Consider the following 121,896-nt stretch of genomic DNA (forward strand, 5'->3'; position numbering starts at 1 on the left):
CCTTGACACACTTGGCCACATCTGTCCTACTGATCAGGGACCTGAAGCAATGTGAGCTTTCCTAGCCTGGGGGCTTTGCTGGGGAGAAAGTGCCTCTGTGCTGCCTCCCGCCTGATCTGAGTTCAAATCCTGACTCAGCTGCTTACCTGCTGAGGGCTGTGGATAAGGAAATTTTTCTAAGCTTCCTCCTAGGATTGTCCTGGGAGATTGATAAAGCAACAGAGCTTTATCCCAGAGCCAGGACCAGGTTGGCACTCCCTGCTCTGTCATCCGGGTGGTGGTCACTGTGTGCAGCAGTTTTCCTCATCTCCTTGGGCGCCTTTTTCCAGCCCCACACCTACTGCTTCCTCCACTCCTCACTTTTCTGTCCTTTACTCTCGGGAGTGTCTTGCATTCTATTTTGCAGAGAAAATAGGGAGCCCCCACTTCCTGCCTCCCTGCCCCAAGCCCTCCTCTCTCCTACTTCCTTTCTTGGGGTCTCTATGCCTGTCCAGGCTAATCTTTCCTCTCAAGTTCCACCCACCCACCCCTTCTCTCTTCTCTGGACCCTCTTTCTGCCAATGGTTCCCTCCTTTTTCAAGGAGTCCTTCCAGAGTCAACTCTCAGGTCACTCCTCAGCCTAAGGCCATCTGCCCAGTGATATGCTGGTGTTTAACCAGGGGCTCTCTGGGGGAAAATACATGTGTATAGACCCATACAAATTTTAGTAATAATAAAATTATAAATTTGTCAGGTGTGGTGGTACATGCACACCTGTAATCCCAGCGGCTCAGGAGGCTGAGGCAGGAGGACCACAACTTCAAAGCCAGCCTCAGCAAAAGTGAGTCACTAAGCAACTCAATGAGACCCTGTCTCTAAATAAAATGCAAAATAGGGCTGGGGATGTGGCTCAGTGGCCGAGTGCCCCTGAGTTTAATCCCTGGTGCCCTCCCCACAAATTTATAAATTTTATTAACATAAAGGATGGCTAACTATTTATACATGATAATAATATACAGTACTATTTATTGTAAATGGCATATAGCCAATGGTCTTACAGAATGCTTTCACTGATTTTGGCCAACCTCCTAAATTCATAAACCACCTATAGTTGTAATTAACAAATGGATGTCATTCTGACATGTATGTTGATGATTTTGTTCGTACTGGTAAAAAGAAAGTGAAAGAATAAAGACGTATGCTGGAACTTCATTAGTCAGTCAATGGTGTGAGCAAATAATAGTCTTTGAATTCTAGAAGATTTGCTTAATTTTTCTGTGGCATTCACAATGTAATGCCTGTAGGCAAACATACATTTAAGAGTCATGAGTTATTAACATTTACTCCATGACTTTCTTAAGTCTGGACAGTCAACCAAACAATAAATCAAGGCCTGATGGGTGGTGGTTGCCAATTTCTGTGGGGTAAACATTCCTACCATGGCTGATTTCAAGCCACCAATACAATGTCAATGAATGCATTGTGTAGCATTTCCACAGATAAAATAGACTTAAATGATCTTAAAATCATAAACAATAATAAAATATTGTAAAATTACTAGGAAGGGATGTTTTGAATACCTGCCATCTTTTAATTAACTTAATTCTAAGTTTGTATGATCTAATTTTTAACAACTTCTGTGTCTGACCATTGGCTCACAGAATTCCTAAATACTGTAACCATCAGCTCTTAGGAGCTGGTGATCTGAACGCCCTTGGATGTGACCCTTCTCCCCCAGCTCTGCTGGAGTGGGGCCTCAAAAAGATCCCCAACACCTGGTGGGCTCTTCCAGCCTGGCCTTTCTGAGCCTCGACTTTTAAGCAGAACTGAGTCATTCCCTTTCTCTCAAACCTGCTCCTCTCTGGGCTGCAGTGAAGGGCCCCACTATCCACCCGGGAACCAGGCCAGAAACCACAGTGTCAGCCTCCCACAGCCCTCCTGCTGCTCTGGCACCAGGTCTTGGCCATCGGGACACCTCTCCAGTCTGCCCTGCTCCTGCCGCCTTCTGGGGCCACGCCCCCACCTCCGCTCCCTTGACTGCCCATATTCCCCCTGGGCCATCGCTGTGTCCATCTGCTCCTGTCCATCTTCCTCATAGCATCCGAGCACTTGTTATGTCCTGCCCTGGGCAAAGCCGTGCTCCCAGGCTCCCCAGAGCCCAATTGTCATTGTCGCTTGTCCGTAGTCTGTCCCTCCAGATCATCGCGGCACATGCTACGTGATCAGCCTTGGCTACCACAGCAGATCTGGCTGCGGCTCCCTCAACGTGCCAGCTCTCAGTCACCTCCCTGCCTTGCATGGCTGTGCCCTGGCCCTGGGAAGCTCTGTTTTATTGAAGAGGCTGCTTCGCAATCCAAGTGTGGATTCTCTTGGACTCACCCAGACATTAGCTCCCCACTGAGCACCTCACCCCAAGCAGAAGGCATTTATTTGCACTCTCATGCATTCCTTGATTACTAATATTTATCCTTTGCTGCCACGTGCCAGAGTCTGGGCTAGGTGCTAGGGGTACAAAATGAGCCACGGTCTCAGAAAGTCCTCAGGCTAGTGGGGAAACAGGAATAAGATAGGGTTAGGGGTTTAGCTCAATGGTCGAGCATGTGCTTAGCATGTGTGAGACTCTAGGTTCAATCTTCAGCAGCCAAATTTTTAAGAAGAAAGAGGGCAACCAGGATCTTAGTAGATAGTGCTCTTTGGAGGGTACTAAGGAAAAACAGAGGAGGACACACTGCATGGGCTACTAGGGTGTCATCTTTGTCTGAACTGTGATGGATGGGTAGGAGTTAGCCAAGTAGGGAGTGTGGGGTGGGGAGGGTAGCTCCAGGCAGAGAGAGGCAGGTGCAAAGGCCCTGAGGCATGAAGGGGCAGTTGGGAGATACCTGTGATTCTGTTTGGCTAGCCTTCAGGGTATCAGAAACCTGTAGAGGAAGACCAGACCGGCTCCAGTAGGAGTTTAATTGACACATGGAGAAAACTCATGTGGTGATAACAATATGGCAAAGGCACTGGGAAGCAACAGAAGCTTCTCAGTACAGAATTACAAGCTTTCAGGAAGATCGACTGGAGGAATATGAGGTCAGAAAGAAGACCCTGGTGAAGGACCCAGCTGTGCAGGAGAGAAGTGCAGAGGCCCACACCCTGCAGTGGCAGCAGGAGGAAGAGGGACAGGCAGATGGCCACCTGGACCTGAGCCTGAAGGGACAGCCAGGTTCCTGATGTGGGTCATGTGGAGGAGGGTGGTAGCACTGTCTGGAGTGGGGACCTTGGAAGAGGTCATCTTGGGACATAGCCGGTTCGAGGTCCCCATGGTACAACCCAGTGGAAAAGTCCCCTGGTATAGAGATCTGGACTTCAGGGGAAAGTCCCAGTTGAAAGCTGGCACTTGGGAATGGTGGGCAAGTCAATATCTGGAAGTCATCCTCCCCCCAGCCCCCAGGAGGGAGGAAGTCAACTGAGAAGAGAAGCAGGCGAATCCACGAGGACACCAAGTTCAAGTGGCCTGTCTTGGAGGAGGAGAGGAAGCCGCAGCAGGAGAGGAAAGAAGCAGCTCTCAGAATGGAGTCCAAAGACACGGGAGGGGAGAGGTGCTGGGAGGACCAGGCGCTCGGCACGGGTCCACCAGGGAGGTTGAAAGCTACCCCAGAAACTTGGGAAACCATGAGTCCCCACAGCCCTGGTGATGTTGGGGGTAGGGCATGTGGCTGTCATGGGAAAATGCAGGGCAGTGAAGAGCAGGAGGAGACAAGGGAACCAGGAGGGGATCGGGAGTGGGGATGGCAGGAGACCCCCAGGAGCACCCACATGGCCCAGCGGGAGGACTCACCTCAGCAGGCAGAACTGCCTCCCGTGGAGACAGCGAGAAGGCAAGGGGAGGAGCCGGGGAAAAGAGAATGACCGCTGGAACCCTCCAGGGAGCAGAGAGCAGATGGAATTAGAGGCACAAGAGATGTATTGGGGTGAGGCCTGCAGAAGCTGGAGGAGAGAGCAGGCAGGGAAGGCTGGGAAGCAGGATGGGACTGGCCACAGGAGCCTCCCACTGTGGCCTCTGGGGCAGAGTGACCATGTCCCCTGCTCACTGCTGGCTGCTGCTGGGCTCTCTGATCTCAGAGATCTGAGCAATGGTTATTGGCTGCACAGGGGGGAGCTGTGGCCCGTGACCTCAGATGTCGTAGTGAAGTGGGACTTGGGGCTGTTGGACAGAAGCACAGTGCAGTGGGCACCCAGGAGAGTGGCCGGGGCTGGCTGGCCGGCTGAGGTGTGGTGTGATCAAGGTGAGGACCAAGCGACAGCAGTCCTGGGGAAAAGCTCTGGACAGGGAGGAGTCTGGGGCCCGAGGGTGGGGATTCCGGAACTGTTTCCTAGCAGAGATGGGACAGTGCTGAGTAAGGAGCATGTCTGGTGGCTGGGGCGTCCCTGGGCTGAGGAGGGCATGGAGCCACAAGGCCAGGCTATTCCCAGGAGGTCAGTCATGGGCCGATGGCCTGCTCACATCCTGTCACGTCCCTGTCAGCCGACTGCCCTGCAGTGCTGCGTGTCTGACAGCCCCCAGAGCAGGCCCTGAGTCACGTGTCTGGCAGTTTCCAGCATCGCTGCCACCACACCACCTCGGCCCTCCCTGGCCCCCTCCCTGGCCCTAGAATAGTTCCAGGATAAGGTCTGATCTTCCTCCCAGGAAGAGGGAGAGTCACTCTCCACAGAAGCATAGAAAACCAAAACCCCCAACGTGGAAGGACAAAGCCTCTTCAGAGGAGAGTCAGGGCCTGGGGGGGAAGGGGTTAGTCCCAGGAGGACTTGACTCAGGCTTCCCAAAGAGGCTGTGCCTGGGCCAAAACCTGGAGAGGGAAAGGGCATCCCAGGTGGAGTGTGGGCTTGGGAAGGGAGCCCACAGGGAGGCCCTGCCAGCCCCATAAAGGGCCAACCTGCAAAGCCGTCTTTCCTTCTGTGTCCCCAACTCCTTCTCAGCGCCCAGCCACTGTGCTCCCTGCCCTCGCCATGGGGCCTGTGCCCAGGCTGTCCCCGCTGCAGACCTCCCGGCATCCTCTCACATACTTTAAGGAATTGGTAAGTTTGGAAAGCACCTGAGCTACTTGGAGAAAGAACTGTCTGCAGCAGGTCCCGGTGGGTTTGCCAAGCAGCTCTGCCACCAGCTCCTCTCCCTCAGAGACCCAGGCCAGGCCCATGGCTTCACGGGAAAATGTGGGCCTTCCTGAGCTATAAGGGGGAACCTAGTGGCGTGTGGAAGAGAGCCAAATAGCACACAGCACAGTGTGCGGCCTGGAGCAGGTGCTCAGAGATCACTGTGCAGGATGGAAGGGCCCTGCCCGGGGGTGGCTTGTTTAGAAATCCCCTGCCCTCTACCCAGTGGTCAGTGAATTCGCTCTGGATCTCTAGTTTGTTTTGATAAACTAGAGCCAGAGTCCCTTTCTACATGGCTTTGGGGCCACAGGCAATGGGTGGAGGCTGCACCCCTCAGGGTGCAAGGGGCTACACCTGTCCTTGCTCAAGAGTCTCCGGAAGTTGCTAAACAGAACAAAAGAAGAACCTGGTGCCTACGGTCCTCTGTGTCCTCCACCCCTCCCCGCCAGCTGTTGCCTCACGAAGGGTCAAAACAGGCAAGATAAAATCTGTCCCACTCATAGTTCCAGGGAAACAAGACTTAGAAATGAGGCGACTCTGCCCCACCCACCCTGTCTCTCACCAGCTGTGCGGCCCTGGGAGGCCCAGACCCTTCTGGCTGGTTGTTTGCATCTTCCCTAAAAGTCAGTGACTGTGAGGGAGGGATGGAAACCACTGACCCTTCAACTACTGCTCTGGGCCAAGGGCTTCTCCAAGATGCCACCTGCCATTTTCCCTAGAAGCCAGGCCCAGCCCGCTGCACCCCCCCCCCCAGAGCTTTGCTCCCCAGGACCTGATCTGATCTGATCTTGGTGAGGCATCGATGTAGATGGGCAGTCTTCACCCTGACCCCAAGAGGCCCAGAGCCAGCCTGTGGGGCCACTTACCAGGAGTCAAATGCTGAGTCCTGGAGACCAAGTAAGCCCTGGAGCAGGCCTTGGACCCTAGGGAGACTAACTCTCTCCTGTGGAGGAAAGAACATAATCAAGATACAGCTTGGGTATAAAATAAATCCTTTCTGGAACCTGATTCAAGGCCTTTGTCCCAAATAATTATGTTCTAAGTGCTCTCCAGAACTGGGCAATGTTGGCACATGATTATAATTCCAGAGACTCAGGAGGCTGAAGCAGGAGGATAGCAAGTTGGAGGCCAGCCTCAGAGACTTAGCAAAACCCTATCTCAAAATAAAAATTAAAAAAAAAAAAAAAAGACTGGGGGTATAGCTCAGTGGTAGGGCACCCTGGGTTCAAACTCCAGCACTAAGAAGAAAAAAAAAAGTGGGGGGCGGGGGGTAGAGCAAACTCAAAATGTTCCTGCCTAACTAAATGTTCTCCAGAATTCCCTGAGTGAATGAATAGGTGACACTGACCCTAAATCATGAGCCTTCAAAGTTTGCCACTGTGGGTTCAGAAAGCCTTTTGCCAGCTTCCTTCCTGCATTCAGAGACAGACCCCAGCCAACGGGGGGAGAGGCATGGCAGACACCCTGTCCCTCCAGCACAGTATTCTGGTCAGTGAGATGGCACCATTCAGCCTCTCCATGAGGTCCAGGACCTATGTCCCCACACTCCTCTGTCATGGTACTTCCATTCAAGGTACATGCAGAGAGAGGCCCCACACAGATCAAAACACCCCCCACAACACACACACACACACACACACACACACACACACACACACGAGACACAAATTGAGAAAAAAAAATATTAGATTTCGATTTTACTAAATCTTTTGTTTAATTATGGAAATTCCCAGTGTCTAAAAAAAAAACCCAACTTGTAACTCCTAGACACTATCTATAAGTACACAAACTAAAGATATTGGCAGTGAGCCCACTGTGGGTGGGAAATCACCAACAAGGGGAACTCGGCCCCCCCTGGAGTTCTGCAATTGTTTCAGAGGTGAGATTCCTGCTCCTCTGACCATACAGCAAATTGTGTAAGATGCTGTCGAAAGAGCACAGGGTTGAAAGGCAGGAACCTTGGGTTCCAAACCCAAGCCTGCCCCCAAGGAGCTGTGTGACCTTTGCATCTCTGGGCCGTCATGCTTCCATCTATAAAGTGAAAAGTGGCTTCTTCAACTTCTGTGTCTTCTATCTACCCCACAGTGCCTGGCCCAGAACCACCTGGGAAGGGCTTCATGAATACCAATGGGAAGAAATGCCATGGCATGATTTTTTTTTTTTTCAATATCACCCAAATCTGGGTTAAGCTAAAATTTGGGTAAATAAGATACCACTTCTCCACTACTTTGGGAAAGTCATGTGGAATATGTCTTTGGAGGGTCATGGAGTCCTAGGAGTCCTCTCTTTCTGATGTTTAGCCCATGAGGTGAAGGAGAGAAAAGTAGATACAGAAGTAGAAGGAACTCTGGCAATTATGACAGGGTCTCCTGAGGCAGGTGTCACCCTGAGTGGACCATTGCAGCCTCTACTGTCCTATCCTCGATATCATAAGGCCTGGAAGTGGGTCCCTGCTTTTGAGTGGTCCATAATGGGTACACGCCATCCTAGGATGCTCTAGCACCTTCTCTGCATGAACACAACTGGCCAGATGTCCATCCCTGGCCACAGCCCTCTGCAGGGTAGGCATGTTGACAGGGTCCCAGGCCTCATGGCCAGGTGGGGACCCCAGTCCTCTGAGGTATGCTTGCTCCAACTCCTGGAGTCCAAGAGAAGCCTCTTCTCTATGCTGCCCATCTCTCTCCCTCTCTCTCTCTCTCTCTCTCTCTCTCTGTGTGTGTGTGTGTGTGTGTGTGTGTGTGTGTGTGTGTGTCTTTCTTTCTCTCTTTCTCCATCCCTCCAGGATCCAGGACTCAGGGGGACATGAAAACCTAGGAGTCTCTTCAGAGAGGGTTTGCCCAGACTGGTTCTGAGGATGATCACACACCTGTCTCAGGACAGCTGCCTTTTGATTCTCTCTGCCTCAATTAGGGCGCCCAGAGGACTGGAGAGGTCAGTTTAAGAGTCTGAGCCGCCCCACCCCTCACCCATCAAGCAGCTGTGAGAAAGGCTCTGGCCCCAACCCAACAAATGCTATGTGGATTAAATGAAATAATGTTGGGGAACACTTAGGCCAAGCCCCGAGCTAACTCATATCTGCCACAATGGGTATTCAGGCCTGCAAAACACCCCCACAGACCAGACCGACAGCAGGCAGCAGGGACGATCTGTCAGTGACGATCATGTCCTGGTCAGACAGTGACTGAGAAAAGCTGGGAACACCAAAATGAGCCCGTGAGCCCTCCCAGGAAGTGGCGGACTTGGGGCCTTCTCTAGAGGTTAGGGAACCCTGCCCCTCATTGCACAACCGAGGCAACTCCAAGCCCGGAGACAATCAATGGGACGTGCTGGAGGCCACACTGCAGGTTTGGGACAGTTTGGTTCAGAGGTCATATCTCCCACGTGGGCAGGTTTTCTTCTTAGATACTCATTTGCATTTGGATGTTTGTAGCTTTTCCTTTACTTTCCCAGTCCAAGGACTGGGGCTGTCCTGTCTTGGGCTCTCAGGACCAGGCTAGAGCTCCCTAAGTTCTTTCCCTCCTCCATTTCTCTTTTCCTGCAGCTGGGTCTTGAAGACTGCCCAGAAGGAAGGAACTAAGAGGGCGGAGGGAAGAGGCACTGGGGAGTGGGATGGGAAGCAGAAGGCCATGATCTGCCATCTAAGAGGGGCAGGCTTCAGAGGTGGGGAGGCTGGGCTCCAAGGCCCCAAGAGTGTCCTGGGGACAGAGTTTGAACCTCATGGAACCCATGAGTGGGTAACCCATAGATGTCCCCCTTGCCCGGGCCATCCTGCCCATACTTCCTGGGCAGCACCAGCAATCTCCTAGATTGTGGGGTGACCCTCACAGGGAGGAGGCCCAATAATAACCAAAAGAAATCTCCTCCGTGTCAGGCAAGATGCGAGCACAGAGTTGGAGCTGAGTTGATTCCAGAAGCATTTGGGGATGCCCAGGAGGACCACTGAGATCACGCCTTCCATAAAAGCACAAGGCATTGCCCCCCCTCCGACAGCAGACATGCACCATTCCCAGCAATGGCATCACCCGTGGCCCAGGGCTTGACCAGTGTCTCCTCAGTCATCCTTTCAGTCCCTGCCACTGATCTGAACTTACGTCCATTTAACAGATGAGAAAAACTAGAGCTCAGAAAAAAGCCATGTGCAGGGGGAGGATGGCTGCCCTGTGGGCCTCGCCAGGGTGACCTAGTGCAATGCCGTCGCAGCTTCCAGATGCTCACCTGACACTGGTTGTGTGTTACCTTGAATGGAATCTCAAGGCCTAAACATTGACAAAAATCCCTACAGGTGACTGGGAAGTCAAAAGAGGGAAACACAACTAGCCGCCAAACATGGCAAAGTCTGTGAAATCACCAGGAATGAAGAAATGCCCGAGCCTGCCTGGCATGGTTTATGCACGCCTGTAATGCCAGCGCCTCGGGAGGCTAAGGCAGGAGGACCACAAGTTCGAGGCCATTCTCAGCAATTTAGCAAGGCCCTAAGCAACTCAGTGAGACCCTGTCTCTAAATAAAATATAAAAAGGGGCTGAGGAGGTCTAAGGTTGTGGCTCAGTATAGAGCATCTGCCCAGCATGTATGAGGCACTGGGTTCAATCCTCAGCACACATAAAAATAAAATAAAGGTATCATGTCCATATACAGATATAGATAGATAGATACAGATATCTTTTTTTAAAGGGTGAGGATGTGTCTCTGTGTCTCAGTGGTTAAGGGCCTCTGGGCTCAATCCTCAGTACCTCAAAAAAAAAAAAAAAAAAAAGAAAGAAAGAAAATGCCACAAGCCTGGAGTGATAATGCATACCTGTAGACCCAGTTACTTAAGAGACTGAAGCAGGAGGGTCTTTTGAGTCCATGAGTTCAAGAGCAGCTTGGGCAATCTAGACCCCATCTCAAAAAAAAAAAAAAAAAAAAAAAAAAAAAAAAAAAAAAGAAAGAAAGAAAGAGTAGAAAAGAAAACAACAACACAACACTCAATAAAGCCACATTGTTATTATTGCTGTCATGCCTATTAAGTTGGTAGAGCTCCCACACACACCTTCTGATGCCTATTAGCAGAGAATGTAAACTGATACAACTTGTCCATCTATACTGGCACACATATATAAACATACACTGTGTGGGTCTCAAAAGCCTTACAAATACTCACACCCCAAATATAATATGGTATTTTGAATTGGATCCCAGAACAGGAAAAGGACATCTGTGGAAAAAATAGTGAAATTCAAATAAAGTCTGGGGGTTAGTTAATAGTATCACACAACTTCTAGTTTATTAGTTTTGACAGATGTGCCCGGTTAGGTCAGACAAGTAGCGTTGTTAGAGGAAGCTGGTGAAGGGGAGGTAGGAATTCTCTGTGGTATCTTTGCAATTTTTTTGTATACCTAAAATTATTTCAAAATAAAAATTTTCTCTTAAAAAAATGTTCATGCTCTTTGACCCAAAATTTCACTTCTAAGATTTTATCTCAAAACTTATCAGAGATGCAGATGGACATTTACGGATATTGCACTGTTTGTGATAATCAGAACAATGTGGAAATTTTCGACACAACCAAGAGTAACAGGTTGGTTAAATGAGTCATGAGGCTGATACAGTGTAGCCAGAAAGAATCACCTTGTACAGCCAGGTACAGTGGCACACACCTGTAATCCCAAATATCCAGAGTCTGGGGCAGGAGGATCAGAAGTTAGAGACCAGCCTTAGCAATTTAGAAAGACCCTATCTCAAAATAAAATAAAAAGGACTGGGATGTAGCTCAGCAGTCCCTCACTTGCTATGCATGCACCAAGCCCTAATTTCAATCCTCAATACAAAAAAAAAAAAAAAAAAAAAGTCACATTAGAAACAACTAGCCTTAATGAGTTAAACTGAATATAATTTTTTAAAAACTATGCCCATCAGAAAGACAAGAAGAAAATATACCGATAAACTAAAACTAAAGGTAGTTATTAATGGGTCATATCATTAGAGTGAATCTTTTTTTTTTTTTTGGTTATAGATGGACACAATACTTATATTTTATTTTTAGCCCTGTATCACTGAGCTACAATCCCAGCCCTAGAGTGAATTTTATCTTTTTTAAAATTTTTATTTTAGTTGTTGAGGAACCATTATTTTATTCATTTATTTATATGCAGTGCTGAGAATCAAACCCAGTGCCTCACACATGCTAAGCAAGCACTCATCCACTGAGCCATAACCCCAGCCTTTTATTGTATTCTGAATGCACTTTTTTTACATTATAAGTTTTCTACAGTGAATATATGTTTACAATCAAAGGGAAAGGCATTAAAAATTCCCTACCTATGCCAGTTCCTCAAAAAGTTAAACATAGAATTACCATATGACCCAGCAATTCCACTAGAAGGTATATACCCAAGAGAACTGAAAACTTATGTCCAAAAAAGAAAAGTGTACATGAGTGTTCATAACAATATTATTCATAACAGACAAAAAAGTGGAAACAACCAATTGGGATTATAAATATGTGGTGTATCCCTACAATGAATATTGTTCAGCCACAAGAACAAGCCAAGTACTGATATGCCCTTTGACATGGATGGACCTTGAAGATGTTAAGTGAAAATTGCCAGACACAGAGCCCACATATTTTATGATACTTCTTATATAAGATACCCAGAATAGGTCAATCCATAGATTCAGGATGTAGATTAATGCTTGCCAGGGGCTAAGTGCGTGGGAAATGCCTGCTAAAGGGTCCAGGGTTTCTTCTGGGGATGATGAAAATGTTCTTGAACTAGTGGTGATAGTTGCACCACATGGTAGATATATTTAAAACACACACATACACACACACACACACACACACACACACACACACACTGAACTGTACACTTTAAAGGAATTTTGTAGTTTGTGGATTATATAATTTTTTAAAGGAAATAGGGAAGGAAGGGAGGAAAAAAGAAAAATTCCACAGCCCAAAAGCCAGATTTTACTGCTTTTTATAATTTTTCTAACAAAAAATTATTTTAAATCATGCTCAGGATAGTAAATTTTAGCTGCACCCAAATCCAGGGCCATGAAGGCAGAACAGGCAGCTATCAGCTTATATGATGGAAGTAGACTGGAGGATGGGATTGTGACTAGAAATCACCCATCCACCCATCCACTCATCCATCCATCCATCCATCCATCCATCCACCCATCCATTCACCCATCTACCCATTCGTCCATTCATCCATTCATCCATCCATCCATTCATTCATCCATCCATTCACCCATCCACCATCCATCTACCCATCCACCCATCCATCTATCCATCCATCTATCCATCCACCCATCCATCCATCTATCCATTCACCCACCCATTCATCTACCCATCCACAATCCATCCTTCCATCTACCTAGACCTCCTTTAAGCACTAGAGCTACACTCCCAGGGAACTTCACAAGAAGAAGGAACTTCAATTATCCTTCAAAACTCTTGTCATTAAAACACCCCTATTAAAATAAAATTTTTCTGAGATTTTAAGAATTTACTGCCTATGTGGGAATTTATTGGTCAAAGCTTTCTAATTATATAGATGCTATCATAAAGGAAAGATAAGCTTTAGTAGGGGCATAGGAAGGGAAGGGAGTTGGGATGGGATTAGAAAAGACAGTAGAATGAATCGGGCTTAACTTTCCCATGTTCATTTATGATACACCACCAGTGTCACTCTGCATCATGCACAACCACAAGAATGGTATCCTAATTACAATAAATTATACTCCATCTACATATAATATGTCCAAATACACTCTATTGTCATGTAGATCTAAAAACAACAACAAAAAAAAATAGGTAAAAATAAATAACTAAAGGCACAAGAAAGGGAAGGTAGGTGACAAGCGGTACCTCCCTGGGCAGACAAATAAATCTTGGTGGAGCTGGGCCAGCTCTGCACACTAGGAATCTTGAGGGGATGGAAGAGAGAGGCAAAAGGCAAGTCCACAATGCCACATCCTGAGGGACTGGGCCTGATTCATGACCCTGGACAGCATCACAACTTGGGGCTCTGAAGTATAATCCCCTCAGACCTGGGGACCCTTTAAAGGAGCAGAAAGGACTGGCAAAGCCTGGGATGGGGCCCTTGGCCAACCCCTTCCCTCCTGTGGCCATGGGGAGGGGCCTCAGGAATCTTCAGAATTGGTGTCTTCAATTCTCCTTGGAGCTCTGCTCTGCTGGATACCCCCCAAGTCTCCCAGAAGCTTCCCAGGAACATAGTCGCTGCAGGATTGGCCAAGAGTAAGATTGAAAAAAAAAAAATTGCTTTTTACAAGTCAAAGTAGGAAGAAGCAAAAAAGAGCTTTATAAGGGAGCCTGAGGTTTTCCACGTAGGGTGCACATTTGGCCTGAGAAGGGCTGGGGGAGAGAGCAGGAGGCCCTTGGGGCAGGGTAGACCTTTGAGCAAAGATGCCACCCTCCTGCTCAGGGCTGGTCTGGGTCAAGTAGATAGTGTGTTGAAATTAAAATGAGTGGAGGAATTTGAAGAATGGGGGAGGGTGGGGTGGTAATTACATAGTTCTGCACAGGAGTGCCGAGGGTTACCCGGTAGAGCCTCAGTGAGCCTGGGGTGGGTCTTCCTGTGTGGTGGCCTGGGACTTACACCTCCCTTCTTCTGGACTCACTTTCTGAGGGGAACTTGGGGTCACGTAGTCCTGATGGGGCTGTCAGCACGGGATCCAAACCGGACAATAAGACTGGGTGCAGAGGTAGCAATAAGATTGGTGCTACCTCTGCCCAGGGGCAGACTTGCTGAAATCCCTGGCCTTCCTGAGATATTGGGAATCAACCCCTTTTTCAGCCCTTTGAGTCAGGAGTTGTCTAATAAATGCCTTTTTGTTTGTTTGTTTGTTTTGTTTAAGTTAGCTAAACCCTAACTGATACAGCATGCAAAACATTTTGCTATGGTAATAATAATTTCATTATTTACTGTCTGCCACATTCCAAGAGCAATGTGAGGCACATCAGGTACATACGTCTGAATCTCATTCCACAGATGCAGAAAGTAGGGCTCAGAGAAGAAGAATATATTAGACCTCCACAATTAAAAGAAGTGGGCAGGGGATTCAGGCCCAGCTTGTTCTGATTCTAAGCGTACACCTTGTCTCCTTTGCTTCTTTCCTCTTCTTTCTCTCCCTTCCCTCCTTCCTTCCTCTTTTTCTCCTTCCTTCTTTCTCTGTTTCTTTTGAATTTAGTCCTCAAGGACAGAGAACAGAGTTAACCACATCCCAGTTCCTGGCACTTGATCACCCCTGGTTCGTGCAAAGCCCCTCCCTTATTTTCTTACCCAAGTTCTTCTCACCCCACAGAACCACCTCCCCATGGCTCTATGATTATGGTACACATGATCGGTTCTGGCCTTGGCTGGCAGATCTTCCAGATATTTGGAAAAATCAGGCCTTTGGGTTTTTCTGTTTGTTTGTTTCCTTGAAGATCAAAATCCAGTTTGACCTGGAAAACTTTTCAAGGTCACTCTCTAATAGTCCCATCAACTGGCTAACCCATTGACCCCATGTGTGCTGAGCTCTGGGCAGACTGAGATGTGAAATTGGTAAGAAAGAGGTGGAGGGAGTCCCCACACTCAGGAAATCTAAAATTCTATCAACTCAACAAATACGTAGACAGCACTGATTTCATGTATCTGGTCGGGGGACAAAACAATGACAAGGACAGTTGCTGCCCCCTTTGAGAGCTAAGAGCCTAATGGGGGCAGACAATGAAGCAATATCTCTGCCTTGTGTCATAGCTTGGTGGGAGGGTGTAGGACAGTGCCAGCAGAGCCCAGGCCTGGGTGTGGCACGGATGGTAACATGAGCTGCAGTAGTCACCAAAGAACCACACATGTGCATAAGTGCAATTGTTTCCCCGCTCATCTGCCTTGGTATTGTGCAACAGTAAAGATTTCTTTATTGACATTTGAAGGGGAAGTTTAGAATGGCCAGACTTAAAATGTGACTACATATCATGCAGAAAATTTTAAATTCACTGACAGAGGATACCTCAGAGAAGGAAGCAGTCACCCTAAACAAGATCTGTGGAGACTGCAGCCAGATGCATGCCTTGGAGAAAGCAAATGCAGCCCAATATAAATCTCTATCAAAAGACACAAGTGTAGAAGGCTCTGTCCTGCAGGTGGATTCATAGCTGGGCTGCTTCTTGCATGCGTAACTCCAATGTGGCCCAAATGCATGGGGCAGTTTAGCCAACAGGGTGAATGTCCTCCCCAGCAACCCACTGCCCAGTGGGTGAGAAGGCAAAAGCACCCACCCAGTCAGACACAAGTGTCCCCGGAGCAGGATCTGCTCACCAGGGTTGCCCAGTGGGGTAGGTCAAGGCGAGATCGCATCGAAAATGGAAAGATTATTTCCCAGACCCTTGTCCATGCAGCAGGTCGTAGAGGTGCCCTGAATTCTGGTATCAGTCACCAACCCCTCCTCATTCAGGATCCAAAAGGTGAAGGACATGAAGGTCATCAGACTCCCTCTGGGGAGCTCTCACTACTGGTCTCTGCTGTGCCATGCCTCGCCCTGATGTCTGTCTTGATCATACAAAAGGAACACAGTTTGGGGCCCCATCTGTACACACCTCTCACTGTGAACCAGGAAATGACTGTGAAGCCACTGAGTGGCAAGACTCCTGTCTTGCTCAAGGAGTCCCCATCAGCACGTAGTGCCCAACACGAGCCCACCCTGCTGGTCACAGACCACAGACAAGGCAGGGCTGGGCTTGGCAGGGCAGAGGAGTTCAGTGGTGGGTAGAGCCCTGCACAGGAGGTACACGTCCTCTGGCCCTTGAATTAGGAAGAAAGAGAAAGGAGAGGGGACAGCCCGGACAGAGGTGCAGATGGGGAGTTTGGGAGGAGTCAGATTGAGTAAAGAAGACGCTGGAAATGGGAGTCCTGGAGACTCAGAGACCATGCCCCTAAACCTGCCAGCTCTCTCTAGTGTCTCTGCTGCAGGACTAGGCACAGAAAATGGGGGATGTTCCCAAAGGTCACATCCCATCTCTCCTACCACCCAACTCCCAGGTCCACGCAGACAAGCTCCAGGATCTACAGAAAAAAAGAGGTGGGCTTTCCTCACCCCCTGCCCCATAGCTTCCTTCCTTCACGTTCCTCAGGCCCCTCCACTCTTCTCCCTGGATGAACTTTTCCTTTCACATAAACACACACACACACACACACACACACACACACACACACACATGCACACACACCTGCTTAAAACTTTCCCATGGCTCTTCACTGATCTTGGGATAAACTATGCCCTTGGGATAAACCCTTTCATCTCCCCAGCACACAGTAGGAGCTCAGAGAAAGATTGTACAGGCTGAATGTTCAATTAAGGGAGAAAAGTTCCCATACCACGGTGAGCCCCCAAACAGTGTGGGCTTCCTGATAAGGTGGGCAAGCTCTGGACCACTGGGAAGTTTTCAGGCGGAAGCCGTGAGCCCAAACAGTGGTGATTCTCAAACTCCTTGTAATCCAACACACATACACATAAACATCACACGGCAGGCAAAAGTTACACAAAATGGTATGCACCTTTTTTTTTCCCTATGTGGCTTTCCCTGGTATTTTTAAAATTTCATTTTTCATAAGTGCTAGATGTGGCCATTAAAAATTGGTTTCAAGGGTCATAAATGGATCAAGACTCGCAGTTTGAAAAATACTCCTGTAGAAACCAGCTTGTTAGAGACCCTGACCTCCTCAGAGCCTCCAGCTCCATGGTCCTATTTGGCATAATTTTCTTTTCAGTGTAGCTTTTGACACCATCGGGCACCTCTAAATAGCTGACCCCTTCAAAAGGGTGATACTCTCAGAGGTGAACAGGGACTTGCAGGGGAAGTTCTAGGGACCCTGTGTGAGCAGGGCACTATTGATGGCATGCCAGCTTCAGGTGGGAGGGTTTCCAGGTACTGCTGCCCCGAGACGGAGTCCCCCCTTCCTTCCTTCCTTCCTTCCTTCCTTCCTTCCTTCCTTCCTTCCTTCCCTCCTTCCTTCCTTCCTTCCTTCCCTCCTTCCTTCCTTCCTTCCTTCCTTCCTTCCTTCCTTTCTTTCTTTTGTTCTTTCTTTCTTTCTTTTTTTAGTTGTAGATGGACACAATACCTTTATTTCATTTTAATATGGTGCTGAGGATTGGACCCAGTGCCTCACACATGCCAGACAAGTGCTCTACCACTGACCAGTGTTCAGCCCTGGTCCCCCATTCTTTTACTCAAAAAATAGCTATTAAAGCCTGTCATGGTAGCATATATCTGTAATCCCAAAGGCTCAGGAGGCTGAGATAGGATTGAAAGTTTGAAGCCTGCCTCAGCAATTTAGTGAGGCTGTAAGCAACCTAGTGAACCCCAACCTCAAAATAAAAATATAAGGGGCTGGGGATATGGCTCCGTCATTAAGCACCCTTGGATTCAATCTCTGGTACCAAAAAACAAAACAAACAAACAAACAAACAAAAAAAACAACTACTGAGTACCTACTGTGTGTGTTCCTGTCTGTCTCTGAGGATATAAGTATGAATAAGAGATCAAAAAACCCTGCCACATTGGTGAGGATGTGGAGAAATCAGAACCCACCACCACCTTCACCCCAACCCCCACCACTCTCCCCTGCATTACTGGTGGGTATGCAAATGTGCAGCCACTGTAGAAAATGGTAGGCAGCGACTCAAAAAGTGGAACAGAGTTACCCATTCAATCCAACAATCACACTTCTTTGGGTGTAGACCCCAAAGAACTGAAAGTAGGGACTTGGACAGAGATTTTTATACCCGTGTTCACAAGAGCATTATTCATTCACTGTAGCTGAATGGTAGAAACAAATCAGATGTCCATAGCTGAATGACTAGGGGGACAAAATGTGACATGACCATACCAGAGTGTCATTAACCTTAAAAGGAGGTGGAGCTCTGGGGCTGGGCTTGTGGCTCAGAGGTAAGAGCTCTCGCCCAGCATGTGCAAGGCGCTGGGTTCGATTCTCAGCACCACATAAATAAATAAATAAAGGTATATTTTAAAAAGGGGAGTGGAGTTCTGATACATATTATAACATGAATGGATGTTGAAAACATTATGCTCAGTGAAATAAGCCAGACATTAAGGAAAAAAGAAAAACAAACATGAATATGGTATGATTCCACCTATATGAGGCATCTAGAGTAGTTAAATTCATAGGGACAGGAAAGTGGAACTGTAACTGCATGAGCTGGGGAGGAGGGATGGGAAGTTAGTGTTCAGTGGACACAGAGTTTCAATTTGGAAAGACAAAAAAAGTTTTGTAAATGGTTGGTTGCAGTAGTTAGAGGACACTGTGAATGTACTTAATGCAATTGGGCAGTACACTCACAAAGGCTAAAAATGGTAAAATTTATGTTATGTATTTTACCAAAATTAGAAAACAAAACAAAAATACAAACCTGCTGCATGGAGAAGAACAGTAGTCTAGGGGATGACATTTTTCCTCGCTTTTCATCCAGAACAAACTATTTTCTATTTTGAGTACAATCACACGAAAGACCAGCCTCAGCCAGGCATAGTGGCACATGCTTGTAATCACAGCAGCACAGGAGGCTGAGGAGAAGGATCGCAAATTCAAGACCAGCCTCAGAAACTTGGTGAGGTCCTATGCAACTTACCAAGACCGTGTCTCAAAATAAAAATTAAAAAGGCTGGGGATAGGGCCTGGGGCTGGGGCTCAGTGGTGGAGCGCTCATCTTGCATGTGTGAGGCTCTGGATTTGATCCTCAGTGATCCTCAGCACCACACAAATAAAATAAAGGTATTGTGTCCCCCTACAACTAAAAAAAGTATATATATATATATATATATATATATATATATATATATATAATTTTTTTTTTAACTGAAAAAAGGGGTGGGGGCTGGGATGTGGCTCAGAGGTTAAGTCCCTCTGGGTTCAGTAAAAAAAAAAGTCAGTCTCTTACATCTGCTTTCCTTAAACCATGTCCTTCTGTGTCTACAGTGGCCCCTGTGAAGACATAGAAAAGTTGCTGTGAGAGGGCCCGGGGGTCCACTTGGAAGAAGGTGGACAGGCTCTGCAGGGCAGGGCCCTCACAGCCCTCTGCCCCCGACCCCAGGCTGGGTGGTCATCTGGCTCCATCTCCTCCCAGAGGTCAGGGTTCTCAGCTGAGTCACTTCTGGTCTTGCCCAGGGTTGGGTACGGAAATGGCACCAGATTTTGGCATTAAAAACCCTAGCTCCGAGTCCTGGCTCTTGGACTTTTATAAGATACTTAAAGTCCCAGACTGTTTTCTTAGCTATAAAATGGGATGACCCTGACACCACCCATCTCCCAGAATAGGGTGTGTCACCACACCACAGAGGACGCCCAGCACACGTGTGGGGAGCTTTAGTGTGGGGAGCTTTAGTGTGGAGGCCTGAGGCTCAGGAATGGGGGACTATGGGCCTCAGCTATGCCTGGGGCCCTGGGGCGGGGTCCTGTGCCCTCAGACCTGCTCAGCCAGCCTGGGTAGTCCTAGTGCTCAGTTGGGGCGTGTCAGAGGCACCTGGGTACAGCCACCCCCAGAGCAAACAGCCTGAGAGCACAGCCCAGCGAGACACTGAAAATGCTTCTGAGCCACGTCACAGTTTCAGAAGCTGGTTTCCGCCGCCCCCAGGAGCCTTTCCAGATGGGCCTGTCTCAGGTGACATCACCACACCCCACACTGCACCCCCATCTCCACGTGTGATAGTTCTGTGCCTTCCACACTAGACTGCAACTGACTGAAAGCAGGCACCCCACCTACTCATCTCTACACCCCCAGCAAAGACAGGGTTCAGTTAGTGTGGTGAATCAGTGGTGGTGACGATGGTGGTGACAATGACAATCCAGCACATAGTCTTCATCTTAGGTGTGGCACAGCTCTGAGTGCCTTATCTATTTTTAACCTGCAAAGAAATCCTAGCAGGTGTGTACTATTGACCCAGTCCTCATTTTTTGTTTTTTGAGGGGTTTTTTTGTTTGTTTGTTTTTGTTTTTATTTTTTAGTTGTCAATGGACCTTTATTTTATTTATTTATATGTGGTGCTGAAAATCGAACCCAGAGCCTCACACATGCTAGGCAAGTGCTCTACCACTAAGCCCCAACCCCAGCCTGGTCCTCATTTTTAACAAAGGGATAGAGGCTCAGAGAGCTTAAGCAGCTTGTCCAAGATCACCAGAGACAGAAACAGGACATGAACCTGGCACTCTGCTTTGCCCTTTTAATCTCTTCTTCAAACTGCTGTTCAAGGATGGGTCCAGGGCAGCATCTGGGGAGGGGGGTTCTGAAGTCCTCAGGCCACCTTCCCATGTAGGCTCTAAAGCCCATTTTGAGGAGTTCCTGGCAGGGAGGCCATCCGGAGACCCTCTCACTGCCAGGAATTTGCCATCACACACAGCATCTTCCTCAGACAGAGCCCAAGTCTTCCTGCCTCTGACATGGCTGCTAGATGTACAGAACTGTGCTGTCACCCTTGGGGGACTTCTCAGTATCTAAATTCACCTTTCTTCTCCAGGCTGATGGCCCCCTGCCTTACCGCCCACTCCCCTGTCCCCAAACCTTCTTCTTCCTGGTGGCCTGCCTGGACATTTCCTATGTGGTCAGTGTCCTGGAGCCTGCACCCCATACTGGGCCAGGGAGTGAGGAAGGGTGGTGGCCTCTCTTTGTTCCAGGTCCAGAGAGATGAGAACTGTGGCTGGGCTCTCTTGAGCCTCTCCCTCCTGGTCCACAAGAAACTATAGAAAACCAGCTCCCTTGGGCCCCTCGGCTTCCCCCACCATCTACCCAAAGGACTTTTTAATGAACCTGAATATAAAGTATTACATTTTTTTCCAAGTAAAAATTCTTTTTTTTTTTTTCCCTCCATCCTGATAAGACTAGAATTCTGATTTTGTCACCCCAAAGCCATTTACTGTCCCTCTCCAGGTCTAGGTCATCTAAATAAATCCCTTCAGGGTATTTATTTTAAAAAAATAAATAAATAAATAGCTTAGCAGGATAAGTTTCAGTTTCCTCATCTGTATTTGAATTTAAAACTAATAAATGGATTTGTCTCTGGTTAGACGGCCTCCCTTAGATGCTGATTCAGAGGCTCTTGTCTACCCAGCTGACCCCATTGGGAAACAGAACAGCTGGGAGTTGCTCCAGAAAGGGGTTGAGGGGCCTCACTAACGTCTTCCATACTGTTGGGGGCTTTATTTAATTCAATGATGCTTATTCCACTTTTTTTTCCCCTCCTGTTTGAGAACTATTCTCAAGGAAGACAGAGTTGGAAGCAAAACGGAAATTGGACACTTTTTCTTTCTTTCTGATATGAACACTCCCTGACAGAGGGGAGTCATTGCCTCCCATTCCACATGGACCTGATTCCTTTGCAATCAATACTGATTGTGGACTTTGGTCCTCCTGGGGGATATGACATACCTGGATCACCATGAAGAAGAGCACAGGTGAATGTGAAGAATCAGGAGGCGCCTTGAAGAACTAAGCTCACCTGTCCACTTTGGCTGCTGCCCCGCCCCGCTTTCTTCCTGTTAGGATCATTTGTGATTTCATCATCAGAATCCAGTTGATACTCAGCACAGTCAAGTGAAGGAGGTTTTCCTTAGTCCCTCGTGTTATTATATTCCCACTAGGCAGCTTCTTGAGACCACCACTTGAACAAGCTCTACCCCATCTCTGGTGCTGGCGACATGTGACAGCTCCGTAAACACTCTGAAATTTTATCAAAGATCTTTGATATTGTTATTTTACATTATTATTTTTTATTTATTGTTATTCTGCCCCTCAACCAGAAGAAATTGTTTCATCATTTTATAATCAAATAGCATCTGCAAATGTCAGCCATGGGGTGTGTAATGTATTATGTATGTATAATGCGTAGCAATCTATTGTTAAGACAGAAAACTCCTGATGATGTGACAGGTCCCCAACCTCACTATCTTCTATTTCATGTTCTCTCCAATGGTATGGAATAATTCGTCTTTCTTTCAGAAATGCCTGGCTTCTCTTTGATGTCCCCTACCTGAGGAACACCCCTGTCATTCATTACCCAGGGTGACTCACAGAAGCAGATGGGGGGTCCAAGTGGCCAGAGAGCTTGGAAGGACATGTTACCAAATAAACAGGGTCCCAAAGTGATTGAGCTGCCCTTTCTCAGGCAAAGAGGGTAGAATTTGTCCTTAAGCTCACCCCTCTGCTCCAAAAACCGTCCCCCCAAAGCCTAAATACTGAGTGGCTCTGTCTCACCGTCTGGTCACCTGGGCCTACCTCAGAGTTCTCTCTCCACACCCATGCCCAGGTGTCAGCAAGTAAATTAGCCCAACACTAACGGAGGCATTTTCTGGTGAGACAGACAAGCTCCAGGAAGGTGGGGGCGGGGGGGGGGCAAACCTGAGATCACAGTGTGTACAGTCCCCAGGGGAAGGACTAGCTCAAAGAGCGCAACTCAATAGCATCTCAATTATCCAGAATCTCTGTTGAATTCCTTTTCTGAAAAGTATAACTTCAATTGCCAAAAAGTATTTTAGCCACTTTGAAGGGAAATGTTACTAAGATTTGTGATACCTTAAAAAAAAAAAAAGAACCCTTCTTTTCCTGCTGCAGTGATTGATTTTCTTACAAGCATTCCCTATGAAACTGGACCCTAATGGAATTGTGCTTCTATTTTGTTGTTCTCCATCCTTCCCTACAGCTTCACCTTCCTCTTATCTACAAGTCCATCTGCAAAGCCACCTGCTGCCTCTGCCACTTTACCCAGCTGTCTTCCCCCCCACCCTACAGAGGTGTCAGAAGAGTTTGAGGCCCCAGAGGAATAAAGCACCTGGTTTGGATGCAGGAATTTTGCTTTAGCTATTTCTTAGGGTCCTGCTTTTCATAATGTCCAGTTCAGTGATAAAATCCAAAGGAAGATGGGGCATGAAGACTCATATGCTCCCAGGAAGCTCCTTAAATATATTTATCATCTGTCCTCTGGCCAGAATGACAGCTCCAGTTCTTGCTCTTCTCCTCCTTACCCCTCCCCCACCCTTGCCCTTCTTCTTTTTAGATGGAGGTCTCACTATGTTTCCCAGGCTGGCCTTGAAATCCTGGGCTTAAGCAATACCCCTACCTCAGCCTCTGTTTCTATTTGTCATTGGTGGCCCTGCTAGGTCAGTAGTACCGCTACCCCCTACTAGGACTGGAAGGTCCCTCATCAAGGATGAGGTATGCAGCTTGTGACTCTGACCCTGAGCTGGCATCTTGCTCTTGAGTGTCTAGAATGCTTTGTGGACTTCAGTCTCTTGAGACCATATCTGTGACTATGGCCATTTTATGGCATGACCAACCAAGGCACATAAAGAAGACTTTCTGGAGAGCAGGGCCTCACCAGGAGGCCACCAGCACAGACTGGGCGTCCACTAGCCCTCTCTGTGAGGAGCCTGGAGTGCCATGTCTGGACAATGCTGGGACAGGAAGACAAGCTGCTCATCCCAGGTTTGGACCTGCCTGGAGTCTGGTCAGGGCTGGCTGTCAGGGCTGGAATCAGAGATGAAGCTATAATCTCATGCTATGCTTTTCTCCCTGTGCGTTGTGACTCATTGGTGCATTATGAAATCAGTTCCATGGGTCATAATCAACATTTTTCTTTAAAAAATAAATGTAGCAGAAAATATCCACATGCTTCATTTGTGTATTAGTGAGGGTAAGTATTATGTTTATAAAACTTTTGTTTTTGTGTTGTATTTATAGGAATATGTGCTGTGGTTGGTACATGAGATATATTTATTTCTCACTGTGAGAAGTAGCCAGAGGTTGGGTGCAGTGGTGCACACCTGTAATCCTAGCGACTCCACGAGGCTAAGGCAGGAGGATAGTAAGTTCAAAGCCAGCCTCAGCAAAAGTGAGACCCTGTCTTTAAATAAAATACAAAATAGTACTGGGGATGTAGCTCCGTGGTCAAGTGTCCTGGGTTCAATCCCCAGTACCAAAAAAAAAAAAAAAAAAAGGTAGCCAGAGAAGCTGAAATACAGTGTTGTGTAGCCACAATCCTGAGACCTATCATCACCCCATCCCTCACTCCCAACTAGGAAGCCAATGAAATCTGCTCAGGGCCCTAAAACTGTCTTCACCTCATAGGGACAGAAGAGTCAGGAAAGGCTTCTTGGAGGAGATGGGGTTTGATCCATGACCAGGAGTAGGGAGGGGGATGCCAGGGCAGAAAGGCTCAGGTGACCTTCCAGGAGTTGGAAGAGTGAGAAAGACAATGGCTGGGAGAGGTCAAATATAGATCTTTGAAATCAAATGGACTTTTTTCCTGCCATCTCTCTGTTCAATGTCACCTTTGAGGGGCACTTCATAGTGGGGCAATTGAGTGGAGTGTCAGGCCTAATGTCCCTGTTTCTCATTGAATACGACATAATGGCATCTGCTTTTCTTTTGCCAATTTGAATTTTAATTAAAATTAAAAAATCCAGAGCCTGGCCAGGTGGTGCACACCTATAATCCTGGTGGATCAGGAGGCTGAGGCAAGAGGATTGCAAGCTCAAAGCCGGCCTCAGCAACTTAGTGAGGCCCTGAGCTACTTAGTGAGACCAAGTCTCCAAATAAAATATAAAAAGGGCTGGGGATATGGCTCAAATGGTTAAGCGCCCCTGGGTTCAATCCCTGATACAAAAAAAAAAAAAAAAAAAACCAGTTCCTTGTTTATACTGGCCACATTTCAAACATTCAAAAGCCACAGGTGACTAATGGATATCAAATTGGACAGCACAAAATAACATTTCTGTCATTTTAGGAAATCCTATTGGATGGTGATGCTCTAGAATAAGCAAGTTAATAATAAATCCACTCCAGTATCACCTTCTTTGACAAATGCAACATTTTTCATGATTTCTATTACATCTGCAATCCTAAATGCAAATGCTTCTGAGAAAGGCACTGGAATGCCTTAAATTCTTTTTTTTCCCCTCTCTCATGACAGACAGGTAATATGCCAATGGGTCAATGTCGTAACAAGTTTCAGAGGGAGGCATATCTCACACAACGTGAACACCCAATCATCACATTATGAACCAAAAAGGATCAGACCTTAAATTCTTACCAAAGAGAAACTAGTTGATAGCAGGGGCCTGAAGAAAACCAGGGTCTAAGGAAACCATCCACCTGTGGCTGGCTGTGACAACACAGGGGATGTCAGAGAATGACACTTTCCATGACTCAGTGTGCTGTCTGAGGATGCTGATGGATCAGGGCAAAGCAAGCAAGCTCCCCTGTTGAGGGATATGAAAAACTTCATGAGCTTGAGAAAAGGGAATGACCTAAAGTCATTATTTATCTCTAGATGAGAAAACTGAGTTTATTTTTCAGTCTTCTATAACATCAGGGAGGGCATTTTAAAGTCTTCTCTATCTCTAGGGAGATAGACTTTATTTTAAAGTCTTCTCTATCTGTAGGGAGGGCAGATTAGGTGGACACAGACCTTTGCAGATGTGGATGCTTGTGAACTTGGCCCTCCTCTGACCTCTACATTCACTCTGTGGAGGCTCTATCCATCTTCTCTGCACCTGAGCTTCCCAGAACTATACTACCCACCCAAGCCTAAAGATCCAAATACTAAGGAACTCAAAGGGAATTATCACAATCTCTGTCCCACTCCCACCCATCCTCTTCCTGTAGTTCCAACCCTGGATCATTCTCCACCTGCTCAGCCCTCACCCAGATCAGCACACTGTGAGTCACCCTGGCTCATCTCCTTCCTACATCCCCCACCATGATCACCTTGGTCACCTTTCCACTCTGCCTAAGTCTGCCCTGCTGGGCTTCCTCTCCAGCCCTGCCCAGATCCTGAGGCAGCTGCACCCTGGCAGGGGCCACCTGTTAGCCTCTTTGCCTCCAGTCATAGCCACCTCCAGCCTGGTGGTTCTTAGCCATGGATGAGCAACAGAATGACTTGGGAATACGTGCAAAATCTAGATCCTGACTCAGGAGCTATCTGGCTGGGTCAAGCACATGTGTTTTGCAAAAGAGCCTCAGGTGACTCTGATGTACACTCTTGTTCAGAACATGGCCTCCTCCTCTTCATCATCCTTATGAATAACAACAAAAACAGCAATTAACATTTTTTGTGCACTTACATGTAATGCCTCATGTAATCTTCCTGACACCCTATAAAGCAGGTTATTGAAACTAAGGAAAAAATTTCCATGGCAAGTTAGGGGGATGATCAGAATATGATCAGCCACTCCACTCCATTCTCCCTATCCCTTTTTAAAGCCAAACTTGACATGTAGCTCCCCATATAACACCCTTCATGACATTTCTAGGAAAAAATAAACAAACATAATGGGAGCACATTCATCCCTCATTTGCTTATTAACTCCAAAAGAAATCTTGCTGGGCACAGTGGCCCATGCCTGTAATCCCACAGGTTTGGGAGGCTGAGGCAGGAGGACCATGAGTTCAAAGCAAGTCTGGACAACTTAGCGAGACACTTAGCAACTCAGTGAGACCCTGTCTCTAAATAAAATATAGAAAAAGGGCTGAGGATGTGGCTCAGTGGTTAAGCCCCTGGGTTCAATCTCCAGTACCTAAATAAATAGATAGATAGATAGATAAATAAATAAATAAAAGAAAGAAAGAAAGAAAAAAAGAAAAGAAATATTTTGAGTTTTAAGTGGTTATATAGTGAATAGCTATGTAAAAGTTTGCTGAGATATATGTTTAGGATTTTTGACTTTATGTTTGTTATTCTCCATAAAAAAAAAAATCTTGAAAATAGGTTAAAAAAAAGGCTACCAAATGTGAAATAGGTCAAAACACAGGTCTACTAAAGAAACCATGAGAAAGCCATCTGGCAAGAATACAGATAAGAAAAGATTTAAAGATTTCCTAAGTGCACCCACAAAAAACCTGAGGGGAGGTTGGGCATGGACAGAGCATGGGCTGGAAGATGGGTACCATGCACAACTGTCTGAAAAATCCCACCACAGGATGGCTTGGCGACAGTGGGGAGCCAGGGCAGATGCAGCAGCAGCAGCACAAGGGCTCTGAGAGTCCACAGACTGTCTTTGGGCCAGAGGCTATGGGCAGCCCCATGGAGACATCAATGACAGTAAAGACCTAATGCCTGACCAACCAGGTGCTATCTGCACTGGGAATAAAGTCCAACTCTACAAAATCCAGCTCCTGCTGATTTGATGCTGAGGGACTCAAAGGGTCCAAGTGGAGTCACCTATGTTCCTAGCTCCACTGAGCAATCCAGAGACACAGCTGTGGTAAAGTGATTTTGAAACCCATCCTCAAAGAACAAAAACAATTCTGAGAAAAAAGCATTGTGAAGCCTGCCTCACTCTAGCACCTATTAAGGTACACTTAAACTGTGCCCCCATAATGATGCTGCTCTAGAGTTACTCCATGGAACCTACCAGAAGGTTCTGGAGCTGACCTAAGGGAAAAAAAAAGCCACCAATATTAGGATATAGTGTATGCAAATACACAATTCTGTATCAGAAAAAGCCTGAGTCTAACACAAAGCCAGAAATCAGCTCAGTCCTGTTGATTCAAATACCAGTGAATTATCCCACAAGGAAACTCCACTCAACAAGCCCAAAGGGAATTGTCCCAATCTCTGCCCTGCCCCTATTGCTCCTCTACCTGTAGTTCCAATCCTGGCTCATCCTCCACCTGCTCAGACCTCACCCAGGTCAGCATCCTGTGAGTCATCCAGACTCCTCCCCTTTCCCTGCTTCCTGCCCACAATCACCACCTCCTCCACCTGAGTCTGGCAGCTGGGCTTCCTCTCTAGCCTTGCCTCATGGGCCTCATCCTGATGCAGCGGCATCCTGTCAGGGGCCACTTGTTGGCCTCCCTACTTCCAGTAAAAGCCACCTCCAGCCAGTGATTTGGAAGACTACCTAAATTACATGGACATTTTAGATTATAAATGCTTTATAAATGAACAAAACTAAATAACAAATGATAATCTAGAATAAAATATTTATAACATATGAAAAACAATGAGTTAATAGCCTTAAAACATACTAAGTAGTCTTATAAATAATTAAGGCAAAAGGAATATACCCCATGAAATAATAAAAAATAAATGAGCCAGGTGCTGTTGTGCACACCTGTAATCCTAGCAGCTCAGGAAGCTGAGGCAGGAGGATCTCAAGTACAAAGCCAGTCTCAGCAACTTAGCAAGGTCCTCCTAAGAAATTTAATGAGACCCTGTTTCAAAATTTAAAAATCAAAAGGGTTAGCAAGAAAAGGAAAGAAAGAAAGAAAGAAAGAAAGAAAGAAAGAAGATATAGAAAATAGAAGACTAAAGAGTACATAATCAGATAACTCATCTAAAAAGAATCACCAGTGACTAACTGGCCTGTAAAACTAAGTAATAAAGTAACAAAAAGAAACCAAACTAAAGTTACAATGAAATATCCTTTTTTCTTATCAAATTTACAAATTTTTTAAATTGTCAATATTTAGTGATGGAAAAGATCTAGTTAAAGAGCTACTCTCACAGGACTGATGGTGAGCACCTATGCTGATATGCCTTTTTGGAAGGCAATTTAGCAATATGTATCAAAAATCTTGAAAGTGTGCATGTTCTTTGATCTAGCTATTCTCCTTACAGACCGTATCCAATGGATAAAAATAAAGGTGCACCCAGTGTCAGTATATATAATAGGTGCAATTGTTAATAACCTTAAGTGACAAAAATAAAAGATTAGTTAAATCATGTTCAATACACAATAAAATATGAGAGATTCATAAGAAGTTTATTTATGGACAAGGAAGAATGTTCACAACATATTGATAAGCATGAAAAGCAAATCACAGAACAATATGTACAATCTGAAAATTTTCTTCCTGTGTTTCCTACTTCTTGAGAAGAAGCATTGCAGTGTGTCCTGGCAGAAATATCACAGGGAATGCAGACCCCACCACAAGTCCACCTCACCTTTCATCTGGTGGAAAGTCTGCCTCTAAGTCCTACTTGGCCCTGAGCACTCACACTCTGTATTTTGACATATACAATATTTCTTGTGCTGCTGTTTAACTTTTCAAGATTAATCTTGACTCCTCAATTCACTAGAATGTTGCTAAATCTCACATTTCCTTCCTCTCAGTGCCTCCTACAGAACAAGTTATCAGCAAACAGTAGAAGAAGAAAGAATGTATCACTTCTGTGCATGCTCCTGTAGGCTGGCTAAACCCACTGACTGGCTCCACAAGTGTGGCAACCAAGCCCAGTTCTAGGCCAGGCTTGGGGCTGTGTGCTGTCGGCCACCTATCAATCTAGTTCTATGAAGATGCTTATTGTTGCTAATTATTGTTGAGTGACAGGGCTGTTTGTTTAAAGCATTAGGTTACTGCCCCACACCCAGAGGCACAGCCAATCCTACTGCATCCTATAATTAATGAGCTGATAAGTGTTTCTTCCTTATTTCCAGTGCAAAGTTGGCTTTGGACCAACAGACCACACCCACTCCTTCTGCAACCCTCTCCCATCTACAACCTCACGTCTTGGCTGTTGGACGCCTCACATGGAGAAGCACCCTCTTTATCGAAACTGTGGACATGGTCAGAACAGCCGTACTTAAGTCCCTGTGTCCCCACCCAGACTCACCAGCTCCTTCTGGTCCTCCTAAGTGACAGAGTTTCATGACAAGTCTAAGCCAAGCAGCTCACCCTCTAGGCCCAGAAATCCCTACAGGAGGTACAGAAGGGCTCTCGCATTCAAATTCAACAACTCAAGTCTCACAGTTGTCTTGAATCCCTGCAATCAGTGCTCACTTGTTATGCCTTCTGCAGGAAAAAAATATAAAAGCCATCGGAAAAGGAGTGGGAGTCAGAATCAGGGAGAGAGAATTGGGCAACTGCTTCTTTTTTCCCCTTCTACAGATATGAACACATCCTGGTGTTCACAATGTCCAAAAAGGAGCAGAGAGGGAAGTCCTGGAGCATTTGCCATGAGCACATGTAAGAGCTTTATGAAGGCCAAGCTTGGCCTACCCGCCACTGGGACTTTGGGCAAGGTATCTGATCTCTGGATTCAGCTTTCTGGCCTGTAAAATGGGACCACAGCAGTGGAACATGTCACACAGAGTTGTCAGGATTGAATAAGTTAATGGATGTCAAGCACTTAGAACATGCCGAGCATGGAGTGAGGACCAATAAATGTTGGCCATTGTTAATGTTGAAAATGTCTTCCTGTGAGTCCCCTGAGCTCTCTCCAGATTCTCTCTGAGAAAACAGATGCCGCACAGCCAACACAGGGCAAGCTGTTCTCCCCAGTGCTTTGAAACTGGCCACGAAACATTTCTGCAGAAACTCTGCTCTGAGCAGACCTCCAAGGATGTTGAGTTGGCCTAGCCAGACATGGCAGCTGCCACAGGCCTACAAGGCAAGGGCTGTTTGGGGGTGATCCACAATGGCCCCTGGGGAGAGTCCCATTTCCATAGAGACAGTCTCCTAAGGGTTGGGAACTGGAAACGGCTCCAATTTCCATAGCAAAGATTTCTTGTTACCTGGGGGCCTGGAATAGGGAACAGAAGGGGAGAGAAGGAGGGACCCACTCCAAAGTAAGTCCTTAGTTTTAAGAGGTTGGGTAATTGGGTGCTGGTCAGTCCATCTCATGGCCCTTCAGACACACTGGTGAGTAGATAGGTTCCCTGGGTCATTAATAAATATTAATTTTCTAGCCAGGTGTGGTTGGCACATGCCTGGAGTCCCAGCACTCAGGAGGCTGAGGCAAGAGAATCACTTATGAGTTTGGGACAAGCCACAGTAACACAGCATGACCCCATCTCAAAAAATAAAACTGAAAAATAAATATTAATGTTCTTGTGTAATAGGTTCTTTTTCTGCCCTCTGGATCTAGGTTTTCTGAAAAGAAGTTTAAATTCCTCTCATCTCCTGCTTTACCATCTCACCTGAGCTGCAGCATTTTCTTGTTTGTTCAACTTACATTTTGGGATCCAGGCACTTTGGCCAGCCTTGGGACTTAGCTGAACTGATGTCACTGGTTCCCACCTGACATTACCTCAAGGCTCATTAGAGCTCAGAATGGCATTGAGGGCATTGCTTTCATCTGCTTAGTGTTATGCTCCCAGTGCTTAGAAAAGTGCCTTGCACATAGCATGTAATCAGTAAACTGATGTTAAATAAGTGCATGTCGATGCTGTAAAGTCTGTCACCCTCCTTGTGCCCCCCCACACACACACACACAGAGCTTCCTCTGTGGCTTCTTCAATCGATATTTTGTTCCATTTCAAGGTCCACTTGTATCTAATTTTATTGTCTTCAATGTATTTATTAAAATGAACAGATTTCCTGTTTTCTAATTCATTAATTTGTTTTATCTTGTTTGTTATATCTTGTTTTCATCAGTTTGTTTTCTTATGGTTTGTCTTCATTCTTGAGTTCCCAGCTTGCGGAGTTTAATTCCCTTCTTTCTGGTTAATGATAAAACATTTAATTCCAGGCATTTTGCTTGAGACTAGCTGGGCCATATCTAGTAAATTTTGGAGTGTTTTCCACATCCTTAATTTCTCAATAGTCTGTAATGCAGGTAAGGAATGCTTATCTATCCCACTACCCACCCCAAACTTCACCAGCCATCTTCCTGTTCTTTGACAGGAAAATAGTGTCTACTATTTTCTATTTAAAAAAACAAAATTTTTTTTTGTGTGTAAATACTACTTCCACAGCCACTGCCCTTCACACAGCCACCCACCTCTTGGCTTCACTTAAATTGATTCCAAAGCCACAGGGGGCAGCCATGTGCTGGGTACTGTCTGCCCTCCCATAGCCCAGGGTTCATTTGGGGCTGTATTGTTCTTTGTTGTAGGTGCCGTCCTGTATGTTGTAGGATGTTCAGCAGCATTCCTGACCTACCCAGGAGATGCCAGTAGTATGTGTGGCACCAAGTGTGTGTGTGCATGCCTGGACATGTACACGCCACACATATGCCACTACCATCAAGTGTAACAACCAAAAATATTTCCAAACATTGCCACATGTTCCCTGTTGGGAGTGTCCTTGTCAGAGAACCACTGATATATTCCCATAAAAGCCAGAGGTCATGAAGAAGCCAGGCCACACACTGTGACCACCCACCTCTGTGCAGGTCTGGTGAGCATCAAGGCCTGGAGGTCCTGCAGTGGGCCCCTTGTGGTTAGATGTAGGAGCTGCAGGTGTGGAGGTGCACCTATTTCTCTAAGTGGATGTCCTTTTCTCCTCTTGCAGAAAGAATAGGAAAATGGGGACTAGAGGGCTTCCAGTTAGAAGGTATGCTCACCTTTAGGAGACTAAGAAGGTGCAGAGAAAAGAGAAGGGAAAAACTCCTCTAGCAGTCTGTGGCCTTGGCCTTAAAGGGCATGAGCTGGGTTCCCAAGACTCCTGGGAACCCAGTCCAGTCTGAAAGGGAGAGAGCCAGAAAAAATTCAGAGCTGAAGCCCTGACCACAGCAAGAGAGGGTGCTCTTATTTAGTGGGGCCTCTGAGCACAGGGGCAGCAGCAACCCCTCTGTTCTCAGGAAACAAGTGGGCTCCACAATTGATTATGAAAGAAGCACATTGCTCTCCTCATAAAACAATGTCCCCACCATTTAACACTATTAAAGTGTAAAATGCACGAAGTTTGACCTTTTTTATGGACATATCAGCATGAGTGCCCGGGGTCTACAGAGGGGCTATAGTGTTGTGATCTAGAGTACAGGAGTGGGACTCGACTGCCTGGGTGCAAGTCCCAGATCCTCCACCTACCAGACATGTAACCTTGTGGAAATTATTGATCTTTTTGTGATTTAGTTCCCTCATTTGTGTAGTAGGGGCAATAAAAGAGCCTATCTCATTGGGACATTTCAAGGGTTATATGGCTTACCACATGATAACAATATCTGTTGTCAACAATTGCTAGCTATTTTTCTGTTCATTGTGCCCTTCATTGGTAATAGCTAAAAATCTGGACACTTAAATGTCAAACAACTAATTAAATACATGTGGCACATCCAATCTATGGGAAGACTAGGCAGCCATTGAAAGAAATAAAGTAGAACTACATGTACTTAGATAAATAGAATCTATTTAATGATGAGTAATAAATAATATTATCTTTTATTTATTTATACAGAAATAAATAAAATATAGAAATAAATATTTATTTATGTAGAAATAAAGATTTCTATTATATATAATAGAAAATATATGCACAAAAAGTATATAGAGTTACAGCTTATTATTATATAAAAAAGCTAGTAAATAAATAGATATGTGACTTAATCTGCAAAGAAATTTTCTAAGGTTTTAACAATAGTTATATCTAGGGAAAGGAAATGGAGGATTCAAGAACTTCTGCTTTCTCCTTTGATACTGTTTGAATCTCTTATCATGAACACATACTTTTGAAAACTTTTTTAAAAGTACATCCTCATGTACTTTTCCACTGGTGTGAAATTTTTAAGATATATTGTTAATTTTTAAGTGGCAGAATATGAACAGTACATGACATCTGAATCTTAATTTACAAACTTAGGCATGCAAGAAATCACATTTTAGTGCCTGTAACTCAATTCACTGCTTATAGGAAGCTTCAGTCCTGACAATAGGAGACTTGATGTCAGATGTGTCTAAATTCTCCTGAACGCTGGAAGAGCCAGGCACAAGCTAGAAAAGGTGAAGGTGAGGCTGGCTGAGGCCAGGTATGGCAGTCCCTGCTGCTCTGTGCCTCTTCAGAGCAATCAGGAACCACAGACCAAGTTGCCAGTGACCTTGTGTCCTGCCTTCACCATGACGTCAACTCTCTTTGGGATTTTACTGCCTGTCTAGGCAAACAGGTAGAAAACAAGGTGGGAAATTTCTCCTCTTGTGTCTCCTGCCCTTAGTCAGACTGGAGAAGGGAGGGCTTACAAGGGTTGGAGGTCTTTCTACTCCAAAGCAAATTATTCTTCCATCTTGTTTCAAGTCAAGGCATTCAATCTCTGCAAGAGAGCCCTTGTCCTTTGATGAACTGTTCAGAAAATCTTGAGGTTGCTCTAGAGAATGCTTAAGCTTTCAGCACACAAAAGCCAGAGATACTTGAAAGCTGATTTGGATTTTAAACCTGGGGAGAAGTTCAGAAGTGATGAGCTCCATGAATGTGAGGACAAGAAAGGGGAAAATTCAGGGATGAAAAAAGATCAATTCCACAAATATTATCTCAGACTCACATATGTGTAAGTGCAAAGCAAAAAGTCTGAATGTTTCCACCAAATAATTAATAGTGCCTACTTGGAAGATAGGCTTTTGGATGTGGGGTGGGAGGAAGAGGAGCATTAACTTTTTATTCTATATATTTCTAAACCATTTGGTTTTTCAACTATGAAACTGTATTCAGCATTGCTTATATAATTTATTATTGTATTTTTGTTTTTTTGGTACTGGGGATTGAACCCAGGGGTGCTCTACCACTGAGCTACATTCCCAGTCTTGTTTGTTTTTTCTTCTGAGACTGGGTCTCACTAAGTTGCTGAGATTACTAGTGTGCACCACCACACCAGCTAATTTATTATTTTAAATAAATAAATATTCATGCATACTTTGCCATCAGGCTGGTGATAGATGGTGGTGAAGGCCATCATCCCTTTCTGGCACATTCATGGGCAACCCTTGGGAACCTCTTTGTATGAGGAGTTGAGAGACCTTCTGAGAAAGAATTCTTTCTAAGATAAGAGGGAAACTGGCACAAGGAGCTGACACAGAGACGAAGCTTTGCTCTAATTCACATATACCAATCTGAGATAGATTGGTATTTGTGAATTAGATATATCTGCAGGCCAAGTCCATGGCTCTACAAGGCAACAGGGGACCAACAGCTCTCAGCACTGTTGCTTCAGTGAGGTCAACTGGCATGCTGCTGACTCCCTACAGGTGTAAGGTGCATGATGGGTGTGGCAATGTCCAGCAGAACTGATAACTCCATGGGGTGTGGTAGGGGCACAGGGAGGTTGCAGAGCTGGAGGAAGGAAAATGATGGGGGGGAGGTGGTAATAATTTTCTAAAGTTGTCCACTAGGACACAGGAAACACACACCCTGGGAACAACCAAAATGATCTTGGAGTGAGGGTGTGGGAACTAAGCATGAACTGGGATCCTGAAATAGCAATCAGAAGCAAGAAAGACATGTGGATGAGCCCTACCAATGTGACATGTGCATGAGTCCAGGTGTGTGCACAGGCAGGGAATACCAGAGAGGGAGCCACAAAGTCTACATGGGCGGGATTAGGGAAGGTCTCCTGAGACAGCTGATGTCAGTGACTCAGAGCTTGATAGATAGGCTATGGGACATTGGATGGCAAGGGTGGAGGAAACCAAATGTGCAAAGGCCTGGAGCTGAGAAAGAGTGTGGGGTTTGGGGAACTGAAAGCAGCATAGGTTGATTACAGTAAATGAAAGGGTGTGGTAGAAGATGAGGCAACAATGGTTGTGTTCCATGGTAAAGAATTTGGACTTTATCCTGCAGGCAGTGGGAAAGCTCAAAAGAGGTCTGTTTAGCAGGGAAATGAGATGATCAAATTTATCAGAGAGCATTTCACTACCATACTCCCACCTCTCTTAACTCCCATCCAATGAGCAGTCTGAGTGTGAGATTCTCTTCCTTCAGAAAGTGTTCCTTGACCACGCTGGTACTCAGCCAGCTCTCAGCTTATGCTTCTAGAAGTTACCAAGCACCTGTTCCATCTTTCCCCATTTCACTGCATCTTAATGATCCATACCCTGTACTTTTCCCTCCTCCTTTATACGCCGTGAGTACTGGTGGTAAGGAACAATGTCTGTTGTGTTCTCTGTTGCATTCCTACACCCTGCACAGTGCCTGCAATGGTAAGTACTCAATATATACTTATTTAATAAAACATAAAATGTGAGACACTCTTATGGTTTCCAACCCTTGGAGCCTAGGTTGGAAATGGGTGGCAGGGGATCAAGAAGAAGGCTCTTGTAATAATTTAGGTGAGAAGTAATGAAGGCCTAACCTAAAGTGGTGGTGATGGAGATGGAGAGCAGGGAGACATAGGGAAAATATTTGGGAGGCAGAATTAATAAACCTGGGTGATTAAACCAGGATGCCAGATAAGCGAAGGAGGGCTCCTAGGCTTCTGGCTTCAGCAGTTGAATAGATGAAGAGTAAACCAAGAACTGGTTATTCTGGAAGAGGAGACAATGTGGAGAAAGGGAAGAAGATTCTGGAATCAATTTAGACTGACTTTGACATGCCTTTAGTACATTCAGGTAGAGAGGTCCCCGGAAAGATGAAACTGGAGCTTAGGATAAACATCTAGATTAAAGAAGAGATTTGGGAACCATCAGCCTGCAGGTAATGATTAAAAACCAGAGAGGGGATAAGATCACCCAGGGAGAGGAGGAGGAGGTAAAACAATGGGGATGTCAACCTTTAATTGGTGAGCTGAAGAGGAGTCAGGAGAAACGAGAAAAAAGCAGGTATGAGATGGAAGAAGGAAAGGAGCCAAGGTCGTATCACAATTAAGAGAGAAGCATTTCCAAGGACTACAAAAATAGAGTCCAATAGGGTCGAAAACTTGGGCCTCACTTGCAGTAGAGAAAACCAAGGCCCAGGGAGGCTGACTAAAGTGGTAGAGGCCAAAAGCAACCAAGGTCTATGGTCATAGAGACTAGTGGCTCTCAAATTGTGACCCCCCGGGGCCTTGACTTCTAGAACACCCAAGACCCTTCCAGGGAGGTCCATAAGGTCAAGACCATTTTCATAATAATGCCCAAAGGTTTTTGTAGTATTCACTTTGTGGACATTTGCCTTTATGTTGTAGAAGCAACAGTGGGTGACACTTATGGGGCCGTAACCCATATCACCAAACCGGCACAAAACTTCCTTAAAAGTCATATTCTTCACCCACCATAGTTGAAGTTTTTAAACTTTTAAGTTGTTTCATAAAAGAATGTCCATAACAGTGGTACATGCCTGTAATCTCAGCAACTCAAGAGGCTAAGGCAGGAAGATCGAAGTTCCAGGCCAGCCTCAGCAACTTAGCAAGACTCTAAGCAACTTAGCGAGACCCTGTTTCAAAATAAAAAATAAAAAGGACTGGGGATGTGGCTCAGTGGTTAAGCACCTCTGGGTTCAATCCCTAGTACCACACACACACATACAAAAGTCCATGATAATATTTTAATAACCATTAATTTTATTAAAACTGGACTATTAATTACCTGTCTTGCTAACAGTCTGCTCATAAAGCAATTTTGAAAACCGAAGTCCAGGAAGAACTTGTACAATTGTTTTTACAAGCTGAACTACCTGTTTTGTTTTGTTTTTGTGGAACATCATTTTTGTATAAAGGACTGACAGACTATGCTTCTTCATACTCATATATCTGTCAGATGTTTTCAGGGAAATGAATGAAGTGAGCCTTTCACCTCAAGAAAATTGCCAGGTACAGCAGCATACACCTTTAATCCCAGCAGAAGGATCACAAATTTGAGGTCAGCTTAGGCAATTTAACAACACCCTCTCTCTCAACAACAAAAAAAAAAGGGCTGGGGATTCAGTGCAGTGGTAGTGATAGAGCATCTCTGGGTTCAATCCCTAGTACAAAAAAAAGAAAAAAAAAAAAGAACACACAATAGGGAAAAGACAGTTTCATCAATAAATGGCACTGGGAAAATTGAATATACATAAGCCAAAGAATGAAATTAAACCTTAATCTCACACAAAAATGAACTCAAAATGGATTAAAGACAAATGTAAGACCTGAAACTGCAAAACAACTAGAAGTAAACAAAAAGGAAAAAGCCCACAATATTGGTCTGGGCAAAGATTTTCTGAATATGACTCCAAAAGCACCAGCAACAAAAACAAAAATTGACACATGGGATTCCATCAAACAAAAATGCTTTTATAAAGAAGAATGAAATTATGTCACTGGCAGGAAACTATGTGAACCAAAATAAGTCAGACTCAAAATTCAAGGGTGGTATGTTTTCTCACATTTGTGGAAGAGAAGGTTGGTGGGAGGCAGGATCTCATGAAAATCAAAAGGAGATCAGTGGAACAGAGGAAAAGTACCAGGGGGATGGAGGGGAGAGGGAAAGGGAAAATACTTGGGAGTGATACTGATCAAATTATTATATTGTGTGCACTTACAAATATGTAACAAATCCCACCATTATGTACGACTATAATGCACCAATAAAAAATGTGGGAAAAAACCCTAAAGGACAGAGCAAAAAGAAAGAGACAATCTACAGAATAGAAAAATATTTCTGCAAATTATTGATAAATGGTTACTATTCAAAATATGTAAATAACTCGACAGGGATGGTGACATACAACTATAGTTCCAGCAACCTGGGAGGCTAAAGCAGGAGGATAGCAAGTTCGAGTGCAGCCTAGGAAACTTAAGAGAGACCCTGTCTCAAAATAAATAAGAAAAAAGGCTGGGAATATTTGTACACTCATGCTTTCAGCAACATTATCACGATAGCAAGCAAGGTACAAGTGTTATCGAAGAATGAACAGATGGAATATACATACAATGGAATGTTGTTTAGACATATAAAGAAGGAAGTTCTGAAACATGCTACAACATGAAGCCTGAAACTACTGTGCTGGGTAACGTAGCTGGTCACAGGGAGAGATGCACTTTATGGTTCCACACACTTGGGGTATCTAATAGGATTCATGGAAACAGACAGTATGGGAGGTGGCTAGAAGAGGGAGGGGAGAAAGGGGAGTTGTTATTTGGTGGGTACAGTTTCAGTTAAGATGAGAAGAGTTATGGAGCTGGCTGGTGGTGATGGTTGCACAATAAAGTAAATATACTTAATACCACTGAACTGTACACTTAAAATAGTGAAGATGGTAAATTTTATATTATAATCTATTTTACATTTAAATTTTTTAAATTATATAATGGAAACTTGATGACCATTGAAAAATGATTTCCCATTACTCCGTCCCCACACCCTCTGATAGCCACCATTCTATTCACTTTCTTATGCCTCATAAGGGTAGAATCATGCAGTGTTTTTCCTTCAGTGTCTGACTTGTTTCCCTTGGCACAGTGCCCTCTAGGTTTACCCATGTTGTTGTAGATGGCATAATTATTAAATTTTATATGTGTGTGTGTGTGTGTGTGTGTGATTTTGGTATGTATATTCTACTGTAGGTTTATACTATGTTTTTTTTAACCCTTCTATATACACAGTGAATAAGTTCTAGAGATTTATCATACAACAGAGCCATACAACATTGTCCATATAATTGACAATACAGTATTGTGCACTTTAAAATATGTTTAGAGGATACATATCATCTTAGGTTTCTCACCCCTCCCACTAAAAAGCCACATACAAACAAAAGAAGACAAGAAAAAATTTGGAATAGATACATTTTCTCTACCTTGGTTGGTAGAGAATTGCAAGAGTATTCATGTGTTCAAATTTGAAATGTACACATTAAATGAGTGCTATTTTTTGTATATTAATTATACCTCAATAAAGCTAAAAGGGAGGAGTAAAATGTTTCTAAGAGCAAAACTGAGAACCTCTGATGCAGACTATCTGTTCCTGTCTTCCAGTTCTTGGACCCTGTTTTCAACACACGTACCCTTCCATTTACTTCACTGAATGCAGAATTATAAAACTCCCCAAACAAACTTAGTTGAAGAGATAAGACATCAGGCATAGCAAGCTAAAGAGAGAATAAGACCCTCAAAATCATTTTCCTCTAGCAATAGTGGCAAGGCCTGGTAAGTAGCTCTGCCAGGCTAGGCTGGGTTCACAACCCCTGCCTGCAGCCCACCAGTGGGAGAATAATAATGCCAGAGCTTAAACAGGAGTTCAGGTGTCTTATCTCTCTCACATTCCATATCTGATGTGATACAACAGTAAAGTAAAGGCAGGTGGGGCCATTTATTTTTTAATCAGTTACGATTTACAGGGGAGGAAACACCAGTAAATAAAAGAGAGGGCTGTAGTGGGGCACCTTCTGACTGCAGTCCAGGGGTCCCTTTGCCGGGCACTGGCAACAAGACGCCTAAATTGCAAAGCACAGTGGCACATGCCTATAATCCCAGCATCTTGGGAGACTGAGGCAGGATGATCACAATTCAAAGCCAGCCTCAGCAATTAAACAAGACTGGAGACCCTGTCTCAAAATAAAAAATAAAATAGACTGGGAATATGGCTCAGTGCTTCAGCGCCCCTGGGTTCAATCCCTAGTACCCACCAGACAAAATGCCACTCAAGCCTGGAGGTCTACCATTAAAACATGCATTTTTTACTTTATTCTTTGCATTATGTTTATAAGCCATGTAGACTTCTTTTTTTAAAAAAAACTTTTTCCATTCTTTTGGGTTATTAGTCTTTTTATTTTGTAAGATAAAGTGACCCTCTATATTATTTTTATTACAGAATAAATATTTAAGTGATTAAAAAATAAAAGCTGTGGTGCACGCCTATAATCCCAGAGGCTCGGGAGGCTGAGGCAGGAGGATCACAATTCAAAGCCAACCTCAGCAACTTAGTGAAGTCCTGAGCAACTTAGTGGGGCCCTCTTTCAAAATAAAATATAAAAAGGGCTGGGGATATTGGTCAGTGGTTAAGCCCCGCTGGGTACACCCCCACAAAAAAGTTAAGGAAATAGAAGTCAAATAAGAGATGATTAAAACACAAGCTGATTTCATAAGAGGCAGATGAGTAACAAAAATTATTATGAAAAAAGACCACAGCATCAAATAAGTGACACTAGGAATGAAAAAGATAAAATACAATAGATATTAAACTATAAAAAAGTCTACATTAATAGCCTCAAGACTTTTTTGGGAACTAGAATTATCAAAATCAATTAGAGAATAAATAATAGTTTTAGTAATACTTAAAGTCATAATAGAGGTAATATCCTGGAGTTTCCTCTTAAAATACACACTTGTCAAGGTAGTTAAGCACTAGTAAGTCGTTCCTCAGCTGTGGTCTTCTGTGACAAGAGTTGGAACTTTGGACCTTGGACTTTGTCCGTCTTGTTTGGAAGGAAAGAGGATGTTGAGAGTACAGCAGAGGGACTGGTCTGTTCCCTGAAGTCAGGTTACTCCAAGGCTGAATCAGGCTGCCAAGACATCCCTGCTCACCTCCTCAAGAGTAGCAAACCACCCACCCCAATTAGCCCTTCCCACAATTCCCTCCTCACTCATTGCTTTCCTTCTTCCCTATTCTCCTCTTCCCCCTCTGAGCCTCCCCTCCTTACCCCCATCCTCTGTTGAAAGAAAAGAACAGCTCCAGGTGCCATGCTACCTCACCCGACATCCTGCCCTCTCCTGGCTCCTGGCAATTTCAGCCTGAAGAATTCAGCAAAGAGGTAAAGTCCTGAGGCTTAACCCTATGCCTGTCTTGGCCCATTCCTCAAACTCATTTCTCAGTATGATCTTACGAACAAAAAAGGGACCCCAGGGGTAAAGGATGTGCAGTAACAGGTGATAGTTGTCTAGCTCTGAGCCCTGGTACGAGAGCTAACCCAAATGATCCATAATTTCGTATCTTGTTCTGTTTGTAATCCAAATAAATGTCTCACATATATAAACAATACTGTGTCTCAAATTTGTCAGTATAGTTGGATGAGTAAAAGTGAAATGTAGTTAAATTTGCTATTCATTCTATTCCATCTGTGAACAACTTAGTATCTCCAGCAATAGACACTATGAGTAACATATACAAGCATGTATGTGTTGGGAAGTAGAAAACCATTAAATATTTTAATGACAAAAAGAGCCATCTCCTTCAGGAAAAGAAGGGGATGACCAGTGTACCTGACATTACTGTGGTCAAGTTGATGTCTCTTTATGGTTCTATCCATGGGATGGGTGGAATGGAGTCAACACAAGTTGAATTCAGGTAGGAAGTCTTCCTTTGTGGATCTTGACAGAGATTTAGTCTTGGATTGACCCCCAGCCCTTAGTTGTTCCTAAAGCAGGTAATTCCATGGACTCCTTACCTTGCTCAAAGACTGGGAGATAAGATGGGAATTGGAAGGCAGATATTCTCCGAGACACCCAACTTCCGCTGATATGTTTGGAGTGACCAGCCTGTCCAGATACAGAAAAACTGATGCTGCAATGATGTCAACCAAACCCAAGTCCAGGACACATGACCAGGTTTGTTCAAGTACATGAACGAACATAGTTAGGAGGATAAAAATCTGGATCATAGCAGATATTTGGTGGTTCTTACCAAAGTCGATATTTGGCAAATGTGAATAGAAATCTAGCTCTAGGAAACGAAAAATCCACAAGGGTAAGAGAGAGGTACCACATCATGAACATTAGCCAATTCAGGGTACTGTGCCTGAAAATCCCTAAGGTAGGTCCCCAGATACTCCTACCTATCTCATGAAATGCCTAAAATCCAGAATTAGAACTATCGACCTTTAAGCAGGTTGGGCAGGATGGGTGGGGCTAAGTAAGGCTAACTGGAGCTGGGACCAGTATTATTCTGAACTGCTGACACTCTGCCACTCCAGTACAGATGAGGGCTCTGAGAATGGAGTATGATGGGTATATAGAGGAGTATACAGAAGTAATGATGAAGAATGGTGAGGAAACAACTTTCTAGTGTTACTTGTGACTGAGTCTATTTACCATCTGGATTTCTGGGTCCCCCTCTAAACCCACCGAACTTATTTGGGTTCAGTTTTGGAAATTAGTGAGGTGCCTTCTTCAAAGTATCCACCACTCTCTAACATCAGAGACCTAGGAGGTAGAGGGCTTTCTGCTTGGGCTTTATACAGACTCAAGGGCTGTTAACAAGTGACCAACTCAAAACCTCCCTCTATGGTTACCTCTGGAGGTAATATCATAGGAGGCCCGAGTGTGTTTCTATGTAATCTATTAGGCCCTTAGAAGTCTTCTTTCCAAAAATATCTTCCCTGCTCTAGATCCACCTGGTACCTAAAATTTTACCATTAGGGTCCTTAAAATTGCTCAAAAAGTCTCTAAAGAAATATAAATATAACTCTTAACTCAGGGTAGGGGTAGGGGATTGGTGCAGAGTTACACAAGAACAAATGAGTGGAAGTCCTGAAATTCCTTTATCCGGGGCACAGAGGGCAAAGGAGTGAAGTGTGAGTGGGGAAGTGGAAGAATTAAGGGTGTCTATCTAGAAGCTGTTTTCAGAGAATACATGGTTTGTAATTACACTGCATATTTATTTAGGGTGGCTTTGACTAAGACTCATAGGGATTTGGTATGCAAGACTCTCCCCATAAACCACTCCTTGGCTCCACCACTGCACAAGAAAATAAGCTGACTACTACAAAGACCTTGGAAATCCAGACACAAAGACCTGGACTTTGAGGGGAGCTGTCAAATTCAACTCCCTCTCCCTGAGCCACTGTGCTTGCCAGAAGCAGGTAAACACAACAGGACTGAGCTAAGGATTATCCACGGGGGATCTTGTATCCTCTGAAGGAACTGCTGGCAGCACTCCCACCCAAAGAAAGAAGTGCAGGACTTTGGGTCAAAAATGGCAGGGAAAAGGCACATAAATTGTGGCTGTATTATCCAGTCACAAGATGCAATCATACTGCCGCTTGTCACATGATGTCTTTTCCCCTCCTCCTTTGGTCTTTCCCTCTTCTCCTTCCCCCCCTCCCTTTGCTCTGTTTTGATTTGGTTAAAATAGATGCAAACCCTGGTCTTTTCTATTTTTACTACCCAGCCATTACATAATCCACACTGTAATTGCTGACTTGCAAAACTATTGGCAACAGTTGAAAAACCCTGGAGTTTTAAAAAGGAAAAGGATTATTACAGTACAAAAGCCTTTGGCAGATTTACTGACTGGTAAAGCATCTGTAATCGTCACTTGCCAGTGGAAGTCACATGGGCCCTGGGAACATCCCCCACACACATACCTCAGGGAAAGTGGGCTAGGGGATGAGAGGCAACCTGGCTAAGAGGAAATGGCAGTGGGTGGGGGCCTGGGCTCATATTTGATAAATGCTCTCACCAAAAAAGTACTCAAGATTGAGTGCCAGGTTACCAGGGGTACCTTTTACTGCTTTTGTTTCTTGCTAGGGAGTGAAGTCTCCAAAGGCCAGGACCTTGCCCTCATCAGCTTCCTGGCCTTCCTACAACCTGCAACATATTTCTGCAAGAGTCTGAGTGAGGGAAGACTACCTTAGTTAAACAGGTGCCTGACAGACACAGGAGCAAGGAAGATTTCAAGCACAAAGAGCTTCTCTGCAAGGCTTTCCAGATATTAAACCAGAAACACATTATTCAGTGATTTCACAAAATGGTCCAATAAAAATATAAGAATTAGTGGTCTGGTAAAGGGTTTCACAACCAAAAAGAAATATTTCACTGAGCCAAAATTCTCTGTATGTTGAATGTGGGTAATGCAGTAGATTAAGGAGGGTTAATGTCTTCTTTCCCTGATTTTGCCAATGTTGCCACATTCCTGAATGCCCCCCACCTCAAGAATCAAAGTGATCAGTTCAATTTGGATAATTGTATGTGACCATTTAAAATATTTGCCAAATGTGATATACTAGACTGGGTGCTGAGATGGAACTGTGAACAACCCAGGTCAATCAGGAAGGCAGGTATTAATCAAAATAAGATACAAACATAACATTATAACACAACCATGATGAAAGGTTATGAAGGGAAAGTATAGGGTGCTAAGGGTATTTAGAACAGTATGACCAGATAGGGTCTGAAGGTTCTTAGAATATTACCCTAAGGACTTCAAGGTTCTTTCAATTTGGCACCTTTGTTTCCTTCTGTCCCCTATCCCTCCCTCCTTCCTAAATTTATTGGGTTTTTACTATGCCAAAGATAATACTAAGTTCTTTACATGTGTGGTCTCATTTGATTTTTATAACAAACTTACAATTCAAATTCAGCACTTTAAAGATAAAAGAATCTGTTGAAAAAAGCTGAACCTAGCCGGGTGCAGTGGCACACACCTGTAATCCCAGCAGCTCAGGAGGCTGAGACAGGTGGATGGTGAGTTCAAAGTCAGCCTCAGCAACAGAGAGCTGCTAAGCAACTCAGTGAGACCCTGTCTCTAAATAAAACACAAAAAATAGGGCTGGGGATATGACTCAGTGAGTGAATGCCCTAGAGTTCAATCCCTGGTACCCCGCATCCCCCACCAAAAAAAGGTGAACCATACCATACTCTCTGTAAGAGAATGATATACCATTTATGACATGGATTAATTAAGACACTTCTGGCAGCAAGTGACGATTCAAATCAAACTTCTATAAGGGGAAAAAAAAGGGAAAGTTTAGGTCCACGCAAAATAAGCGTCCAGGATTCCACCAATTTAACACGTGGTTACATCCAGGTACTCAAGACACCATCTGGTCTCCAGTTTTCTCCATCTCACAGCTCAGCTGTCATCTGTGTTGCCTTCATTCTTGGGCAGTATTCTCCTTAGGGTGGCAAGATGATCTCCAGCAGCATGGGACTTACATTCTATAGGGTCAGGGCAACCAAGCTGGAAAGGAAAATAAGAGTGCACTTCTTAATAGTTCTAACAAAAACCCTGAGAGACCTGATTGGCCTGGATGTGGGTCTATGCCCCTGCCTGCCAAATACTGTTCTCTGACTGGCACATGACTATGTGTCCTCCAAGAGATGAACTTACTCCACTGGAACCACTTCTGAAAATAGGAAAGGAAGTGGTTCCCCAAAGAAAATAAAAATGCTCTTATTTAAGAAAGGAGAATGGCGAATAGTCAAAGCTCACTGACCTCTATTGTTCTCAAAGTAGGTGTTGAGACCATACAATAGGTTCTTCATTCAGCCAGGTCTTCCCCTCTAAGGCATGTGCAAAAATACTAAATTCAGTGTGGCACTGACTAGATTCACACTGCTCAGAGACCTTGACTTCTTAACTTTAAGATACTAACTGAAGGGCTGGGGAGGTGGCTCAAGTGGTAGTGCGCTCACCTGGCATGCGCAGGGTGCTGGGTTCGATCCTCAGCACCACATAAAAATAAAATAAAGATGTTGTGTCCACCAAGAATTAAAAAATTCTCTCTCTCTCTCTCTTAAAAAAAAAAAAGATACTAACTGAAGTCTTACTATTTATTTAGGTCCTTGCTCAGAACAGTTTTCAAGTTCCAAGATTTTACAGAAGATTTTTCCCAATTTTTCTTCACCCCTAAATGATAGACCCTACTCGGCAATAGCATGGCTGGGAAGGGTATAGCTCATTGGCTCTTTAACCAGCACCCTCAGGTTCTGCATAACTCACAGGGAAGGAGAAATGTGACAAAGTCCTCCGTGGTGAACTTTTTTTTTTTTTTTTTTTGCTTCCCTTTTGAAGTCTGAACAGAAAACAGCTTTCACTGGGCAGAAAGAAGAATATAATATGATAGCTCCTGGAACATTCACAGAGCAAGATTTTGGAGAACCACTGTTAAACATTCTGAATTACACAGCACTACAACAATCAGATGTCAGCTGCAAACACCCTGTCCTTGTGCATGCTTTTAAAAGCTGCCTGGATCCTCCCATCCCAAGAAGAAATCCAATGGTCTTCCCAGAATCTCAGCAAATTACCAGCAGTTAATACTCTTAGTAGTCTCTTTGGCTCTGCTCCAACTCTTGCTAGAGCTTTGATCTTTTTCACATCTCACCTCCTGAGGCTGGTCTCTTCTCTCTGCTCTAAGCAGTCCCAGATGTGGGATTCAGCTCTTTTTCCATGCTTTACTCCAAAGAAAAAAATATGTACACACAAACTCACTCAAAGCATCATGTGTCTGTCAGATTTCCCTGAAAGTATAAAGAGACAGGGATTTTATATTACCCTGCTGCTTGGTCCTTTTATCCATTCCACATGCTCCTCACATTTTAAATTCCCCTTATATTATTCAGAGTACCTTAGCTCTCCATCCCCCTTCCAGAGTTGGGAACCCACTAAGAACCATTCACTCCAGGTTTCTCCCTGACCGGTACCAAGGAACAGTTAAGAACTTTTACTCTCTTGTTGCTACCACCATTCTGTAGTGGTCAAAGGAATGGAATGATTTTTTTCCCAGTACGAATACGAATTATATCACCCCTCTTTACAAGAAGAACTTGTCAAATTTTTTGTTTTAAATAAATTTATATTACACTACCCTAAATTCTCCACCTCAGAGAACAGCTTATGTAACAAGTCTGAAACAATCCCCATATGTCCACTGACACTGAAATGTGAGTAAGCAAAGCAACACTTCTGTCCCAGAGACACTGCCAATCTTTGAAAGACAAGGGAGTATATATCCTTGCCACCTTATGATGCAATTCCTGCTGTTCCCAGGCTGGAGTTTTGGAGCTTCAAACTTCAGCAAAATAGGTAAAACTAGAGTAAGTTTCAAAGACTCCTTTCACCTAGGTTGGTGAGCCTGGAACCAAGGTTAAAACCAGTGAGAAAGCCTCTCCAAAAGAGAGGCAAGGACAGATGCAAAGAGCAGGTTTCCTCCCATGGGCCAGGCCAGCTTTAAGCCTTGTTTTCCTGAGCCACTCATGTTTCCCATTCTTTTCTAAGAGCATGGGACAAGCAAGGCTTCCCATGCAGAGGCCCCTGCATCAGAGTCAGAGGCAGAGAGGCTCTGCAAGACTGTGAACACCAAAAACAAGTAAATCCTAGCAAAGAAGAATCCTGAGCTTTGAATTCCTTTATTCATCACTCCAAAACATGCAACTGCAGACAACATAGTAGCATTCCTTAGGGATCCTTTTAGTTCCTGGGAAGATAGGGTGAGAAGTCTCTAAATTCTACCCAGAAGCTAAAATTTATAATACTAAAGTACATTAACAAAGAAAGGATAAAGGTAACGATGTAGAATATATATTTTCTATCTTATATAAGAAAGTGGCAAAAGTTAACATTTCATTCTTTAATGCCATCATTAGAAAAATACAGCCTTAAATAAAGGAAACCTAAAGAAACTCATCAATAAAAATGTATACATTCTAAGTCAAACAGGAATGATTTTCAAAATAAATGGGAATCTCCTATTCATACTGTTCCATGCTTTCTATTTTTACTGACACAAAAACCTACTTCAATGTTTTAACAGCCACACAGAATTTCACAGTACCCCTACTCATGGATATTCACCACTGCAATGAACATCCTTCTCTAGAAGACTCTGGGCATAGGGGTGAGTGATTCCTTAGATGAAATCTGTTTGCTTAGCTGTAACCTGCCTATTTGTATTCTATGCCATTTTATATTGGGTTTATAGTATTTTTCTTATTGATTGGTAGGATCTCTCTAAAGATTGTAGATATTAATCTATCATCTATTACATATAGTGCAAAAATAATCTCCTAGCCTGTTGGCTCTCTTCTAACTTTGTTTATAGTAACTTGTGCCAGAAACAAGTTTCTCTCCTCTCTCTCTTTTTTTTTTTTTTTTGGACCCAGGGCCTTGCATATACTAGGCAAAACGTTCTACCACTGAGCCACATCCCCAAGCCAAGTTTCTCACTTTTATGTAGCAAAACCAATTACAAATTACTTAGAAAAAAGTGAAATGGGAGCAATGCACCTCAAGCTCTGAGCCACTATGGTCTCTTCCACTTGGGTCCCTTGATAAAGTGGCTGGTTAGATAGTTATTTTCTAAGTTCTGGTTTTATACTCAGGGTGACAGTGAAAATTGATCAAGAAAGGGCAAAAAGAACTATGAGGATTTTTGTTTGTTTCCAGTAATTTGGCGTTGCTTTTTTAAATGTTTGAAGTCATAGTACTAACAATGTTGAAGGAATCCTGAATCACTGAAAATCCTTAAAACAGCTTTATGAACAATGAACTGAGAATTTCCAGACTCTTTCAAACTATGTAAGCTTTAGGGCATTACTTGCTGTCACCATGAAGGGAATGACTGAACACAGCCCAGGAAAAATAAACATCAGACCCCAAAGGAATACAAAGGCTCAAGAGTCCACTGATTCCTACCAGAGTTTTACGCAAGATTTAAAAAGTTTCCATTTAGCCTCTCACAGATGATTAGTACAGCCCACTCTGAACTAGAGCAGTTAAAAAACAAAACAAATAAACAAACAAACAAAAAAACCCTAGTGGCCAAATAGGATTTGCCTACAAGAGGGCCAATAGCTTTTCCCTAAAAGTACTTGGCTCCTGTATCTGTAAATAAAGGCCCAGGATCTTGCGGAAGTTGTCCTAGTTGGCCATCACTCACCCCAGCAACCCCATTAAACCCCCACACTATTTAAGCAGGCAGTGTAGAAAGCATACCTGAAAAACTGTCCTGGCCACCTTCCCTCCAGCTGAAACTTGACACTCCTTTATGAACTTGCATTCTGGGCAATGAAAGTTCTAACATAAAAACAATCTTCAGTGTCCAGCAGGAGGAGGAGGAAAAAGAGACTTCTTTGCTTGATATCTTGTTGCTTCAAAACCATTATTATAATATTACCAAAAAGCATCTTCTTTTTTTTTTTTTTTTTTTTTTGCTAAGTCTTGTGCTGAACGACTATACTCCAACTCATTGCTGTCATCTGCTGACCTCCTGGTCATCAAGGACTTGGTCACAGTCTGCCTTTCCATCTCAAGTCAAACCTTTGCCTGGTCATAACCTCCTCTATTTCTACTTCTCATCATTGCTTCTATAACTTCTGTTCTTTAACTTCACTGTGATTTCCAGGCCCTTCCCCACCACTGTGCAACCATCAGAACTCTCTTGGATTCACTTCTTTCTCAGGTCAGCTAAAGGACAACCACTCTCCCACCAATACTCTAGGCCACATCTATTTCTCCTCTTCTATTTGTTGTACAACACAGTTTCTATCTGAATGCAGATGTTCTCAGCTTTAATCCTCCACTTGTTTCATATTGCTGAAATAATCATTAGTAATGAGGGCTGCTTCCTCTATAAATTAATGATCTCCAACATTGGGTGAGTCTTCAGCACTGCTCAGCTATCTTCTTACATGTCTCTCAAGGTCATAGCCAATGGCACAAGAGTTTTTTATGAAACCATACCACTCTCCCCACTATCTCACTTGCTCCTAACAGATGATTTCAACTTCTGCTCAGAAAAAACAAAACTCAAAGAAAGCCTGTCTCCCAAAATCTCATCAAATCACTCTAACTCATTATATCCCCATTATATCCCTTGAAATAAGACTTAAAAGTACTCAGCAGAACTCAGTGGTACACATCTGTAGTCCCAGCTACTTGAGAGACTAAGGCAAAGAATCACTTGAACCCAGAAATCAAGACCACCCTGGGCAACACAGTGAAACTACATCTTAGGAGGGGAAGAAAAAAAAATGTTCAGAAGAATCTTGGCAAAATGTAAGAAAGTAACAAGTGGTGGTACTGGTGGTGATGTTAATCTCAGTGCAGCCTTGACCTTTGTTCAGTTCAAGTTTAAACTTGTCCACCAATACTCAGGATACAGTATTCCCTTTTCCCCAGGAGACTTTCTCAAACAATTTCTACTTGCTGTTTCCCCACAGCATAGGGTCGTGCTCTCAAGAAAAGAGATTAATAGCCCTCTTTATATCTTGCACCCTCTTTTTACTAATTCTTCTCACTTCACAGCTGAACTTCTTCAAAGAGGAGCCTCCCCAATGGGGTCACACCCTTGCCTCTCATTCACGAGCTGCAGACATGGTCCACTAAAACAGTGAATTATTTTTTTTAAAAAAATACTTTTTTAGTTGTTGATAGGCCTTTTTCATTTATTTATTTATTTATATGTAGTGCTGAGAATTTAACCCAGTGCCTCACACTTTCCAGGCAAGTGCTCTACCACTGAGCCACAACCCCAGCCCAAGTGATTACTCTTACTTACCAAAAATTCTGCTCTTTGAAAAAATTACCTTAGCAATTAGCAAAAGAGTACAGTGAATGGAAATAGAGTGTATTATTGATATAGAGTTATAATAGTGAGAGAAATTTTTGATAATATGAACTAGAACAGAGTTTCAACACTGTTGATATAAGCAACAGTAAGACTGCTTTTGCTTTTTTAAATGTTTGAAGTCATAGTTCTAACAATGTTGATATAAGTAAGACTGTTTAATGTTTTTTCTAAAACAAACCAACCTGTTTTCTAAAACCTTACCTAATTCTCTAGATCCAAAAATTGGAAAAAATCTCTCCTTACTCTGAATTCCCACAGTATTACTCTGAATCTGTCATACTATGACTTTCTCTACAATTAAAGTTATCTACGTGCTAAACTTAAGTTCCTCAAAAGCAGGCTCAGTTGAGTTATTGCAGAACTCTCTGCAGTTAATATAATATTTGATAAATGAAGAAATGGATTTAATAAGCATATATTATAGAAAGCACAATTTTAGTTAGAAATCAATCTAATTGGCCCATTAAATCAGGCCCCCTGAAGAAGAACCTCCACTGACATTTTGCTAACCTAATAATTAGCTTTCCTTATATATTCTATCTAATAAACTTGCATTCATTCACATGTTGTAATTTAGGTTTTCACTCACTTAAATATGCTTTGAAAATGCAAATTCTGGGACTATTTCCTTTTAGGACCAGTCTGGAAGAACTAAGATAAGTCAATGAGGCTGAAGGCAGTGAGCCTTCTCCCTTACCCGCAAATACTTCAACTACTTTCACATAACCATGTCAGCTCCTCTGCACAGGTCTGGCTTTGCCCCTTGCCCAACCTCCCTAGATCTACTCATTTCAAAGACAAGAAAGTTGATCTAGAAAATCTAAAAAGTTTTTTTTTTCTGGTACTAATATTCTGTGAATAATTGCATATTACCATTTGAAAATCAGATTTTATTCTGAAAAGCAGAATGCTTAAAGAAATGCAGTAGTATATCCTTTTGTGAATATACTTTGTTCCCCCCAACACTCTCAATATAACTGTTAGATCATCTATATGAGACCAGTAATGCTCCCATGGCACAGGACATAGAGGAGCTTCTTCTAAAACACTGACATTCCTATCCCACATCCCTCTGAAGAAGCTAGCCCCTAATCCTTACCTAGGCAGAATTACAGACTTGGAGAAGCATGCCAAGGGTAGAAAGGTGGCCAGGAATGCATGACGGAAAACACAGGGCAAGGTTAAGTGACAGGTCCCAGTCCCTCTGGAGCCAGAACTTACACCTCCCAAGTTTGCTTTACAGTAGAGAGCATAATTTCTAGCAGGGCTAAAAACCACCAATGGTAAACAACCAAAGGGCAGGGCCAGTGTGGGTAAGCAAAAGTCAGAGATAAGCAAAAGAGGCTCCTGATTTAGTATCCAAACACTCAGGAGGAAGATCTATAATGTAACTCTTTGGGTAAGATCCAGTTTGCCAACAGGAAATCTCCTATCTCCTTGGACCTCTTCATTTGTTCTCATCCTTTATGAGGAGAGATCATGTGACTGGGCCAGTATTAGAATAAAGATACTTACCTTTTTGCAATGTAAAATCCTGCTCATTACTCTAAAAGTTTAATAAAGCCTACTACACATACAAAAGCTTTAATTGGGGGTTCGGCATCTGATTCAATGTAGATAGAAATGGGAACAAAACATGCTTGAACTGTAGGACCATCCACAATCTGAAATAATTTAGTGGGAGCAAGATCTCATAATCAGAGGGACTGTAATACATGAGCTCCCAGGAACTTATAAGAAATCTAGAGGAAGGAATCAGACTTCCTATAAATTGTAGAATGATACTTTGAGTTAAAATTTAAAAGGGGGGCTGGGGATGTGGCTCAAGAGGTAGCGCGCTCGCCTGGCATGCGTGCGGCCCGGGTTCGATCCTCAGCACCACATACAAAGATGTTGTGTCCGCTGAGAACTAAAAAATAAATATTAAAAAATTCTCTCTCTCTCTCCCACTCTCTCTTAAAAAAAAAGGGGGGGGGAGGTGGGAAGTAGGCCAAGGATAGAATCTTAGGAAATGGCCTCATTTAGGGAACCTGTTAGGGAAAATCTAGTAATGGGAAAACAAGTCTTTTACAGATATAGGCCAATTTAGTGAAAAACTATAAAATAACAATATAACCAACAGGCTCTATTTAAGATCTCTGAGTGCCCATTTCAAGCCCTCTTTGTACCTTCCTAGAAGTGAGCTGACTCCCTGATCTTCACATGCCTCTATAGTCCCAACTACTAGGAGGCTAAAGCACGAAGATCTCAAATTTTAGGCCAGCCTGGGCAACAAAGCTAGACCCTATCTCTCATAAAAACCAAACCATAGTCTTTCAAAGGAAATAGCAGACAGACGAGTACTACAGGTCAAAGCCCCAAGGCCTCTTCTTCACCCCTTGTGGGTAAAGGATACTACATGATAGATGTTCAAAGAACATCATACCTAAGTGTAGGTGAAAGTTGAGTCTTTCCATCTATTTTGTTTTAGGATTAGCTCAGTTAACAATCTAAGATCAGCCAAAGAACAATCTCACTCAATAAAGAAAGACATATACATCAGGATCTTCAAAAGACCAGTAGTTTTTTAATCTGGAGTCCTAGAGATTTCTATTTGCTTTGAATGGTCCTTTCCTAGCTATACTGATTGCGAATGGCATGCAGAGAAAGTGGCAGGCTTCTCTTTAGTTACCAGCTGAGCCAGCTACAACTCCTGGCATTTGTTCATCCATCCTGTAGATTTAAAAGGCTCTCCACTTGTAACACTGCCCCACTCAGAGAGCAAGTACCTATCTTCATTCAAGGACTGAGAAATACTACTATATTCCATACTGCCCGTGAGATGTAGAAGAAAAGGGACTTAATATTGAAAGTAGAAAATGTATCACTTATTCCATAAAAATGAGCTCCATGCTACTTGGCATTGATCTCCATGTATAGGTGAAAATCTTGAAACAGCATTGAGACTTAAGGCTGATGCTGAGACAAACAGTTCCAAAGTAGGAGGAAGAGTTGCTCAGAGTGTTTTAGAGAAATCCTGACAGAAGTCAAACCTGGGGAAAGGAGCCTTGAGAAGCCCTCCTTCTTTGCATCCATGAACTGATGACATCTATAGCCATGATGGTATCATCTCACTCACCACTTCATATTTCTTTTTTTTAATTGGTTATTCAAAACATTACAAAGATTGCAGAATCACATCGGTTACACATCCACATTTTTACATAATGCCATAATAGAAACTGTTGTATTCTGCTACCTTTCCTATCCTCTACTATCCCCCCTCCACTCCCCTCCCATCTTCTCTCTCTACCCCATCTACTGTAATTAATTTCTCTCCTTGTTTTTTTCCCATTCCCCTCACAACCTCTTATATATAATTTTGTATAACAATGAGGGTCTCCTTCCATTTCCATGCAATTTCCCTTTTCTCTCCCTTTCCCTCCCACCTCATGACTCTGTTTAATGTTAATCTTTTCCTCCTGTTCTTCCTCCCTGCTCTGTTCTTAGTTGCTCTCATTATATCAAAGAAGACATTTGGCATTTGTTTTTTAGGGATTGGCTAGCTTCACTTAGCATAATCTGCTCTAATGCCATCCATTTCCCTGCAAATTCCATGATTTTGTCATTTCTTAGTGCTGCGTAGTACTCCATTGTGTATAAATGCCACATTTTTTTTTATCCATTCATCTATTGAGGGGCATCGGGGTTGGTTCCACAGTCTAGCTATTGTGAATTGTGCTGCTATGAACATCGATACCACTTCATATTTCAATGGAGACAAAAAGAGGAAAGGATTCAAAATGGGAAAAAGAATGCAGATTCCTTAGAGCTCCACTCCAGATTATAGCTGCCTAAGCAGAGGTGCAGTAAGTAGTCTAATATATGGTATGATTCCAGCAGAGAAACTGGTGAAGAAGTGTAGGTATCAAGAGAGCATTTGTTGGGCTGGGGATGTGGCTCAAGCGGTAGCGCGCTCGCCTGGCATGCGTGCGACACGGGTTCGATCCTCAGCACCACATATAGACAAAGATGTTGTGTCCGCTGAAAACTAAAAAATAATTTTTTTTTTTTTTAAAAAAGAGAGCATTTGTTGCCCCCGAAGAATTTTTTCACTGATTGTCATATTACCTTCATCTGGAATCATTTCATTTGCTGTTCATTTTGCAGGCAAAGCCTCATACTTTCAAAAACTATCTTCCACCAAATGCCATATTCTGTAAAATTCTAATAAATATTCCTCCAGGAGAAAAAAAATAGTTCTCTAGTTAAATAAGTTTGGAAAATGCTATATTCTCATTTCCCTTTTGGAGTTTTTTTTTTATTATTATTTAAATCTTTTTTTTTTTTTTTAGTTGTTAATAGAACTTTATTTATTTTTATGCAGTGCTGAGAATGAAACCCAGTGCCTCACACATGCCAGGCAAGTGCACTACCGCTAAGCCACAGTCCAAGTCCCTCCCTTTTGGAGTTTTATAATGCTTATTAAAAGCTCTTTTTGAGGCGGAGGCAGCTGGAGAGCTAGCATGAAAAGCAGGACAAAAGTCCATCTAAGCTAACAGCCTTGTTCCAGAAGAGCAGCCAGACAGACCAGAATGACATTTAGTTAGCACAATGAGCAGTAGGCAGAGTTCAAGGAAGTCAGTACAAGGAGATCACTGCATGGGAAGGACTATACCTACTGAAGCCTCGAAGTAAAGGAGGAAAAAAAAAAAAAAAAAAAAAAAAAGGCTTAATACTAGAGAAGCTACCTGGACCTGGAAAGGCTGGAAAGCAAAGGCCAGGGCTGGGGGTGTGGCTCAAGCGGTAGCGCACTCGCCTGTCATGTGTGCGACCCGGGTTCGATCCTCAGCACCACATACAAACAAAGATGTTGTGTCCGCTGAATATAACTATAAATATTTTTAAAAAATTCTTTCTCTCTCTCTTTCTTTAAAAAAAATAAAATAAATAAATGTCATTTTCTTTAAAAAAAAAAAAAAGCAAAGGCCACAGACCCTGGTGAGGGACAACAGCAGGACTTTAGTCCTGGATAAGGTTGGGGTTCCAGGCAGGGTGCTGGACAAAGCCTGGTACTGTTAGGTAAAAGGCAAAAATAGTAAGATGGAGGGGAGGCAGAGATTGGGTGGACAGAGAACTATCATTTATAGCACAGAATACATGCCCCAAAATCAGGCACTGGTTTCAAAATGCTGGTGATCAGCAGATCCAGTTAATTTGGTGTAGAAGGCTGTGAAGGTTGGGAAGAGACAAAGGGGTGTGGAATATCCAGAAACTTCCATAGAGTTGAGCTGATTCTGTTAAGAAAAGAGGTCCAGATCTTATCAAACACTGGGGAGAAGAGAATAGAGGTCATTTTCATGATAGCTCTCTAAAGAATGTACCAAAAGAAATGACTTAGAATCCAAGAGAACTGAATGAAACCTAAAAAAGTTGCTCTGGACTTAAGACGGGACTGTGTTCAGAGTAGAATTTGTAGCTTGCAGGTGAAGGGAATCCATGAACACCACTGTGAGGAGTTGAGTTGCCCCAGAAAAAATTCCCTGGGAAAGGAAAAGCCATGAGAATTCATATCATAAAGGCCATTTGAGAACATTGAAAAATGAAAGTGGATGCCCAGACAACTAGGAATACTATGGAGAAACTCAGGCCAAAAAAAATTTCTATATCTGAATCATAAGGGCTACCCTTAAAGTTTTTGGATCTATTTAGTAGGGCAAGGGGGAACTGTACCTTTGTGTACACACTCCAAGTGCTTTGTCATTGCTGTTGACATGGCTTGTGTTGTTTTCCGGCAAAGTCCCATCACAACATAACTCACTGGGAAACAGAGCAAAAGTTGTCTGTGACCAGCAGTCACTGAGGAAGTGCCCTGCCCTTGGTGTCAGTGGTGGCCTCTTTTGCGCCACTAGGTTGCATCATTTCTGGGAAGCTGTACCTCCCTCTTCCTAAGATCTGTGACCACCTCATCTAAAGACATCACAGCAAACCACAGACCCAAAGCTTCTACACTCCTAGTTACTATCCTCCAAACAACACTGTCTGTAATATAGCATGCTGGTGGGAAAATCTCTCTACTCAGCATCCCCTTTTTTGGGGTTAAGAACCTCTATTCTCAGCTATTTTTTGTTTGTTTGTTTGTTTGTTTTCTTGGTACTAGAAACTGAACCTGTAAGACTGGAAAACGCTGCACCACACGACACAGATTACCAAAGAGGTCTCCACTTTATTACAAAAGGCTGTGTGTTTATATAGGTCTAAGAGAGGTATCAGGGGCTGAGGTAGATAACAGGTTGCCCGTTTATTGGCAAACTCTTCCATATGTCAGTTCCGGGGCCCAAAAAGTTAATTCTAATTGGGGCTAAGGCTTCCTACCGGCAGGGTTTGAACATTGGCGCCTGCGGGAAAGTTTCGCGCCAGTGAAAGAAACAAAGAGGAGAAGGAGGGCCATTAGACGCCATGCTGGGGTTTTTCTCTGGGGTGTGGCTGCCGTTATGTTTTCCCAACATTCCTCCCTTTTTTGTTTTCTTAGGAAGTGGGTCTTCGTTGGTCAGATCCGGCTGCTTCCTGCTGTGTGGGGGCGGGTGGGGCCTAGAAAGGGAAGTGGAAGAATGTTGGGGGGGCAGGTCTGGGGATATCATGGCAACCAGAAATAAAACCCAGTGGCTATAGACAGCTACTTCCGTAGGGGTGAAGTCTATGAAAGTTCCCTGAAACCACAAGTCGAACCAGTCCTGGATGGAGTAAATAGTTGGTATCAGCCATTGGTCGTGTAACAGAGACTCTAGGAAATACTTGACATGGCATCACCAGCACCTAAAGAAAATCAGAGCGAACAAAAACAGGATGAAGATAAAAATTAAAGCAAATGTCAGTTTTTGGCAGAAGTTCCATGTCAGGGGACTGATAGAGAAGAGGCCAAGGGCCATAAGGAGGCTTAAAAGGACATAAAGGCTTAAAAATCCAGGATGGCAGATTAAGAGGTTCTCCGGATTCTGTCTCCCGCTGTCCGATGTCCGTTGCATTCCATCGTGCCTGGTAGTGAGCTTCAGCAATGAGTGAGCTGTTCTCTTGAAGGTGTTGGAAGTTCATTGGTCATCAGAGGCTGGTAGTACCTAAGCAGAAGCTGGTTGAAAGTTTGGTTAGAGATCTTCCGTAATTGGCCCTGTAGGAAGCGAAGCAGACAGGGCAGGAACAGACACATCAGGAAAAGAAAACATATGGGCCCTAAAAGAGGCAACAGCCATGACTGGAAGTGGGCTAAAAAGAAGGTAGCAAATGGGTTTTGGTTTGGTGGATTTTTCAAAGAGGTAGCCAAGTCAGTGAGCTTGACTACATTAGTTTCCACAAGGCCTGATTCATTAATGTAGTAACAGCATTCTTCCCTCAAGAAAGGACAGGTTCCACCTTTTTCGGCTGTGAGTAAGTCTATAGCTCGTTGATTTTGAAGAGTAACTTGAGCCAAGGATGTGACCTGCCTTTGTAAAGATGCTAGAAATTCTGCCGTAGAAGTGAGCGCTTGTTCAAGTTTAGAACTTAAGTCCTGTACAGCCCATAAGGAGTGTCCTAGAGCTCCACCAGAAATTCCTGCTCCTGCCGCAGATACAGCCAGTGAGAGACCCACCAATATTGGAAGGAAAGCAGCCCGCTTATTCCTCACTGGGGGAGACAAGAGGGCCTACACTTCAGCTGGAGTATAGAGAGTCAATTGTGGGACAAGTGTCACCTGTATACATGGGGTAGAGGTGTTGGTGAATAAGATAGTGATGAGAGAACCATTACACCAGAAGAATGAGCCAGGTGGTGCATAGAGGGTGAAGTTAAAGGTGATATTAGAGTGGCAAAACTTTGACTGGGAGACACCCAAGCCCAGGAGGCAGTGTCGGGGAATCACAGTATGATTAGACTCCTCGGGCTCCCATAATGGAGCGTCGGGTGAAAGGGTTCGCAGGGAATGGCAGGCAGATGAAGTGGAGAAGTTTGAGAGGTCAGAAGCCGAGAAGTTCAAAGAAACCGCTGCAAGCAAAGGTTCGAGTTAGAGAGGCGCATAAGTAGCAATCAGTTGGTGTGATGGTGGGGAGGGTTATATTTAAGAAGGTTACAGTTTCAGTTAGTAGTCGTAGCCATGAATACTGTGGTGGACTCCCGACATTAGGCTCATATGGATCCTGTATGGAGTCTAACAACTGCTGTTTGGAATGCTTTATGTCAGTAGAGATTATAGCTACTGAGGGCTGGGAGGGTTGAATTTCTCGGGAGATGGAGATGGAGCCACAGGGGGTGGGAGAGGATATGTCACAGTAGAAGGAAGCATTTACCCTAGAGGTCCAGCGTGGATGGTTAGGGTCAGTGATAGCCAACTGATAGCCCCCCAAGATCGATCTGAAATTTCCAACGCAGGAATCCCCGATGCATGAATGTTATGAATGTTGCATGACCAGTAGGGGCACCCCCCATAGGTTTCGGGCCACCATTTGCAGTAATCCTCTGTCTGATCATATAAGAAGTAAAGGTAAGGCCTAGCAGCTTTTTTTAAAAGTTCAGAATTCTGGGAGGAGAGGGAAAGGAGGATAGATGCATTACATCCCATAGGGGCGCAATCAACCGAAGAAACTAGGCGAGTGTAACGAGTGTTGCCTTGGACATATGTCTCTCTGACTTTGAATCTCCATGTATAAGAGGAGGACGATGATGTCCTCTGGAGAAGGGTGATGACTGTAAAAATACCACTTAAAAGAGTTAAAGTCATGGTGGAGTACGGGCGGTTACATGAGACAGGCGAAGCTTTAGAGGATAGTTAGGATGTGAAGAGCAGGAGTAAAGGGGAGGTCTAGGTGGTGACTCTTGAGGCTCCTCTGTGGTAGTCTTGTCATCAGCAAATGGGGCCTCCTGGCAATATGGCTTCAACCTAGAAATGTGAATCCAGGGGGTGAGACGGTTGCCTGGTAAGGAAAGTTTGGCGGCTGTGGGGGTACAGAGAATGACAGGATAGGGACCTTCCCATTTTGGGGCAAGAGGCCCTTTCTCCTCCGGGGTGTTATAACAGGCTAAACTCCCAGGTGTTAAGGGAGGAAGGTTTGGAGAGGAGTCTGGGTCCGGAAGAAGCCAGTCTTGATATTTCCAGAGTTCTGAGCGGAGATGAAACGAGAGGTAAAGACAAATCTCTTGTGAGAGGCCCTTGTGAAATGACCAACCCAGGGGGTATAAAAGGTCTTCCATACATTATCTCAAAGGGAGACAGTAAAGATGGTTTCTTAGGGAGAGCTCTGATCTGAAGCAAAGCCAAGGGAAGGAGTTTGACCCAGTCTAAGTTTAATTCCATTGTTAATTTGGTAAGGACTTCCTTCAGAGTCCGATTTACCCTTTCCACTTTCCCTGAAGCCTGGGGGCAATATGGACAGTAGAAATGCCACTTGAACGAGAGGGCTTGAGAGACCTTTTGTGTGATCCTCGAAATAAACTCAGGGCCATTGTCGGATTGTAGGGAAGTGGGCATACCAAACCTGGGGATGATGTCTGTCAGTAAGATTGAAGCTACAGTGGAAGCCTTTTTATTGGAAGTGGGAAATGCTTCAACCCAACCAGAGAAAGTGTCCACAAAGACAAGGAGGTATTTAGTGCACCATACTGCAGGCATGTTGGTGAAGTCTACCTGCCAGTCAGCAACAGGAATGTGTCCCCAGGCTTGGTGGGAGGGAAACAGTTTAGGCCTTAAAGGAGTATGAGGATTGGTCCGCTGACAGATCTGACAATTGGAGGCTATATTCTATAACATGGCTTTGTCAGAGGGGGTGAGGGAGAAAAAACTCTGTAAAAAGAGGGTCAAAGACTGAGAATTGGAATGGAATAGAATATGGAGGAACTCAAAAAGATCCTTGTTCTTACTGGAAGAAGTAGGGGCTTCAGATGGACAGTCTAAAGCGGCCATTATATGTCCCCCAGGGGGGTCATAATTGGAAGTGATAGCAGCCATTTGTGCCACCTGGTCAGCTTTGGCATTGCCCTCAGTGATAAGAGAGCCGTGCTTCTGATGAGACCTACAATGGACAACTCCCAACTGAGTGGGTAAGTGGGAGGCCTCTATCAAATTGGTTATAAGAGCCGAATTAGTGATCGCATTACCTTTAGTGGTAAGTAGGCCTCTCTCTTTCCATATTGCAGCATGGGATAATAGAATATGGAAGACATATTTTGAGTCAGTATAAAGGGTGAGGGATTTGCCCTGCGCAAGAAGGCAGGCACGAGTGGCTGCTATAAGCTCAGCCTGCTGGTTGGTAGTTCCTGAAGGTAGAGCTTTGGCCTCTATAATCTCAGTGGACGAAACTACAGAGTATCCAGAGTAATGAGTGGCATTCTGCCTAAAGGAAATGCCGTCAGTGAACCAGGTAAGGTCAGGCTTGGTGAGTGGTCCCTCAGAAATGGAAGAATGGCAGGGGAGGAAATCATCCAAGGTTTCCAAGCAATTATGAGTTGGTGTGTCAGATGTGGGGGTCGTTGGGAGAAGTGAGGCAGGGTTCAGTGCAGAGCAGGGGAGGAACGTAATATTAGGGTTTTCCAGAAAGGAAGTGAGGAGCGAAAGAACTCTGGATGGAGGAAGGGTTTGAAGGCCCTTATAAGCTAAAAGATCCTTCAAGTGATGTGGGGAGTGGATAGTTAAAGGGGCCCCGAAAGTCAGCTTAGAGGCTTCTTTGTGTAAAATTTGTCCAGCAGCCAGAGCTCTTAGGCAAGGGGCCCACCCACGGATGGTAGGGTCTAATTGTTTGGACAAATATGCCACAGGTGTAAATGTAGGCCCATAATTTTGACCCAAGACCCCAAGTGCTTGCCCCCCTTTTTCATGGACATATAGATGAAACGGTCTTGAAAGATTGGGAAGGTGAAGGGTGGGTGCCTTTAAGAGGAGCTGCTGAAGTCCGCGAAAGTGGTAGGGGGCGGGGGGAGGAGGCAAGAGATTCACCAGGGGGTCCCTTTGCTAGGTAATACAGGGGTTTGGCTAGAAGAGAGAAATTTGGGATCCAGGCCCTAAAATAACCTGCTAGTCCTAGGAATGATAGTATTTCGGCTTTCATATGGGGCACCGGAAGATTAGAGAGGAGTTGCCTCCTATCTAGTGTTATTTCCTTTTTCCCCCGGTGCAAGGCGAAAACCAAGGTAGGTGACAGAAGACTGGGAAACCTGGGCCTTTTGGGGAGACACCCTATATCCCTTATCCGCTAGGAAATTGAGAAGCTGGGTGGTGTGGGATTGAGAGTGTACCCAAGAGGGACTACATAGAAGAAGGTCATCGACATATTGAAAAAGAGTAGAGTCAGGGCAGGTGGGGTGAAAGGATGTGAGGTCCTGGGCAAGAACCTGGCCAAAGAAATGGGGACTGTCCCTGAATCCCTGCGGGAGGACGGTCCAGGTAAGCTGACGAGAATGGTGGGTGTGAGGGTCAGTCCACGTAAAAGCAAAGATATCCTGAGATTCTGAGGACAAGGGAATAGAGAAGAAGGCATCTTTTAAATCTAGGACCGAGAAGTGGGTGGTAGTAGCAGGGATCTGAGAGAGAAGGGTATAGGGGTTGGGCACTAGCGGGTGGATGGGAACCACAGAGGAGTTGACGAGGTGAAGATCTTAAACCAGACTGTAGGATCCGTTAGGTTTCCTAACTGCCAGAATGGGGGTGTTGAAAGGAGAGTGTTTAGGCCTAAGATACCCCTTCCGTACTAAATCCTGGATGATGGGTTCTAATCCGAGGAGGGCTGTGGTTGTGAGTGGATATTGTGGTTGACTAATATATCTTGAAGGGTCCCGTAAGACAATATGAATAGGACTGCATTTAGCCATAGAGGGTGTAGTTGTGTCCCAAATCTCAGGATTAACTGGTTTAGATAATCGCGGGAGAGTGCATGATGGAGGTGTTATCTGTCCCTAGAAACATCATGAGGAAATGAGAGGCGGGGGAGATGTGGGATGATATGTGAATGGTGACCTTCAATAATGAGAGTATGTCCCTTCCCAGAAGGGGAATGGGGCAGTGGCTCATAACGAGAAAGGAGTGTGTGAAGGACAAAAGGGATCCCTGCATATAACATGATAAGGGGGGTGTTTTTCAAGGGAAAATCTGTTTACCTCCTACCCCGACAATAGGAGTTTTTGAGGGTGTGGTAGGACCCCAATACTCCCTCAAGACCGAAAATGTAGCACCAGTGTCTAAGAGGAAGGTAATGAAGCGTCCATCCACCAGGAAGGTGACCCTAGGCTCTTGCTTCTTGATGGTAATAGTCAGGAGGGAAGGCCCAGGGCTCTGTCAATTCTCTGCCAAGCCCAGGAGAGGCTGGGGTTGTGGGGCGGCTGACCAACCTCCCCTCCGGGTTGTTGGGCAGTCTACCCCCCAGTGTCCCCTTTGGTGGCATTTTGGGCAAGGGGGGGAGGGTATCCTCCGCGAAGGACAATCCTTGGTCCAATGTCCCTCCTTACCACATTTGAAGCAAGCTCCAGGGGGTGTCTTATTGGGACGGCGGCGTGGTGATGACTTTCTCTGAATCACCTGGGCCAGCATTTGGAATTTGGCATTTTCAGACCTCTGCCTACGACGTTCACTTTCATCCTCCCTACTATGGAACACCTTGAAAGTGACTGCGAGGATTTCGGTCTGAGGAGTAGCAGGGCCCTGTTCAAGCTTCTTAAGCTTGGCTTTAATGTCAGGGTAGCTTTGGGCCAGGAAATATGTCATTAAGACATGACGGCCATCAGGGCTTTCTGGGTCAAGGTTTGTGTACTGCTGGAGGGCCTTGGTTAGTCTATCCAGAAATTCTGAAGGTGTTTCCTTCCTTCTTTTGAATGACCTCCTGCACCTTTTGAAAATTAACGGCCTTGTGGGTGGCCTTTTTTAGGCCCGCCAAGAGGCAGGATGCAAAAAAGTCACGAGACTGTAAGCCTCCAGGGGTATTGTAATCCCATAAAGGATCCTGCTCTGGGACAGCCTGAGGGCCCAATGGGGTGGTTGGGATTGGTCCTATGATTTTCATCAGCATGGGCTTGGGCTAGCTCCCAGACCTGTCGCCTTTCCTCAGGGAGAAGTGTATTGGCCAGGAGCATGTAGATGTTGTGATGCGTAAGGCAGTATGCCTGCAGGACCCACTGGAACTCCCGAATGTAAGTGTGGGATCAGTGGTGAATGAGCCTAATTTCCTCTCTGAGTAATGTCTCACATGGAGAAAGGCACATGTACTCTAATAACACCCTCAGGACCAGCTACCTCACAAAGGGGTGCAATCGTCATGGGAGTAGGAGGGGGTCCCTTAGACCTGGTGACAGGAGGACTGAAAGAGGTAGTCGACGGCAGACAGGAAGAAGAGGGAGGGGAAGGGGATGTCTCAGCCGAGGAGGAGGAGGAGGTGGGACCGGCAGGAGAGAGTGGGGGGAAAGGGATGAAACGGAAGGCTGAGGACTGGTGGAATCAGGCGGAAGAAGTGGAGGGGGTAGTGGGAGAGGAGGGGCGGATGGGGCTGGGGGATAAGGTGGGGGTTCATCTGCTGGGTCAAAAGAGGAGGAATCTGCGGAGGCAGGGGAAGAAGTAGGGGAAGGGAGGGGTTTATAAGCAAGGAGGACCTGAGAGGGAGAGTAGGAAGTGCAGAGGGCAGGGTGTTGGGTGAGAAGGCTAAAACCTTCAACGTATGGGACCTCTCTCCATTTTTTTTGGTGTAGGCAGTAGTTAAGAAGATCCTGAAGAAGGTTTGGGTCTAATGAGCCTTCTGGAGGCCAATGATTGTCATTATCTAACGGATATGTGGGCCAATCTTGGGTACAGAATCTAATAAGAATTTTGGGCTTGAGATCTGGGGAGAGAGAGAGAGTAGCCAAATTTTAAAGGAGACACTTGAGTGGTGAGCCTTCAGGTACAGAAGAGGAGGCACCCACGGTTAAAGAGTGGAGGAAGGGACAGCAAAGAGAGAAAAAGAATTAACCCGGGCCTTAGGAGCTTCCTGGAAGCGCAGAGCAGATGGAGGGTCATGTGGGCGTCCCCGAAGTTACCAGTCCACTGCAAGTAGGCACAGAGGGCACAGCTCGGTCGTCACCGACGAAGTGCAATCTGTGTGACCCTGTAGGGTCAAGGCCACGAGTCACCTGGCGCCAGGAAAATTTCCCACCAGAACGAGAAGTTTAAAGAAGGAAGGAGAGAGCAGAGCCCCAGTGGAGCGCAGCCCCTGGCCAGAAGTTCAGCCCTAGGCTAAACACAGGGGTAGGGGGGCGTCTCCACCAGGTGGGGCACGGCCTGAGCCAAAAGTTCAGCTCGGGGCTGAACAGAGCTCCGGGCCAGGCAGGGCGCATGGCTCCCGGCCAGCCAGGGCGTGAGGCTCCCCGTCAAGGCAAGCGGCTCTGCTGGGTGGGGGCGCGCGCAGCCCTAGGCCGGTAGGGCGCACAGCTCCTGGCATGGTGAGAAGCTCCGGGCAGGGCGGGGCTCTGCAAAGGAGGAAGAGACCAGGGAGCCTCTCTCTGTAAACCCGAAGCCTCATGCCTCAAAGGGAAGCGGGTCTCCAGAGGGTCCACTTCGACCAGTGAAGGTCTTAGTGGGGTGTATTCCCTCCTCCCTACCAGGCGTCAGGAGCGTGCAGGACAATCACGGTCGCGTCTCCTGCTGGGAATCCAAAGGGAGTTGGCGAGCCGGTTTCGGCACCACTGTAAGACTGGAAAACGCTGCACCACACGACACAGATTACCAAAGAGGTCTCCACTTTATTACAAAAGGCTGTGTGTTTATATAGGTCTAAGAGAGGTAGCAGGGGCTGAGGTAGATAACAGGTCACCTGTTTATTGGCAAGCTCTTCCATATGTTAGTTCCAGGGCCCAAGAAGTTAATTCTAATTGGGGCTAAGGCTTTCTACTGGCAGGGTTTGAACATTGGCGCCGGCGGGAACGTTTTGCGCTAGTGAAAGAAACAAAGAGGAGAAGGAGGGTCATTAGACGCCATGCTGGGGTTTTTCTCTGGGGTGTGGCTGCTGTTATGTTTTCCCAACAGAACCCAGGGACAGTGTACCACTGAGGCCACAACCTTAGCTTTTTTTTTTTTTTTTTTTTTTGAGACAGGGTTTCGCTAAGTTGCTTAGGGACTTGCTAAGTTGCTGAGGCTGGTCTCAAACTTGCAATCCTCCTGCCTCAGCCTCCTAAATCACTGTGATTACAGATGTAAGCCACTATGCCAAGCTAGCTATTTGTCTTTTTATAAACAAAACTGTGAAGGAAATAGTTTCTTTAGGGAGTCAGTTTCTCTTTTCAGCACCTTTACCTCAATTTCATTGTGCCTCTTTTCTGTTCCTACAACTAGGTGGGCAGTGTCCTCTCTTCTCTACTCCTTCCTTAGTCTAGTTCTCAGAAATCAATTTCACAAACTCCTTTACACTTTCATTTATATGACCAAGATTCTTCATCATCAAATCCCTTCCTGGAGGGGTGTGTGTGTGTTTGCTGGGAATTAAACCCCCAGGGCCTTGAACATGCTAAGTATACTCTCTACCACTGTTCAATAGGGTCTCAGAGATTTAAATCAAGGGTAAGAAATTTCAGTTGTGGAATTCCAAGCAACAACAAACAGCTGTGCCAAGTCTTTGAGGGATAGGACACATTATTGGTACCTCTGAAATTATACCACTTAACAGACCAGACTTTTTATTCTATCACCTGACACCCTCAGGTTGTCTCTTCTGCTAGTCCAGAGACCAGGATCCCCTGCATCAGGGCCAGTACTTTTTGCCACCTGGTCTCCCTTAGAAAAGCAAAAGAGAGATACCTCTTGTTTACTCAGTACTAATTCATTGTAACAGACACACAACAGGTGTCACCAGCTCCAACACACGCAGTGAAGGCATACCACACCCTCACCTCTTACCCATCACAGCTTACTCCTTGAGACACATCAGATTTCATGTGGAGGACAGGATGGAGCCACTTAAGCAGTAAGCCCGTTACCCAAGGTTATTTTTGACTTGTGGGCTACACTGAAAATGTAGAGGTAAAGAACAAAGGCTTTTTTAATCCTCCCCTACAGCCTATTTGTATCATTCCCATATATGTTGTTGCAGCATTTCTATATATAGAGCCTAGTATTCTATAAACAGGATCCTCTGGCTAAAAGGATCACTCCAAGCAAAATTGTGAGGTAGAGAAAGATAGTATCTTCCTGTCTTTCCTCATCCTCCTTTCCTAAATCTCACTAGAGACAGAAAAGCTCTAGAAAGTAGCATGGACTTTGAAGCTGGACAGACACAAGGAATAAACCTAGCTCAGCCTTTTATTAGTTGTGTGACCTTGAGCAAGTTATATAACTTCAATGTTCAACTTGCCTATGTACAAAAATGAGGATGATATTTTTTACTGGTTCATATTATAATTAAGTAAGAAAATACATGAAAAGCATCTAATACATGCTTGACTCTCAAGGGGTGAATATCTGTTTTTCCCCATTTAGTTCATTATGCACCTGGTGCCCTCAAGATATTCTCTGGCTGTCCAAAGCCATGAAGTGTTCCCCATACAAACCTTCCTTTCCTTTCCTTTCCTAATCCCTATCAAAGTTCCAAAGATTCCATCTCTTATGAGAGCTGACCCATCACACTGTTAAAGGAAAGCAAATCTGATGGTGAAATGAATTCAAGTACAATGTAAACAGTATTGCTGAGTTCCTACATTAACTCTGTGGGGGTGTTTCTGTATTTTAAAAAGGAACTTAAAAATTCAAATGAAAGAATTATAATGGTGAGACTCTCCCACAGGATAAAAAGACTACAGTGTCACCTCTTTCCTTGGGAACACAGCCTCCAAGACTCTCTGAGATGAAGATGAGAAATCAGATCTACAGAATGTCAGCTCGGATTGCTGTCATACCTCAAATCAGTAACAGGTCCAGAATAGAACTTGGGAACCTTGGCTGCCCCTCCTGCTATAGCCAGCACACACCATTTCCTTAGCCAGGAAGTTATAGTGATACTTTTTTTCCTAGGAGGTTTCCAACACTATTTTAAACTCTTTGGAATCAAGCAATAGAATTTGAGGATAGTCAGAGCCTTGGAACAGTCTATGGGAGGCCTGGGCCCCATTTCCAACATCACATTTTTCTTTTCCTTTCAAAATGGCCTCAATGAGGCACAGATTAACACAGGAAGTAGAAAGGACCTGCATCCTAATTTCTCTCTCCATGATCCAGAAAGAAGGATCACAGAGTAATTTCTAGGCTTACCATATACAGGATCAGAGAAGCAGATTATTATGCCAAAATCAGTCTTAGTATAATCACCTGGCACAAAGTGATATGTTCACTATAAATCACCATTCAGCATAGGAATTCTCATTGCCAGGTAATCTTTAGCATTTTTGTGTGTATATTCAACTTGACTTTCCTGGAAAGCCCCTGGGGAGCCAGGAATACCAGCCAGCCTGGGTTCTCAGGAGCCAGACACCTCTTGTGGGTGGAAAAGGCTGGCTAGCAGCTTTAGCAAGTGGTATAAAGAACTGAAAGTGAAGTCTAGGTGAGGAAGGGACTGGTCCAGGCAGGATTACCCAACAGTATGTGCTTAGGAAACTGGCAGAGACTATGACAACAATTATTTTAAATTATTTTTTTTAATGTTTATTTTTTAGTTTTAGGTGGACACAATACCTTTATTTTATTTTTATGTGGTGCTGAGGATCAAACCCAGTGCCTCACACATGCTAGGCAAGCATTCTACCATTTGAGCCACAACCCCAGCCCTTAAATTATTTTATATTTATCAAAGTAGTCACTACAATAAAAATCAGAATATTACTACATCTTCCTAATTCTTTTCTGTATTTCCTTATACTTTTTTGCATTCAATACTGATTTTGATGTATACACTAAGGGCTCAAATGCTTTAAACTTTAAAGTTCTTAATTTTGCTTCAGGAAGAGGCAAGAAAAACCAAGAGTCTGAAACTTCAAGGTCAATATTCATTTCTTCATTCAGCAAACACTTCCTGAGGGGCTAGTAAGTGCCAGGTATTTGCTCATCCTGAGTAACGAACTAAACAGATATGGTTCCCATATTCCTGGAGCTCACAGTCTAGTGAGAGTAGCTGAGAATAAAAGCAGGATCCACAGCCAAAGGTCTATACTGCAAAATAAGATTCCTCAGCCAGCAATGAGAAGGCAGCAGAAGAGTCTATAAGCAGTCAAGGAGCTATTCAAGATGAGCTGGTTCAGAGAATGCCTTCCACCCCTCACTTCCTTTGTGCAAGGGAAAGAACCACTGTGATGGGTTGAGTTCATCAATAACATGATGACTGATGACCCTCACAACTGGTGCAGCCACACAGTTGCTCCTTTTCTGCTCATAGCCATGTTCTGAAAGCTGTGTGTGAGATCCTGAAAACTTCAAATAAAAACACAAAATCTGAGCTATCAGAACAGAAATTCTAAAAGATACAACTGGCCAGAAGCAGGAATCATAAAAACTATGGCCAGAATCAGCTGAGGGATATCCCCAATCTTGTCACATCAGGTCTCTGACTGCATGAAAAATAATTTATAAAAAGGAGGAAAGCTGTGAAAAAGAGACTGATTATAATGGTCAGGATACCATCAGAAGTCTCTTGAGGGGCTGGGGATGTGGCTCAAGCGGTAGCGCGCTCGCCTGGCGTGTGTGCGGCCCGGGTTCGATCCTCAGCACCACATATAAACAAAGATGTTGTGCCAGCCAATAACTAAAAAATAAATTTAAAAAAAAAAAAAAAAGAAGTCTCTTGAAATGTGTTTCTGCACTACAATATGAAGTGGGTAAGAACTGGTGAAAGACTATGGCCTGATAGATTAGACAAGGGAGACATATCAGGAGCTCAGTTCTGGCACTGCCAGAAGTTGGGGAACGTGGAAAGCCAACAAGAGCATCAGCAGGAGCCAGAGAATCAGAGCAGTATCTACAGAGATCTCAAAGTATCTCACCTCTTTGGGTTTCTGTTTTATCTGAACATAGAGATGATGGTAACAGCATATATTAGTTCCTTAGGTCTGCTACAACAAATTGACACGAATTGGATGGCTTAAAACAGAAATTTGTTATCTCACAGTTCTGGAAGCTACAAGTCTGAAATTAAGGTGTCAATAGGCCCACACTCCCTCTTAAAGCTCTAAGGAGTTCTTTCTTGCCATCTCTAGTTTCTGGTGGTTGCTAGCAATCCGTGGAGTGCAAAGCCATTCCTGAGCTTATAGCAGCATAACTCTAATCTCTGCCTCCACTGTCATGTGACCATCTGTATATCTCTCTCTCCTTAGAAAGTCATTGGATTAGGATCTGCCAACAGGATCATCTGAAACTTGATTATATCTGCAAAAACCCTATTTCCAAATAAGATCACATTCAGAGGTTCTGGATGTGCATATGAATTTTGGGGGAATGAACCTAATAGAGCATCAACCTCATAATAAGGGGCTTATGTGTGTCAGTGCTCCAGACTATGCTATAATGCATTCTATGTAAAGGTTAATCACCCTTCATTATTGTTTCTGTCAGGCAGCAGCTGCCAACAGGACATGTAAGTGCTCTGTTATATAAGAATCACCTTACCTCCATCTTGAGTTAAAGAATGGAACTAGAGTTCTGAAAAGAGATGATGAGGACAAAGACAAAGCAAAATAGGTTTACTACAGTACTACCCTGGGTTCCACCTCCAGCACTGGGGGGCAGGGGGGGGGGATAAAAGGAAGAAAGAAAGAAAAAAATCATTGGAAAAATGTTCAAAGGACATGAATAAGTCAAAGAGAAAAATACAAAATACAAAATATACTTGTAAAGATGTTCAATCTTTTATATTCAAAAAATACAAATTAAATCATATTTATTGAGGTTATACCTCAGTTATTATTCTAAACATTTTAATTGAACTGATTTATTCCTTATAATAATCTTTTTAAAAAGGTGCTATTATCATCCCTACTTTACTAAAGATGAAACTCAGACAGAGGAAGGTAAATGACTTGCCTAAGGTCACACAACAAGCAGTTGAGTCAGAATTCAGGCTATAAGAAGCTAGTTCCAAAGACACCTTCTTTACTCTTGACTATCATGTGACCTGTTAGATGGATAAGATATATCACCTGTAGGATGGATAAGACAAAAAACACAATGCCAGCCAGCCATGCCGTGGTGCACACCTGTAATTCCAGCAGCTTGGGAGTCTGAGGCAGGAGGACAGTGTGTTCAAAGCCAGCCTCAGGAACTTAGCAAGGCCCTAAGCAACTTAGCAAGACTCTGTTTCAAAATAAAATATAAAAAAGAGCTGGGGACGTAGCTCAATGGTTGAGTGCCCTGGGTTCAATACCTAGTACCAAAAAAACCCCTGCAATGCCCAGTGTGATTAAAACTATAGAAAGTCATGTGCTACTGGCAGAAGCTTATATTCTTTTTCTTTTCCTCTCTCTCTCTCCCAGCAACTCAAAAGGCTAAGGCCCTAAGCAACTTAGTGAGACTCTTTCTCAAAAAAAAAAAAAAAAAAAAAGCCTGGGAATGTAGCTCAGTGGTAAAGAAAGCACCCCCAGGTTTAATCCCCACTTAAATATATATATATATATATATGCTTATACTCTGTGAGAGAGGATTAGCACATAAAGAGACGGTTAATAATAAACAAGGGTTCAGATTAAGTGCTAGGAAAGTGGTACAGGTAGTGCGTATGTTCTCCCACCCACTTACATATCTTCTTCCCCATACTTTGTTCCAGAAAGAATATAAGGAGAGCACATCTACACACCCTCCCAAGTTCTTTAACTTTCCCCATCCTCCCTCACCCTTTCCCTCTTCTTTCCAGAGGCCAGGTCACTCATAGGGTGAAAAGGGGATACAAGAGGGATGGAGGAGCCAGGTACAGTGGCCCACACCTATAATCCCAACAACTTAGGAGTCTGAGGCAGAAGGATCTCAAGTTCAAAACCAGGCTCAGCAACTCAGTGAGGCCCTAAGCAATTTAGTGAGACCCTGTCTCAAAATAAAAAGATAAAATAAAAACGGGCTGGGGATGTAGCTCAGTAAAGTACCTCTGGGTTCAATCTCTGACTGACTGACTAAATAAATAAATAGATAAATAAATATATTGTGTCCACCTAAAACTAAAAAATAAATATTAAAAAAAAATTATAAAAAAATCACTTTTGATCATAATTACTTTTTATCATATTCCTACTATGTGCTATTGAATTTAAGATGTCAAAGGCACATTCAGGTTCAGCTGACCTGCTAACCTGATTAAATATCCAGGCCTGATATTAGAAAGAGTATGGAAATTTGAGGTTCTCCTAGGGCTATGACACAGAAGTCTCAAACTACATACTATTTGACCAGAGACTTTAGGCCCCAATCTGTCTTCTGCTCCTTTCCTGGGCTTTCAGCAGGAAACATTCACAAATTCATTTTCTCTTTCTTTCTCTCCTTCCTCTCCTCATCCCCTACTTTCCTCTCTCCCCACCCCTCCCCCATTCCCCAAGCCCCCAACACACAAGTCTGTCAAAGAGAAGAAACAACCTGCTAGAGAAGTATGCAAGATGTGTCAGAAAAAAACAATCATTCCTTTTATAGAAGAATCTTTCTTTCTCATCTTTGTTGAATGTTTAAAAAGCAAATCTTATGCTACTCACTATAGGATAAAATCTTAAGAGATGCCTCCTTCCTTTGAGAACTTACTCTATTTGGGAAATCAAAACCAACATGCATACACATTTTTTTAAAAAGGATTGCTCCTAGCCAAGGCGTGGTTTATGCACACCTGTAATCCCAGTGACTTGGAAGGCTGAAGCAGAAAAATATCAAGTTCAAGGTCAGTCTCCACAACTTAGCAAGACCCTAAGCAACTTAGTAAAATCTTATCTCAAAAAATAAAAAGGGCTGGGGATGTGCTCTGTGGTTAAGTGCCCCTAGGTTCAATACCCAGCACCAAAATAAATAAATTCAACTCAATCCAATCCAATTCAAAAAGGACTGAGGATGTGGCTCAGCAGTATAGCACTTGTCTAACATGTGTAAGGCTCTAAGGTTCAATCCCCAATACCTCAAAAGTCCAGGGGGGGTGGGGGGGTTCCAAGATTTCTACTGAATGCAACAGGAAGAATAAAGATGCTAATAAAACAAATGGTAGGAAGAGCAAGAAAAATAGTGTGATACTCTGATATATACAGGTTATCTTAAGTTTTAAAATCAATCAAAATTCCCCAATTTTTTTTAGTCTGGGTACGTAATAGGTATATAAATTTGCCCTTTTTTCTCATATGAATAGTAATACTAGCACAATAACCATAAATACTATTATGTACCTCTCTCTAGTTATCTCTTAATAATAGGTCTTAGAGATTGTTCCATACCAGTATGTATTTGTATCATTCTTTTTGATAGCTGCATAATACAGCAATAACCACCTTTATGGTTTGAATCTGGAATGTCCCAACAGTTCATGTGTTGACGACTTGATTCTTAATGCAGCACTGTTCAAAACTGGGAATTATGGGAACTGACTGGATTATGAGGACTCTGACCTCATCAACGAATTAATTCACTGAGGATTCAAAGCTAAATAGACTGTTGGGAAGGGGTAGAAACTGTAGGAGATAGAATCCAGTTGGTTCAGAGCCCTTAGGGGTATACCCTTAGAGACTATATCCTGTCCATAGCCCCTTTCCCTCTTTCTGCTTCCTGGTTACCATGAGGTGAGTGACTATGTTCCACCACGCCCTCCTCGGTATGATGTACTGCTTCACCACAGGCCCAAAAACAATGGAGCCAGCCAAACAGGGGCAGAAACCTCTGAGACCATGAGCCAAAATAAATCTTTCTTTATTTAAATTGATTTTCTCAACTAATTTGTCCCAGCAACGAAAGCTAACATATCCATTATAATTTATTCAACTAGTTTTTATCAATGTTTTGTTGCTGTTGTTATTGCTGTTGTTGTTTTGATGGTGGTACTGGGTTCCCAGAGCCTTACACAAGCCAGATAAACACTCTACCACTAAGCTACACCCCTAGCCCATAAGATATATTTTTAAGCAAAATGTACTGATGGCTCTCTACACATTGTTCCCCTCAAAAAAAAAAAAAAAAAAGTTCAGACGTCATTTTTCATATATCCTCTAAGAAATCATGAGTTAATTATTGACAACTGCTTTGGTTTGAATTTTAATAGTGTTCCACATCATTTCTACCAAGCTGTAGGTTAGTTTTCTCAGAATCACAAGAAGACACTAAGGAGAGCTAGGCGCAGTTGTGCATACCTATAATTCCAGCAACTCGGGAGGTTGAGGCAGGAGGATCACAAGTTCAAGGCCAGCCACAGCAACTTAGCAAGACCCTGTCTCAAAATAAAAAATAAAAAGGGCTGGGGTGGTAGTTCCATGGTAGAGCGACCCTGGATTCAATCCCAGTATCCAAAAAAAAGTCACCAAGGATATGATCAAGAAAATACATGAAATATACATCATCCTTTGAACACTACAGTCACCCTTTTTCCTCTATTATCCCTACTAATGGCTTATCAATATTACTTATTTTACTGTGTTTAACTCTTAGGATATTTTAAAAAGCATACACAGTAGCGTTACCTAACTAATAATAATAATAAGCACCCCACCCCTTTGACTTCAGTGTCTCTAGATCTGCTGATTTTTTTTTCTTTTTTTTTTTTTTTTTGGAGGGAGCATAGTGAAGTAGAATAGGGCTTCTCAGGGTTCAAATTATCAGATTTCCCTATTTTCAAGTTAATTAATCTCTCAGAGCCTCTAGTTGGTCACCTATAAAACAGGCAATACCACCTATCTTTCGCATAGGCAAAATCACAACACAGGGTGAGAAAGCCTATTCAAGAGGAACAAAATACTGTCTCTGTTGAACCAGCACAACCTGGGAAGGTCAAAGAAATGCTTAAAGAAACAGTAGAGGACAAGAAGCAATCTGACAAGTTAATAAGAGAAGAGGTGTTTCTGGGACAGGCAACAGCTTATGCAAAGGGCAAGAGCTGTGCAGAGCCACAATGCAGCAAAACAGATACTAAAAAGAAAACAAAAATATGGATTAGTCAACAAGGGCTTACTGAGTGGCTTTATGCAAAAGGTACTGAAAATACAATCATGAACAAGAAGACCCCTGCCCTCATGGAGCTTATAATCTAAAAGGAGAGAAAGACAAACAGGTAAATAGCATTAAGTGATCTGACTAAAGCCAATGGGGGACTAAGATAGTTTCTTGATACAGTGGCCAAAAAAGATCTCTAAGAGGAGATTATATAGATATACAAAGTTGCCCTCTTTTTTATACAAATACTAATATTAGTTGACATGGTAAGTCAAAGGATAGTTAATGAGATAAAGAACAAGGTAAAAAGATTTCCAGGCAGAGGCCATATGGTATTGCAAAGGCCCTGAGGCCAGAAATAGCTGGAAAAATGATTAAGCGACTGTAAGCAAGTGAAGGTAGGAGTAAGGAAGGAGGAGAGTAGTCTGGAATGAGATTGGAGAAACATGAGATATTGCAGATCTTCAGACAATTTGGGCCAAATTGTTCATGATTGTTTATTCCAACCTCATACATTTGGACTTGAGTATATAGGTAATAGGGATGTAACAGAAGATTTTAAAGGAGAAAGATAACATCAAGTTGTCCATAGAAAGATGGATGGAAGCAGTATAGAAGATGGCCACAATGGAGAGTGAGGGCAGCTTCGAGATTAGATAAGGAAAACCAATGTCAGAGCACCGTCAATGTAAATAAAAATGAGAAGAACTCCAGAGGCAAATCTGAAGTGTGACTGGCAGCCTCAGGGTCTACATTAACCTACTTTCTCTAAGTCCAGTGCCAAAGTCCTCTATAAACCCCAAAAATACTGATTTGCAATTGGAGAGATATTAAGGTCTTCCACCTCATCTGGGCTCTGTTCCTACGGTGTCTCACATTCTGGCACTCTCATAGGAGATGGAGGGACAGAATATAAGACACTGTCATCATTGCATGATAGGCAACAAGACTATGGTTCTAGGATCTTAAAACCCAAATAAAGGATTAAAATTCTCTTCTTGCTCTTTTAGGGATGAGGAGCTGACAGGGACCTCTGTCAAGGGTCAGAATCAGCCTGGAGGATGATCAAACTAGATTCCTGGTCACCATTTCACATCTAATGAATCAGAATATCTAGGAAGAGAACAGGAATCTGTTTTAAACAAGTATCCAGGCTCCCACTTGACTCCATGGGTAATTTCTATGCATTAAAGTTTAAAAATAATAGCTCTAGGAACAGTGTTAATGGAGGAAGGCCCTTACTTAAACCTGGATAGCAATGTCAAAATTAGGGGATGATATAGGGGCAAAGCCAAGCTGGGTATGGAGTGAATAATCTAGAAGGAGAATTCAGAATGAATATGCAATTTGAAGGCCTTAAACCATAAAAGAGAAGGCAGAACATCAGAGCCTGGGGCTTAGAGCAGCGGGGTAAGCAAAGACTAGGAATACATGGGGAAATCATGAACAATGGTCATGATTGCTGACTCTTAGCCTAATTTTCCCAACAGAGCCCTAGAAGGGGAGTGTAGATGTCTTGCCTTACACAGGCCAGATGACTGGCCATAGACTATCCACTCTGCACACACAACCACTCCATCTAACCTTCAAAAGAGAAACTGTTCGTTGAGTGTAGTGGTGTATGCCTGTAATTCCAGTGACTGCAGAGACTGAGGCAGGAAGATCACAAGTTCAAGGCCAGCCTAAGCAACTTAGCAAGACCCTGTCTCAAAATAAAAAGAGCCAGTGATGTGATTCAGTGGTTAAACACCCCTGGGTTCAATCTCTGGTACCAAAAAAAAAAAAAAAAGAGAGAGAGAGAGAGAGAGAGAGAGAGAGAAACTACTTCTGCTCTCAGTTAGTACTGTTTCTACTCTCATGACTCCTTCTCAGCATATAGAAGAGCTCTAGGCTACATAGAAAAATACAAAGAACATTTAAGGGCTAAGGACTAGTACTATTAATGACTCTCTACTTGGTATATCAGAGCCCCTAACACTGCCTAATTTGAGGACCATTCCAGATCAGAAACCTTGAAATCCACTCCACACCCTTAGATCCTGCCATCTACACATATCTACTCAGTCTTCTACTAATTCTTACTATGCTTCATTGATAGAATTCCTTCCTATAGTCTAAACTCTTATGCCCCTCCCAAAATTCAGAGGGAAATTCCAGATTCAATCTCAACAGAGTCTTGAACTCCTGAGGCTGCTGAGCTCCTATGCCTGGTTCAGTGGGAAGAGATGGTCTGAGGAGTGCTCCCTCCTTTCATCCTACCTGAATGGAACTCCAGGACTGCTTCAGGCTTTCATATAAGAAACTTATTTCAGAGATAGTTGAACCTGATATATTTAAAGGAATACAAAACAGAATCTGGTAACAGAATACGTAAGGTAGACTTTGATTTTAAAATAAATAGCAAATAAAATACAAAGAAAAGAATATGCAATCTCACTCAAACACTTGTAGGTCAATGACCTGATAATTCAAAAGCTGTTTCTAGATGAAAAAGGTAAGACTACTAAAAGATGATTTAAGTAATCCCCAAGTTGATTTATGACCCTAATCCTGAACTATTGGTCCTGTCCCTGCTTACACTATCCTGATTCTCTAGGTTTCTGACCTAATGGTTCAGCTTCCTGTTTCATCTTTGCCTCGCCTTATCCCTCAGGCCTTTTGCTTCTCACTTTGCTTACAATTTTGTTCCACTCTCAGTTATTCTGTCTTCAGCCAATCTTCCTACCTGAGTTAAAAATCTTCCTACACCAGTTCTCCATTTCATCCTAAGCATACATGTCCCTTTCATGGGCAAGTCCCCTGTCAGGTTTTCTCTAGTTTCATGAACATGATTTGGAAACTAAACACAAGCACATTAGATGATTTATGTCAAGCATGTTAGAAATTCATCCTGGAAAACACTGGAATCACCAAAGGTGATCAAGTAAGTAGAATGACAATAAACAAGGGCCAAATTCTAATTAAAGAATACTATAAACAAATATGCAAATAAATCAGAAAAATATCAGATAGTACTAAGTATTACTCAAAGAATAAGATAATGGAATAGAAAATATCTGGTGACTACTTTTAAAATTATTAATCAGTCTGAGGAATGCCTCTCAGAAGAGATGACATTTAAAAGCTTGTATATCTCTCTCTTTCTTTTTTTGGTAGGGCTATGGGGTATAGGATTGAACCCAGGGACAATTTTCCACTGAGCATTCTAGTCCCTTTTATTTTGAAATACAGAGTCCAAGATGCTGAGAGTCTCACTAAACTGCTGAGACTGACCTTGAACTTGTGATCCTCCTGCCTCAACCTCCTAAGTCACTGAAATTACAAGCATATGCCATCAGCATCTATCTTAAAAGCCCCGGTATCTCAATAAAAGGAAGCCAGCCTTTCAAAAATCAAATAGGAAAGCATTCTAGGTGGAGATAACATGAACAAAAGCCTAACAGATATATCACTGAACTATTTTTAGGCAGAGGAATAACTCCATAATCATCCTTACATTTTATAAAGATTATTACAGTGTGGAGAATGGAATGGAGGTAGGGATATAGATAGATAGATATTCAAGTAAGTAGAATGATAGATAGATAGAGAGAGATAGAGAGATAGATAGATAGATAGATATTTTTTTTCATTTAAATGCTCACAATATGGTTTTTTAAATTAGGAAACCCAGGTATAGGGTGGTAGCAATGAAAAATGAAAATGACTAGATTCAAGAAATATCAAGGAAGGGAAAAGGAAGAAGCCTAAGAAAATTATGTTATATGCACATATAAATATGGCATAATGAATCCCACTATCATGTATAATTACAATGCACTAATAAAAAATAAATTAAAAAAAAGAAACTTTAAGGAGCTGGGTATGGTGGTACATGCCTATAATCCCGGCAACTCAGGAGTCTGAGGCAGGAGCATTTCAAGTTTGAGGCCAGCCTGGGCAACTTAGCAAGGCTCTATATCAAAAAAAAAAAAAAAAAAAAAGCTGGGGATGTAGCTCAGCAATAATGGGCCCTGAATTCAATTCCTAGTGCTTAGGAAAAAAAGAAAATAAAAACCTGAGGATGAAAGGAAGACAAGTCCTAGTGACTAACTGGTCATCAGATGTGGGAAAGAAGGAAGGACTACCCATCCCTACTAGGTTTTGGGCTTCAGTCATTACATGCTAAATTACAATGTATATGATAGGGCACTGGAGAAACAACAAGTGGGACAAAGCAGGAGACTGTGTTTTGTCATGAATAAAAGACATTCCAGTGGAGTTTTCCATTAAGCCGTTGGATATTCTGGTCCGGAGAATGATCTGGGTTGGAGATTTGGGAATCATCCACATGTAGATGGTAACAAACTGTCAAAGAGGCTGAGATCACCCAGAGTAAGTACAAGGAAAAGCACAGGGGGTGGAAAAGGCCTAACAGCAGAATGCCAACATTTAAAACAAGAATCATTTATTATATTAAAAAACTAGAAATATCTTATCTCCCGCAATAGAAGAGTTAAATATTGCCAGATGTGGTGGTGCATGCCTGTAATCGCAGCAGTTTAGAAGGCTGAGGTAGAAGGATTGTAAGTTCAAAACCAGCCTCAACAACTTGGTAAGGTCCTATTTCAAAATAAAAAAAATAAAATAAAAAGGGCTGGGAATGTGGCTCAGTGGCTAACTGCCCATGGGTTCAATCCCTGGTACCAAAAAAAAAAAAAAAAAAAAAGTTATTAGCCATTCTATGGAACACTACACAGAAGCCAAAAAGAATGAGATGTGGGGCTGGGGTTGTGGCTCAGCAGTAGAGTGCTCGCATAGTACATGTGAGGCCCTTGGTTCAATCCTCAGCACCACATAAAAATAAATAAAATAAAGGTATTGTGTCCAACTACAACTAAAAAAATAAATATTTTTTTTAAAAAGAATGAAATGTATCTTTATGTACTAATATGGAATACTGGCAAGGCACATTCTTAAAACAAAAAAGGAGGGGCTGGGGCTGCAGCTCAGTGGTAGAGCAGTTGCCTTGCGCTGTGAGGCACTGGGTTAGATCCTTAGCACCACACAAAAATAGATATTTTAGGGCTGGGGATGTGGCTCAAGCGGTAGCGTGCTCGCCTGGCATGCGTGCAGCCCGGGTTCGATCCTCAGCACCACATACAAAACAAAGATGTTGTGTCCGCCGATAACTAAAAAATAAATGTTAAAAAAAAAAATCTCTCTCTCCCTCTCTCACTCTCTCTTTAAAAAAAAAATAGATATTTTATCCATCTACAACTAAAAAAAATTAAAAAAACAAAGAGGGAAATACCAGAATGATACATAAAATGTAATAATATTTGTGTAAATAAATCACCAAAATGTACTTCATACAAATGGATATAAACTCATGGGAAAAAAGTAGTCTGAAAGTTTCATTCTAAAACACCAGTGTGTTACCACTAAGGACTACAAAAATAATTGAGATGGGGGAGTAGTCAAAATATTTTCTACAGCTGGGCACAATGGTACATGCCTGTAATCCTAGCAACTCCAGTAGGCTGAGGAAGGAGGATCCCAAATTCAAGGTCAACCTCAACAATTTAGGAGACTCTGTCTCAAAATAAAAAATAAAAAGGACTGGAGATATAGCTTAGTGGTAAAGGGTCCCTGGTTAAATCCCCAGTGCCAAAACAAACAAACAAACAAAAAACATATATATGTTTACGATATTTTGACTTTTTAAAAAGATCACTTGCCATGTATGTGTGTATGTGTGTGTATGTATGTTTCTGGTGGGTTTTTGTTTGTTTGTTTGTTTGTTTTTTGTAGTGCTGGGAATCAAATCCAGGGCCTTTTTGTTTGTTTCTTTGAACCCAGAGGTGTTTTCCCACTGAGCTATATCCCCAGCCCCAGCCCCCACTTTTTTCCTGTTTTTTGAGACAGGGTCTCACTAACTTGCTTAGGGCTTTGCTAAATTGGAGAGGCTAGCCTCAAATATGTGATCCTCCTGCTTCAGCTTCCTGAGCAACTGGGATTGCAGATATGCAATGAGACTTGAGCGCTAGGCAAGCACTCCTTTTACCACCAAGCCACACTCCCAACCCCAAACAGCAATTACCCTTTTGGGGATTTTTTGTTTTTTAATAATCACCCTTTTTTCTCTAAATTTTTTTTTTTTTTCCAAAACAGAATGGGCAAAAGAGGAAGCCTATAAAAGATATCTTCTGTTTGTCCCTCCCACACTCCACTAGTCTTCATGTTCACATCTTCCGGCTTCCTATCTGCCCAAATCTGAAAATGCTAACACCAATCCCCCTAATTCCACACTCTATTCTGAATCCTTGGCCCCAAGTCAGTCCTAGCCACCGAACCCCCAAGTAGGGCCATAGGCCTAGAAAGGGAGGTCAAAGCCAGCCTCAGCAACTTAGCAAGGCCTTAAGCAACTCAGAGAGACCCTGCCTGTCTCTAAATAAAATATATAAAAGGATGGGGATGTGGCTCAGTGTTTAAGTACCCTTGGCTTCAATCCTTGGTACAAAAAAAAAAAAAGAACAAGGATCACAAGGATCCGGTAGAAATCTCAACTGGGAAAAGATATTTGAAGGTCTAAAAGCAGCTCCCAAGTGCTGGGAAATGGGGATGAGGACAATCAGGCAAAGTCATTTAAGGGTGAATTAAAGGGTGAGCTAGTTCTATTTGTAAAGATTCCAAGTGAAGTGCTGTAATCTGGTGGAAACCAGGTTTACAGCAAAGGGAGTAAGACAAGCTGTATTTTGTGAAGAGCTAAGTTGGAAGGAAGGGTATCTAAAGGAGTCACTTCACAAAGCAGCAATTCTAGGAAGCACACTATAAAGGCTTACTGTAGATGGAGCAGCAAGAGGAGGTTAGAGGCTTGAATAAAAAGAAGGTGAGTAGATTCTACAAATGAAGAAAGAAGCAGCTGAGATAAAGCTTCTCCTTCTTAAGTGAACCAAAGGCAAAGAGATCATAGGCAGCTCTCTAGTGGACTGTGCTCTTAACTTTCAACTTTCTGTGGATAAAACACAACGTACTTCCTCATGTTTTCCTGGTCACCCAAAGAAATGACACTGCCCAGGCCTTACACAATAGCTGATTCATCATCAATTACTCTCTATCACAGTTTGCTGAGCCTCACAGCTCACGCAGACACATACCAGACAGCCCTGGAAAATAAAACAACCTGGTGTGAGCTGTCAAAGTCCTCTTGGTACTTGACCTCACCCTCTGAGGTAGGTTTCATTTCAAAACTGAAAGGTACTGTAGAGCTGGGGAAATCCAAAGATCAATAGAGCCAGGAACAGGTGGTTCCCATCAGAAAAGGGTCTCAGGATGGAACTCAAAACAGAAACCAGACCAGTGATAAGACATGGTTTATGATGTCTGTCTCCAAGCCAGCCTTCAGATGCCATTTATATGTTTTCCAATATTTACAACAGGGCATGACCACTCTTATCCACTGACTGACTACTAAATATCTAATTCCCTGAGTGTTTAAGCAACTTTCTCGTTTTATTCAGTTTTAGAGCTTTGGGGTAGCTCATTAATTGTGATAGTAAGGGACTTATAAACTTTTTAGTCTTTCAAAAATGGCAGATTTTCTTTTTTTTTTTTTTTCTTCTTCAATACTGGGGATCACACCCAAGGCCTCATGCATGCCAAGCAGGTGCTCTACCACTGAACTACATCCTCAGTCCTAGCCACATTTTTTTTTGAAGTGTGGGGGGGGTTACCAATAATAAATTCAGGAGCACTCAACCATTGAGCCACATTCCCAGCCCTAATTTATATTTTATTTAGAGACAGGGTCTCACTGAGTTGCTTACCACCTCACTGTTGCTGAGGCTGGCTTTGAATTCTCGCTCCTCCTATCTCAAGCTTTGGAGCCACTGGAATTACAGGCGTGTGCCACCACACCTGGCCATGGCTATATTTTAATTGTAATGAATTTTATTATCTTTTCTTCCTTGTTCACCTCCTCATGAACCCTTTCCAAAATTCCTGTTTCACTAAAAACTTTCCAAATTATTCAAAATGGCCCACTCACTGAAGCAATATTAATACAATAAAATTTTAGTTCAAAGAGTCAAGTTATCTTGAGGTTCAATCATAACTATATGATTATAGACAAGACATTTCATCTTTCTGGGTTTGGTTTCAGTTTCTTCTTCTATAAAGTAAGGAAACTAGAAACAGAAAGAAGGAAAGCAATACAACATCCTTTAAGAAAGATTTAAGCTCATCAAGTGCCCAGCAGGGTTACTTTATAAAGATACTGACTGGGTGTGGTGGCACATGCCTGTAATCCCAGCGGCTTGGGAGGCTGAGACAGGAGGACCAGCCTCAGCAACAGCGAGGCACTTAGCAACTCAGTGAGACCCTCTCTCTAAATAAAATACAAAATAGGGCTGGGGTTGTGGCTCAGTGGTCGAGTGCCCCTGAGTTCAATCCCTGGTACCCTCCAAAAAAAGATACCTTAGCATATTATGGTGAAACTCTAAGCAAGAACAAAAAAATTCAGAAACTTCTGGAGACAACGGGTTATTATTCACAAAAGAAAAAGAATCCTATTCACTGAACTTCTCATCTGTATCACTAGAAAATCAAGATAGTGAAAAGCTGCTTACAGTCTTTATAGAGACTAGGACTAGTATTTCAAGAATCCTGAACCCAGCTAGGCTGAGTGGCATACTCCTATAATCCCAGCTACTAAGGAGGCTGAGGTAAGAAGATCACCATTCAAAGCCAGCCCAGATAATTTAGCAAGACCCTGTCTCAAAAGATAAATAAATGAAGGGGTGGGGATGGTGCTCAGTGGTAAAGCACACCTGAGTTCAATCCCCAGTGGGGAGGATGGTGTCAGGGAGAATCCTAAACCCAATCAAGACATCATTCATGTATGAAGTTTACAAAAAAATTGAACAAAGAAGACATTGCACTGCCATGTCTATTGCAGTACTATTGTATTCACAATAGCTAAGACATGGAGACAACCTCAGTGTCCCTCAACTGATGAATGGATAAAGAAAATGCAGAACATATGCATAAGGGAATACTATTCGGGAATAAAAAAGAATGAAATCTTTTTTCTTTTTTTGGTACCAGGGGTTGTACCCAGGACACTTAACCACTGAGCCACATCTCCAGGCCTTTTTTTTTTTTTAAGTTGTAGATGGACATAATACCTTTATTTTATTTACTTACTTTTATGTTGTGCTGAGAATTGAACCCAGTGCTTCACATGCGCAAGTCAAGTGTTCTACCACTAAGCTACAACCCCAGCCCCATCCAGCCTTTTTCATTTTGAGACAGGGTCTCACTAAGTTGCTTAAGGCCTCACTAAGTTGCTAAGGCTTGCTTTGAACTTGTGTTCCTTCTGCCTCAGCTTCCGAGGTACTGGATAACAGGCATGACCCACTGTGCCTGGCAAGAATGGGCTCTTTTTTAAAAAAAATCCTGTCATTTGTAGCATCATGTATGAAACTGATGATCATTATGTTAAGTAAAATAAGCCAGGAACAGAAAGACAAGTACTGCATGATCTCACCCATATGTGGAAAATAAAAATAGCTGATCTCATGTAAGTTGAGAATAGAATAATAGTTACCACAGGATAGAGAAAGAAAGAAGGAATGAAGGGTGGAAGAGGTTGATCAATGGCTACTAAGTTATGGTTAGACAGGAGTAAGAAGCTCTACTGTGCTGCTGGGTGTGGTGGCGCACGGCTATAATCCCAGCAACAGAGGAGACTGAGGCAAGAAAATTGCAAAATAGAGGCCAGCCTTGGCAATTTAGCAAGACCCTATCTCAAAAAAAAAAAAAAAAAAAAATGGGGATGCATATCAGAGGTAAAGCACCCCTGGGTTTAATTGCCAGTACCAAAAAAAAGTAGTACTTCTGCTGTGCTCTTGCACAGAAGGATGAGTATTGATACCAATAATGTCCTATATACTTCAAACAGAAAGAAGAAATAATTTTGAATATTTTTACCATAAAGAAATAAATGTTTGAGCTGGGGATGGTGGCACACACCTGTAATCCCAGTGACTTGGGAGGCTAACACAGGAGGACTGCAATTTCAAGGCCAGCCTCAGCAACTCAGTGAGGCCCTTAGTCACTTAGGGAGACCCTGTTTCAAAATAAAATATAAAAAGGGCCAGGGATCTAGCTCATTGGTAAAATACCCCAACCTTGAACCCCAAGGTTCAATCTCCAGTACCAAAAAAAGAAAAAAGAAAAAAAGAGAAAGAAATATATGAGGGAATAGATATGTTTAACTTGATTTAAATATCACATGGTATACCATGAATATGTACAATTTTGTTTTTGTGTGTCAGAAATAAATTTAATTTAAATGTTTAAAAAATTGGACATATAAAGACTGTTCATGGAAGAGAGACAGTGGAGTAGAGGAAAGAGACCGGAAGAGGAAAGAGAAAAGGAAAATACTGGGGAATGACATTGGCCAAATTATATTATTATTTTGTGTGCATGTTCAAATATGTAACAATAAATCCCACCATTATGTATAACTATAATGCACCAATAAAAAATATGGAAAAAGAAAAATTAAAAATTAAAGAAATATATATTTAAAGATTGTCCTTGCCCCTCTTGTATAAAAATCAAAGAAACAACCTAGCAAAATCAGTATCTAAAATTAGAACAAACCCAGGAAAAACAAAGTATACAAAAAACACATTTCCTCTCTTTACTCCTAAATCCTTTTAATAAGGTTGGACCAGATGACTTCTGATGGCCTTTCCAATTCCAAACAGAAACCATCCTTGTACACAACAGTTCCTGGCAGTCTGGATTTGGGTTGTTCATCACCTAGTGGTCTGATGTAGTAAATGCAGTTCATCGAGCTGGGATAAACTTACAGCCATTTTGTGACTTCTAACAGTGTGCAAGGCAGCAGCCTGAACTTCTAGAAATTATAAGAATAGAAGACTACAAATCCTCCAAAATCATATGCAATTGTACAGACTTAGCTCACCATCTATTCACTCTCCAAGGATGTGGGAAAGGCCCACTTTGTGCCTAAGTTATCACAAGAAATAAAGATTTGTTAGGTTGAATTTACAAAATAGTGAGAGGCAGAGATTGCTCTTGTGCATATCAATCAGAATTCAAAGCAAGTTTAGATGCCATAAGAAAATTTCAAATATACCTTATATAAATATAACTTTATATAAATATAACTTTTATGCCAAAAGTTCACAAGACTGGTATATGGAAGATGAATTATATTTATCCTATATGGTTCATAGGATTGGCCTAAAATTAATGAGAAGACTGAATTAGATTTCAATTCAAAAAAAGAAACAGTTATCCACCAAAGAGAGCTATTCAACAATATAATATCTTCAAGAAGTGATGCACTCCCCCATCAATGGAGATATTCAAAGGGAATTTGGATGATTATCTGTCAGGGAGACAATAGAAAGCATTCCTGTAATTGGTTGGCAGACTGGAGACAAGATTGTATTAAATTACTTTAATGGCCCTTTCCAGCTCTGAGAGTCCATCATTTCTAAATAATGAAAACGAAATAAAACGAAATAAAAACAAACAAAACTCACTAACAAAAAACTAAAGTTCTCCTTCTACTTTTTTTTTTCCTTTTAGACCTACTCAGACAGTATAACCCGGTGGCTAAAAGCATAGATTTGACTCTATTTTCTACTTGAGTAAATGTGGACAAATTATTTAACTCTATTTCCTTCCATTTCATTATCTGTAAATTTAGAAAAGGCCCTATTCTTACAAGTTTACTATAAAAATTAAATGATATAATACTTTGTTAAGTACTTAAAACAGTGCCCTACACATGAAAGTGTTCAGAACTAGCAGTGTGAAAAGGAAAGGGAAAGGAATGATGGAGGGCAGGGGAATAGGGGAGGTAAGGACTGAAACCTGCTTGTTTTAGTTATCTGTACCCAAGCCTCAACCAAAGCAATTCTGGCTATTGCTGACCAGCTAAGTTCCTTTGGCAACCAATAACAAAAAAGAGCCCAGACCTGCCTTCTTCAGGAAGGAGGCACAACCCTTCACTGAAATCTGGCATCCTCCTTGCATAAAGCAGAGTTCCTAAGACTGCACAAATACCACTACACCAAGCTAAAAAATGTCATTCTTCTTACTTGTTATTATCAATCCCAGAACTTGAGAGTTTAAAGGGACCTTATAGACCATATAGAGCAATTCCTTTGTTTAATGAATGACGACAACAAGGCTAAGAAAAGTGAACTCCTAGACATAACAAGTTGGTAACAGAACCAAGAAAGATCAAAGGCCTCTTTATTCCTAGTCACTAGCCAAAATCTTGCCATTTTGGGAAAAACAAAACTGGCCCTTCTACCTCTCAAACCACATGGCCTACATAGGTTGAGCAACCTTTTGAGTTTCAAGATATAGATGTTGGATTTTTAGATTAGAGATACTCAACTAGTAAAAATCTGTGCAAATATTTCAAAATCCAAAAAACTCCAAAGCCTGAAACACTTCTAATGCTAAGCATTTCAGATAAGGGATATTCAATTTGTACCACCTACTTCACACAGGTCAAAGACGCCTAGAAAGAGTAGAACACAAAGCTTAAAAGCATGGACTGTGAAGCCAGGCCACCTTATTCAAATCCCAACTCTTCTATTTAACCGTGTAGCTTTAAGCAAATTCCCTAATCTCTCTTTGACGCTATAAAATACAGGAGTAAAAATGACGATGTATTTATTTGGTACGAGGGATTAAGTCCAGGGGAACTCTATCACTGAACTATATCCTCAGCCCTTTTATTTCTTATTTTGAGACAGGGCCTCACTAAATTGCTTAGGGTCTCCCTAAATTATTCAGGCTGGTCTTGAATTTGCGATACTCCTGCCTCAGCTTCCAAAGTTGCTGGGATTATAGGCACGTGACACCATACCTGGAAAGAATGACTATTTATAAGGTTATGTTTAAGAATTGGGATAATCCATGAAAATTCTCAGTACACTGCTCTGCTTCTCTTTGTTACCAGTTGTATTAAGAAGAGAAACAGGGACTGAGGATGTGGCCCAAGCAGTAGCGTGCTCCCCTGGCATGCGTGCGGCCCGGGTTCAATCCTCAGCACCACATACAAACAACAATGTTGTGTCCGTCAAAAACTAAAAAAAATAAATATTAAAATTCTCTCTCTTAAAAAAAAAAAAAAGAAGAGAAACAGGGGCTGGAATTATGGCTCAATGGTATAGCACTTACTTAGTATGTGTGAGGGGCCCTGGGTTCGATTCTCAGTACCACATAAAAATAAATGAATAAAATAAAGGTCTACCAACATCTAAAAAAATTTTAAAAAAGAAGAAGAGGAGAAACAAGCATAACCACAAAAGATCAGAGAAACTCCCACTTCTGTTCCAAAGAACACTGAGACACACATATTTATTTAGCTTCATTTCCTGGCCCAGGAAATACCCAATCCTACAAGAGGAGACTACAACTAACCTATTGCTCATATATTTCTTTGGATTGAGGGAAGAACCAGTTCAGAGGATTAAGGCACATGCTATGATGATAAGATGCTTATGGTAAGAAATAAAAGTTAAGAATGTCAGAACCCAGGCTGGGGATGTGGCTCAAGCAGTAGCGCACTCGCCTGGCATGCGTGCGGCCCAGGTTCGATCCTCAGCACCACATACAAACAAAGATGTTGTGTCCACCGATAACTAAAGAATAAATATTAAAATTCTCTCTCTCTCTCTCTCTCTCATTCTCTCTTTAAAAAAAAAAAAAAAAAGAATGTCAGAACCCTTTACACTCAGTTCAAGTTCAACAAGATGCAGTTCTTGTTCAATCTCTTCCTCTCAACCTACTAAAGACAGATAGCATAACAGTTAAGAGCAAAAGCTCTGCTGCATACAGTGGTGCACATCTGTAATCTCACCAACCTGAGAGGCTGAGGCAGGAGGATCACAAGTTCAAGGCCAGCCTAGGCAACTTAGTGAAACCCTGTCTCAAAATAAAGAAGTCTAAGAATGTAGTTCAGTGGTGGAGCACCCCCAGGTTCAATTCCCAGTCCAGGGGATTGAAGAGGATATATAGATATGTAGATACATATACATACACATATAAAATATACATTAAATTAAATTAAATTAAAATAGGGCAGAGATATATAGTATTTACTGAAAAAGGAAATAATAATCCCTCTTCCATTTTCCATTCTATTTTTAAAATTATATATTCATCATTTAATTTTCATAACAAAGACTGGTGTCATTTGTCATTATCTCCATTTGACAGGTACAGAAACAGGTTCAGAGAGGTTTAAGGCCAGATAGTTAGTAAGTAGATGGGCAGGATTACAAGAAAGAACTTTCAGATATGTGGAAGGTAAAGTTGGTGAACTCTTTTCACTCATCCTGGGAGGCAGGGGCTATATTAGAAGATACCTAGAAGGCACCCAAAAAGAATTAAGACTGATAATGGAATTTTTAAGAAGCTCTTCAAAAGGTCATAACTGCTCTAACAAGGCAAGACCAATCAGGAATTGTAACCTAAAAAGCCAGTAATGAACTAAGCTATCATCAATTCTGCCCTCCCAGAAAGAGCACAAATGATTGATAGGCCTGACAAAGCAGGACTTCATCTCTGATGACAAGCACACCCCTTTATACTAGCCTTAATCTCCCCAATTCCAGAATGATGTAGCACTTTATCATGCTAAAGAAACAGCTCTTTTTTTTTTTTTTTTTTGGTTATAAGCAACTTAGGGGCGGGAATAATACCTTATTCACAGATATTTCCCTTGTTATGTGGTCCTTTATATACCCAATATATTTTTGTTTGAAAATTAAATAAATTTAATCAGTCAACTCCAATATCCTAGGCACTATTCTAGAATATGAGAACACAGCAATGATCAAAACAATGTCCTGGGCTGAGTGAGTAGCTCAGTGATACATCCCCAGCTCCACAAAAAAATCAAAAAATAAAAAAGAATGATCAGGTTAACAAATATATATATTATATAATATATAAAGTGTGTATTACATGTCCAATACACATAAATATTTTATATATTAAATATAAAAATGTTTTGTGTATAAATTTTTCTCCCAGATACTGGGGATTGAACCATCCCCAGACCTTTTTTTTTTTTTGCTTCCAGGAATTGAGCCCAGAGGTGCTTAACTACTGAGCCATATTCCCAGCTCTTTTTTGTATTTTATTTACAGACAAGGTCTCACTGAGTTGCTCTGAACTCATAATCCTCCTGCCTCAGCCTTCTGAACCACTGGGATTATAGGTGTATGCCACCACACCTGGATATATGGCTATTTAAAGTTTTGAAAAAAAATAAAGCACTAAGAAATAACTGTAGGCAGAATAGGGATACACAGACTACTTTGAGTACTCTTGTCACTGGAGGCTGAAGAGATGAGAAGGCATTAGGAAGAAAAAAAATGTTAAGAAAGAGGGGCCAAGGAGGTAGATAGAGAGCTAAGAGAATGCCATAGAAATTAAGTGAAGCCATAGTGCAAGGAAGGAGCAGCAACTGCTTCTGATAAGAAAGGTAAGAAAGATGACTGAGGGCTGGGGATGTGGCTCAAGCGGTAGCGCGCTCACCTGCCATGCGTGCGGCCCGGGTTCGATCCTCAGCACCACATACAAACAGAGATTGTTGTGTCCGCCGAATACTAAAAAATAAATATTAAAATTCTCTCTCTCCCTCTCTCACTCTCCCTTTAAAGATGACTGAGAAATGACCACTGAATCTACAAGCTGATTTCTAAATTTATTCTTCCCTATTTCACATATACCTTTTTGTTGTTATTGTTTAATCCAGTAAAAATCCCAGCATTGTTCAAGGAATACACATAAGGTTTCTGTTTAATGGAGCTAGGACCATGTGGGAAAAAAAACAAAAACAAAAATCAATGCTCTTAATCTGAACAAAACAGACTTTACAAAGTGAATGATGTTGAACAAACATTTTGTCTAGCTGAAGTAACTGTCTTTCTAAAACAAAGTTCCTGACTATGCCTCGTTGTGCTTAGTTGGTGGGATCAGAGCTTTTTAAACATATTTTTTTTTTTTTTTTTTTTTTGCATCAGGGATTGAACCCAGGGATGCTTAACCACTGAGACACATACCCAGCCATTTTTTATTTAGAGACAGAGTCTTGCTGAGTTGCTAAGCGCCTCACTAAGTTGCTGAGGCTGGCTTTGAACTTGTGATTCTCCTGTCTCGGCCTCCAGAGCCGCTGGGATTAGAGGTGTGTGCCACCTCCCAGCATGAAAGGTGTTTCTTTTGTTCTGCCATAAAAAGGCACAATTATTCTAGACCCCCTTTCCCTCCTCCCTAACTCAAATATCCTAACCAACTGAATAAGACCATAAATTTACACACCCACACAAAGCCTTAAAGCCTTAAAAACAAAACAGAGCACAATCAGACCCGAAAATTGGATGACAAAGATTTTACACTGTACATTGCATCTTTCTTTTTCTTTTTTTGAGATGGGGTAATGCTAAGCTGCCCAAATTGGCCTTGAACTTCTGGGCTCAAGCAATCTTCCTGCCTTAACCACACAATTGGCTAGGACTACTGGCTTGCACTATCACACTCTGCTGTACCTTCTTTCTTTCTTCTTTTTTTTTTTTTTTTTTTTTTTTTTGGTATCAGGGATTGAACCCAGGTGAGCTGATGTCCCAGCCCTTTTTTTATTTTTTATTTTATTTTTTAGTTGTAATTGGACACAACACCTTTATTTCACTTATTTTTTTATGTGGTGCTGAGGATCGAACCCAGGGTCTCGTATGTGCCAGGTGAGCGCTCTACCGCTGAGCCACAACCCCAGCCCTATATTTTTATTTAGAGACAGGGTCTCAATGAATTGCTAAATGCCTCACTAATCTGCTGAGGCTGGCTTTGAACTCGAAATCCTCCTCTCAGTCTCCTCTCAGCCACTGGGATTACAGATGTGCCACTGTACCTTCTTTCTTTTACTGGACACTTGATCACCAGTCATTTGCTAATTCAAAGGCTGGGCTTCATTTACATTTCTCCTTAGCATTCCTACATAAAAGTGCAATTTCTGGTGTCTTCATTTTAAAACAGAAGTAATACTCCAAAATAAAGTCTGCAACTTTCTCTGCTATAGCAAGCACCGTAAAGTTAGAACAATCCACACTACTGAAGCAGGAGAACAATAATCACTAAAAATTGGATAATGCAAACATCCATCATAAATGGCTACAACTTCTAAATGGACTATGCTCTCTCTGATTTTGAACTTTTGTTCCCTCTGCCTGTAATACCCTTTCCTACCCTCCCCCTCACATTTGGGACTCTGGATGTCAACTTTTATCTAGACCGTCTTCTCCAATTGCTTCCAAAGCTAAATTAAGGACCCTCCTCTCTTCTCCCACTGCATTCTCTGCTAACCCATATATTAATACTTAACACACTGTCTGTGTTACCTGTCTCTCCATCTAGATAATAAACATCTTGAGGCCAAGGTCAGGATCTCATGCATTTGTATATCCTTAGTGTCTAAGACATATTGAACAATCAATAATGATTTGTTGAATGAATGTAGACAAACTTGACCAAGAAAACCTTCAGTAATTTTTTAACATATTTTCCCTGATAAATCAACTGAACTCGGGCTAATATTAAAGTTACTGGCACCCAATCCCATCCCCAGCTGATAGCAGAAGCAAAGAAATTTACTCTACATGGTAACGAACATAGAGGTTTTAAAAAAAAAAAAATGGAAGTGTGTGCTACCTGAAATCAACTCAAGAGGAGTCATCATTTCCACTGCTCTTCTTTGAAGACAGCAGTCTATGCTTCTCAAACCACCAGCTGTGTGCTGGCACACAGGAGGGAAGCAGGGGTGATGAACCTCTATATTGTTTTGTTCACCTCTTTCCCACCAATACTGCATTTCACTCTTCACTTTTTACCCATCCTCACTTTCTATACTTTGTATTTGCATTCAGTTTTCATTTTTTCCCTTTTTAAACTTTCCTCTGCCATCTCTTCCACATACTCTATTTCAGGCAGAGATACCATAGAGTATCCAAGGGCATTGCTTTGTCTAATAGGGAGAACTCAGGCCAAGGATGTTGCTGTATCTTTGGGTTACTTCTGCAAACTACACCAATAAACTTCTTATGTTTCTCAGGCAACCAAAGAGTGACCTCCTAACAGCAGAACAAGGAAACCAGCACATGACACCAAATTGTTACTATCTGCAAAGTGGGTAAGATAAGTTTCTAGGCTATAGTAGCCTATAATATAATAGAGAAAAAGCCCTCTCAATTTAATATTATTTTAAATAAAAGAGAGCTCTGAAGGAGGAGAAAAAAATTAAACCATGTTTTTAAAAAACAATGCTACCTGTTTATAGAGCAATTTTAAATAGCTATAGTATACTTTGCTGGGACAAGTAGGTTAAAGAAAAGAAATATGGTCCCTACCACCAGGGAATTTAGGAGTCTCATTGGTAATCACTCTCACTCCTTCACAAACTCATAAATGTAAGCACTAGAGATCAAGAAGAGAAGAAATTATCTTAAAACAAGAGTCAGGAGCCTAAGGTAATTGGAATAGATATTCTAGGACAGAAAAACACAGACTGATTTGGGAGGCTTTTTGAATTTAAAGTTACCCAAGTTTCAAAACTGTGACACAGCTGGGCATAGTGGCACACACCAATAATTCCTACAACTCAGGAGACTGAGGCAGGAGGATTTCAAGTTTGAGGCCAGCTGCAGCAATTGAATGAGGCCCTAAACAACTTAGCAAGACCCAGATTCAAAATAAAAATAAAAAGGAAATGTGGCTCACTGGTTAAGCACCCTGGGTTTAATCCCCAATACCAAAATAAAAAATAAAATAAAATAAAGTCTATGCCACAGACATCAGAAGTCAAGAAAAGGACAATCTATAAGTAGTAGTCAAGAAATCTAACTCATGCAGTATATATATAGGTGACTCTATGACCAGTGTGATTCTGCAATCTGTACAATCAGAAAAATGAGAATTTATACCCCAATTGATTCAAATGTATGAATTGCCAAGATCATTGTAATGTCATGGCAGCTAATAAAAAAAAAAGAAATCTAATTCAGGTCCCAATAAGCTGTATAACCGTCAGCAAATTATTTCACTCTTCTAATCCAAAGATGGCTCATCAGTAAAATGGGTACAATAATAACTTGTTGGCAAAGCTGTCTGTGATACTTATACAAGTAATATAAAATCATTTTTGAAAGTTTTATGTATATAACATGCCAACATAATGTAAGAGGAAGAAAAATTGTTCCTCTGAATGGAAGATAAATCCTGTGGTTCAACTTCCAAAGTCTAAACCTGGCTCACCTTCCCAGTCATATTAAACCCCTTAACCAACCTGTGGTCATTTGAGTGAGAAGAGTCGTGTGTGAGATTCCAGGGTTGGGGTGGTGACTATTCAATCCATTGTTCCATATCTCAGTAGCTTCATCCATAAAATGGGTAATGTGGAATTCAAAAGTTAATCCAATTCTGAGTAAGGGAGTACAGAATTTTCCAAAAGTCAGTAAAACATTTACACAACCCTACCCACCACCACTCAGAGATAATAAGGTCATTAAATAGTATCACTCCCAGAATAGAATTTAAAAATGGCTTAATGATCATTTAATCTTTTGTTTTACAGTGGAAAAAACTGAGACCCAGATACATAAATTGTAGAAGTCTCACAGCTAGTCAGTCACAGAATGGGGCTAGGACATAGAGCCTTGGATTCCAAAATCCAGAGCCCACTTTGACAAATTACAGCATCTCCAGGGCACCTGGAGAGCCTACAGGACACATCACTCTAGGATTTCATCAACAGTAAAATGTGGGCCACTGAAGGTGGGATACAGGATTCTCGGGGAGGTTAAGAGCTAAGGAAGATGAGAAAGGGAATACTTCACTGAGGAGTATAATTAGACCTAGAGGTACTCAGATAAGAAGAAATCAAGGAAATATTTCAGGCAGAAAAGAATTAAAACAGGCCATCTTGGGGGGAAAAAAAAATTTTACCTGATGGGTAAAAATTTCTTTAGGGAAGATAAAAAAAGTAAATTTGGAGGACCATAATGCATTCAATCAGGATACTCCATGACCATATGCAATTTAGTCCTTTTGTCTCCTGTTTTCTAATATTTTTTGTTGTTGTATTTGGAGAGCGCACCCGGATTTGAACCATTACTAGTATCTTTTTTTTTTTTTTAATTAGGAATTGAATCCAGGGGTGCTTAACCACTTGAGCCACATCCCCAGCCCTTTTATTTTCTGAGTCAGGATATTGCTAAATTGCTTAGTGCCTTAAATTGCTGAGGCTGGCCTTAAATTTGCAATCCTCCTGCCTCAGTCTCTCAAGTGGCTAGGATTATAGGTGTGTACACCATGCCAAGCCACTACTAGTATTTTTAATTCTTTAATCTACTCTGTCTCCCTACAAGGAACTCTACAGAGACCACATCTACCTTATGGTTAAGTATACCATCTGTGGACTCAGATTGCCTACATTCATATCCATACTTTACTACTTTATCTGAACTTGGACAAACTCCTTCACCTCTCAGTACCTCTGTAAAATGAAAATAATATCACCACCCATTTCATGAGCTTATATGAGGATTAAATGTGTATTCCAGTCACAACCTACTAATGGGTTTTGAATCATTTTAGTTATAACAACCCCTTTTATGTTTGAATATAAATAAATGAACAGAAATTGGAACCAGAATACATTGCATGTAGTAATAAGTAGTGTTTCGCAAAAAAATCTGTTATATAAAATGGGTACAGTGGCACACACCTATCATCCCAGCAACTAGGATGGCTGAGGCAGGATTCCAAGTTCAAAGCCAACCTCAGCAACTTAGTAATTTAGTGAAACCCTGTCTCAAAATTTAAAAAAATAAATAAAATAAAAGGTGATGTTGCTCAATGGTAAAGCATCTTCAGTTAAATTCCCAATGTAAAAAAAAAAAAAAGAACTGATATGTGATATATGTATGTACATCTGAATTAACAATGTAAAATCGATTTCTTCTAGTATTTTACTTTTAATAATGTTAAGAGCCATTGAGTTAAAGCATAGAATAGGCTTAGAACAGGGCCTAGCATATAAAAAGTACTCAGTGCTATTATTATTACAGTATGTACCTATCAAAGTTATTTGCAGAGTTATATAAAACTATATGAAAGCTTTTGGAAAATTTGATACACACATTAATGTAAGTTAAAAGCAAAAATCCCTCTCCATCTGTAACAGCCATGTAGTCCTTGTTTAGGCATGTTTTTGTTACCTGGACCCCCTAATCATGTGTTACACTGAGGCATCCACAGACTATGATTTATCTAACACAATGTCAGGGTTTGTCGATATTTGTAGAGTAATGGAGGCTTGGTGCCAGAGTAAAATAACTCATTTTTACAGAGCTGGGGATAAGGGGTAGTGAAGAAGGAGTCAAGCACAAGTAGCTGAAGCAATCAAGTCTCTCAAAGAATTGTTCACTCCCCTAGAGCCAGGTAACTCAAATGTGCCACTGAGGAGGCCAGACTAAGACACCTGGGCCTTGGAGAAGGTCTGAATCACTTCCATCTCTCTCTCCTTATCCAGTTACCTCACAGAACAGCATTTAAGCCCAGACAGGGCTCAAATGTGTGTGTCACTCACATCAAGAGAAAATGGAAATCCCCAAGGAGATACAAATGGGCTGACTACACAACAAAGGATTACCTAAAGGTAACCTTCAAAGTCAGCACATTTACACATTAAAAACAATTTAAATTCTAAGCAGATCGGGAGGCTGAGGCAGGAGGATCACAGGTTCAAAACCAGCCTCAGCAACTTAGCGAAGCTATAAGCAACCTAATGAGACGCTGTTTTAAAATAAAAAAATAAAAAGGGTGAGGGCTAGGAATGTGGCTCAATGATTAAGCACCTTTGGTAGCTTTTTTGCTACCAAAAAAAAATTTAATTCAAAAACCTTGATTTATAGAAAAACTGGAAAATGTGCTCACCAGTAAGGAAATCAGAAGGTCTGGATTCCATCCCCGACAATGTATGACCTTGAATGGCCCACTTCATTTCTCTGGGCTTAAGTGTCTTCCTCTGCTTAAAAAAAAAAAGAAAGAGAAGGGGATAACTACCTCGTAGAGCGTGGTAAAAATTAAGACAGTATGCAATAAAATGCTTACCATAAGATCTGTCCCTTCTAGACCATAAAAGACAATACAAATTATAATAAGCTGTGGGTCACTGACCAACTAACTGCCTGTGAAAATGCCTATAGAGTATGCCTACATATTTGTATTATTTTAAAAATTATATTTTGGTCTTCCCAGCTCAACACCCTGTACTAGGAGATCTGGGAAAGCAGTATTTTCCCATCTCATTCCTTAAAGCAGTGGTTTCTAAGTGTTTTGGTACAGGGGCGGGGGAACACCTCAAATTTCCCCTTGGTACTGCCCATACATTATGAAAAATCAAAAAAAAAAAAAAAAAAAAAAAAAGGCCGAGATGATCGACACCATGCCTACATTTTACTATTATTCACATTCTCCTTTCAAATTAAAGCAGGGGGGATTAAACTTCTTCCGCCACGTTTCGGCCCGGCCTACAGGAGGGATTTTAAGGACTCGGGTGGTAGGGAAGTCCCAGTAAACAGGAGGCGGCGCCTTCTAGAGCTTTCGGGCGACCCCAATTTCTCCTGAGCGACGAATCCAGGCCACGTGTCGCCATTTTGTGTTCAGGAAACATGGCGGCCACGGGGGGGGGGGGGGGGGGGCGCACGCGATGGGGAGCGCCACGTTAGCCCACTTTCACTGAGGGACTAAGTATGCTTTGCTCACTTGACATTCTCCAGTCTGGCTTAGCTCAAGGAGGAAAGGGAAGGGGCAGAAATCACAACTCATGTGCCAGCATCTCAGCGACATTTTCTAGCGAGATGAACTAGGCAAAAAAGGCCTCCCAAGATGGCGGGCGTCACCAGGGGCCGCCTGAGAGTGGGGCGCTGCGGCTGCGCTGTGAGGGAAGAGGGCCGAAAAGCGAGAACCGGAGAGGCCGCGCGGGAAATGCCGCAGAAACCTCCAACTCTGGTCCCCACGGCTCAAATTTAAATAAGGCCTCCAGAGACGCACACTATTGTTTCAAATAGCAGGCAAGAGACTGCCACAGTAGAAAGGACCGAATAGCTAGGTTGGCTTTCTGCGGGTTTCAACAGAAAAAAACCAGCAAGATGCAAACAAAGCATTATGTAAATAGACGCCATTCTTTTCATGGCTTTTAGGAGCACTTCACAAACACAAAAGGCGCAACTGCGCCGGCCGCGGTAGGGGCTCGGGTTTCGATCTTTCTGCTCACCGGCCACCTCGGTGGGGCCGAGGCAGGAATGGGGGCTGGCGCAGGGCGCCCGGACGCCAGGGACGAAAGGGCCCCACGTGCCCGCTCGCGCGCGCACCCGCCCCACAGGCCGCACCTCGCCGCACCTCCCCCCCGGAAGACGGGGCCTGCCCCTCCCGTCCTCCCCACACCCTCGCGCATGCGGTCTGGTTACCTCACGCGCACGTTTTAAATCCGCGGCGTCCCAGCTGCCGCCTGCACTGATCGCCAGGGCTGCCCTTATCACTCTGCGCATAAATCCCTTTGGTATATCAGGAAAATTATATGTGTCTCCCAAAAACAACATTAATATTTTCAGCCACCTGCCAGTGCTGTTGGAGTTAGTAAAACACGTGTTCACTTTGAAACCCTGCCGGACTCACACCTTCCGCCCATCAAATGCATTATTTTCACTACTCCGGTATCGAAAGGATTTTTTTTTAAGTACCGCGTGGAGGTTGGCGCAATCTTGTGACCTAAAAAAACGGGTCCTCATTTTTTTTCAAGGGGTCCTGCGCAGCAAGCACTTCCGGGGTCAGAGGGTACGCGGGGTTGAAAGCGGGCTTCCCGCCCCGCCCAGACCGCCGAGGCTGCCGCCGGAGTCGCCACCGCCGCGCCCTCGCCCACCCGCCCGCCCGCCGCTCCCGGCCCCGCTCGCCCCCTCCGCCGCCGCCGCCCGCCCCTGCGACGACGCCGCGGCCTCCCGCCCGCTCCTGCTCGCTCCCGCGGCCCTCGCTCGCCTCGCGCCGGCAGTTTTGGGCCTACACCTCCCCTCCCCCCGCCAGCCACCAAAGACTTGACCACGTAACGAGCCCAACTCCCCCGAACGCCGCCCGCCGCTCGCCATGGATGCCGGTGTGACTGAAAGTGGACTAAATGTGACTCTCACCATTCGGCTTCTTATGCACGGAAAGGAAGTAGGAAGCATCATTGGGAAGAAAGGGGAGTCGGTTAAGAGGATCCGCGAGGAGAGTGGCGCGCGGATCAACATCTCGGAGGGGAATTGTCCGGAGAGAATCATCACTCTGACCGGCCCCACCAATGCCATCTTTAAGGCCTTCGCAATGATCATCGACAAGCTGGAGGAAGATATCAACAGCTCCATGACCAACAGCACGGCGGCTAGCAGGCCCCCGGTCACCCTGAGGCTGGTGGTGCCGGCCACCCAGTGCGGCTCCCTGATTGGGAAAGGCGGCTGTAAGATCAAAGAGATCCGCGAGAGTACCGGGGCCCAGGTCCAGGTGGCGGGGGATATGCTGCCCAACTCCACCGAGCGGGCAATCACTATCGCTGGCGTGCCGCAGTCTGTCACCGAGTGTGTCAAGCAGATCTGCCTGGTCATGCTGGAGACGCTCTCCCAGTCTCCGCAAGGGAGAGTCATGACCATTCCGTACCAGCCCATGCCGGCCAGCTCTCCGGTTATCTGCGCTGGCGGCCAAGATCGGTGCAGCGACGCTGCGGGCTACCCTCACGCCACCCATGACCTGGAGGGACCACCTCTAGATGCCTACTCGATTCAAGGACAACACACCATTTCTCCGCTCGATCTGGCCAAGCTGAACCAGGTGGCAAGACAACAGTCTCACTTTGCCATGATGCACGGCGGGACCGGATTCGCCGGAATTGACTCCAGCTCTCCAGAGGTGAAAGGCTATTGGGCAAGTTTGGATGCATCTACTCAAACCACCCATGAACTCACCATTCCAAATAACTTAATTGGCTGCATAATCGGGCGCCAAGGCGCCAACATCAATGAGATCCGCCAGATGTCCGGGGCCCAGATCAAAATTGCCAACCCAGTGGAAGGCTCTTCTGGTAGGCAGGTTACTATCACTGGCTCTGCTGCCAGTATTAGTCTGGCCCAATATCTAATCAATGCCAGGCTTTCCTCTGAGAAGGGCATGGGTTGCAGCTAGAACAGTGTAGGATCACTCATAACCCCCTTCTGCTGTTTTCCCATGATCCAACTGTGTAATTTCTGGTCAGTGATTCCAGGTTTTAAATAATTTGTAAGTGTTCAGTTTCTACACTTTATCATCCGCTAAGAATTTAAAAATCACATTCTCTGTTCAGCTGTTAATGCTGGAATCCATATTTAGTTTTATAAGCTTTTCCCTGTTTTTAGTTTTGTTTTGGGTTTTTTGGCTCATGGATTTATTTCTGTTTGTCGATAAGAAATGTAAGAGTGGAATGTTAATAAATTTCAGTTTAGTTCTGTAATGTCAAGAATTTAAGAATTAAAAAGGATTGGTTAAAAAATGCTTCATATTTGAAAAAGCTGGGAATTGCTATCTTAAACTCTTTGTTGGTGCTTTTTTTTCTCCCCTTTTAGCATTAGGTGTTTGGAGGGCAGAGGGCCCGCCCCGCCCTCAGTATTCTTTCAAGCTCTTCTCATCTTATGGGTAAGATTCCATTCCCCCTGCCTCAACAAAGGAGCACAGCAGGCTGGGCCTGCTTTGGGTATTTACAGAGATTGAGGGGCTCTTTCCGGAATGACATCCCTCCAACTAAGTTCCAGAGAGTGGCCTCTGCCCATTTCCCTGATAGAAAACATAAGGTTTTCTGAGGTGGAAAAAGTGCCCATTCAGTAGGACCTGATGAATGGAGAGCATCCTCTCCATCTAACCAGCCCCCTCTACCCCCCATCCCATATGAAAAACTTAGCCAGGAACAATAAAATATTCTGAGGTGGGAGGAGCCTGGGGTGGTGAAGGGTTGGGGGAGGGGCATGGGTGGGAGGAGGGCAACAGCTGCGTCGTGGTTGTGGGGATGGAGGGGTCTATCAGCTGGACAGCTGGGGGAAGAGGGTCAAAGGAAGAGCTAGGCAGACAGTACCTTGCACGTGGCTTGCATGCACCTGTGGTAAGCCTGCTGAGGATGTTGTTACACCTGTCAAGTGAGGTGTCCAGAAACAAAAGAGGCCCAGTTTTTCAGCTGCGTGCAATGTTCAGAGAATCACTGTACCAGGAAGTAATCCTGACTAAAGGAGGCAAGATTTCTTAAATTCTTACTGGCAAGAATTTTGACTTACCCATTGATCACAGCCTAAAGATGATCAGGGTGTTAATACAAATTCCTGGATCCTACCCCCAAATAACCAGAGAAATGCATTTTTAACACCTCAAAAGTGTCTGAGTATCACTTTCTCTTTGGCAGATGGGGGGAATTCTGTGGTGAAGGCCATGTGTCCCATGTCCACATGAGCTAATGGGGCTAGGATGGACCTAATGAAAGAAAAATTATCAACAAGGCAATGGCAACAAGATAATTAGGTACCAAAGTAGGTAATGCAAACCCTAGGCACTAAATGAAATCACTAGTAGCAAAGAGAAATTCCTGTAGAAGGGGAGTACAATATTTGTTGAAGCTTCTCTATAGGACATGTTTTTCCTGAGGTGTAGGCCTGGTTTTGAGAGTCCCTAGAGGTAAGATTGCCATATACTTCACATCCACTGTAGAGGCTGGTCAGGCAGTTGCTGAAAGGAGCCCAAATTAGTTAAGCCTGCTTTCATACTTCATTCTGCCACTTGCTGGCTTTGGGAAAATTAATTAAATCTTTACAAAATGAAAGTGTTAAAAGTATACAGCTCCTAGGCTTAAGAAAGTAAAAAGAATGTTAGAGAAAGCAAGATGTTGTTTAGGGCAGGCACAGTGGCTCATGCCTGTAATCCCAACAGCTCAGGAGACAGGCAGGAGGATCAAAGCCAGCCTCAGAAACTTAGTGAGGGCCTGTCTCACAGAAATACAGAAAAAATGATGGGAATGTGGTTAAGTGACCATGAGTTCAATTCCAAGTACATACATACATGTTTGTTTTTTTATTGTGTCCATCTACAACTAAGAATTATTTTTTTTTAAGAGAGAATTTTTAATATTTTTTAGTTTTCGGCAGACACAACATCTTTGTATGTGATGCTGAGGATCGAACCTGGGCCGCAAGCATGCCAGGCGAGCGTGCTACTGCTTGAGCCACATCCCCAGCCCATGTTTGTTTTTTTTAAAAAAGGCCTATTTTGGGAGGTAGGAGTTTTCTAGAATATCTGAGAAGAGATGACAACTAATTAAAAGGTAAGAAACTAGTATTAAATGTTGAGCTAGAGGAGCTGGTCTGAGAGGCCAAGAAACATGGGGGAATGGGGAATAGTGAAGACCTGGAAGCCTGTTCATTACCTTCTGGAAACAATGAGCACTAATCAAGGCAAGTGGGTAATGAACTCAAACCCAGAGACACCATGCCTATAGTCTCTAAAACTTGCTAGGCAAAGTAATTTGAATACCCCATGGAAAATTAGAGCTCAACCTTTCCTAACCTCCTCCCCACTATACATGCCCTTTATTGGGACAAAGCTGGCGATAATTTGTAAAAAATAATTTGGACAATAAGGCATGTGATTAATTATACCTTGAAGAGACAAAGGGCAGGAACAGCAGTTAGAAAACTACCTCAAGCAGGTTCTAACTCAGACTGGAAAATGGTATCAATAGGCACACAAAGGGTCCAATTGAAGCAGTGCTATAGGCCTGTAATCCCAGCTACTCGGAGACTTGAGGCAGGAGGATCCCAAGTTCAGCCAGACTGGGCATCTTAGACCTTGTTTCAAAAGGGATGGGATGTATCTCAGAACACCTCTGGGTGTTTTGGGGGGAGCAATCAAAGCAAGAGAAACTGGGTGTGGAGGCCAGAGACATAATGAGGAGCAATGAATCTAGACATTGTGATAGAAGCATATGCCAGCAGAAATATTTGACCAGTAACTAGAAATGGGAGGCAAAGTAAAAAGGAAGTCAGAGCTATGTGAGATGAATAAGGAAAAAGGGCTAGAGACTTGAGTTTTTCCTTCTCATCTGAGGGTGAGGAACACTGTATCTTGCACCTGTCACTGTGCCGAGTGGAGGCTCAAAAAATATTTGTAGAACTGGGAATGTAGCTCAGTATTGGTAGAGCACTCCAGAACCTCACACACACAAAATAGAATAAACATGGAAGAAGCAGCCAATTAGGAAGACAGAAGGAATAGTTGAAGCAGCTGGAGACAAACCAGGATAGTACCCTTGAGAGGAGCCAAGGAGGAAAGTTTCAAGGTTGATGAAGTGATAGTAATGCTAAAGAGGTTGTTAACAGATCTGATTGAAAATCCACCATGGGTAAAATACTTTCAACTTAAAACAGGATGATGTGATACATTGGGAAGATGTCTAAGCATGAATAAATGGTAAAGGGAGGAAGATGAGGCTGAATTCTTAACCTCAATAGTGCAGTACCGACTGTCATAATGAAGAGTTCAAGCTTTATCCTAAAACCTTGTGGTGGTTCCCAAACATTTTGTTTTTTGCATCTCCAACAAGAAGCCTTTACCCTTATTACATATTTATTCATAAATTACATGTATGCATTAATCATTCTGCTTCTTTGTAAAACATACAAGCAGAATTCTAAGAATTACTTATATGATAAAACACAAAAATTTAAATATTAGCAATTAAGATAAAAAAAATTAAGGGGCTGGGGTGTAGCTCAAAGATTGAGTGCTTATCTGGCATGTGTGGGGCCTTGGGTTCTATCCCCTTCAATTAATCAATCAATAAAAACCTAATGCGTGAGACACTGGGTTCGATCCTCAGCACCACATAAAAATAAAATAATGATATTGGGGCTGGGGTTGTGGCTCAGTGGTAGAGCACTTGTCTATCATGTGTGAGGTATTGGGTTCAATTCTCAGCACCACATATAAACAAAGGTCCATTAATAACTAGTAAAAATATTTAAAAATAATAATTAAAACCTAAATTTCAAGCTAGGTGTGTTGGCCAATGTCTTTAGTCCCAGTGGCTCAGGAGACTGAGGTAGGAGGATCACAAGTTCAAAGCCAGCCTCACATTGGGCTGGGGATGTGGCTCAAGCGGTAGCGCACTCGCCTGGCATGTGTGCGGCCCGGGTTCGATCCTCAGCACCACATATAAACTGTTGTGTCCGCCAATAACTAAAAAATAAATATTAAAAAAATTCTCTCTCTCTGTCTCTAAAAAAAAAAAAAAAAAAAAAAAAGCCAGCCTCACAATTTATCGATCTTAAACAACTTAAGCCCTATCTCAAAAAAAAAAAAAAAAGGCCTGGTGACGTAGGTCAGTGGTATAACACCCCTAGGTTTGATTTCCAGTAACAAAAAAAGAAATGTAAACTTCAATAGTTTTTTTACCCTTTCCCTCAGTTATTTTAGAGATGAAGAAATATTGAGGAAGACAAATTTCAATGAAGTGAGTGCACTTGGAGAGTAGGATTTCAAAAGAGCAATGAGGGAAGTGCAGCAGGAGAGGGCCTCCTGTCTCTAAGGAATGTGGACCACTCAAACACTTGATGCAAAGGAGGGAAAGAAACAGAACTAGAACTTGAGGGAGAGAGCATGAGGGAAAAAGATTCTTTTGTTGTTTTTGGAAAGAACTTCACTTAAGGCAGATAATAAGGAACCAAGAGGAAGCAGAATGTTAAATGTATAAATAAGACAGAACTGTAGGTAGAAGAGGGTCTTCAATTTAGGCCTAGGCAGTTGGACTATTGAAATTTAACTCACTTATTTTGTGCTCTTTCCTAAGGAGATTTTCATTTCAGAACCCACCCACATACATACATACTTTGTCCTTTTTCTTTGGGGCAGCTTGAGCATGTCCAGTTCTCTTCCGAACTAAGGAATGGAAATCATAAGGCCCCTCTGCAGTTGCTGTGTTTGTTATAGCTCCATTCCTACCACCAGCTGTGAGGCCACAGCCACTGCCACAATAAAGGAGCCTGAACAGGTTGACAAAGCCACAGGAGTTATATCATGTTTAGAAGGCTGATCTCCCCCTAGTCCCCAATCCCTACACACTAGGCCAGCACTTTAAGGGACAGTAAATCACCATGCTTGGGTTCACCCTTCCAGCACATACTTATTCTCTGTGACCTAAAAACTAAACAGTGTTCACCAAGAGCTTGATGCTTGAGTTGAACCCACCTCACCCCCAGGCACTCTTGGTGACCCTAAGTGGTACACCACATGCTGTCCAACATCCCTGGGTCTGCCACCCAGACAGCACCCAGCAGACATATGAATAAGCGTGGCAGGAGAAGTTTTCCACTGCCAGGTCTTCTGGTCACCTTGCCTGGTCACAGGAGGGGCCTTTCTAAAAAATTCAACTATGACTTACATCACTTTCCTACTTAAATTAAGTCTCATGTCCACTCTCCATGTGTGCCTATAAAAGAAAATCCAAACTTTTTAGCAAGACTTACACTGCCCTCAGATTCTATTTCCCACCAACCTCACTAGTGCGGTACCGACCAGCCTTCCACACCCAACAACTTGCAGTTTGTCTGTGTATCCCAAGTCATTTTGTCTGTGTATCCTTGCCTAGTGACATAACTGTTCCTTCATCCTGACCCTGGCTGGGCTCTTCCATACCTGCCTAGAGGTCTAGGGTTCTTGGGCTCCTGTTTTTTTGTTTTTGTTTTGTTTTTGCACTGGAGACTTGACCACTGAGCTATATAGTCTCAGCCCTTTTTATTTTTTATTTTGAAATAGGGTCTCACTAAATTGCTTAGGGCCTCCCTAAATTGCTGGTATTGGAATAGGCGTGTGTCCCCAGAGCTCCTGCTTTTCAGCATCAACATTCTACAGGAATATCACATCTGGAGGACTGGGAGACCTGAGTTCCAGTCCAGGTTCTGGCATGGAGTCACTGCATGATCTTGGACAAGTTGCTCCCCATTTCTGAGACTCAGTTCTCCCTCTGAGAAGACTGGATAAGATAATACCCACAACTCCCTGGCTGCCTTGGGAAATAATGCTGCCTTTGTGGCACCCATTCCTGCTTCTGACTTCTGACACGCTGGCCTTCTATAAACACTCAAGAGAGAAAAGCAGAAACTAACAAAAAATTGGCAGCAACAAGCCTTAGCTTGGCATTTTGAGCAGCTATTCATGGGTGCTTGGTTGAGGAGGAAGGAGAAAGGAAGGAACTCAGATTTGCTCTCACATCCCTGGTCATGCCTGTCACTTTAGGCATTGTGGGGAAGAGAGGAGGTCACAGAAGGGATGCAGAAAAGGGGCATGATAGTGAAGGTTAGACATGAAAAGGTGGTTCCTAAAAGCAGACCCTATCCCTCTTCCCTTCCATCCCCTGCCCCTGTGCCCTAGCTTCCTGATTGGTCCCTGGGCTTTGGGTACTCTAATGTAAGGATAAGATAACTACAGACCACTCTTTTTTCTCCCAGGGCAAATTATGCCTCCAGGCATCTGCTGTCAGGCTGAGCGGGCCTTGATGTGGAGCTAGGCAATGATACTTCGGTGGCACCAAACACATTGCCCAATTAGTCACTCAGAATGATACTGGATTGGTTACTCCCTGAGCAGTTGGATCACAGTGAGATGCAGTGCCCTTTCTTAATCCTGCCTCCATGTGGATATGGATGAAACCCATGTCTTCATTTTTTCTTTGTCTTTTCTTTTCTTTCTTTCTTTTTTTTTTTTTTTTTTTTTGGTGCCAGGGATTGAAACCAGAGGCACTTAACCAGTGAGCCACATCCCCAGACCCTTTTTAAAAATTATTTTTTAAATATATTTTTAAGTTGTTGATAGACCTTTATTTATTTTTTTATTATTATTATTTTTAATATTTATTTATTTTTTAGTTTTCGGCGGACACAACATCTTTGTTTGTATGTGGTGCTGAGGATCGAACCCGAGCCGCATGCATGCCAGGCAAGCACGCTACAGCTTGAGCCACATCCCCAGCCCCTATTTTATTTTTTTATATATGGTGTTGAGAATCAAACCCAAGTGCCTCACACATGCCAAGTGTGCTATCTGCTAAGGCCCAGCCCCAGCCCCTTTTAATGTTTTATTTAGAGACAGGGTCTCACTGAGTTGTTTAGGCCTCCCTAAGTTGCTGAGGTTGGTTTTACACTCATGATCCTCCTGCTTCAGCTTCCTGAGCCACTGAGATTACAGGCGTGTGCCATCACACCCAGCATGTCTTCATTTTTTAGTTCATCGTCTGTTCAAAACCATTTTCTGAATTTCCTCAGTGGACTCTTACAAGAGCTTTCTCCCACTGACTCCTGATAGGACTTTAATGAGGTCTGATGTGACCATTTCCTCAACTGGAACCTGAACCCACCCCAAGCAACACCTCCAGTAATGACTAACATGTATCAAATGCTTACCATATACAAAGCACCACCACCAGCATTTAAATGAATTAATTCCCTGAGTTCAAGGTCCCATGCAGTAGATGTCCCCCACCCTCACCCAATACTAGGGGTGGAACCTGGGACCTCACATGAGCCAGGCAAGCACTGAGCTAAATTCCCAGTGTTTATTTTTTTGTTTGTTTGTTTTGAGACATAGTCTCACTAAATCACGTAGACTATTATGCTCCTGTCTCAGCCTCCCCAATAATTGGGAAACTACAGATGTGCACCAACATGCCTGGTTTGTTTTAATTTGTCTTTTTTTTTTTTTTTTAATAGTTGTAGGTAGACACAATACCTTTATTTTGTTTATCTATTTTTATGTAGTGCTGTAAGGCAAGCACTCTTCTAGGTTGAGCCACAACCCTAGCCCCTAGTTTGTATTTAATGACTTTTATTGTCCAGTTTTTCAATTAAGAAAGCAAAACATTTTTATGAAACATGTGAATATGTAGTTCATATGACAATCCTGTTGCTGTTAACATTTTCTAGTCTTTGTTTTATGCATGTATGTACTACTTTTTTTAAAAAAGGAAATCATTTAAAAAAGGAAATCATACTCTACACCCTAACTTAGATGCAATTTTTTTTATCAAATCAACCTATTTATATACCATAAAATTCACAATTTGCAGATGGGATATAACCCAGTGATAGAGTACTTGTCTGACTATGTGTGAAGCCCTGAGTTTAATCCTCAGTACTGCAAAATAAAGAAAATAAAATAAATAAAAAATAAAATTTTGTAAAAAAATAAAAACTAGCTGGTTGCTGTAGCAAACACCCCTAATCCCACTGACTTTGGAAGGCTGAGACAGCCTCAGCAATTTATGGAGAGCTTCAGCAACTTAGTGAGGAAGAACCCATCTCAAAAAAAATAGAGCTGAGGATGTACCACGATGGCAAAGAACCCCTGGCTTCAATCCCCAGTACCTAAATAAATATAATTCACCATGTTTTGTATTTTTCATATTGTATATCTTTTTAATTTTTTTGTGCTGGGGATGGAACCAGGGCCTCTTGTATGTTAATCCTATGCTCTACTACTGAATAAACTACATTCCCATTCCCAAAATTCGCCACTTTTAAAAAATTTTATGGATTTATTTGTTTATTTTTGGTACCAGGGATTGAACCCAGGAGGTCTTACCCACTGAGCTACATTCCCAGAAACAGGGTCTGGCTAGGTTACTTAGAGCCTCCCCAAATTGCTAAATCTGGCTTTCAATTTGTGATCCTCCTGCCTCACCCTCAGGAGTTGCTGGGATTACAGGTGGGCACAACCAGGTCTGACCCTATGTCATTTAAAAATTTTACAATTTTGTGGGTTTTAGTATATTCACAAATGGTATCAATCATAACCACTAATTTGTGCCATTTTCATCCTCCCACAGTTATTATCATTCATTCCCTCCCTCACCTCCAATCCCCAGTCCTCAGTCCTTGGCAGGCACTAATCTACCTTCTGTCTCTATGCATTTGCTTATTCTGGACATTTTATGAAATAGAATCACGTGGTACGTGGCCTTCTGACTCTAACTTCTTTCATTTAGCATAATATTTTTAAGGTTCATCCATGTTGTAGCATAGATCAGTACTTTTTTTGTGCATTTGGTGCTGGGGATCAAACCCATAGCCTGACACATGCTAAACCAGGGCTCTACCACTGTGCTAAATCTCCAGTCCTTTTTTTGTTTTAGTTGAGGTCTGGGGATTGAACCCAGGGACATTCTACTGCTGAGCACATCCCGCCCTTTTTATCTTGAGACAGGGTCTTGCTATGTTATACAGGCTGGGCTTGAACTCTCAGTCCTCCTGCCTCAGCCTCCCAAATTGCTGGGATTACAGGTATATGTCACTGTTGCCAGTTTCATTTTTTAAATAACTATAGGAAATCCATTAAATGCTAACATAAGTTTTTGTTTTGTTTTGGTTTTGGTGCTGGTACTGGGTGTTAAACCCAGGATGCTTTACCACTGAGCTATATCCCCAGACCTTTTTAGTTTTTGTTTTTAGACAGGGTCTCCCTATTGTTGAAAGTCTTACTAAATTACTGAGACTGCTCTTGAATTGGCAAACCTCCTGCCTCAGCTTCCCAAGTCATGGGGATTACAGGCATTTGCCATTGTACCTGCAGGAACTGATATATATTTATTGAAAATAATATTTTCCATAAGAAAAAAAAAACATTTAGTGAGAAAGGGTCATTGTTTGACATTTTGGCTTTTTTTTTTTTTTTTTTTTTTTTTTTTTTTTTGGTAATGGGTACTGAATCCAAGGGTTTTTAACCATTGAGCCATATCCCCAGCCCTTTTTATTTAGAGACAGGATCTCTTGATAAACTGCTGAGGCTGGCTTTGAACTCTCAATCCTCCTGCCTCAGCCTCCAGAGTCCTTGGGATAACAGACGTGTGCCACCACACGTGGCTTTGGCCACTCTCTTTAATGTCTGGCAGTAGAATACACTGGCGCCTCATATCTGTTTCTGCATCAGTCTGTTGTGGTATCACAAATCATGCAACCACTGGAACACTGCACTCTATAGGAGGGAACAAGTGAGAACGAAAAAGGAAAAACAATCTTAGCATTCTTGTGAAAAGAGCTTTGACCTCTTTGACCCTGAAAGTATCTCAGGGAGCCCCAGGGCTCCTGGCCACTCTGAGAAGTGCTGCTTTACAGAAAACTTTTACCAAAGTATACTCACCATTGGGCCCTTTTTTCTACATCTTCACCAACACCAGGCATCACATTTTTTTAAACTTTACTACTTTGTTAAGCAAAAACCAGGATTTCACCTGATTTTAACTTGGGTTCTCTAATTTCTAACTATATTGAAATTTTTTTCATGAGTTTCACATTTATGTGTTTTCTTTTATGAGTTGCCTGTTTATATCCTTTACATATTTTTCTTCCTGGAGTTGGACATCTTTACCTTACTGGTTGTAAAACCACTTGTGTGTGTGTGTGTGTGTGTGTGTGTGTGTGAGAGAGAGAGAGAGAGAGAGAGAGAGAGAGAGAGAGAGAGAGATGCTGAGGATTGAGCACGCTAGGCAAGTGTCTACCGAGCTAGACCCTGAAAATAATTTTGATGTGCAAAAAGTTTTTAATTATTTTTATACTGGGGATTGAACCCAGGGGCACTTCACCATACCCCCCCCCACCTTTTTTTTAGTTGTAGATGGACACAATACTTTAATTTTATTTATTTTTATATGGTACTGAGAATTGAACTCAGTGTCTCACACATGGTAGTCAGGTGCTCTACCTCTAAGCTATAACAACCTCACCCCCAGTTCTTTTTATTTTGAGACAGGGTCTCTTTAAGTTGTTTAAGCACTTGCTAAATTGCTGAGGCTAGCTTTGAATTTGTGACCCTCCTACCTCAGCCTCTCAAGGCACTGGATTATAGGTATGTGCCACCAAGCTCAGTTTTTGTTATTGTTGTTGTTGAGACAGGGCCTCCATAAATTGCCAAGGTTGGTTTCAAATTTGTGATCCTCTTGCCTCACCCTCCTATGTCCCTGGAATTACAGATGTGTACCACAATGCCTGGCTTAAAATTATTATTTTTTAAAAAGACAAATCTATCACCATTTTTATTGACATCATCCTTTTCTCTGTCTTAACCAAAATCAAATAAATTGTCCTCCAATTTACTTTCCTTCCAGCAGTGTGTAAATGTGTCTGTTTGGCCTAAAAAGGTATCAAGAGATTCCTGATCTGCACTTTTAATTTATTAATGAAACCTCCCATTTTTATTCTGCTGATTATTTGGGTAAGACACAGTGAAAGTGGAAACCATATTTGCACCACAATGAAGATGATCTTTGATGACACCATCATAGATACCTCCCACCAAATGACCTTGGAGATGAGACTCCAGCTCACCCAGAACAGGTGGGGTTTATTGTTAGTTAGCTCCTGTGTCATAAGGTGGGTCTCACTTGATTCGAAGGCTGGAGACCAGTGGGTCTCCAGTTTCTCACAATGTCTGAGATGACCCAGCTGGGTGGGCCTCCTGGCCTCAGGCCAACACAGTGGTGCCCAGCAGGGGGCTGTCTCACTGTACCCTGAGATGCAGCCAGTTGATACCTACAATTGTAGCAAGATGATTTGGATATTTAAGAAGGTAAAGCCTGACCAGCAGCACACACCTGTAATTCAAGCTACTCCACTGAATGAAAAGCCAAGGCCAGTGTAAGCAATTTATGGAGACCCTGTCTCAAAACAAAAATTTTAAGAAATTTTGGGGTTGAGGCTCAGTGGAAGAGTGCTTCCCTAGTACATGAGAGGCCCTGGGTTCAATCCCCAGGGATTGAAAATACAAAACAAAAACTGAAAGTTTTATTCAGGGAAATAGCCTAAACCTCATGACCTATATCTTAAAATGAGACATTTTAGAATAAGAAACAGAAACTAGAATTTAACCAGTCTTACAGGATATTCTTGCTAACCACAAACTTACAGAATTGTGGCTTTAGCGACAGAGATCTCCTTTCACAACTTTTTGCAGATGTCCCTAGTAAATGCCAACATCCACTTCTTTTTTTTTTTTTTTAATATTTATTAGTTGTTTAGTTATAAGTGTACACTATATCTTTATTTTATTTGTATGTGGTGCTGAGGATCGAACCCAGTGCCTCACACATGCTAGGCAAACACTCTACCTCTGAGCCACAACCCCAGCCCACCATCCACTTCTTGACTGCTCTCAAAAAAAAAAAAAAAAAGAAAAAGAAAAAAAGGTTACAAAGTGTATTTTGTGTCTAAGGTAGCATGCCCCATTAACTGAGCTTTTCTCCATTTCAAACTTTTTCCCACATTCTTAGCCACACTGGAGAATTTTTTTTGGGTAATCTGGCAGGTAAAGAAAAGAAAAGAGGCATGGCATTGTTTTAATATTAATTCCTTAGATTACTGGCAAAGGGGAAAAAAATACACACACACACACACACACACACATTCCATGTTTCTCAGTGGTTCCCATTTCACCCTCAGTGAATTGCCTGCTTCTCACCTTTCTTAATCTTTTTCTGTCAGGGTGTTGATAATGTTCTCACTAATTGAGGAACTTATTGAATGTTAAAATATTACCCCTTCATCATATATCCTGCATCTTTTTTCTTCATTTGTCAGTTTCCTTTTAACTTGTGCTTTGCAGAAGTTTCTAATGATTAAGTAGCTAATCTGTCAATCTTTAACTATGGTTTCTGTCTTGAATGTCAAACTTGGGAAGTCCTTCCCTAACCACAATACTTGCTGTTTTATTTTTTTTAAATTTCCTCTTTTTTCCCCCCTAGTATTGTATGTTTCTGTTTATTTAATATTAAATATAATCCATCCATATTTGTGGATATATGATAAGAGCTAATGATCCCCCCCATCAAAACTTGCTGGCTAGTCATCCCAGTGGTTTTCATGAATAATTCATGAAATTATGTATTTCATGAATGAAGTCAGTGTCCCCCTCCAGGGCCTCTGGAAGATATTTCTAATCAAGTGCAGAATTCCTGGCTAAACCTAGAATAGCCCTCCTAGAACTTCAGGCGGCTACCTCCTTCCTATGAAATTTGGCATCAAAAGAAAGCCTTTTGTCACTCCCTAGGCCAACCCATGCCTTTTCCTACTGATGTGTGATGGGTCTATTAAACAATACTGTTTTATTCGATATCTGCCTTTCTGCTTATACACCTGCCATCTTGTGCCAGCTCCATACTGTTTGGTTATCTCTCCTACATGCTAAGTGGTAATAACTGGAGGCACAGGCCTTAGACTTTTTAAAACTTTTTTACTTTTTTTTTTTGTGGGGGAATGATGGGCACAGATTGAACTCAGGGGCACTAGACCACTGAGCCACATCCCCAGCCCTATTTTTATTTAGAGACAGGGTCTTGCTGAGTTGCTTAGCTTTTGCTGAGGCTAGCTTTGAACTCACGATCCTCTTGCCTCAGCCTCCCAAGCTGATGGGATTACAGGCATGCACCACTGTGCCCAGCACTTTTTAAAACTATTTTCTCTCATTTTAAACTTTCAACTTTCACTTTGCATCAAAGTGTCTCCAAAATAAATAAGTTAAAAATTTGAAATTCTTGTTAGATTTTCTAATCTAGGTACACAGTATTTCTTTCATTTTTTAAAAGGCTCCCTTTATGTCTCTAAATGGTTTTATTGTAATAAATCTTAACATTACTGGTTAAGTTTATTTCATATTCATGGTTGCCATTATAGTGGGATTTTTTCAATATAATCTTTTTTGGGGGGATGGGGATACTGGGAATTGATCTAAGTTATATCCCTGACCCTTTTTATTGTTTTTGAGACAGGGTCCTGCTGACTTGCTGAGGCTGGCTTCATACTTGGGATCTTGGGCCTTAGCCTCCTAGGTAGCTGGGATTACAGATGCTCTACTATGCCCAGCCAAGGAGAAAGAAATGTGATAGGAAAAAAATAGTGGGTTGGATGTGGTGGTACATGCCTGTAGTCCCAGCAATTTGGGAGACTGAGACAGGAGGATTGCAAGTTTGAGGCCAGCCTCAGAAATTTAGTGAAGCCCTAAGTAACCTGTCTCAAAATGAAAAATCAAAAGGACTGGGAGGGTAATTCAGTGGTAGAGCACCGCTTGGTTCAATCGCCAGTGTCTGAGGCACCCCCCACCCCGCCAAAAAAAAAAAAAGAAGAAGAAGAAAGAAAACAATATGGTAGCATAATCCTATGACTCCAGGTACTCAGGAGGCTAAAACAGGAGGATTGAAAGTTAGAGGCCAGCTTGGGCAATTTAGTGAGGCCCTATTGTAACAGTGGTCCACTTTATGCTTTAAATGTAGCTCTTGTTGCCCTGCTTCTGTGATTTAATTTTAAAAGGACATGTTTCTTTCTCTTCCTCTATCCCTCCCCCTTCCTAATCTCAGGGGAAACAGGATTACCTTTCTTCCCCATCCTAGGCAGAGTTATCTGTCCTTGAGCACACCCCCAACACAGGAATGATGTAATACAGACTTCAGAGATGGCACCCGAAGGTCTCAGAAAGGACTATCTCCCAAATTAACAAGTGACCTATAATGCCCACAGAAAATGGGTAGAGCGTGGCCTTTGAATCACCTTTTTAAAAAACCCCATTTCCCTCAAAGTGCAGAATCACAGCCTTTAGGACAGTAGTCCTGTGTGTTTCTCTTTTGCTAGCAAAGAAGCTTCTTTTTTTTTTTCTTTTCTTTTTTCTTAAAACTGTGCCATCATTATTGGATTGGAAGTGGGGACAAGGACTGAGCTTTCAGTAACACTGTCTCAAAATAAAATTTTAAAATTGGCTAGGGATGTAGCTCTGTGATAGAAAGCTTGCCTAGCAAGGCCCAGGGTTCCATCCCCAATATTACAGCAGGGGCAGAGGCAGGAAAAAAACAAAATAATGGATGTCAGTTTGGAAATGTTCAGAGGGATAATAGTATGGAGATGTCCAGTAGACAACTGGACATGTAAGAAATCTGGACTAGAGACAGAGATTTGGGAGTTAACATTATAAAGGTGTTAGGAGTTCAGGGATGCTAAGATGGTAGAGACAGGGTAGAAGAAAGATGCTGCTGTTTGGGCACGGTGGCACCCACCTGTAATCCCAGCAGCTCAGGAGGCTGAGGCAGGAGGATTGTGAGTTCAAAGCCAGCCTCAGCAACTTAGCAAGGCCCTAAGCAACTCAGCAAGACCCTGTCTCTAAATAAAATACAAAGGCCCAGGGATGTGGCTCAGTGGTTGATTGCTCCTGAGTTCAATCCCTGGTACAAAAAAAAAAAAAAAAAAAAAAGGATGGTTCTGGAGGACAAGACAGGGAGATGAGTCATGTCCCTGTTTATGATGAGTCCAGGATTTATCACCATGACAACTCCTGCTACAGGTTCAATATTTTAAAATAACCAATGGGGACACAGTGGGCAGTATTCTAATTAGGTTTCCTGAAGTAACCAATGGAGGGAGGATTGGACATATTCTAATTATAAGGTAGCCAATGGGAGCAAATGGGGTAAGGTCTTCAATCTGGTCCAAATAGGAAAGAGAACGCCTCCCAGCTCAGCACATAAAATATTAATTTCCAAACACTGGGGCCTTGAGCCTCTCTTTCAGCTCAGCAGGCTACTTTCACCTTCAATAAATCTGTAGTTTGCCTGTTATTTCTGCGTGTCTTGCTCAATTCTTTGAGACATCAAGGACCTAGACCCCAACTGGACACCCCAGTGATAACAGGTAGTATAGCCAAGGCCTTGAATAGGTAAATTCTCACTGGAGAGAAGGTCAAAGAAAGAACTGGAGAATACCAGCCTCAAGGCCGAGCCAAGGAGAGGAAATGTGGAAGACACCATGACAGTGATGAATGGAAATCAGTAGAGGATTCACCGGAGATCAAAGGTGGATTTCAGAGAGAGGAAGTGATGGGCATTGTCAAAAGACCAAGATTGAAAACAGCACAACTAGCTAGGAGGACATTGGTGACCTTAGTGAGTGTCAGGGTGTCTCTGTTGTAATGGGGTCAAAGTTACCTGCAGTGGGTTGAGGAGAGGGGAGAAAATATAGACTCCCTTCAGGGCTGCTCCTTCAAGGAGCTTAGCAGGGAAGAGAAGGCAAGAGATGAGGAACTATGACGAAGGGGGAAGGACTGGGATTTTTTAGGTGGCGGCAACAAGAGGGTGTTGCCCTGAAAAGGAAAAACAAGCTAAAGGCTTAGAAAAGAGAAGTGTAGAGTCAAGGGGGTGCACCCCTGGAACCCCAAAGATTTGGGTGTCAGAGGTGGGAGTATCACAAGTTCAAGACCAGCCTAGGCAACTTAGTGAGGTTTTGTCTCAATATAAAAAAATAAAAAGGGCTGGATGTAGATCAGTGGTACAGCACCCCTGGGTTCGATATCCAATAACAACAACAACAAAATAATAATAATAAATAATAAAATGAAATTTTAAAAAGGAGGGAAAGCATCAGGGAGGGTGCGGAAGGGATGGCCTCCACAGTGGGCCCCTTTTAGCTCTCTCTGAAGTGGCCTGAAGGATTAGTGCCTCTGCAGTAAAGGGGATCCCACCTCTAAGCTCTCCCCCACCCCCACCCTAGTGGCAAAGGAGCCTTGTGCTAGGAGCAGGGGAGGTGCTCAAATCACTGTTCTTGGGCTGAGGACTCTGGCCAACAGCCTTCAGGTCCCAGCTAAGCTGGGAAGTCACAGCTCCACCTGGCCCAAGCAAAGGCCTCAAAATTCTCCCTATCATGGGAGAAGAAGTATCTTCCGAAGAGGATTCCGAGGAGTGGGGCAGAAAGCCTGCTCCCGACCGGCCTGGGCCTTGATAGATGTGATGGAAAAGAATTTCAGCAGAGGCACAGAGAGCTTCCAGGTGGTTTCAAATGGGCAGCCATGGCTGGGACCCTCTGGGGTAAAAAGTAAATGAGAGCGGGGCTTCTTCGTGGTGCACGCCTGCAATCCCAGAGGCTTGGGAGGCCGAGGCAGGAGGAGTGCAAAGCCAGCCTCAGCAACTTAGCAAGGCTCTAAGCAACTCAGTGAGACCCTGACTCAAAAAAAGGGCTGAGGATGTGGCTCAGTGGTTAAGTGCCCCCTGGGTTCAATCCCCAGTAGCAAAAATAAATAAATAATAAAGTGAATTAGAGCATGTGGAGGCTGAGTCCCTAAACCTAGGGAGGGGAAGGACTAAGAGAGGCTCTGCTCCCCTCACCAGAGCAGGGGGTCCCTGCAGGTATAGCATAGGAGGATGAATTTCTGCCTGGTTCTGCCCTTCAGTTAGGATCTGAATTTTTCCCCAACCTCCTTCCCTAAGTTAAAATATAGGAGAGCTTCCCTGAGAAAGAGGCCATGAGCCACTGGGGAGGCAGAGGAGGGTCTGATTCAGGAATATGATAGTAATTACCACAAACAATAGTGTGTGTGTGTGTGTGTGTGTGTGTGTGTGTGTGTTTTCAGGGCTGCCTATTCAACTGAAAAACAAAAGTGGCTCTGAGTCTAGAGCGAAGGTTTAACAAGTGACCAGGATGACTCATGCTGCTTGGCTGCTGAAGGCCACAGGGCTACCACCCCCAGCGGGGCGGGGCCTGGGTGGGAAGAGTGGAAGGTGCAGAGATTCCTGCAAACTTCCCATCCTGCCCCTGAACAGGCTGCTTTTTTTTTTTTTTTTTTTTTTTTCTTTTTCCTAACTAGAGGGCAGACTGCCTTTGGGGCCAATCTAATAAATATTAAGATAGTAAATAGGACTTTCCTCTTACTGTCAGAAATTTCCCATCCTGAGCAAGCAATCTTGCAAAGGCCTGGGTCTCTTGGCACAAGAATGGGGATGCAAGATAGCAAGCTAAAAATGTGGCCTTTTCAAAACAGCTCAAGCTGAAACAAGAGAAGGCCTGGGGAGCTCAGGTGCCACTGTGAGAAGGGGTCCTGGTTGGGGGGTAGACAGGACCAGCCCAAAAGAGCAGGTGTGATGGGAACTTACAGCCTGCAGATTTGAGGCATGAAGGGAACCTGCAGCGTCCAGCACAGTAGCCACTTGCCATGTGGATCTGTCAAAGACTTGAACTGTGATCCTCTAAACTAAGATGTAAAATATATATTGAATTCCAAGACTTAGTGGATGGCGTAAAATAGATCACTAATAATTTATTAACAACTTCAATACTGACTACGTGTTGGAATAATATTTGCATTAAGTTAACTGTGTTGTTTAAATTGATTTCACCTGGTTTTTTTTTTGGTTTTTTTTTTTTTTTTTTTTTTTTGGCAGTGTTAGGGGATGGCTAGGCAAGCACTTTACCACTAAGCTATGCCACCAGACACTTCATTAGACTTTTTATATATGGTTTCTAGAAGATCTGAAATTACATATGTGGCGTCCATTAAATTCTATTGGCTAATGCTGCATTAACTTCATTAACCACTGAATTTTTATTGGACACTTACTTTGCCCAAGGAAGCATGAAGGCACAAAAGCCATTTATAATAATAATGGCACTGGTTTTTATAAGGTGAACTACTTGCTAGGCACTTTGCACTGATTTAGTAACTTGCCCTAAGTCAGGAAGCTAATCTGCCGCTTCCAGAACCCCCATTATTAACTATGAAGCCAAAATGCCTTCCTAGTGACAAAGACCTTAGGGACTATTTGGGGCACACCACAGACACATGTTCTGACAAAACATAAGCTGCTCACATATGGAGCTGTCACACAGCAGAGGACACCCAAGTTAAAAACCCTCTACCCTCAGGGAAAAATGAAACAAAAATTCACACAGGTCCCAGCCAAACAACAAACAAAACCTACCTTCAGGAACACTTAGACCTTTTAGTATTTTTAGTATTTTTTTAACCTGACTGAGTATTTTTTTAACCCACTGGGATTACAGATGTGCGCTGGCTGCAGTGGCGCACATCTGTAATCCCCGTGGCAACCCCAGTGGCTCAGGAGGCTGAGGCAGGAGGGTTGCAAGTTTGAGGCCAGCCTCAACAATTTAGCAAGGCCTTGAGCAACTCAGCCAGAACCTGTCTCAAAATAAAAAGTGCTTGGGGTAGGCTCAAGCGGTATTGCGCTCGTGTGCAGCCGGGGTTCGATCCTCAGACCACATACAAACAAAGATGTGTCCGCCGAAAAACTGAAAAATAAAAATATTAAAATTCTCTCTCTCTCTCTCTTTCTCTCTAATAAAAATAAATAAATAAATAAATAAATAAAAAGTGCTGGGGATGTAGATCAGTGGTTAGACATCCTGAGTTCAATCCCGAGTTAAAATAAAAGAGAGAGAGCTATCATTCTCCATCTTTTTTGTCCAGATGTAATCATCTGGGGAGTTTTGAAAAATCCTGATGCATGGGCCTCATCCCTAAAGATTCCCATATATCTGTGGTTTGGGACCAGGGCTTTGGGATTTCTAACATCTTCCCAGGTGATCCTCATGAGTAGCCTTGGTTGAAAATCACTGGAGTAAAAAGGTAATTGGTCGCCCAACCCCAGCTCTCTCTTTTGCTCTTCCATTCTATACTGCCCACCCCATCATAACCATGTCAGACTGGTCTGATGCCCCAAATTAAGGACAGTGTTGCTAGAGCAAACAGAGCTCACTTCGAAGGACCATAGTGCTTCTTTAAGACACAGCATTTTGACTTGGACTCTTTCTGAATGGGCATCTTTTTAAAAATTCAGCTGCTTTGGGGGGCATTCTGTTCCACCTTATTTTTTCCTGGAGTTATACTTTTTTTGGTGGGGAGTGTACTGGATCTTGAACCCAGGGGCACTCAACCACTGAGCCACATCCCCAAACCTTTTTAGTACTTCTTTTAAAGTTGTTAATGAACCTTTATTTTATTTATATGGGGTGCTGAGAATTGAACCAGTGCCTCACCCATGCTAGGCAAGTGCTCCACCACTGAGCCACAACCCCAGACCTTTATTGGTATTTTATTTAGAGACAGGGTCTTGCTCAGTTGCTTCGGACCTTGCTAAATTAATGAGGCTGGCTTTGAATTCACAATCCTCCTGCCTCAGCCTCCTGAGCCACTGGGATTACAGGCATGAGCAACCACACTGGGCCTTGTACTTATTTTAAAATCTCTACACACATACACATGACCACTGGATGAAAGCAGCAAGAAACTGTGGAAAGGGGCATGATGTCCAGGCTGGTCTGCCACTGCTAGGGGCTCAACTTCCCCATTTGTGAAATGGGTGGGTTGGCCTCACAAAGATCCTTCCAGCTTGGACATTCCAGGATACTAGATCAAGGTCAGACTCTGCCCTAGATTTTGTGTCCCATCCTATAGCCAGAGGGCAGAACTGCTAGTGCAGATCAGGAGCTGCCAGCTGAGACAGAGACTTCACCTTTGGAACAGAAATTTCCATCTGCGGCCTCTCAGTACTTCACCCCATCCCTCCTCCCCACTTCACCCCTGCTCCTGTAAACCAGCCTGGGGAATCAGATCGTGGAGAAATTTTGATCTGTTTATCTGGAAGGCACAAGTATAGCTTTGCAAAGGCTGCCATGGGTGTGGAGGTGGTTTGGGGGAATGTTTCACATTTTTCTAGCAAGTTTCATTCTATATTTTCTAGGAGGGACCTTCCCCCAGGGAGGCCTCTGGGAAATGGCCATGGAATAAAGGAAGAACAAGGAGGGGATGGGAGGGAATCTTCTTTGGAAGGAAATATCATTGCAAAGTTTTGAAAATCCATCCTGTGGCAATTGTTTAGAAAACACCCAGGACCAGGGAAGGGACCTGCCTCCATCACTGTGTGATTAAAAAGGTATTTATTGATTTCAAGCTGCTGAGGACAAAGAGGCCTCCCTCTAAGTTCCGTTTTGCAGCCCTCCAGCCCACTATCTGCATTGCTGCCCACACTGGCCCTAAAATGCACATCTGACGCCATCCCCACTCCCACCCCACTGCCTCCATGGGATACCTATAGTGGGAAAAAAGGCAAGTCTAAGCCAGATGCTATGGCACACAATTGAAATCTCAGCTATTCAGGAGACTGAGATGGGAGGATCACAGCAAGCTTGAGGCCATCCAGGTCAATTAGGCAAGACCCTGTCTCGAAGTAAAAAATAATAATAATAATAATAAGGCTGAGGATGTAGTTCAATGGTAGGAGCCCCCCCCATTCAATCCTACCCCACCCCACCCCCCAAAAAATTGAAGTTCTTCTCTATTGCATTTGAAGCCCTTCAAAATCTGGTCCCAGGCTTTTTTTAAAAAAATCTCATGAATAAACTACAACTATCTGTATCCTGCTCTCCAGCCTACTTAGCCCTTGTGTCCATGTTTTTCTGTGGACAGCCCTGAGCTCCAGTGGAAAGGACAGTGGCTCAGCCACTTCTGTGTCCTTCCTTCAGTTCCCATCCAGCTCCTGGCACACAGGCTCAATATAGGTTTGATGCTTGAATGACCAACTAACTGGGGACTATGAAAATTAAGGCCTTGGACTGGACAATTCCTAAACTCGCTCCCCGCACTAACTTGTGAGAACTTTTCTCCAGGGTAGAACATAAAATTGCTTAGAACTTGACCTACTTTAGGCTGTGGATGTAGCTTGGTGGTATAAAGCTTGCCTAGCATGTGAAAGGCCCCTGGGCTCAATCCCCATTACTGCAAAAAAGAAAGAACTTGACTCAGTGCATGCTAACAACTACTGTATTTTCTAAACCAGAAAAATAGACAGGTAATCTGACAACGGGTTTGAAAGTTTTTTTGTTTTTTGTTTTTTTTTTTTTAATTAGCTGGGCACAGTCCA

The 121,896-nt window shown here is 43.0% G+C and overlaps 1 protein-coding gene, 1 long non-coding RNA gene and 1 pseudogene across 9 annotated transcripts; 1 reads left to right on the top strand and 2 right to left on the bottom strand.

The window, feature by feature from the left end:
- Window positions 1-25,076: 25,076 nt before the first annotated feature.
- LOC143380844 (small nucleolar RNA U13) lies at window positions 25,077-25,184 on the bottom strand (annotated as a pseudogene).
- Window positions 25,185-45,294: 20,110 nt separating this feature from the next.
- Window positions 45,295-98,520, bottom strand: LOC143380539 (uncharacterized). Of its 8 annotated transcripts, XR_013088642.1 has the most exons (9): window positions 98,410-98,520; window positions 97,068-97,158; window positions 94,417-94,550; window positions 90,621-90,691; window positions 74,234-74,310; window positions 57,359-57,574; window positions 56,717-56,803; window positions 46,760-46,895; window positions 45,295-45,612 (listed from the first exon to the last, which is right to left on the bottom strand). It is a non-coding gene; the product is annotated as an uncharacterized LOC143380539 (long non-coding RNA). The 8 variants fall into 8 exon arrangements; XR_013088648.1 differs by lacking the exon at window positions 90,621-90,691; XR_013088647.1 differs by lacking the exons at window positions 56,717-56,803; window positions 57,359-57,574; window positions 98,410-98,520 and adding exons at window positions 97,245-97,261; window positions 97,587-97,797.
- Window positions 98,521-99,017: 497 nt separating this feature from the next.
- Pcbp1 (poly(rC) binding protein 1) lies at window positions 99,018-100,725 on the top strand. Its single transcript, XM_076832553.1, has one exon. It carries the CDS (start codon window positions 99,273-99,275, stop codon window positions 100,341-100,343), a length of 1,071 nt encoding a protein of 356 aa, XP_076688668.1. The 5' UTR covers window positions 99,018-99,272; the 3' UTR covers window positions 100,344-100,725.
- The last annotated feature ends 21,171 nt before the right edge of the window (window positions 100,726-121,896 follow it).

The sequence above is a fragment of the Callospermophilus lateralis genome, chromosome 14 (genome assembly GCF_048772815.1).
Source record: "Callospermophilus lateralis isolate mCalLat2 chromosome 14, mCalLat2.hap1, whole genome shotgun sequence".
Classification (NCBI taxonomy): domain Eukaryota; kingdom Metazoa; phylum Chordata; class Mammalia; order Rodentia; family Sciuridae; genus Callospermophilus; species Callospermophilus lateralis.

Coding starts and splice junctions, on each gene's coding strand:
- Pcbp1 (XM_076832553.1), top strand. CDS start 99,273: ATGGATGCCGGTGTGACTGAAAGTGGACTAAATGTGACTCTCACCATT.